The sequence below is a fragment of the Vombatus ursinus genome, unplaced genomic scaffold (genome assembly GCF_900497805.2).
Source record: "Vombatus ursinus unplaced genomic scaffold, bare-nosed wombat genome assembly UNPS02014825.1, whole genome shotgun sequence".
Classification (NCBI taxonomy): domain Eukaryota; kingdom Metazoa; phylum Chordata; class Mammalia; order Diprotodontia; family Vombatidae; genus Vombatus; species Vombatus ursinus.
The window spans coordinates 10,528,893-10,673,071 of NW_020954603.1; the positions used below are offsets into that span (position 1 = coordinate 10,528,893).

Here is a 144,179-nt window from a genome sequence, read left to right on the forward strand (position 1 = left end):
TTTTTTTGAGGCAGGGTTAGATAGGTAGGCAGTGCGAATAAATATTGTGTAGATTCTGATATTGAATAAATATGTATAGATACATATATCTATACATATGTATCACTTTGCAGATTTTAAAGAATAACATAGGTTTAGCCATTAAGAAGGCAAAATGACTTTCTTAGGTGGTTGGTTACTCTGCATTTATTTCTCCCCTCTCTCAGCATTCTAATCGTTATTCCACTATTATTATTGTCTTTATTATCCTCTAACCAGTCCCCTCCCCCCTCCATATTTGGAAGCATATGGAACTGTGGGATCATCTGGAAATTGACTTATGTTTTGCATATACATAATGATTTGTAATTTTATTTTTCTTGAGCCTTAATCATATTAAAAGGCACAAATGCATCTTGATCATGAGCTTACTTTACTTTGTGGCAAGATTGAAATTGGTTAGGAACACATTTAAATCCTCTGGAAATATAATGGAGCCTAGTCAGCATATGTATCATTCTTTAAGAAGACTAAAATAATAGCTTTTTTGAAACAAATTTTTAAAAAATTCAAATGCCTCAATGTCTACTTCAGTTTGGCCATTTTTAAAAGGTTAAAATTCTAATCTTGTCCTCCATGGTGACTTTTCTCTCTAATATATATTTCTCCCATTTCATCATCATTCAAAATTTTTGATTTAGGTTTTTGAAGAAAATGTAGGGATGACACATCCTTGTTCTATACAGGTGCTGTGTGTATTTTGTATATATACATAATTTGTGTAATCTAATCCATACTTTCTCAGCTCTTAATGTTTATTTTGTGAAATTGGTTGAAATAAACATCACTGATTCTCACTGATTTACTGTATTCTATTGAGGTCATAAAGGGATCCTGAATATATACTTCCAGATGTTCATCTCATTGATGTGTTGGTATCCCTTCCAGTGGTGGAGATCTAATGCCATTAATACATTCATACCTCGGTTGTTGTTTGTATTCTTCTGTAAATTACAAATAAAACTTCTACCCAGCAGGTAGTCTGAGCCAGATAGATGATTTTCCTCAAATGACACTTCTTGATTTGGACACATGTTTTTTTCTCTGTGTGTGTACTTGACATACAGACTATGCATTATCGTTATGTATCCCTTTTTATAAAGGGAAAAAAAAACACACGGAACTCACAAAAAACAATCTGTCAAACTTGTAGACACAATTGTAAAAAGCTGCCAATGAGAATTTAATTAAGTCTGAAGATTAATTTTTAAAATTGATAGTTCATAGGTATTTGCTGTTCCAGTTATCAATACTTTTGTTTAAGATGTCATATTTTTCTTTTTTTTAATGCGCATTGTTTATTCATAGGGTTATAGAAGAACCTTTGTCTTGATTGTTGAATTGGTGCAAGGCCACTGGCTGAAATGAAGGTTGTTTCGCTTTACTGTTACAGAAAGGGAAGAAAAAAACTAAATCATCTGATATTCTCTGACTTGAGGCTTTCCAGTGTCATCTATTCAAAGGGTAAAATATAACTAAAATTGAATAGCACTGAAATTTTGAAAATTTGCTCATTTGAAAAAAAAACACTTTGGGTATTTTTATACTTTGATATATCATGAGCTTTGTTTAATCTCTTATCTGTCTAGTTCACAGAATCTCAGTTGGAAGAGACCTTAGAGGCCATCTAGTTTAACTTGTTCCCGAGCAAGAATTCCCTCTGCTACATACTAAACAGATGGCCTTTGATGCAAGACCTCTAGTGAAGGGTTGCCCACTGCCTCCTGAAATAGCCCTTTCTACTTTAGGATAGTTCTAAAGGTTCTTTAGAACTCTCCTTACACTAAGACTATCTCTCCTGAAATTGAAGAGTTGCTTTGAATTCTGCTTTTTGGGGCTGAGAAGAATGTCTAATCCTTTTTCCTCCTATCTTGCAAATACTTGAATATACTCATCATCTCTTATGTTCTTTTCCACTCTCTCAAATCTTCTCTTTTGCAGACAAAAAAAATACCTACACTTTCTCCAGGTGTCATCTATGCCTTTACCATTTTGGTAATGGTCCTCTGCACATTCTTCTGCTTATCAGATGTAGTTCCTAAAATATGTGATGCCTAGAGCTACACACAATATTTGAGATGTTGTCTGATGAGGGTAGATTACAGTGGGATTGTCACTTTTCTAGTCCTCAGAACTGTGCTTCTCAGTGCAGTCTAAGATTAAATTAACTTCTTTGGTTATCTACCAACTTACACTTTTTTTTTTTGGTAACATAAAAACCATGAATCTATTATGTACATGCAACTTGCATAAAAAACCCTATAATTTCCTATTATGACTTAATAATTATAACACTGTTTTAAGGCTGTCCTTTTTTTGTCTCCCTCTAAAGATTTTTTTTCTTCGTATATTAAATGCTTCTTTGGCATTCCTCTCTACCCCACCACTCCAACAAAAACCAAGACACTTACCTTGGAACAAAGCATAGCCAAACAAAAAAATTCTTACATATTGACCATGTCTGAAGATGCATGTATGGCTTATTCTGTACTTCTGGTGCTTCACCTCTCCGCTAAGAGACGTACAGTGTGCTTCTTTAATTTCCTGGTAATAGTTATTTTGAAATTTTTTCTTTACAGTGTTGAAATCATTGGTTGTGTAGTTCTCCTGGTTCAACTTACTTCAGTTTACATCAGTTCACACAAATCTTCCTATATTTTTCTGAAACTGTATGTTTTGTCATACCATAATTTGTTTAGCCTTTTCACATGTGATGGGGGCATCTTCTTGGTTTACATTTCTTTGATATGACAAAAAGTGCTGCTATGCATATATTTTGTTTTTGTGGCTCCTTTCCTTCTTTGATCTTTTTGGAGTTTGGGCATAATTTAATCACTTTTGCTGTGTAGTTCCAAATTTCTTTTCATAATGGGCAGAAGCAATTTATTACTCCATCAACAGTGCCTTCCTCCCACATACCCTTAAAGGATTTAATTTCCATTTTTGTCATCTTTGTTAATCAGATGAATGTGAGGAAGAACCTCAGTTGTTTTGATTTGAATTTTCCCTTTTAATGGTGTGGAACACCTTTTCATATGGTTGTTCTTAGCTTGTTATTTTTTTCCTTTTACAGTCTGTTCATATCTTTTGATCACTTATCTTTTGGAGAACTGATTCACTTCATATCTTGAATATCAGGCTTTTAAGGAGGAAATTTGGTGCAATGAAACACCCCCCTCCCCCCCAGTTAACTGTTTATCTTCTAATTTTAAGAACATTGATTTTGTGTAAAAGCTTTTCAGTTCTATGTAACTGAAGTTGTCCTGTTTTACTTCCTCTTTTTCTCTTGCTTGGTCAATAATTTTGCCCCATCCGTAGTTGTTAAAGATATCGGCTTTCCTGCTCCTATTTTGTTTATGGTGTGACCTTTTATGTCTGAGTTTTGTATCCATTTGGAGCTTATTGTGGTGTGTGGTTGGTCTAAAACCTAATTCTAGTTTTCTTGCAGTTTTTGTTGAAGAGTGAATCCTTATGCCAATGATTGGGCTCTTTGCTACTATGTTCCTTTGCTTATGTATATTGTGTGCCTAATCTGTTCCACTGATCTTTTTTTATTTAAAAAAGAATCAGTACCAGTTTTGATGATTACCATCCTGAGATCTTGTCTTGCTAGGCCCTCTTACTTCCCACACTTTTTCATTATTTTCCTTGAGATGCTTGACCCTTTGAGCTGAATTGTGTTTTTTTTTTTTCTAGCTGTATAAAGTAACCCTTTGGTATTTGATATGGCTCTGAATAATTAAACCAATGTATCACATTGTTGACTTATAGTTATTATAAATGTGGTAATAGTGGCTATCAAATAATAGAAATTTAGTGAAATTCTTAGATTTTAGAAGAAGAAAATCAGACTATTAGTAAAAACCTATTTTATCCTGAATTATGTCATTCAGCAAATATTTATTGAGAATCATCTATGTGGTGCTCTCTAGAGCTCAGAATCTTGAGAGATAAGACATGCACCTGAGAAAACTAACTAGGCAGTACTTTTAGAAGTACCAGATGAATGGTACAGACAATACTATAGTCCTACAAACAAGAGAGGGGAATAGGAAAGGCTCATGAAGGAAATGGAATTTTAACTGACTCTAGGAGGATGGATAGGATTTGAATAGGGAGAGAGGAGATGGCTGTATCCAGGAAAAGCTTAAATGGAGAGTGACATATCCAGAGATGAAGGTGGGAGGATAGGTAAGAGTGGAAAGTTAAAAGGAAGACTGTGGAGGAATTTGAATGCTAGGCTAAGGAAATTGGTCTTACATGCTAGGCAGTAAGAAGTTCCAGAGGATTTTTGAACAAGGAAATGAAACAATCCAAGTGGTATTGTAGGAAGATTGATCTAGTAGCAGTTTGTAGGATGGATTACATTGGAGAAGAGGCTGGGGCATAAAAACTATTTAGAACAGAGGTATCAAGACACAAAGCCCTCACTTCTCCAGCCCCTCAGCATTCCTCAGTACAGCCAGAACTAGATTAAAATATAATTGGGAAATACTTAACAAAATAAATACAGTAAAGCATAGATAATGTTAATATGTGGTTTTCCCAATCAATACGCACCCATTGGGATCCTTGTGTAGTTTAGTGACCCCATTTCTATTTGAGTTTGATGTCTCAGATATAGAAGGTTATTATTACATTAGCTCAGGTCTGGGTGAAAAAGTGGAGATAAAAAGAATGGAGAGAAAGAGATGGATGCAACTTTTCGAAAAAATAGGCAGGATTTGGTGACTAACTGGAGAGCAAGCAGGAGGAAGGATTGGAGCTTGTGTCGGATGTTCTTTGAGATATGGAGGTCACGAGGGCAAGCTAAAGGCCAGAAAGATAAATTCATTTAATGAATATTTATTAAATGTTTCTTGCATACAACATATGGTATTAAAATTTTAACTTAGGTTTACATAGCACTTTTATGATCTACAAAATGGCATCCTTAGAACAACCCTGTGAGGTGTAGGTAGTGTAAATATTGCCTCTATTTAACAGATGGGGAAACTGAAACTGATTTACCTATGGTCATACCACTAGTAAATTTCAGTCAGGGTTTGAACTCAAGTCTGCTGACTCCATGTGTACTACTTTTTTCTTTCCTATTTTATTACCCACACGGATTCTTAGATATATTTAAGATAATGACAAGATGGACAAGATCCATCAGGGAGTTAAAAATGTGTGAATTGAGCTTGGCAGAGAAGTCAGACTGGTAGATAGAGTTGGAAGGCATGCATCTGAATAGAAGTGATAATGAAACTGTTGAAGTAGATGGAGTTTTTTGGTGGAATTTGCTAAATCTCGGCACACCAAAATTTGAGTACTTACCATGTGCCAGTCACTAGTAGGTTCTGGGGATACAAATAGAAGCAAGCAAGATGCTCCCTCCCCTCAAACAACTTAAATTCTAATGGAGGAAGACAAAACATAAAAACATAGAAAGTGAGGGAGATCCTTCTGGGCAAGGTGGACTGGGAAATTGAGGCTTGGGTTAGGGTTACATATGGTAGCCTTCTGGAACCCATGGTCCCAGAGAGAAAGTCCACGTTCAAGAGGGAAAGGATATGAGAAGGAGACAGAGAAAGGTCAGAAAGGTGGGCAGACAGATAAAATGGTATTGGATTCATAAAAACCTTGGGAAGAAGATAGATTGAATGTTGGTACCATTGAACTTCTGTGATTGTCCCTAGACGTGAATGATTAGCTATTAGCTTTGCTTGCTATTTTTAACTCAACACTAAAATATTAAAATGAAATTTCTTGAGAACAAGGAGACTGGATATCAAGGAGAAGCAGGATCTAAAAGGGAGAATTGAATCTCTTAGGAAGCTTAGTTGTCTCAACCATAAAATGAAGAGTTTAGACAAGGTGATGTCTATAGGCACTTTCATCTGTGATTCTGTGGAAGGAGAAATTGTTGTAGAGGGAATTCTGGGCATGGATAGGAGGACACATTTGATAGGCTGTCCAGTTGAAGAAAGAATCTGTACAGCTGTACTGAGACAGGTGACAGGCATTCTGGGTTTTTTCTAGACTTTGCTTCTAACTAGCTTCTGACCTTAGGCAAATCATTTAACTCTCTGTGTCTCAGTTTACTCATTTGTGAAATGAACTTAGGCTAGCTGATCTGTGAAGTAATTTTCAGTCCTAAATTCCATGATTGTCTCCCAGTCACTTTTTCTTGACTCTAATGCCTTTTTTTTTAATGCCTCTTATTTTTTAAAGATATCTTTTGTTTTTAACATCACTTAGATTTTACTGTGGCCCTTCCTCTTTACCCTCTCCATTAGGCATCTCTTATATAAGAATTAATTTTTAAAAAGAAAGAGGAAGACATGAAAAAAGCAGTAAAATCAGTACATCAAAAAATCTTAGTCAAAACGTGGAAATGTTTTAACCTGTATCAGATTGCTTGTTGTCTTGGGGAGGGAGAAAAATTTGGAACTCAGAATCTTACAAAAATGAATGTAGAAAACTGTCTTTACATGTGATTGGCAAAAATACAATACTATTAAGCGGAGGGGAAAAGAAAAAAATCTTAGTCAACAAGCATTTATTAGGTACTTTTTATTTGCCATTACGAAATACTGGAAATTCAAAGAGAGGCAAAAATAGTCCCTTGCTGTCAAGGAGCTCAGAATCTAATGGGAGAGACAGTATGCAAACAGCTATGTACAAACAAGTTTTAGACAGGATAAATAGAAGATAATCAACAGAGAAAGCACTGACATTAAGGGCGATCAGGAGAGGGTTCTTGTAGAATGTAGGGTTTAGCTGAAACTTGAAGGAAGCCAGGAGGTGGAGATGAGAGGGGAGAGTATTCCAGGCATGGGGGCAGCCAGTGACAATTGGAGTGGGAAATGGAATTTTTGAGCAGTCATCCTATGCTTTAGAAATCTCTCTTTGGCACATGTGTGGAGAATACATTAGAGAAGGGAATGACTTGAGTCCTGGAGCCCAGTTAGGGTGCTTTTGATATTGTCCAGGCTAGAAGTGATGACAGCCTAAGTGAGGCTGGTAGTTGGATGAATGGAAAGAAGAGGATGGATGCAAGAAATGACCTAGAAATAGAATATTTGGTAGCAGATTGGATACGTGGAGTAAAGGAGAGTGAGGAATCAAGGTTTTGAGAACCTATTAGAAGAGACAAGTGGATTGAAAAACATACACCTCCAAATTTGTCTCTTTGATTCTAGTTTCTTTGACCACATTGAGAGGTTGTCTGTCAGAGCCAGGACACCTAGGTTTGCCACTTGGTACCTCCTACACTTAAGACTAAGCTATAGAGCAGGTTCCCCTCTGCATTGGTAAATTCCTTGATTGGGAGTTTTCCCTATTTCAGTGAAATCATTCTCAATGTCTTAAAGAACAGAATAAACATCTATTGTCACTTCGTTAATCAGTTTCTTAACTCTTTGAGAGTTTCTTTTTAAATATGTTAATGTTATAAAAAATTGTGCTCCTGGTTCTGCTTATTTCATTATGCATTAGTTAATACATAGGTCTTCTCAAGTTTCTTTGAAACCATCTGTCTCATTTCTTATGGTTCAAAAAATAAAAAAAATTACTTTGGCAGTTTTGGGGCTGAGGAATTGGAGAAAGGTGAGACTTGAGACAAAAAATCAGAAAAAAATCCGTTCCTTTTATTTGATATCTCCACTTCAGGACCCCACTTGTGCCTACCCTCTTGAGGTTAAACATCCTTAGTTCCATTTGTCATATCTTACATGTGTGTATGTATGTTCCTTCTATTTTGTTCAGAAAATGAATTTCAGCAGAAGCATTGAACAGCAAGTGGAGATGAAAATTGGGAGAGACATTGGAGGAACTTTAACAACTACTGACTGTCTCCACTTAGGGATTTCAGTGTGTTCTGTACACTGGAAAAGAGGCAGCATAGTGAGGTGGGGGAAAATGCTTGTTTGGAATGAGATGACTTGGATTTGAATCTCAGCTCTGTGCCCTTTATGACCCTGGACAAGTTACTTAGCTCCTCTGTTGTTCAGTTTCCTCATCTGTAAAATGAGGGGGTTGAACTATGTTAATTTAAGATTTCTCCCAACTCTATATCTTTGATCTTAGGAATGGCTAAATTCTATACAATAAAAAACTGATTTGGTGAATTATTTCTTTTTTTCTAAAAATATTATTAATTGATGATCATAATGATCCTAAGGTATTTCAAAATCCTTCTGAATCATCAAACAAAATACATTACATTGCTTATGGATTGTATTATCTGATTGGTAATGTGTATGGCATATATTTTGAAGATCTGAGATTTAATTGATGAGATACGTCTTCAGCCAGTCAGATTGCAATCCCTCCTTGTAATCTTTGTTACCTGGGCCAGATAAATTCAACACATGGTTACCCTTTTGAAAATTAGCTCTTCTGACTCAGGGTGGTTGTCCTCCACTGGATCTATATTCAGAGTCTTTCCTGGTTGGTGTAGAAATTTCTTAGAGCTTGTGCTTTACTGGCCTAACATTCAGAAACTTAGGATCTCTGCCAAAACCATACTCTGCCACACCAGAGTATGACTTTGATGATGAGTTTATAGAATAACTAGTAATATTTTATTTAACCATAATACCTTGTTGGATAAGGGACTTAATAAATACTAGCTGACATCGTGGTGGTTATATTATGTAGGAATTTTGTTAATTGACTTAAAATTGACTTAAAATTGACTTAAAATATCTTTTTATTTTAAAAAAAGATAGTGGGTAGGTACCCACTATCTCTGTACCTAAAGGGAGCATGTGAGAGGAAACTGCCTCTCAATTGTGAGAATAAGTAAGCTCACTTTCCTTTTGATTCTTCTGTTGATTGTGTGGTGAGGTGGTGAAATCAGAAATATTTGTTGGTTGATGGGACGAGAGCCTTGTGCTATCTGCTCGTTAAATCTAGAGCTTTCTTTTGAAAAAGCTTATTTCTGAGGAATCTTTATCAATATATCCTTTTGGGGGGATACCTGTTATATGTTCAATTAATTGTTATTAAAATATATTTGTATTTTCTTTCTAATTTGAGAGCCTCCATGGCATATTTATTCTCAGTTTAGTAGAGAGAGGAGGTGCTTGGGTCTCTTAGTGTTTTGTCCTTGTTTGGCATTGCTGTATGAATGTGGTACGAATCAGATGAAGTTATATGGTAGCTCAGCTTTTCTGTTTTTCTGGATTGCTGCTTAGGCCAACCCCACAGGAATTGTACTTACTAGTTTTCAGTGAGAGTAACCTGTGAGAAGTTAACTTGATGAAGATTACTAGGTTACTTTCATTTAGAATTCAGAGTGAATTGCTTGCAGAGATGATAAGAATTGTCGACTCTTGTACAGTATTCTCTGGGCAGACAGCCAGGAAGTAGCTAGAGAAGGTCTTGAATTGCCTCCTTATATAGCTGCCTTTGGGAGCTTTTGTAGTAGTAGCTTCTAGGCACTGTTCATGTCATCCATACTCTTTTTAAGTATTTCAGTGCTATACAGTGTGGCATTTGATTCTGAATGTGGTTGTATGAATAGAAATAGTTTTGGGGTGCTTCACTTCAGAGGTAAGTAACCTTGTTTTAGTCAATGAGATTTTGGCATTTGTTTAGTGAAAGATAAAAATGTTACGTTAGGAGATGTTTTACAAAGTTTAAAATTAATAAGATGTATTATACAAACTCTCTAGAATTCAGAATTTGAAAAGCCTGTGCTAATATATCAAAGTCTGTCCTTAATATATCAAAAGTTTGAATGTTGAAATAGAATTGTTTAGTGATTAGACATGGATTTTTTTCAAATGCTATTGGTGGTAGTTAAAATATTTACTAATGAAGACTGTGAAATAATTTAATAATTTTGAATCTGAAAGAATAGGCTTTGAACTCTCCTCTAAAAAGTATGTATATTTTGTAAGCTTTTCTGAAGCTAGGAAATCAGAACTGTTGCACCATCCAACTAACATCACTCTAAATTCAGTCTAACATTTATTTGTCCTCTTACCCATCCCCCACATCTCTGAAGAGAAGAGATATCTCTATCCTTTTAAGGCTTTTACCTTAGCATAAAAAACTAAGGGAATGAAAGGCTTCATCACATTATGGAATATGAGAGTTTTAGTCACAAAAGACTTTTGCCGAATTAATATTCTATGTAAATAATGTCTTTGAAATTTATAGCGTATTTTAAGAAATTATTGAAACTAAAATATGTCCAACATGTTAGTATTCAATTGTAATATTCCTGTTGATTAAATAATGAAACCTTATGTTTGACAACCTGATGACAACCTTTTCTTGCTGTAGGTTCTATAAATATGAAGTGTGAGAAGGCTAAAGAAAAATAACAAGGTTGGCTAGATTGAAAACTCTGCAGTTCACCCTATTATCTACCACATTAGGACTGTTGTTTCACAATGTTGGTATTTTAATGTTAAATTTATAGGCAGCTACACATCTTTGTTATCCTGTCCTTTTTTATTTTATTGATTGTAGTTTAACCAGTTGATATATGCAGGAAAGGTATTAATATTTTTGCCTTTCTTTTTCCATTGTAGTTTTGACAAAATAGATGTTAGATTGAATTTGTGTGTTCTCAGTTGGGTTGCACAAAGATTCTTTTGCTTTCTGTTATGTATTTATAGTTTGGATTGGTTGTATTACTCTATAGAAACACCTCTAATTTGTAGTCAAACTAAGCCAACAAGTATTTATTAATTACATACCATGTGCTAAACACAGTGCTAGACACAGAAAGGCAAAAAATTCCCTATCCTTAAGAAGTTTCCATTCTAAGGGAATAAACAAAATGCAAAAAACTATCCATGTACAAGGGGTGGTGTGTGTGTATGTGTGTGTGTGTGAGAGAGAGAGAGAGAGAGAGAGAGAGAAGGGAGTAGGATAGAAAGAAGGAGTTGGAGGGTTGTGTAATAGGAACAGCTAGGAGGATAGTTTACCTGGATGGTGTAGCAGGGGTAGGGAACCTGAGGCTTTGAGGCCACATGTGGCCTTCCAGGTCCTTGGATGCAGCCTTGTGAGTGAGCCTAAGTTTTCCAGAACAAATCCTTTTATTAAGAGGATTTGTTTTGTGAAGTTTGGATTCAGTCATTTGAGGACCTAAAGGGCTACACGTGGCCTTGAGGTTCCTTACCCCTGGAGATAAAAGGAGTCTGGAAAGGTAGGAAGGGGTCAGGTTATGAAGGGCATAAACCAAGAGGATTTTATGCACGGTGCCCTAAAATTTTAGCTTAATACTGCACTGAGACTTTGGGTCACTCTGTATTTTATCTTCTTTTCTTTTTTCTTTCTTTCTTTTATTTTTTTTGTGAGGCAGTTGGGATTGAGTGACTTGCCTAGGGTCACACAGCTAGTGTCAAGTGTCTGAGGTCGGATTTGAACTCAGGTCCTCCTGACTCCTGGGCCTGTGTGCTATCCACTGCACCACCTAGCTGCCCCACCCTGCATTTTATCTTGAAGGTGATAGGGATTACTGGAGTTTATTGGGAGGGTGATGTGGTTTGACCTTTAGGAACATCACTTTGCAGAACAGAAGTTGGACTGGAGCTGGGAGAGACTTGATGAAGAGAGGCCAGCCATCAGGTTGTTGCAGCAGTCCATGGGTGACTCCACCAAAATGGGGAGTTGGGGGCGGGGTTGTGTGTGGCAGTGTCAGAGGAGAGAAGGGGGCAAAATGAGATGTTTTCCCAGGCAGAATGGAAGCTTCTTGAGAGCAGGTATTGTTTGATCTTTTCCTTTGTATTCCCTGCTCTTAACACATAAGTGATCTAGCAAATAAATGTTGATTAATTCAGTTAAATCATGATAATCTAGTAACTGCAGTTGACAGAGGACTGTGTAGCACAGTCTCTACCCATAGCCTACCCATAGTGTACCACCTCTGTACCAAGAGTAAGGAAATGTGTTCTAACATGTCTTCTTGTAGTGAATTATTGATTTTAGCATTTGAGCTGCAGGCCTGTGCACATTAAAAGGGAAGGGAGCAAGCCCTGGGAAGCAGCTGTGATTACATGCCATGTGGGTATTAGGGTATACAGCTGACCAGTAGCCCCTACCATGTAGGCTGCTAAAGCACAAAGACTTTTTAGTTTCTTGTATAAGGGAACACTTTGCACTGGTGACATAGTCAGTCAGACCCACAGAAAGATAAAAATACTGAATGTAGGGATTTGGGGCCTCAGGGCTTCTTTGGCCCTGCAAGCACTGCTTTGGGGTTGTGTTTGCCTAAGAATGTTGTGACATTGTACCCTTAGAAAGAAGGGAGATCAGTTGGCTGACCAGATATCTTACCGAACTATTCATGTGTATCTTTCTCTTATATTTGACAACTGTATGTTTACAAACTAAACATTTTGTTACCTTGTACTTGTGTCTGGTCAGTTCTTTATGCCTTTTCAATACCTGAAGTTGACAGCTGCATTGCATTCTCCTTAGACAACTGTCTTTTAGTTTTGCTCTCATTTGCATTATTGTAGTAATTTTGTGTATTCTCTGGTTCTGCTTTCTTTGTTTGATATCAGTTTATACAGTTTCTCTCAATTCTTGCCAAACTACTATCCCATTATATTAATAATTTCTTATAAGGTAGTAATATTCCATTATGTGCATGTACCACAATTTGATCATGAATATCTTAATTCCAGTAGTATGCTACTATATAAGGTGCTGCTATACATATATGGAGGTGTGTACAAGACCTCTCTTGATAATTATGAACTAGTTCAGGTATGAGGTGCTGAGGGCACAAGTGATATCCTGCTGCTTACTAGCTGTGTGACTAAACTTGAGCAACTCACTTCATCTCTCTAGGCCTCAGTTTCCTCATCTCAAAATGAATATAATAACAACACTTACTTCATAGAGTTGCTGTGAGAATCAGCTGAAGTAACATATGTAGAGTGTTACGCAAACCTTAATGTGCTATATAAAATGCTTGTTGTAGCCGGTTCATTCGTGTCTGACTCTTTGTGACCCCATTTGGGGTTTTCTTGGCAAAGATACTGGAGTGGTTTGCCATTTCCTTCTCCAGCTCATTTATAGGTAAGGAAACTGAGCCTAATAGGGTTAAGTGACTTGCCCAGCATCACACAGCTGGTAAATATCTGAGGCTGGATTTGAACTTAGGAAGATGAGTCTTCCTGACTCCCAGCCTAGCACTATCTCCACTGTAACACCTAGCTGCCGTTATATAAATGCTAGCTGTCATTATTAGCTTTTTTGCATGTCAGATCCCAGTGCTAAACACTGAGCTTTCAGTCAGTCCACCAAAATCTCATCTTTTTCACACAGGCTGCTGTTTAATAATGTCTCTTCTATCTTGTATTTGTGAAAATTGATTTTTTTTAACCTCCTGTGGTCATATTTTTCATTTATCTATATCAAAACCTCTATTCTACCCAGTTTTCTAATGTTTCATGTTCTTTTTGAATCCTGACTTGCCATATGGAGTGTTGGCTTTCCTTTCCATCTTTGTGTCATCTTAAACTTTGTTAAGTTTATCAGCTGTACTTGTATCCAAGTCATTGTTAGAAAATGTTATTCAGCACATGGCCAAGCTCAGATTCTTGAAGCATTCTGCTGGAGTTCTCTGCCTAGTTGATATCGAACCATTTCTGAATCTGCTTGATTTGTATTTAGCATACATCTTTCCATTTCCCTCACAGGAATGGTACTAGACTACTGCGTTATTTACCAGAGTCTGGGTAATAAATCATATCTTTAGAATTCCTCTGATCTTAATAGTTAAGGAACAGTGTCCAGAGAAAAAGGAAATTAAATTAGTAAGGATGACCTGTCCTTAATAAAGCCATATTTGACTCCTTGTGATTGTTTCTGTCTTTCTCAGATGTTTACTAACAGTCTCTTAACTGATGTAGTCTAGAATTTCCCCTGGAATTGAAGTCAAGCTCACTTGCTTATAGTTTGCAGACTTTTTCTTTTTTTTGAAAATCAGGATGCTTGCTCTTTTCTAGTCCTTTGTTGCTAGTCTCAGTCTACACAGTCTTTCATATGTCATGAACAGTGGCTTAATAACCACATCCACCAATTCATTCAGTGCTTGACGATGTAGTTGATCTGGGCCCAGGTGACTTGGATTGAATGAAGGCAGCTAGAGGCTTTCTTACTATTTCTTTAATTATTTTTGGTATCAACTCCATGTTATCTATTTTTCTTTAATTTTTACTGCAAACATTTTCTTTGCAAGAGAACACAAATTGAGCAGCTCTCCTGTCATTCTTTTGTTAGTTATCATGGTTGTCTTCATAGAGATCATCTTTGAACTCATGGAAACTAATGAGATCACTGAGAATTTAAGATAATATTAGTTTTTCAAGTGTAGTGCAATTAAATACCCTTGACTAAACTGATGCAGAATATATTGGAATCTTTGGTATCTTAGGTAACTCATTTTTTAAGGTAGATACATAAAAGGTATAGTAGATTGGCTTAACTCACCTCTGACTTGAGAAATTTCTTTTTAGAATAAATCCTTGACAGCAGTTTCTTTTTTTTAAATTAAAATTATATTCATGAAATTATTTTGATTATTCATAAATGAAAATTTGTCACATGTGAAATATTAAAAATATATTTTGATTCCATTTACCCAGTTTTTCTTATCTCATCACCTATACCTTTACAGTAACTTCCTGGCAGGTCTTCTCAAAGCATGGACTCCTGGACCCTTCCCTGCTTCCTTTCCTCCCCATCCATTATATCCATACAAGAATAAATTTTTTTGTTCATAGATCTGATAACTTTAGTACTTATGCCTTTTTAAAAAAGTTTTTAGTGGCTTCGTGTTAACTTCTCATCCTACTGCTGGGCATTCAAGGATTCCAGAACCTGGAACCACCCTCTACTTCCAGCTTTTTATTATGTCTGTGTGTCTGTCTGTCTGTATGTATTAAGATTGTATCCTATATGGACTCTATACTTCAGTCAAACTAGACTACTTTCTACTAGACTACTGTCCATGAAATGTACTGTTTTTTCATTGTATTGCTTAGAATGCCCTCATCCCATCTTTGCTTGCTGATCTACCCATCGTTTAATGACTAGCTCAAATGGTACCAACTCAGGGAGGCCTTTTTCTTGATTACCTGGTTTGTAATAACTTCCCTTCAGATCTTACTTAATGTTTTGTTGGGGTATTATTATGTGATATTGTATATTGTAGAACTTTCACTGCAGGTATTCAATAAGTACTTACTGATTTGTATTATAGTTTTGGTGGTGGTCTTCAGTGTCACCTCTCATAGAATCTAAACTTCTTGAGGGCAGGAGCTGTATCTTATCTAGAACTTTGTCTTCTTCCAATGCTTAGCACAGTCTTCTGAACAGTATAATAAAAGGTGCTTAATTTGTTTGTTGATTTCTTATGCTTTCCAAATTTTGTTATGTGTTTTGTAGTTTAATCTTTCTGTCTCAAATGGCAATTTCATAGCCTCAATAATGTCCATATAGAATACTGATATTTTGGTTAAGAAATCCAGATCTCTTGGGGGTGAAATAATTGTTTAAAGAAGACACCCTCCTCCACTACATAATACAAAAACAGTTTTTATTCTCCACCCAGCTGACCTAATTTTGAAGACCAACAGGTGTGTAATAGGCAATATCATAGTCTTCAGAATTTATGTTATAAATCCTCTTGGTGTACTCCTTGTCTTCTAGGTTTGAAGTTTCTGACAGTATGTCCCTGTAATGTTTTCTCTTCCATACTTATCAGTATTACTGAGTCTATCTCAAGTTCTAGGAAATTAGTTTTTTAGTATTTTCCTTAAGTTCAATGTTTTTATTGCTCTGTGAATCCCTTCTTCACTTTACAGAATTGGTACACTTTTTGCCTTTGTCATTCTACTGCTATTTTGTTTCTGTCGCTACTGCCATCATCATCCTGTTCGTTGTTCTACTCTTTTTTTTTTCTTTTTCCTGTCACTGCCAACAACTCCCCTGCTGTTTTGCAGTTTATACTGGCTGTCTACTCCTTTGGATTTGGGCCAACTTTTTTTTTTTTTTTTTTTGGCTAGGCAATGGGGTTAAGTGACTTGCCCAGAGTCACACAGCTAGTAAGTGTCAAGTGTCTGAGGCTGGATTTGAACTCAGGTCCTCCTGACTTCAGGGCTGGTGGTCTATCCACCTCGGAACCTAGCTGCCCGATTTGCACCAACTCCTAAACCTCATTGCAACCTTCCAACATCTACAAAGAAAAGACTTGTGTGTTCAGGACTGACCTCTTGGTCTCTTGCCCCACTTTAGGGTAGTCTGGAAGGCTTGTGGTGGGGATCATGTCTTTGAATAAGAACATTATTTCCTAAGGCATTGGTGGCGACAGCAGAGGTAGACAAACAATGGCAGCATGTGGTGACACAGAGTTATTACCGTTGCAGTCCTCGAACTTGGTCAGTACATTGCCCAGTTGGGTTTATTTTAGCCATCGCAAAATTTGGTCAGTACTTTGGAATTAGATCTAGAGTAAAGCACTTTACTGTGTTTTATAATACTCTGGGAATTTCAAAGGTCAGAAATGGTAGTTTTGTTTGCAAAGCAGTTTATGGTTCATTGGAGGGGTTTTATAATCCGGTAGATTGGCTGTGGTGTTGCACATTGTGTCTTTAGTTTCGTCAGCCATATTGCTTTTGCAGACATTATTCATGATGCATATACCTCCTCTCCATCCCCTGACTGCCTGCCAATCCTAGGGTATGCTTAAACTTGTTAGAACATTGAATGGATCTTTAGAATGCCTTTTGGCTTTTTGTATTCTCAGGTGGCCCACTAACTTTGACCATAGACTGAGAAAGATACAGGTTGGGGACTAGAATAGAGAAAGAAAATGAAACTTTTTCTGATAATTCAGTTTCTTGAGGCCTAGATACAGGTGTAGATTGTGAATTTGAATAAATTCATTATTTCCTTCACTTCATCTGATTTTTAAAAATAATTTTTTCATCTCTTGTTTTTTACTTCCTACATTTTCTAGTGTATCCCTCTTCCTCCTGCACAGGACCATCCCTTAGAATAAGCAACACAAAGGAGAAAAAAGTTCAGCAAAACTAACCAGCATGATGGTGGTGGTGGTGGTGGTGGTGGTGGTGGTTCTTCTTTTCTCTCCCTCCTCCCCCTTCTCCTACTCTTCCTTCCCCCATTTACATTGTTCTAGTTATGTTGTTCATAAACCTCTCCTTTTTGTTCCTTTTATTCTCTCTGCTTCAGTTTCATTCAAAGATCTTCTAGAATTTTGTGGGGGGAATAGAGGACAGAGAATGTGACCCTGTATAATCAGCCTTGCTACTTAATACTCTACTGTTCCGTTCCCTTTACGTGTATTGTTTCTGCCTTGCCACGGGTTCTGCTTCCTATTTTCCATTTTTACTGGAGTAAGAAGTAAATTGAAATATTCCAAGTGTCCCTAAATCATTTCCACTGCAAGCTATTTATTAATGCTGTTTTGGTCTTATTCTTATTTTAAGTATGGGATAGTCAGGAGGTTCAGTGACTAACTTGGTAGAGGGATGAAGAGTAAAGGTGTTATTTTAGAGAAATGCGGAATTTGAGTTGGACCCCCATGGCCAAATAGTTCAATACATACCAATAAAAGATTTTCTTTTCCAGCATACTGGAGAAATGATCATCTGGCCTTTGTATTAAGACCTCCACTGAGGAAGAACAAACTCCCTCTTGAGGTTTTGCATTACACTTTGAAATAGCTCATCATAATTGTTGGCAGGTTTTTTCTTACATTATTATTATACTTTATAACTTATACCCACTGTTCTAGTTTGGCCTTCAGGGCTAAGGAGAACAAGTTGGCTACTTCTTCCATTTATCATCTATTACAAATATTTGAAAGATAGCTAGTGTCTCATCTAAGTGTTCTTTTCTACAGGTTAAATTTGCCCATTGATACTGAAATGATAATGATATGAACTTCAGATCTTTCACCATCCTGGTTGCCCTCTTGCACATTCAGTGGCTTATCAATTCATTACCTGAAGTGTGGTGTCAGAATTAAATATTCTACAAATGTAGTCTAATCAGGGGACCATTTGGCATTTAATCCAAGGTACTTTGTTTCTCTTAATGTAGCCTAAGGTGGTATGTTAGCATTTTCTACTCTCAGCTTATTGAGTTTACATTCCACTAAAAACCTTAGTGCTTTTTTTTTTAACTAGATGAAGATGTCTTTTCCATCATGTGAAGTTGATTTTTTTTTTTAAATCCAAGTTTAAGAGTTTACCTTTATAAAGCCCCAGTACATTTCATCTTATTTGATTTGGTCCAATGCTTGTCTGTCATGATGTTTTAAAATTCTGGTGGCTATCCTTCTGAGCTTTGTGTCAACTACAAGTTTTTAAATGTAAAGAGAAAAAAAGAAAACTATATTCTGCATTTTCACTAAAGTCTGAGAGAGATAATTAATTATCTAGGTATTGCTGCTCAGAGGAGAGAGGGATTCAAATGGGCAAAGTTTTCTTGCTTACTGAAGTTGTTGCCATGCCATGAATTGAACCATGCCATGCAAGACAAATTCCACAGACGGTAAGATAGTGGTTCAAAGTTCAATTTTTTGAGTTTTTGATTTGCTTACAAAGAGAAATAGTGATGTCAGTATCAAGGTACTGTAAAAGAAATAATTCTATCTTTAGCCACTCCATCCAAAGACCTTCCCTGCTTTCAATTTAGTGAAACTGAGATATTGCTTTTAAATTAGGTTAATCCAAATCCTTCTCTTAATTTTGGGCACTTAGCAACAAAACAAAGCCTCTTAGATTCAGAGAATCAAGATTCTTTCCTGAATTTGATTGTCTTTAAGGAAATCTAAGTCTTTCATTCAAGTGAGGGTAGGACTTTAGACCAGGGCACTGACATATTATTTCTTAGTATTTCAAAGAAAGAAAAGGAGGTCTTAATACATCACAAGCATACCATCTATACCTTTTTCCAAGTCCTCAATTGTAATAGCATAGGTTAAATAGCGTAAGACCAAGCATAGATCCCTGGGGGCACTCCACGAGAGGCTTTCCAAATTAACGTAGAAATGTTAGTGACTATTCATGTTCTGCTAATTCCAAATATATATTATCATCTAGCCCCCATGACTCCATCTTTTCCATAAGAATAGACTGAGGTATGGGCAGCTAGGTGGCACAGTAGATACAGTACTGGGCCTGGAGTTAAAAAGAACTGAGTTTAGATTCAACCTCAGACATTTCCTAGCTGTGTGACCCTGTACAAGTCATTTAGCCTTGTTTGTCCCTGTTTCCTTATCTGTAAAATGATCTGGAGGAGGAAATGGCAAACCACTCCAGTATCTTTGCCAAGAAAACCTCACATGGGACCGTGAAGAGTTGGAAATGACTGAACAGCAACAAAGATTGAGATAACTATCAAATGCTTTGGTAAAATCTAGGTATGTTGTTCAGTAGTGCCTGACTATGTGACCCCATGAATTTTCCCATGGATTTATTTGGGCAAAGATACCAGAGTGGTTTGCATTTCTTTCTCTCGTGTATCTCCATTTTACAGATGAGGAACTGAGGCAAATAGGGGCTAAGTGATTTGGCCAAAATCACACAGCTAGGGAAGTGTCTAGGTTGGATTTGAACTCAGATCTCTGTAACTCCAGCCCCAGTGCTGTATCTACTGCACCACCTAGCTGGCGAGCCCCCCCCCCCCCCCGTTTAGGTATATTATATAGCATTTTCTTTATCTGCTTTGATGGATAGTTTGATAACTTTGTCAAAAATGGAAATAAAGTTAGTTTGATTTGAAGGCATGCTGGGTCTTTGTGATGCCCACTTCCTTTTTTAGATATTCACTAATTGTTTCCTTAACAATATATACCAGAATTTTGTCAGGAATTTTAAGACAGGCTTACTGGCTTATGTTTCTCCCTCTCCCCAACTTGGTGACTTGAACTAATCAAGAATTTGTAGGTATTCTCTAGTTCTAGGAATAGTACCCCCTTAGTTATTTTGAATATCAAGTCTGTGTTAGTGTGTGTAGAAGGCTGGGTCTGGAGTCAGAAAGAACTGAATTCAGATATGTCCATAGACATTTACTGTGTGACCCTAGGCAAGTCACTTAATCTCTGTCAATGTTAGTTTCTTCTGTTGTAAAATGGGGGTGATATATAGCTTCTACCTCAGGGTTGTCTTGAGGGATCAGATGAGATATTTGTCAAATCCTTAGCACGGTTCTTTGGGAAATTGTTCTTGGATGTGGACCCTGAGGGAAAAATACCTCCCCAAAACTTACTACCTCTCCATGTAATTGACACATTGCTGTCTCAGGGTCATTCCTTCTCTCCCTGCCCCCCTGAAATCAGAGAGTTAACAATCATCCTTCCTCCTTAGGTGCTTAGTTCTTGTTGAGAATCACCCTAGGGCCCACATCGTCTTCATTCCTTGGGGTATGAGTAACTGCTGCCTGTTGACAGCATCCAGCTCAGTCTGTGAGAAGAGCTTCCTGTCTGTTGATTAGCTCTAAATGTTTGGTGGGCCTTCAGCATCTCTGCATTCTTTGTTTTTACATTAAAGCTTTTCTGTTTTCTAAGGGAGCATTTCACATCCTTTGATAATCTGGAGGGGAGTAGAAGGCTTTCTTCAAGGCCCTTTAGACTGAACTCGGAGCATAGGCACTAGTTGTCTTGGCAGTGGTTGAAGTACAAGCTGACCACTGTGAAATTCTTCTTACTTTCCATACTTTGCTGGAATTGAGATTCTCATTCTTTGTCTTGGCCTTCACTTCCCTTAGCAAATTGTTTTGACAGACTCCTCTTCAAGGTCTGTGGTTGTTCCTCTTGCCTTTCGATTGAATTTTGACAGCTGCTCCCAACTTCCTTTCCTCTTTGTTGCTCACCTAGCTCACCGTACCATGGTCTACTGCTTTTCAAATCTTTTTTTTTCCCTCTAGCTAGAGTTCTGTCCTTCAGCTCCAGATCTTCATTTTGATTATCTCCTCATGTTCTTTCCAAAATTAAATTTCTAGTCTGTTGTACGTTTCTAGACCTCTCCAAATCATGTTCACAATTTTTTCTCAGTTCAGTCTCTTTTTTCCTACAACCTCTCATAAAAGTTGGAAATGAAAACTTAGCTGTTTGTTTTATTCCCGTTTATCCCTCTTGTAGCTTTTCAGAAGCATTCAATCTCTTTTGATAATGATCATATTGAGTAGTTTTGATAGTGAAAACCGACCACATGGCAATCAGTTATCACAAGTGAGCAAAGGGTGGGGAGAGTGAATGTAAAGGGAGCAGACATTTTTTTCTCCACTTCATTTCTGGATTATGGCAATAGACTTGCCAGACCCTTGAGCCAGCATGGTCACCTAGAGTATTTTTTCAGTGTTATGCTAATCTGCCTCAAGATGTTTTATCTGGTTTGGGCAGTTCTTTCCTAGTTGTCTCTACCCCTCCATTCCATCAGTGTAAATCGTAAAATGAAAATGGTTAGAGTCAAAAATTTTAGAGTTGAAATTGCAGTTGCTTGTTCAATGTGAAATGGTAATGATTATTATGTAACAATTAGGATCCACTTCTCTACCCAGATGTGATCTGGTCTACCTGTGTAAAGCCTGGCCAGTATACTTGGTGAAGGAGCAGAAAAAAAATCTTATTTTCAGGCTCAAATCAACTTTAGGACCGACACATGCTTCTCTGAACGAAGGTCTGACTGGCTCTGCTGACTGACCCTGTCTACTGTTCTCCATCCTCCTTGCACAACTTGAAAGAGAGCCAGTGGAACTCATTAATGGAGGTGGATTGACTGGATTGTGAATAGGCAATCCATGTTGTGTTTCGAAGCAGGATCAATTTTGGACTGTAAGAAATAAAAAATTCTTAAAAGGTGAGTTCTTTAAAGTTTGGGGTAGGGGTGGGTAGGGAGGTGGGAAGAAATACTTAAATTGTTTTAAAAATGGAAAAGCATTTAAGTGTCTCCCAGTTACTGGAAGGGCTCTTGATATTCTTTGTAAGCAGTATATTTAGTTTTTAGTTTCAAAATAATTTTTGAATTTTTTGGTCGGAGATAGGAATATATAATTTCTGACTTCGGCTGCTTTATATAAATGAAAAAAATTTTAAAGATTGTTTCTGAATAGATGATTAAAAAACTTTTTGAAGTTCACAGTCAGAAACCTGTGACACATTATAAGTTATAACAATAATTAGCATTTATGTAGTACTTTAAGGTTTGTAAAGTGCATTTTAAAATTTTCTTATTGTAACCTGTAATCTTCTACGTATTTTAATGCAGCCTTCATTAGTCCACATAGTTGACTTAGATTTAGTACCTTCAATATTAGTTAATAGTAAAGAACTAGGAGTTAGGAGTTAGAGTGAATATATAATACCTTGTAGAAGATCTTAGAGAGATGGCCGCCTCCAGGCTTATTAACACAAGGCTGCAGCAGGAAATATTGGGACCGGCACAATTTTAGAGCTGAAAATCAAATGGTTTCCAGAGAATAGTGCTGTGACAGCAACAAGATGGCTTGGCTTTGAATGTGCTGTGCTCTTAGATGAACTGAAATGTTGCAGGGAATACTGTCCTTGGGGATGTATAAAGCCCAGTAGTTTCCCCTGTACTTTTCTGTATCAAAAGAGCCTTTCTTTGCACATTAAGCTGTTGAGATAGATTGTCCCTTCTGTTTTGTCTTTAAGTTACAAATACTTACATTTTTAAAAGCATTTGTGGTTCATAAAAACACTCAGGGAGCCTCCCTAAGTGTGGTAGTGTGTGTATTTTTCCAGGTTGCTTAATTTTTGAAAAGTAAAACTGTAAGCCATTTAAATTTAATAAGTAATCCTATGACTTTTCAGTTAAACACAAGAATTTGGAGATTAGGGGTTTTTTTGAGGTTGATTTTAGATCTAAGAAAGTCTTAGATCAAATTTTGTGAAGGTTTCTAATAGAATAATAACATTCTTTATAAAAATGAGAAGTTTATCTTGTTCTGTGAAGCTCTCAAGTTCCTGGGGAGAAATCAAGATAATGCCAGAGTTTGTTTTTCTCCCTGATAGATTTTGAAGTACCTGAAGCAGTCGTCACTTCATGTAGTTTTTGAATTTCAAAAAGTCCTCTTATATGTATTGTTTACTTAGACATATTGTTTGGCTATGTGACCTAGTTTGAGACCTCGGATCCTTCCAGTTGTTTAGGCTTTTCTGAATTGTGAACAGCTGTTTGTTTACCCTCCTACCAGGTATTTTTTTCCCTGAACTACTCCTTCAGCGTAATTTGAATTGATATTATGTGTGTTTTTTTTTTTTAAGTTTTATTTATGCCTTTTGTTTTCGAACCACAGTCATTTTCCAATATATCTTTTCCCCCTTGAACCCTTCTTGTAATAAAAAGAAATAAAACCAGTCTCCTACCCTTCAATCTTGGGGATGGGTGGTATGTTTGTGTCTCATCACATCTCTGTGGACTGAGACTGGTTGACTGCCTTTGTCATTTTTGTTTACATTATTGTAGTTTATTTGTTGTATATTGTGTTTTGACTTAAGTATGTATCAGTTCATGAAAAGTCCTATGTTTCTCTGAATCTCATTCATTGTTTCTTATACATCTTGATTGACGTGCATTCATAATCCATTACAGTGATGAGCACCCACTTTGTTTCTCGTTTTTTGCTACCACACAGTGCTTATATGAATATTTTGGTATGTATGGGGCCTTTCTTTTCTTTCTGTCTTCTTAGAGTAAGAAATGAGATGTCAAACCTTCTCAGAACTCTTCTGAGGAAAGGCCAGTTGTGCCAACAACCCTAAGTGGCCTTCATCCTCCCCTCCCGAGTCTACCTCCTCCCTCCCCCCCAAAAAAGGAAGACAGTTTTGAAGTTTCCAGGTAAGACCTCAAAAAGTAAATTCTGCCAAAATTTCTGTGAAATCTCTTTTCTGTGTTGACTTTACATAGCGCTTATTTTAACTATTTTAGTGTAGAGTTAGATAAAACAAATTTCAGTTTCTAGATCTGTCTATAAGGTCAAAGAATGGTCGGAAGGCTCAGGAAACCAATGTCTACAAAGGACTTTTGCCTATCTCTGATACCTTGTCGAGCATAGCAATTTACAGTATGTTGAATATAAATGTTCTTATATTGATATATGGTTTAGTCTGTAATATATCCATATTTTTGGTGCACAGATAGAAAAAGTTACAGGAATTCTGCACCTATTCCAGTTGCCATTTAATTTCTGAATACCCTGTGTTCCAGTGTTATTGATATTGGTGGTTGAGATCCCAGACTAGTTGATCAAAATCTATTTTATAATTTAGCTGAAAATTAGAAATAATGTAATAGGTAGCATAGCTGGAATTTGAACCTAGATCTTCTGGTTTCAAGTCAAGTGTGTGTTCTATGCTGTGTTTTTTCTAGGCATAAGGAACTGACTGAGTAAAGTCATAGGGATATTAACAGTCAGGACCAGAATGGAGTTTGGAGAATAACTGAGTAAAATCATAGGGATATTAAAAGTCAGGACTAGAATGGAGTTTGGAGAATAATCCAGTTTTCCTGGAATTCAGAGTATGTCGAGTGGGGTAGCGTGAAAAAAGTAAGGAAGAGAAGGGCTGAATTGAGATTGTTGGTGTTGTTTGATTAGCCTTGATCAGAAGTCGAACTCCATGAAGGGTTTTTAGGTAGAGGAACATTATGATCAGTGATACGGTAGGAAATTTGTTGGACAGCAGTAAAAAGGATGGATTAAAGAGGAAATAGATTTTTAAGAAGCTTTTTTTTTTTTAACAGTTTCAGCTAGGGGCAGTGAACTAGAATGGTCATAGTGGAAAGTAGGAGGTAGATTATAGTAGTATTGTAGAGGAAAGATTTATAGGGGGTGAAGATTCAAAGATTAAAGAATTTCAAACCTACATGACTAACAGGGTGGTGGCTTTATTAGCTGAAATAGAAAAGTTAGAGCATGAGTTCTTAACCTCATGATCTGTGAACTTGTTCTTTAAAAAATATTTTGATAACTATCTTTCAAAGTAAATGGTTTGTTTTGTAATAGTGTAGTATTTTAGTTTAGTCATTTAAAGATTTCATTGAAAGGAGTTTCACAGGCTATCCTAGACCGAGTGTCTAAAAAGCTTAAGAACCCCTGAGTTAAGAGAGATAGGCAGTCATTTTGAGGGAGGTGAAAATTTTAGTTTCACACATAAGTGTTTAAGTGTTGATGTTAACATCTAGTTGAAGAGATGTAGCATTCAGTTAGGAATATGGGACTCAGTCTAGAGAGATGTTGGGGATAGAGATAAAGGTTTTGGAGTCATTTGTATAGAGGATGTAATAGAAACTATGGAAGAATTGATGAAATCTTTTAATTGGAAAGAAGAGGGAAGACACAAGGGTAGAATGTGGTTTGGGGCAGGGAGGAAAACCCATGTTAAAGAAACAAGATGAACCAGTGATTTGTGTGGTAGTAAAAGAATGAGGTCTCTGCTACAGAAGGAGTTTAGGAGGATGAGACAGTGAAAAGATAACTTTCCCCAATCCTCCCTTTTGATCTTGCAATGTACAGATCTAGATACATTGACTTGTATGAGTTCAAATGCCTTATGTCGTATAACTATTATAAGCCTAAGACAGTAATTGAGTGTTTTAGATGATTCTGGTCCTTCATGTACTTCTTTTTCACTTGTTCTTTGTTCTTACATCTCAAATGCACAATCTTTCTGGTACTTTGGAGGAATTCATGACACCTCTTAGAATATACTTCAGTTTGTTGAAAGTATCTTAATCTTGAAAATGGTTGGAATTATTTTAAAATGAGACTGAAGGTGTGTGGTCTGTGTTCTAGGGAATATAGTGGAAACCAACCACCATCTTGAGTTACTTAATACATTACAGAAAGGAATTAATGAAATAATAGCCCATGAGAAGCACATCAGTCCATTATCTTCTAGCTGAGGAATTTGTCTATGTACTGTCATCTCTGAATTATGGAAAGTTTTCTAGATCAGATGTTTGCTTTTGTTTATTTTTGCCCTGCTTCGAGATTGGTTTAAAAATAAAATCTTGAAAGGTTAATTCTGCAGCTGTACCCTGATAGCTTCAATATTTTTAATTGTCCGCAGCATTTAGCATTGCTGCTTAGCTCAGTGTGAATAGGTAGTACAACGAATAGGGTACCTAATTTGAATTTGAGAAGATGTGAAACTAGCTTTGTGATTATGGGCAAGTCATTTAATCTCTTTGAGCCTCAGTTTCCTCATCTGTAAAATTAATTATGCCAGACGGTGAACTGCCCTCAAGGACTTTCTACTGGGGGAATGACAATAATAATACCTATAGTACTGAAAGGGTTATTGTGGAATTTGAATGAAATTTTACAATTCATATTTGCATATATGTATATACATATATGTATGTGTGTGTATATATATTTCTGTGTGTGTGTGTGTGTGTGTGTGTGTTGCTTTCCAAACCTAAGTATCTGACATTTTTTGGGAAAGTAATTAAGGAAGAAAAAATTGTTCTTTTGAAACTCAAATAGCAAAGAATTCATATTGTATTCCTTGATGTTTTACCATGTTAGAGAAATGCCATGGAGACACAGACCACCAGGTATTGGGAATAAGGTTTGGGAGAATAAGATATAATGGGAAATTCCTGGATAATTCTATTAAAATATATCCCAACTAAAAAAACAAAAAAACAAAACTTAACTTAATCAGGGAATTTAAAAGTAAAAAAGTGGTTTCCCTGAACACTGTGAAAACAGTTTACAGTAAATAGCACGTAATTAAGCCATGTTTAAGATTAATTCTTTTTACTTGATAACTTTGTGCGTTCTCTCATTTGATCCTGTGATGTCAGTAAGACAGGTATTTTATAGAGGAGGAAAAGAGATTTTAAGCAGTTACGTGATTTTTCAGGGTTACAAAGCTAGAGAAAATTAGTGGTAAAATGCAGCTCTATACTTCTCTAATGACCTTTCCATTGTAGGAAGGTTGCTTCCTATGGTAAGGCCTTATAAGAATTCTAATTATTAAGTAGCATAGATAGATAGATAGATAGATAGATCTATATCTTTTTATATTGAGGCCAAATTTTAATTGCTTTTTTTGGGGAGGGTGGAGTGTACATGTTGTCCAAGCAGATGTCAACTTTTTGTTTATGTATTTGTTTGTCAGTAAAACTTATAAACTGATTTGAATTGTATGCATAATAGTAATTATAGAGGTTTACATTTTTGCAGCGCTCTTAATGTACATTATCTTATTTGACTATCACAGTAGCCCTGAAAATAAGTATTATTGTGAGTATTGTCCCCATTTTACAGATGAGGAAATTGGGGTTCAGAGAAGTTAAGTGGCTTCTCAGTAGTCACAGAACTAGTAGGTATTATAGGTGGAATTCCAGACCAGGTCTTCATTACTCCTAAGTCCAGTATTGTATCCACTATAATTGAACTGTTTACAGATATTGAGAAAACCATGTTTGGATCCTAGTTCAGAGTTTAGCATTTTGAGTTATACTCAAAATTTAATTTATAATGTAAGCATTCCATCTCAGGGCACTGTAAAAGAAACTGCAGTAAAGAGTGCCAGAGATATCCTAGAGGAAGTTAGTAGATGGTGTTTTTTGACAGAAGAAGGTAGGGATTTTTTAAGTGTATCCTAAGGCTTGGTTTCTTAGCACATTTCTACCTTCTTCAGCTCTTTATTCATTCTTCATTTATTTATTACCATTTCATCTTACTGCTTAGCTTATTTAGATTATTTTGAGAAGATGTGGGAGAAAAAAATTTAGTGGATCTAGCACCTGACGACTGTAAACAGAAAAATAATATAAGAAAATTGAATATGTTAATTTTTTTTCCCCAAATGAGGTATATTTTTATAATTAGTTCTCTAGAAATATAATTGAGGAATTGATGTGGAAACAGAATTAAGGATGCATCTTTGTAGTGTGGATTTGTCTAAATATAGTAGAACATTATACCTAGAATCTCAAAAATCATGTGAATGTTAAGGATAAAAGGTAATATCAGAGATATTAAATGATTTGTGTGATCTCATGCAATGGTTTAGTGTACTCAGGCTTATGTCCTTCCTATATAATTGCCTTCTTTTTTAGTTATAAGGATTTAGGAACCAGAGATTACAACAGCAATTGTTCATTGATGGCTTTTTGGTAGTATAGTTGCTATCGAGTATGATTGAAAAGGATGAATGAATATATATATATATATATATATATATATATATATATGATCAGTTCTTTCCACGGCATGCCCATATATTGTCTGTAACTAGTTTTTTGCTTACCCTTGCTAATGATGGAGCCTCTTGGGATCTCCTCCAGCACAGGTTGGTCCTGTGTGAAAAAAACTCACCCACTTTCTGAATGCTGTGCACCCAACTGGTCTATCTCTTGGTATGCTGCAATGATTAATATACTTTTCAGAGAATCGGCAGTCTGTGGTCTTTGGAAAATTGTGGTGTATAAGAAAGGGGTATCCAAGCAGGTGAGACAATGGCTAAAGTTGCATTTTTCAAAGAGAAAAGAGAATGGGGTCTATAAAAATAAAGCCAGTGAATTTAACTTGGATTTTTTGGTAAAATTTTAGAATGTGTTATTAAAAGGATAGCTTGAGAATCTTTAGTATAGATTCATCAAGAACAGATTATACCAGATAAACTTTTTTTTAAAATTTGACATGGTTACTAGCTTGGGACCATGTTTAAAAGAAAAATATTTCAGCAAAGATTTAAAGTTTATCATGACAAATTGGACAAATGTCATTTGAGCAGTTAAGTGTCATAATGTTTAGAGTGCTGAACTTGGAGTCAAGAAGATCCAAATTCAGATTCTGCCTCAGATAATTATTAGCTCTGTGACTTTGGGCAAGTCTGCCTGAGTTTCCTCATCTGTATAATAGAGATAATAGCAGTCATTTTACAAGGTTCATTAAGTGCCAAATGGCAAAAACCTGGCAGATAACACTTTTTACGGAAAGGACTTAGAGATTTGAGTGTACCAGTACCGAAGATGAAAGTAATGCCAGGTAACAAAGGATGAATGTGAAGGCGTGGTCTGTAGGAATTGTATCAGGAGCAATAAATGTCAGGATGATCGGAGGTTATTGGAGAAAAACAAAGGATGGAAAAATATATGGTTTTTGTTTTTTTTTTTTGGCGGGGGAAGGGTAGTTGTTACATTGAGGTTAAAAGAGGAGGATCATAGAAACACCAGAACTTGGCATGAATGGGGTAGGAAACAAGTAATAATGATAATAGAAAGAAAACAGTTCATCCTTTCCAAATACTATCCTTACAAGGTAAAACAGGAAAGGACAGAAGGAAGATGGCTAATGAAGAGTTGAAAGGTATAAGATAAATGAATAGTTAGCAAGAGTACCAAGTTGCTTTTGACTTTGTCACCAGGCTTAGATGAGCAACATTTCATGGTACTATTGTAAAATAGGAAGATTTGAGTCTAGCCCTACTGTGAGTGATCTTTTAAAGAGACTAGAAAAGAACAAATGTCCCAATTTTCCAAAATGAGGACAAAAAGGAATGTGCAGTTTGTAGGTCAGTGAGCTTGACTTTTGACATTTGGCAAAATCCAAAAAAACATTTATCAAAAGTCTGTTAGTGACCATTTAGGATAGGAAACGATATTCACAAAGATTCAGCATGGCTTCATAAAGAATAGTTTATTCTTTGTTTTGTTAGGCTACTAGACTGTTAAATCAGGTGAATGTTGTAGGTATAGTTTCCCTAAATTTTTAGTAAAGCATAGTAAAGACTCCCTGGTTTGCTGTAAGAATCAAATGATATAATATTTTAAAATAACATTTAGCACATACTAGGTGCTATATAAATGCTTATTCCCTGCCCTCCCCCTATGAACTATCTCCCACTTATCAGTATTCTTCTAAAAATGCTGTACTTTGGACTAAACACAGTATTTTAGTTGTAGTCGAATTAGACGAAAGTATAGTAAAATTTGGTTGGTCAGTATTCTCTGCCTCTCTTAATGCAGCCTAAGATAGCAGTCACTTTTTTGATGACTATGCTTTGTGGTAGAGAATAGGTTAGGAGATATGTGTTTTAGATGAATTCAGAACTTGTTGAATGGCTGAATTCAGAGTAGTCATTGTTTGATGTCCCCTTGGCAAGGAGTTCTTTAGTGAACTGTACTAGATCTGTGTGCTTGGCCACGTGTTTGTCTAACATTTTTATCAGTAATTTGGATAGAGGAATGCTTATTGTTATCTGCAGGTGGCCCAGATCTGGGAGGAATAAATAACACCCTGGATAAAAGAGCAAAAAGGATAGATTTGACCCAGGCTTATAGAATGAAACATAATAAGTACTACCTATAAGATGATCCTACAAATGCTTCTGTTTGCAGATGACGTCAAGGCCCTGGAACATTGCTGAGTTCTGTAAATGAGACCAACAATTACTCAAGATGTCAAAGCATCTGAACTTGAAAAGGGGCAGCTATAGTACTGGGCCTGGAGTCAAATGACCCGAGTTCAGATTTGGCCTGAGATTACTAGCTCTGTGACCCTGGGCAAATCACTTAACCCTTTTTGCCTCAGTTTCCTCATCTAAAACCATTCCAGTATCTTTGCCAAGAAAACCCCAAATGGGGTCATGAGTCGGACATGACTGAAGAATGTCTTATTGTTTATTTAGACTGATAAAAGTTAGATATGCAACCTGTAGAGTTGGTCCATCATAACCTGGCCCCATCCTATCTTTCTAGTCTTCTTATACTTCATTCCCTTCCCCTACCCCCATGCAATCTGCAGTCTTGTGACAATGACCTCCTTGTTGGAGTGTATCACATTCCATCTCCTAACTCGGGAATTTTTTTCTGATTGTCTTCATGACCTAGAACTCTCCCTCCTCATCTCTAGTTTTGACTTCTTTCAAGTCTCAGATAAAGTCCCACCTTCTGCAAGAAACCTTTCCCCACTCTTCATTAATCTATGTGCCAATTCTGTAAATATCTTCTTTATACATAGCATGTTTGCATGTTGTCTCCCTGATTATATTGTGAGCTCCTTAAGATTGTTTTGCTTTTGTATAACATAGCTTAATAAATGCCAGTTGATTGGTTGATTGATTAGATCTTGAAGGAGTAGAATGTTGTCTGGGTTGCCTTTGAGAAATTATGCAGTATTTTTTTTTTTTTTTTTTTTTTGAGGCAGTTGGGGTTAAGTGACTTGCCCAGGGTCACACAGCTAGTGTCAAGTGTTTGGTCTGAGGCCGGATTTGAACTCAGGTCCTCTTGACTTCAGGGTCTGTGCTCTGTCCACTTCGCCACCTAGCTGTCCCTGAATATTTTTTTAAGTATTTTTTAATAGTTACACATTTCTCCCTCAGATAAAAGCTCATCTTTCTTTTCAGTAGTTTAGCATTTTAAAAAATTAATTTTCATAGACCTTTTTGTTTCTGCATCACCTAATATCATCCAGTACCTTCATCTCCCCCCTTTTAAGAGCTAGCCTTTATAACGAAGACTTTTTTCAAAAAATACAGAGGAAAAAGAAAAAAAAAACCTAGGAAAATCAATTTAATACGTTAAAAAAAATCTGACAATGTTTGTAAATTTCTATGCCACTGTAAAGGAGTTGGGAAGTAGGTGTCTCATCACTCTTTGAGGGGAGGGGCAAGCTTATTCTTTGTAATTTTGCAATATTCATTTACCATTGTATTGTAGTTGTAGTTCTTTCCATTTGCGTTGTTGCAGTTATTGTGTAGGGTGGCTAGGTGATGTAATGGATACAGTGCTAGGACTGTAGCCAGGAGTACTCATCTTTGTGAGTTCAAATCTGGCTTCAGATACTACTTATCCCTGTTTGCCTCAGTTTCCTAAATCTGTCAATTGAGCTAGAGAAGGAAATGACAAACCATGCTTCTGTCTTTGTCAAGAAAATCCTAAATGGGGTCATGAAGAGTCGAACCTGACCGAACAACGCTTACGGGTATATTGTTTTCTTGGCTCTGCCTGCTTAATCACTTTGCATCACTTCATGTCAATCTTTTCACACTTTGCATACGTCCATCATCTTCATCTTTTCTTAGAGCGCAGTTATTTTCCATTATACTTATGTACTATTATTAGTCTAGTTATTCTCCAGCCTGTGGACATCTACTTTATTTCTAGTTCTTGGCCACCACAAAAAGTGCTTCTGCAAGTGTTTTGGTGACCTCCTTGGTATATATAAATGGCTTGTCTTTTAAAAATTAAAAAAAAATTTTTTGAACATGACAGACACCAATACATATGCACATTTCTATGTACAAAGAAATACAGAGAAAGAATATTGGGGTATAAAAGTGCAAGATTCCATTGCATGTTCTTTAAAGTATATATTTAGCATGTTTGAAATCTGTCTCACTCATCTGTGTTTTCCTCTCGGCCTTCTCTTCCCTTATGGGCATTTTACAGTGCTTTATTGATGCTTAGCATAGATCTGCTAAACAAATCCACACATTGGCTATGCTGGAAAATGTACATTTCTCCAACATTTCTAGGGCATCACCTCTCTGCCAGAAGAGTCAGCCAATTGGTCAGCAAGCATTTATTAAACACTTGTTACAGAGACCCTGTCAAAATGTGACTTTGAAAACTGCCTGAATTAGGTTAAAATTCTTGTGTTTATCAAGATTCTTTACATTAAAAAGTGATGAGACATATCATGGGGATCATGAATTGCAGCATTTCTAGAATTGGGAGTGCCTTCAGGTCACCTTCTACTGCTACCCTTAATTAAACACAAGAGTCACTATATATTTGACGGGTGGTCATTTTAAAAATGGCCCTTTACTCTCAGCCTACTATACTTTGAGATAACTTTTTATGGAAGCTAGCCTAAATTTGTTCCTTTGTAGCTTTTATCTATTGCTTTTCCTTCCATACTGCAAAGCCAACTGGAATGAGATCCTTACTGTGCATGATAGCTTTTCATATATTTGTCATTTTTGTATTTTCTAAGCAAAATATTTTCGGTTTGTCCAACTGGTTCTCGCCTGATAATGTCATGATCTTGAGAACCATCACCATCGTAGTTGTACTCCAACTGCCTCATAGTTGTACTCCTCTGAGTACAGTGGTTAGAGTGCTGAGTCTAGAGTCAGGAAAACTTGAGTTCAAATCCTCCCTCAGATACTTATTAGTTATGTGATCCTGGACAATTCACTTAACCTCTGTTTGCCTCAAGTACCTTAACTTTAAAATGAGGATAATAACAGCATCTGCCTCCCTGGTTTGCTGTGAGAATCGAATGATATAATATTTTAAAATAACACTTAGCACATAGTAGGTGCTATATAAATGCTTATTCCCTGCCCCCCCATGAACTATCAGTATTCTTCTTAATAGTTATATGTTATATAAGTTATATGTGGCCCACAAGTATGCTTATGTATGGTTTAGGGTCTCCCATTTCTATTTGAGTTTGATATCACTGCTCTAGATTACTTCATAGATATGGATTGTTTTGCTGTGTGTTTGAACAAAGTTTTACATTTTCTAGCCCAAACTTAAATAATATTCCCCTACCTAGCTTAGACAACCTTTAACATTGTGACTATTGAAAAAACAAGGACCTATATTTAACCAAAAATTCTCAATGAGTCATCTAGTCTCTGGTTGAAGACAGTGAGCAGTGGGGAACTCAGGTAGTGAAAATGAGAAAGAACAAATGGGCATCTCTACTGTTGTACTTCTATCCTTGAAGTATTCCAAATACTTGGAGTAATAAGTGGTTAGGCCAGGGACAGGGGAAGTCTGTAAATCCATGTGTGCACCAAACGTTGCCATTTTGGTCTTTATTTTGGTCTTTATTTTGCTGGAACAACTTGAATTACATCAACCAAGAGTTCTCATTCTTTGAAAGTTGCAAAATTGCACCAGCCAGTTTAATACAAAGGGTCAGTATGATAAACCAATATATTTGTTGTAGATCAGATAAATAATAAAATCTTGTTGTTGACCTGTTTTTAAATGTATCTATTTTGTTGTGATTAATAAAACACATGCACTATTTTATATAATTTTATAAAAGACCATCATATATGTTGATTATGTATGTTTTATAGGTGTTGGAAGAATACTAATGATGTACATATTAGGAATTGTTTATTAAGTTTTTGTATTTATATTTCAGATTTTCTTCAAAATAAAGGAAGGCATTGGCAACAATTAATCACTTGTAAGGAGTGAATATTTCCAAATACTAAATGCGATAGAGCTGTTATGGTTAGTTGGTTAGAACTAAAGATATAATTTACTAAGTTTTTATTTATTTCCTTTTTGTTTAATTTCATAGCAAAATTATCCTGAATATACAAGTTTTGAAAGAACATTATAGTATATCAGGACATTGAGCTATGCAGGAGCTTGTTTAGTAAGAGATCTACTGCAAAGTTGTGATGCAGTTCTTGTAAAACCTGTTTGGATGGACTGTTTCTCAGAATAATGTTTTTAAATGAATAAAGTAAAATATACAAGATTACAAAGGAAACTAATTATATTGATACACAGTTGTATCAGGAGCACATAGGTGGCGCAGTGGATAGAGCACTGGCCCTGGAGTCAGGAGGACCTTCAAATCTGGCCTCAGACACTTGACACTAGCTGTAAGATCCTGGGCAACCCCGATTGCCTCTCAAATAAAGAAAAGAAATATAGTTATGTCAAAATATTTTTAAAAACAGATTTCTAGACACCAGGTTAAGAAGTCTATCCACCTTTTAAAAATACAAATGAGGAAATTGAGACTTTGAAGAGCTAAAGTGACTTCCTCCAGGTCATAAGGGACCCTTTAAGTAGTTATGTAAAGATTGTACGATTCTCCCATAATCCTTATGGAAATTCTTTCTTAAAATTTATTATCCTTATACATTCAATATAACTGTTGATTTCTGAGTCTAAACTCCCCCCCCCCCCCAAAAAAAACAAAACAAAAGGCAAAACAAAAGCAAGTTATACTATTATCTGAACTTTTGGTCTCTTGCAATTTTGAAAATGTCCAGACTCTAAGAGACTTAAATAGAAAGCTATTCCAACTTTAATCATTTTGAAGTATGTTCAAATAGTATATAGGCTAACTGACAATCATTTGATTTGTAGTTTTGTAGGAAGAAGCCAGGTTTGAAATAACTGGCAGTTAGTAAAACAGTGCTATCTGAATTTTAATAACCTAATTGGAGTCTCTCTCTCTCTCTCTCTCTCTCTCTCTCTTTTTTAGGGTATATTCTGTACCTTCATTTGTTTAAGCTTATTATTAAGCCTCAATAAAATAAGGCGTGTGTGTGTGTGTATATGTGTGTGTGTGTGTGAAAGAGAAAGAGACAGAGAGAATCAGGAGGGAAGTGAATTTGAGTTTTCTGTGTTCTAGCCAGTTGAACAGTCGAAGGACATTTCCTTATTTTCCCAAGCTAAGAGAACTTCCCTAGATGACCTTCTGATGAGTGTTACCCAACACAGATCTGTAGGGTGAGGGAATCTGGACTTTCTGGGCTATAAGTAGACTACTAACACTGAAGAATTGGGTAGCTTTGTATTTTAATTACACTTAAAATATTTTTAATTCATGCTATAGAAATTGGGAGGTTTTTCTGCTAAAAGTAATTTCTCTTTTAACATGGATGTGTTTGTGATATAGCATTGCAAAAGTGGCATTCTAGTAGAAACAGCCCAAATGAGCTCTTATTCTGCCTTTGAATTCAGCCTGCAGAATGGGAGGATGTCACTGTTAGCCAGAGAGAGATTGTAATACCTGAGTTGTCCATCAGCTAATATTCTCCTTCAGACATAGAAAAGTAAGTAGCCACTTAAGATCCTTGCTGGTCCATGCATGGCATAGATTCCCTAAAGGCTATAAAATCCACCTCAGTCAAATGCCTTGACTTATCTTGTGCTGATGGTATAGCACTGACCAGTTTAAACTCATGATGACTGGGTTTGGAATTTAGCTAGGACTGGAATAATGCTCAAAATATTTTTCAAAAATGAAATCTGCAGTTCTGTAGCCTCCACCCCATATTTCAAATGTATTTCCTGTGATCATGACCTTCCACGTTGACAGGACTTAGATTCTCAAAGTGTTGTGGCTACATAGTTATTGAACATAGCAGGTAGTTGACTAGAATGCCAGACTTAGAGATAAGAATTTCTGAGTTTTAGTCCTGCCTTAAACACAACCTGTGTGAATCTGGCCAAGTCACTTAAGCTTTCTGTGCCTCAGTTTCCTCATCTGTAAAATAGATATTATAGCACCTACTTCTTGTAGAGGATTAATTTCTCTCTCTCTCTCTCTCTCACACACACACACACACACACACACGTACTATGTAAATGCTGGCTGTTATTTAATATTATTAGCAATTTAATTATTATTAGCAAAATTAGAAAGAAGAATGTTAAACACTCCTATATGGAACCATTTTCTTCTAGACATCTCTTGAAATTTTTTTTATTAATAAAAATCTATTTTTTTTCCTCCACCCCATTTGAAGGGGGGAAAAAAACCTCATGTGACATATACATAGTTATATGGATCAGATTTCTGAATTGGTCATGTCCAAAAAACCCTGTGTCTTAGTCTGCATTGAATCTGCTAGTTCTCTGTTTTTGAGGTGGGTTGCATTTTTCATCATGGTTCCTCAGAAACTGTGGTGGGCATTTCCTTAGAGATAATTCAAAGTTGTTTCTCTTTACAATGTTGTTATTGTACACAGGACATTGTTCTCCTGCTTCTGCTCATTTGATTCCCTGTCCATCAGTTCTTTCAAGTCTCCTCAGGTTTCTCTGAAACCATCCCTGTCATCATTTCTTGTAGTATGATGGTAATACCTTCCTTTACCATAATTTCTAATCATCTATTCCCAGTCGAGAGATACCTCCTTGGTTTCCAGTTTTGCCACTGCAAAATGAGTTGCTATATATACTTTTGTATACATGGGTACTTTTCCTCTTCGTTTGATATCTTTGATGTATAGGCTTAGCAGTAGTATTGTTGGGTCGGGGGGTCAAAACGCATGGTATGCACAGTCTAATAACTTTCTGGGTACAGTTAATTGCTGTACAGCATGGTTGGTTGGATCAGTTCCCAGTTTTACCAGATACACATAAATGTGCCTATTGTCCTGTAGCCCCTCCAACATTTGTCATTTTCCTTTTTTTGCCAACTTTCCTGATTTAATAGTTGTGAAATGGAAACTCAGTATTGTTTTAAATCTTCATTTTTCTAATCATTAGTGATTTTGAGCACTTTTTTCACATGTCTTTTGATAGAATGGGTTTTTTTCCTTAGAAAATTATCTTTTCATATTCTTTGATCATTTATCATTTGTGGAATGGCTCTTAATCTTATGTGTTTGAATTATTTCCTTATATATCATGGAAACAAGACTTATCAGAAAACTTTGCTATGAAGATGTCTTCCCAGTTGTTGGTTTTCTTTGTTCAAAAACTTCATTTTTTTTTGTAATCAAAAGTGCACATTTTATCTTCTGTGATATTCTTTATCCCTAATTTGGTCACATACTGTACCTATAGATTAGGATAATTTCTTCTGATTTGTTTATGATGTAATTTTTAATATTTCAATCATTTATCTATTAGAATCTTTTCTTTTTATGCTGTGTGATGTTGGATTATATACAACTTGTCCTAGATAGAATTCCAGTTCTCTCAGCAAATCTTGTCAGATAGTCGAACCATCTTCTATGTAAAATTCCTCTCTTTTGCTCTCCCTGTCCTTCAGGGGTGGTAAAAGAAAATTTCTGGGCCAATTATAACCACAAATCATTGAGAAGGAATAGCATGATGTGTGTCTGTGTGTATTGAACCTTAGCTCTAGAGAATTCTGTGGTAGAAAGTGAAGAGAAAACAATTAATTCCTATCTTATTCACCAGCTTGCCAGTTTGAGGACTCGGGCCTCTTTCTTCCTCCTTTTCCAGTTTCCTTCAGGATTTGGGCAGTCTCCATAAGCTCATTCAGTGGAATTTCAGGTGACAGCAGTGGTGGTGGCCTCCACAGCCCACAGTGGAGGTTGTTCTGATCTCCCTTTGAAGCTCAGTTTTCCCAGTTCAGCACCTACTACTTGCTCATAGAGACCCACATAGTGATCATCCAGTGCAACTTCCATGAAAACCACCATTCTTCCCAGTTTCCTCATGTGGAAAGCAAGAAATTTGAATCTTAAAGACAGCAGATAGAAAAAGACCCCAGATCTCTATTGTTGTGTAGTATTCTTGGCCCCATCTTGTGGCTCTCTACCTATTGTAAAAGCATGCTCTGATTATAATTTTAGATGGTGTTTGAGAATTACAGTGGCCTAAAAATGAATCACCAAGCAGTTAGCTTCATGATGAAGCTCTCCAAACTTAGCTGGATTGGTCCCCAGACAATTATCATGCAAGCTGTCACCAGGCCCATATGAAGCTTTTCCAAGTTGAGTAAGATCTACCAAAGTTTGTACTCTACTGACCCAGGAGTCACCTTCATACCTTGAAGAGGCAATAGTGGAACTTTGGGTAGAGGATGTGGTTAATACTGATAGACCGCTTTTGTGTTAAAGATACAGAAAGACCTAAGTATAAACCAAGATAGGTTACATTTGTGTAAAGAGTATAAGAATACTTTGTTCTCTTCATTTTCCTCGAGAGGTAGCACTGCATGTCATCCTCACTTCTTCACTCTCTCTAACCCTGGTATCTATCTAATCAGTTGTCATATGTTGTGTTTTCTACTTAAGGGACATGTCTTATACGTGATCTCCTCTCTGCTTACACAACTGCGACCCTAGTTCAGATTCTATCACCTTTCCATTTCAGTGGATATAATTGATACACTTCTCAAGTCTTTTCTTTCCGTTTCATCTTCCACATAGTTCACAAAGTGATACTCTTTTTAAAAAATAATTTATTTTTTCCTCAATTCCATGTAAAGGCAATTTTTAACATTCATTTAAAAAAAAATTTGAGTTCCAAATTCCTTCCCTTCTTTTCTTACTTCCCCCCTCCCTGAGATGGCCAGCAATTTGATATAGGTTATATATGTGCTATCATGCAAAACATATTTCAACATTAGTCATGTTGTAAAAGAAGACATAGACTTAAAAATAGTATGCTTCACTCTGTGTTCAGACTCCATCAGTTCTTTCTCTGGAGGTGGATTGCATTCCTTAGGAGTTGCCTTGGAGCATTGTATGGATGAGAATAGCCAAGTCATTCACAGTTGATCATTGTAGAATATTGCTGTTGCTGTGTACAGTATTCGCCTGATTCTGCTCACTCCAGTTTGCATCAATTCATGTAAGTCTTTCCAGGTTTTTCCAAAATTAGCCTGTTCATAATTTCTTACAGTACAATAGTATTCCATTATAATCCTATATACCACAACTTGGGCATCCCCTCAATTTCCAGTTCACAAAGTGATAATTCTTAAAGAATCATTCATTGTCTTGCTCAGAAGGCCCAGATTACTCCCAAGGATAAAATGTGTAACCCTTTGTTCAGTCCCTATCTAGCAATAGCCTACTTTTTCCGATCTAATGCATATTGTTCAGTATGTTTTAATGGACATATCTAACATTCCATCTCCCAATTCCTGTTTTTATTCAGACTGTTTCATGAAATGTAATCAGTCAGTCAAGAAACATTTATTAAGCTACTACTCTGTACTAGGCACTGTGTTAAAGCACTGGGGATACTAAGGCAAATGACAGCCCCTTTTCTCAAGGAGCTCATAATCTAATGGAGGAGTCCTTCTTCAATTGTCTCTTACTATCTGTCTCTGGCTTCTTTCAAACTCTGCTCAAGTGCGGCCTCCTAAAGGAGACCTATTTTAAGTGCTTTCCCCTCCCCTAAATGTTAGTGGCTAATATTACTCTTGTGTGTATGTCTCAGAGATATGTTTCTCACAGTAAAACATAACCTCCTTGAAGGGGGGGCACTTAGTGTTTGTTTTGATTACATGTCCTGACACTGTAGTAGACTTTAGACATATTTCCGTTTCTCCCAGGCATTCACCAATGAAATACAAATGGAACTAAAAAGCAGTTACTATAGGTATACCAAATGCCAGTAAGAAATTAGATTTAAGTGGAGATTAAAAATGGAGAAATAAGTTAAATATTGTTTTGAGTATAAATAGATAGAATGTAGTGTTATAATAGAGGCCTGTTATTTATTATCAGTAATTGTTCTTGAACAAGAGTTCTTAAGTCGTGTTGTGGACTCCTTTGACAGTAGTGTGAAGCCTGCAGGACACCTCTGAGAATAATTTTTAAATGCCTAAAATACAATTCTTAGAATTACCAATTATATTGAAATAGATTCATAAAAGTATTTCTTAAAAAAGAATTCAAAAGTCCCAGGTTAAAGAACTTCTGCTTTAGACTATGACATATATCATGTCTTCTTGGTAAGGACAGTATTTTGAAGCAAAAAATTCTGTTATTAGATCACTGAAATATGAAGTGTTTAAACAAGTTTATTCCATTGCACACAAACTTCTATTTGAGTTACAGGATATAAAAAAAGACCGGAAAGGTGTTTGAGGTAGGGTTGGGGGTGGGGAGAGGGACAGGTTATGTAATTCTTTGAACACAGAAAGAGGATTTTACATTTAAATCTTGGAGGTGATTGGGAGCTACTTATTGAATAGGAGAATGACAAGGTCAGACTTTTTAGGAAGATAAGTAGTAATAATATTTTTCATTTATTATAACAGTTTATGTGAAAAGAGTATCCATATTCACTTCCTAGATGCTTTTCTTTTCAAATGCAATTAGAATTGATCTAGAGGATCCTAGTGGATCAAAGATAATTTATTTGTATCAGGGTACACTGGCAAGTTAATTTTGGGAGAATATTAGGGAACATTGAATTCCTACTTAGAAAAACGCTAATGTTTTAGATTGTGAATGATTTGGCATATTTTAGAGGATAGAGAGTATCAGGTCATCATAAGTTTGGATTGCAAGAAATCATAGGTTCATAGGTATGGAGATGGAAAGGGCCTCCTCTACTCTCCTTTTTGATATGGTTAATGGCAAAGTGTAGATAGTCTTTAACTGTTTTCAAAATGTCCCACCTTTGGCAGTTAAATTACTATATATTTTTTTTGTCATGTGCTAGGAATCTTTTTGATGTTGTCTCATTTAACAAATTAATTTTAATTTTAATTTAATATAATTTTTAAAAATATTTTTTAAAAAAATAGACTTTTATTGATGACTCTTAATTTTACATTGCTTCAGTTTCTTAGGAATAGCCTTCCCTTTTCCCCCTTCTCAGAGAACAATGCCAAATAACAGAAAATTTTAAAAAAGAAAAATGGGAAAAAAAGTCAGCAAAACTAATCGATATATTGAAAAGAAAACTAGCATGACAATATAAGTAGTGTTACAGGCCTGTGGTCTCCCTACCTTTTGCAACTCAATAGGGAAGCTGTCTTCATATCTTTTTGGGGGGCCAAGTGTGTTCTTTATAACTTCACAACATTAATCTTTACTTTGTTATCTTTTGCATTTATGGCATCGTAGTTACTGTGTTTATTGTTTTCTTGGCTCTTACTTAATTCACTTTGCATAAATTCATGTAAGGACTTTTCCATCTCTCTATTCATTATATCTAATACTTCGTCACAATTTTGTGTAGCAAAGTTTGTTTAGCTATTTATTCCCTACTCAATGGGCATTTATTTTGTTTTCAGCTTTTTGCTGCTACATAAAGTGCTTCTTTAAAAATATTTTGGTTTGATAAGCCATAATATTCAAATCACATGTCCATTTTCAAATTATTTTATAAAATATTGCTGTAAACCTAACTTTTGCCAGACTACTTTTGAGTTTTCTCAGTAGGTCTTATTTAAATCAAATAGGGGAGTTATTACTTAAGTAATTTATGTTTTTAGGTTTATCCAATAAATGGATTATTGAGTTTCATCATTTCTGATTGCTTATTGCCTAATCTCCATTGATCTATTCATTTTTTTAACCAGTAAGAAACAATTAAACTGCCATTTATTCATTAACTTATTTGTTTGTTCATTTATTTATTTATGCTAGGCAGTGGGGTTAAATGACTCGCCCAGGGTCACACAGCTAGTAAGTGTTATGTGTCTGAGGCTGGATTTGAACTCAGGTCCTTCTGAATCCAGAGCTGGTGCTCTATCCACTGTGCCACCTAGCTGCCCCATTTAACTGCTTTATAATACAGTTGGATGCTTGGAAGCATGAGTCCCTCCTTTACTCTTCCCTTTTTCATTATTTCCCTTGACATTTTAGATTTTTTTTTTGTTCCTCCAAATGATTTGTAAAATTATTTTATCTAGTTCTGTAAAATACTCCTTTAATAGTTTGGTATAGCAGCAAAACTATAAATTAACTTAGGTATTGCTATTTTTATTATATTTTCAATCCATGAATTTAATAATTCTCCAGTTATTTAACTTTATTTTTTTAATTAACATTTTGTAATTGAATCTATATGAACATTGAGCATGCTTTGGTAGATTGGCTCTCAAATATTTTTTATCTTTTCCAGTTATTTTGAATGAGATTTCCCTATTATTACCCCTTGGTTTTTGTTGTTGCTATATAGAAATGCCGTTGATTTTTGTGGATCTGTTTTGTAACCTTTAACTTTACTCAAGCTACTTTTTTTTTTTTTGTAGGCAATTGGGGTTAAGTGACTTGCCCAGGTCACACAGCTAGTGTCAAGTGTTTGGTCTGAGGTTGCATTTGAACTCAGATCCTCCTGACTTGAGGGCTGGTTTTCTATCCACTGCGCCACCTAGCTGCCCCTCAAGCTACTTTTTTTGTGTGGTTCTTTGCCGATTCCCTAGCATTTTCTAAGTAGAACATCATCATCAGTGAGTAGTTATGGCTTTGTTACCTCTTTGTCTATTTTTATGCCTTTAATTTCTTTTTCTTTTCTTATTGCTTTTGCTAGTATTTCTAGAACTATATCAAATAATGGTGAGGAGAGTGGACATTCTTGCTTTATTCCTGCATTTATTGGGAATGCTTCTAGTTCATTCCCATTACATATCATGATAGGTACTTTCTATTATCTTAAAAACATATCCTTCTTTTCTCATATAATTTAGAGTTTTTAGCTTGAATATTCCTGTCTAGCATTTAGCAATCAATGCGTCTTGCTAATAAAAGGAACTTTTATATTGAAAGCATTCATTTTCATATTTCTTTATATATAAATGGTACATTACACCAATTCTACTTATGTACTGTACTTTTTTTTGGAAACATCTGTTATGTAATGCAGGCACATTTGATATAAATGGTACATTACACCAATTCTACTTATGTACTGTACTTTTTTTTGGAAACATCTGTTATGTAATGCAGACACATTTGTTAAAAATGAATGGCTTCCCCAAATAATCTAGTACGTTGAGCTATTAATTCACCTTTACAGCAGACATTAGTAATGGGTTAGCATTTATTTTTAGAAATTGAGAAAGATTTCTTGGATGCCCTTCATACTGTTTATAGTAGTGGTTTATACTTGCATACAGTATGCTGGGGAGATTGTAAAATGTGCATGTAGTGAACAACAAGGACATATACTGAATCGTGACTTTGGATCATTCACACCAGCCTCTCTCTAACTCAGTTTTCTTCAGTGTTTTCCACCCTTTGTGACTTTAATATGACTGACAGTTCTGTAGACCTATTATGTATGTTGTGCCTAAAAAGACATGGTCAAAAGACCAAAATTACACATACCAAAGCATATTATCTTTTGTATGCTGACAGATAAGAAATACGCATACTACAAATAAATAAAAATCCCCAAATATCCTTGTATTAAACAAATGAGTGGTACAGGGACTGCAGCATTATTACATGTTAGATCACCCAGAGATATTATTGATCCAAAAACATTTCATAGCAGTGTCTTAAATTGACATTACTATTAAGCCTTCAAATATTCTGAACTTAATACTGCATATATATATCCGTATCTATCTATGTGAGTATATCTGTTTGTGTTTGTATATGCACACATATAATTAGAAAGAATTGTACATGAAACTACAGGTTACTTTTATTTTAGAGTAAATAAAATCAATCTGTAATTTTAAAGCTATCTTGCTTGTCTGGGATTTCTGGCATTCCTTCTATTCTTCTCCATTTTTTGAATAGATTCCTCAGTGACTCTCCCCATTTCCCCTTACCCTATTTTCCTTTGTGTCCTGCCCCTGGGTGAGGAGGGAGATAAAAACACTTGTAACTAATACACATAACCAAGCAAAACAAATTCATGTATTAGCTTTAATCTGAACACATATGTCTCATTTTAAATCTTTAGACCATCACCTCTCTGTTAAGGAGTGGATAACATTTTTCATCTTGGTTGTTTCTGAATTATATTTGGGCATTGAGTTGATCAGAGTTAAGTCTTACAAAGTTGCTCCTAGTTCTTCCTTTTGATCTCAAGTCGAACAAATCTTTTCCCTTTTCCAGATGCTTGAAGATAGCTATCATGTTCCTCTATGCCTTGTTGTCTATGTTTTTACACCATTTTGGAGGTTCTTCTGTATTCTGGGGTTTTGTGTAGTGATTATAATATCATTTCTGAATAGGAACAGCTGGAGGACCTTACTTGCCATTAGAATCTCTATTCCAATTATATCACGCTCTGTATATACTCGTCGTGACAGGGAATGGAAAAGTGCATGGGGGGAACCTGTCTATCTTTCAGCACATCACAAAGTCTTGTGAAGCAGAAGCAGTTTTAAGGCTGCCATCATAGAGATAAATTAGTTGGAGCAAATTCATACTAGTCATAGTGATAGTAAATATAACCAATGAACAGCCTGTGTGCTCTATAAGTTTATGCCCAGTAACAGCTGGTCTAAGGGAAGGTGTCTAACCTGACTGGTTCTTGGTGGAAATTTCAGGAGAAGAGTTGAGCAGAATGGATCTGCATTAATAGGCTGTGATCTGAATCCCTGGAAGGAGTGCCAGCATCAACAATCTACGTCCGTTCAGTTATATATTTTATATTACAGAAGCTGCATGGTGTAGTGGACCAAATGGCTAGACCTGGAGTTAGGAAGACTTAGGATCTCTGGGTTATGGAATATCACTCTGAAGAACTGTGGGGTTTTTGTTTGTTTGTTTTTTAGTGAGGCATTTGGGGTTAAGTGACTTACCCAGAGTCACACAGCTAGTGAGTTTTTATGTATCCGAGGCTGGATTTGAACTCAGGTCCTCCTGACTCCGGAGCTGGTGCTCTATCCGCTCTGCCACCTAGCTGCCCCTGAAGAACTGTTTTTGACTCCTCAGCTGACTGTGTAGCCATGGGCTGTATACTTAATCTTTCTGATCCTCCTTAGGCAACTCTTAACTCTCTTAAACTACAAATTGTAGTTAGTTTCATTCAGTTTAGGTGGGTAGAGTTCCCACAAAGAGGTTCTTGATATATTGAAATAAGTTTCATTTTACTCCCTTTGGCTCAATGTTGTGACAACTGTCAAGATCTTTTTGAATTCTTCCTGTCATCCAGTGTTGTAGCTATTTCTTTTGCAGATTTAGTTAATAGGAATTTGGAAGTGATTAAATGTAGAGATTGTGATTGATATTACTGGCCTAGTCAATTCCTTACACCAGAGCACATTTTATATATATATATATATGTATGTATATATTTACTTTTTTTTTTTTTTTTGGTTAGTCAATTGGGGTTAAGTGACTTGCCCAGGACCACACAGCTAGTGTCAAGTGTCTGAGGCCGGATTTGAACTCAGGTCCTCCTGACTCTGAGGCTGGAGCTCTATCTACTGCCCCACCTAGCTGCCCCACACACTTCATATTTTGTCTCCTGTCCCTTAGCACTTTCTGGCTGTCCCCTCATTCCTGGAAGACTCTTCCTGCTTTTCTCGGCCTTACAGTATTGAGAGCCAGCCTCTCTTGCTTTTCTATTTGTTGTGCCCCAGGGTTTTCACATCTTTGTTGTCTCAAAAGTGCTTGTTGATTGATCATTACAATCATATACTCGATTGTGCAATTTCTCCCAGGATAGAATTTGAATGAGAACTTTGGATAATTGTAGAATTAAAGAACCAGCTGATAGAAATTAAAGTATTCATAGCTTTCAGTTCAGGAATAAAACTTTATTTGAAATTTGTAAGATCCACGGTTTAGATGGTAAACATGAAACATTTAGAACATTTTATTTCAGTTTTCATATTAGTTTATTTCAGTCATCTTACTTATTTTAAGTGGCACTATTTCAGTTGCACTATTTCAAGGACTAATTTTTGCCATTGCTTTAATGTTTGTATTTTGGCCAAAGAATTTACCACCACTTGGTGGCAGCACTTGGCTTCAAAATGAATTTGTTTATTTGTTAAGTGTCTTTGATTATGCCAGTTGTTCAGAAGCTTACATTTAGAGCTAGAAAGGAACCGCAGAAGTCATCTAATCAACCAGAAATGATAAATATTTAGAATGTGTCAAATTTTGTAATTAGGAATTTAGAAGATGCTTGTAGGTGTTAGATTTTCTTCTTTATGAGACATAGTAAATTTGATTATTTTCATTAAAAATAACTTTGAAATTATTACCTGGATCATATCAGACATAACTTAAAGGCCTAATTTTGTGATATTTATAGTAAGATTTTTTTTTCTATCTACAATAATTGAAATTTTTTTCTACTTTTTTTTTTTTACTGTAACTTATAGTTCTCGTTGTGTTTTCCCTAAAGCTCATCGCTTATCATAAAGAATTTTAAAATAACTGGTTCAGTAAAACTAACTGTGGGCCCAGTAACTCTGGGGATGGAATATTGTATAAAATGTCAGACTTTTTCTATGCATTGGTTAGCTTTAGTTGCTTAATAGAGCCTATTTAGCTTTTCCCCCACATAGTCAATATTTTATCTTCAAAAAAGGACATTCTAAGTCTGACTAATGCTGAACACACATTTTTATAACTTTTCTATCCTCATTTTGTCTATCATGAAAAGTGCCCCCACATGATTAGGCAGGTGAAAAGTATATTCCAGAAAATGGGCGTTACATTGAAGGGGTTTACCTGGAGTATGAAGATCTTTGTATTTGATTGTAGTCAAAGCCTTTTTAAACTTTTTCTCATAATTGTTATTCCAACATAATTGACTTTAATTCTAGTTCTATCATAGCCAGATCAATATAAGGTAAATGTTTTCATTAATATTTATTTTCGAAGCATATTAATATTTACTTGTTTAACATGTACAAATAACCAGGACATTCAACTATGATTGTAGCAGGTCTGCTATTTTTCCCCCCTTTTAAAAATTTTTTGTTTCCTAGATGATGGAGATTTTGGTATAAAAGAATTCCATTTTCACAAAGCTTGCTGCTAGATCTAATAGGGACAGTTTCAAATCTTTTAAACCAGATTAGAATTAGGGACAAAAATAATTTCCATACTTATTCCTCATTTATTCAAAATTCTTCATTTTATCTGTCATTAGGTGCGTAATATAGAAAATACTCTTGCTAGATACTCGAGATAACAGTACAAAAAAGATGATTTCCATGTTCTCAAAGAGTGTGTTCTTAAGTCATGTACCCTTTTAGAGATTATCTCGGTATATAGTGGAAGATCTTGCTCAAAATCCAATTTCTTCCCGACTGCTTACCAGTTTTCCTAGAAGTTTTTGTTTCAATGATCTGTGTCCCCCAGCAGTTTGGGCTCTCCAGGTTTCCCAAACACTCAATTAATGTGTTCCTTTGGTTCTGAATATGAGTTCTGGTAATTACTAATTTTGAACATTACTGCTTTGTGGTGCAATTTGAGATACAGTGCTGCTCAACAGGTTAACAAAGAAATCAGATGATCTTTTCTCAATCCTCATTCTTTCTTTACTGTTGCTGCATGCCACTTCCCTGCTGTAAACAGAACACAAAATCCTCAGCCTTCCTTTTACCAGACCTCTTCACAATTTGGCACTAAGCAACTTTCCAAACTAATCCCCTCTTTACTTACTTTATTTTTTAGTCAAACTGGATATTCCTTTAATTTCATTTTCCATTGACCTTCGAACATAGTGTTCCCCCATTCCTAGAATCCCCTCCTCAATGAACCAATCAAAAACCATTAGCTAAGCACCTGTGTGTATGTCAAGCAGTGTTGAGTGTAATGGATACAAACAAACAAACAAACAAACAAAAAAACCACCTTAGCAGCTCCTTTCTTCCTGAAGGATTTAAAACATGTTCATGTAGGTAGGTAAGTACAAGATGTGTGCAACATAAATACAAAATTACTTCCCAAATGGGGGCCTAAATCACTTGGGATAATTAGTGAGAAGGTGAACGCTTTGGCCAAACTTTGAAAGGAGCCATCAGTTGGGAGACAGAGCTGAGCACTGAGCAAAGAGATCACTCAGACACACCATGAGGAGGTTAGACAGGGTGATGTTATGTACAGGGAGGAAGGTGAAGAAGAATGATGTATAGGGAGCTGGGAACAGACTATGAAGGGCTTTAAATGGCAGAACACTCCTGTCACTTTTTTTGGAGGCAACATGGAGAGCAGAAGTGACGTTGTTAAATTCGTGCTTAAGGAATGTCAGTTTGATCACTTAGTCCTTAGGTTCATTTTAAGGATCAGTTGAAGTATGACATCTAAAAGGAAGCATTTCCTGTTTTTCCTAGTTGTTAGTACTCCTTCTACCATCAGATTATATTTCATTATGCTTACTTGTGTACGGGCTCACATAATTTGATGTTTAAATTCAGTATTTTTAAGAGTTCCTTGGTAATTTGGAAAGTAATAATAATAAGCTATTATTTATATAGTGTTTTAAGATTTGCAAAGTGTTTGATTTTAATTTGCTTTAGGTTTGATAAAATCTGCAAAGTGATTTATTTGATATTTCATTTGATTAATTTCTAGAGATCGGAGGCTTTAGAAATAGAATTACAAGGGGCAGAGAAATTGGAGGAAGTAGCCTTAGGAGATGATTATGAGCTGTGGAAAAACAGGAAAGTTGTAGATCATTATAAGCTGGCAAGGATGCAGGTTCAAGTGAAGTTTTTTTTATTTAAAGGATTTGATAGACCTGAGTATATTTGTAGATAGCATCAAAGGAACCAATATGATTTCAGAACAAATTTGCTGTTTTAACTTGTGAAACACTTATTATTCTTGAATTTCTGATCTTCATATAAAAATATGACATACCAGGAAGGCCTGGATTTGTGATTTCCTTGATATAGGTAATTCCCAATGAGGAAACTGCCTGTAACTATGCAAATGGACACTTTCTTTGCAACATGAGTCTTAAGAGAGTTGCCTTAGGCTCTGGAAGAGTCCAGGTGTCTTGCCCAGGGCCTCCAAGCCGGTAACTTTGACTTATTCTCTTCAGGTCTCAGGAGCTCTCCTCTGTTTGATCCACACTGTCCCCTTGAAGTCAGAGTTGTACTTAAAGTTACATTCCACAAAATGTCTTGTAACTGGAGGCTTTAGAATAAATGACTGGCCTTATCTAGCATTTGAAGGTTTGCAAAGTTTTTTACCGACATGATTTCATTTGATCCTCACTGTGCTGCTGGGAATAAGGTTGTATAGTCATTGTCACATCACTTTGGTCATTGAAGAAACTGAGGGCAGGGAGTTTAAATGATTGGCTTTTGTCTCACAGCTACCAGCTATCAGAAGCCATTATTGAACCCTGGCCCCTCCTGATCAAGCATTCTCTCAACTGTACCATGCTTCCTTTTAAATAATAATAGGCATTAAGTATATTATCTCAATATCATTTCAGCAAAAAAAAAATTTTTTAATTATATATTTGAGTTAAAGGCTGTATGCTAGGTTCTGGGGATTCAAAGACAAAAAGAAACTTATCCTAGCCTTTCAGAAAATTACATTCTGTTAGCTCAGTCTAAATATCTTTTGCCTTTTTTTGTAATCTCAGTCTTTAGCACAGTGCCTGGTTTAATAGCAGTACTTCTAAGAACATTTGTTTGTTTTGGATTGATTATAAGAAATTTAAGCCCTTTGGAAATTTACTCAAAATCCTTCAGTTTATAATGTACAGCAAACAGAAATCTCTTAAATTTAAATTCATCACTTTTAATTTAAATTTTAATCATTGGGTTATGTTTAATTTAAGGTCTTAGACTTAAGGTTTAGATGCCATGTTACATGGTCAGTTACACAAGGCCAGAGCTGAGGAAATAATGAAATAGCTTTTCATTTTAACCATTAATGTGTAAAAGGCATCGTTTTATAATGTTAAGGGTGCTGTACTGAGTTTCAGGAAGATCTGGATTTTAATAGCATCTCTGACAATTTTGGGGGGCAGCTAGGTTGCACAGTGGATAAAGCACAATGGAGTCATGAAGACTTAACTTTGTGAGCTCAAATTTGGCCTTAGGCACTTACTAGCTGTGTGACCCTGGATAAGTCAGTTGTCCCTTAACCCTTTTTGCCTTGGTTTTCTCATCTGTAAAATGGGAGAAGGAAATGGCAAACCACTGTAATATCTTTGCCAAGAAAACCCCAAATGAGGTCACCAAGAGTCAGACACGACTGAAACTTTTGAATAGCAACTAACCGTTTTTAGCTGTGGGTTGCTTTATTAGAATTCTTGTGGTTCTTTCCAGTTCAGAGGGTTCCTTTGTTGTTTTTTGTCTTTGGAATTATTTCCTTTTATATTTTTATATCCATTTTACAGACTGTTTATATGTTAGAGTTTATTAACACTCTTAATCTGGAGAGCAAGAATATGAAGAGCCTCAACATCAGATCGCATGAGCCTTGGTGGAAGGAAGTGGGATCTCCCAGCCTGAAGAGGTTTGAATTGGGAGAACAACATCATTTCAGTGTTTGAGAATCTGCCATTTGGAAGGGCTAGACTTTCGCTTGGCTCTGAAGGAGAGAGGAGGGGCAGTGGGTGGAAGTTCCCGGTTCTCTGTTAGGATTAACTTTCCTCACCGAGTGTACTGGAAAGGACCGAAGGTCCTGTAGTTCAGGACACAGACTCTCCTGTGAGGGGAACCCGTTCTGTTTAGGGGCTAGATCTAAGTTTGAGGAAGATTGTCCTTAATGTAAGTGTACATTTGTACCTATACAACTTTCACCCTTACTTCTTACTTTGAGGGAAGAACAAATAGAGAAACAAGTAGAACAAGTTCACTATTCTTTTTCTATGTGACATCACAGGTACTTGAAAATGGCTATCTTGTGCCTGTGGTAAACTCCCCCCCGCCCCCAGTCCCTCACTTCTAGGTCAATCTTCCTAGTTTAACTGATTGTATGTCAGGAATTCATTCTTGAATAAACTTCACCATCTTGGTTACTTTCCTTTGGATGCTTTCCATAACATCATAGATTTTAAGCTGGGAAAGATCTCCAAGGTCATCTGGTTTCTCTCCCTCCTTAGATTTATTTAAATGACTTACCCAAGGTCACACAGGTGCTAAATATGAGAGGAAGGGTTTCAACCCATGTTCTCTGACTCTGAATGCATCAGTGTTTCCACTGTATCATGCTGCTTCTCATGGTCTTAAAGTATAGCTCTTGGATGTGAATGCCTTACTCTAAATGTGGTACAGTGAAGGAAATAGTACAATGAGATTATTACCTCTCTGTTTATGGATATAATGCTTATCTAAATTCAGTCTTTTGCTTAATAGCGACCGTTTGATTTTTGTACCACATTTATTGCTGGATATCCCTCTCCCACAAGCTTTGTTACTGAGATAGACAGCAGCAGTCTTGTCACAACCAAGTAACAAATCAGCAGGATCTGACAGCAAATGCAGTGGTCCCCATCCAGTTACCCACCTCAGCAGTGAAGACAGAGAGGAACACAAGCCCACAATTGAGCTAAGTTTTTTTGCTGCCTTTTTACATCATTTATTCAGTGAGCTTTTATATTAGAATAAATATCCCAGATCCTTTTCAGACACACTGATGTTTAGCTGTGCCTCTCACATCTTTTATTTGTGAGATTGGATTTTTGAATCCAGTTCTAAGACTTTACAATTGTAACTATCTAATTTCATCTTATTAGATTCACCCCAAGGGTTCATATTTGTTAAGATCCTTCTGAATCCTCATTTTGTTATGTAGCATGGTAGTTATTCCTCCTAGCTTTTGTCTTATATGTTTGATAAGCATGCCATCTATGCCTGTTTCCAAATAATTGACAAAAAAATTAAGTGTCACCAAGCCAAGCACATATTCTTCCAAGACGATCCAATACCATTGATGATAACGCTGGTTCTGGCCATACAGCTGATTCTGAATAATTTTTTTTTTTTTTTGGACTAAGCTCTAGCTAATACCTCTCCCATCTTTTCTGTAGGCATAGCTTGAGAGACTTGTAGATTACTTTGCTAAAATCTGGTTAAGCCAAACCTAATGTGTGGTCAGTTATTCTTTGTTACAAGAGTTTTATGGGTAGAGGGTAAGGGTTGATATATATTTATTTGGCTATCTGTGACTATGCTTTGAAAAACAAGGTGTCAATAAAACTTTAAAAGCACATATAATATAGGTAAACTAAAACATTCCCGTTAAAAAAATAAAATTATTTAATTTTACAGGACCAGTTCTTCAGGAAGTTGCACTTTACTTTTCCAGATATTCACAAATGAATCTTCCCTTTAACTACATGATCTAGAATTAAAATTGAGCTTATTTGTCTATACTTTTGTTGTTTAAATTTTTGTAGCTTTATAATAAGGCATTGAGACATCTGAAGAAATCTATTTCTGGGATATACAGGCAATTGTTGCTTTCTCCTTTCTTTAAAGGTTTCTTAAATTTTTTCTACTAGCAACCCCTTCAGCACTTCTTACTAGAGAAACTTGTTAGTACATTTTATAAAAAGGACTTTTTGCATTAGTCTTACTAAGGCATTTTACTAGTACAGTGCACACTTCTTCTGTCATATGCAGTTAGTCTGACTTCCAAACATTATGCATAACACACTTCAAATAACAATACTGCTACCAGAGTATCTGCCCCCCAAAGCCTGGGATGCCTGTATATAATATTTGAAGTATTCTGTGCGCATCAAAGAGTGGGAGTACGGATGTCAGGAAGTGGAAGAAAGAGCAGTAAACAGTGTGGGTACCTTGGGAAGAGGTGACTTAGTATTTTCCAGTGATAGCTTAAAACAGGAGTGGGGAACCTGTGGCCTTGAGGCCACATGTGGCCTTCTAGGTCCTTGGATGCGGCCTTTTGACTGAGTCCAAGTTTTACAGAACAAATCCTTTTATTAAGGGGATTTGTCCTGTGAAGTTTGGATTCATTCAGAGGGCTGCACTTTAGGCCTTAAACCGACCCCCCAGGTATCATTTATATTCTTATTAAAAATATCTAATGGAATCCCATGATGGATAAGGTCTTCATTAGCCTTTAGCTGTCCCAGGACCATACTAATACAGCCCAGTGAGGCCCTCTGCTGTGATACTATGCTACCTTTTCTGAAATGGAAGACTAAACAATTTTTCCATGATGTTTGCTTCGCTCTGCATTTGCTTCCCTTCCCATGTATGGCAAGTCATACCAGTATAGTTGCTAATTGGGTTTTGTAGTTACCAAATTACTGCAAGTAATGTTGCACAAAGGTGGATCCAGTATGCTTCCAAATCAGCTTGTCAGCCGTTGTGGATCTTTCCCAGTATATAAAAAACTATAAAATGAAGGGGTTGGATTAAATTATCTAAATGCTGTGATTATGAGATCCTGTATTATAGTGAGCTCTAAGGGCCTTATGGGCTAACATAATGTCAATAATGACTGGTTGTAACCAAACCTTCCCAATTCTTTTTTAAGCCCAATTTCTCTTCCTTTTTTTACTCTGCTCCCCCCCCTCCACCTCCCATTGGGAAAATGGGCCAGAAATGAGGAAATCTGTATTTCTCTAGGACCTCTTCTGTTATCTGTTGTGTTCTCTCCCCCCCCCCCCCTTCCCCAATAGTATTCATATCTGCCAGGTTTTTGTAATACTCAGATATCATCTGAGCCTGGAAAATTAGACTGATCAAGGACAGCTAGGTATACTATTGGTATGTGGCAATGGTGAGTATTAACTCACCATTAGCCTTTTTTCCCCCTTAAATCTAGAGACTTTGTAAGTCTTTTGTCAACTGTTGTCATTGTCCCTTATATCTTTAACATTTCTGTGGGGAAAAAATTAATATCTCTTGGTTTTATATTAGTTTGATTTTCAAACATATTGTTCCCTACAGTCATCCCTTTTAACAAAGAGTAAAAAAGAGAAGGAAAAAACGGTTTAGCAAAACCAAATAGTCTATCCACCTTCTCACAGCATGCAGTGCTCCAAAGCTTTAGTGCTCTAGGTAGGGGGGAAGAGGGAGGTTTTGTATTGGGAAAAGAGACCAGCATTTGGAGGAAAAAGGAAAAGCCTCATTCTGAAGATGATGTGACTTAAAGGAAAAGAGGGACTGAGGCAGAAGTGAGGACAGAGTGTATGTAGGGCAGTTGGAATGTCATGGTTGAGGAACAGAAGGCCACTTTGGCTGGATCACAGAGGAGAGAAAGATGTCAAATGAAATGATAGTTTGGGACTAGTTTGTGAATCACTGTCTTTAAAATAGAAACAGAAGAATTTATATTTTATCAGAGAGGCAGTAGGAAGACACTGTAGTTTATTAAGTGGGGGAGTCATATGGTCAGATGTAGGCCCAAGAAAAATTACTTGGGCAGCAGGAGGTATGATAGATACCCTGGAGTAGAGTGAGGCTTGAAGCAAGGAGACCAGATGATCTTCTAACAACCTAGTGGTTGTTCCTCCAGTCTTCAAGTTACCATGCAGCTCCCATGATTTCATCAGGAATGTTTAGATTCATTTGCACACATAGCTGGATTATACTCAGTTTTGCTGGGTAAGTTATTTTTGTTTGTAAACCTTCTGGAATATCTTACTCCTTTGCCTTCTGGAATTTTTTTAATTGTAAGCTTCTGGCTGCTATGTAGTGATTCTGACTATGACTTCTCAGTACTTGAGTTCTTTCTGACTCCTTGCAGTATTTTTTTAGCCATGAAGCTTTAGATTTTGACTGTTAATGTTCTTTGGAGTTTTTATGTAGGGATTTATTTGAAGAAGTGACTGATAGATTCTTTTTGTTTCTACAGTGCCCTTTGGTTCTAAGATGTGGGTAATTTTCTTTAATGATTTCTTGAAATATGACGTCTAGGCTATTTTTTTTTGTCACGACTTTCAGATAGTTCCAATGACTATTAAATTTGCTCTTTTGTGTTTTCCAGTTCAGTTGCTTTTGTCTTATAAGATATCTTAGATTTTCTTCTATTTTTTCAATATTTTAACTTTGTTTTAATATTTTTTGTTTTCATGGGATCATTGGCTTTTGTTTAGTTATTACAATTTTTAGATTTTGTTTGAGCAAGATTTGTGTACCTCTTGTGACAACCTGTTAATTCCCTTTCCAGTTCTTTCTTTCATAGCTCTCATTTCTTTTCTTGTCTTTTTCCTCTTGTGCTCTCATTTCATTGATAAAAATAATTTTAAAACTCTCATTTCATCTCTCCTAGGAATTCTAGTTTAATTTGTGTCTAAGCTGTGTTTTTCTTTGAGGCTTTGTTTATAGATATTATGGAGTAATTTTCTTCATCTGGGTTTGTGTCTTATACCTACTACCACAATAGCTTTTTATGGTGGGATTTTTTTTTGTTTGCCCATTCTTCCAGTTTACTTCCTGATTTTGGACTTTATGTTAGGGCCAAGTTTTGCATGACCAGAAGTTAGTCTTTGTGCTGCTTTATTGAGTATTTTATTATTCTAGGGTCTTAGGAAAAGGTCAGACTAGGATGCCTTCAAGCTTTCAGTGCTCCTAAAGCAATCTGATCCAGGACAGAGTCTAATTACTGTGCCTGATCTGACATCTGCAAGTTCCTGACTAGGTTTAGGTGTGAGCAACCCACAATTAGGAGATGTGATCATATTGTTTTTTTTTTTTTAAACACAGTGTAGATATATTCCATTCCTTTCACGAACCACAGCATGTTTTGCAAATCAGTGATTGTCTGTTTATAGGTTTTGTTCCAATACTAATTAAAGTTACAAGTATTTTAGTATGTATATAGAGCTTTTTACCATTAACCTCTTCAGGTTACATTCCTAGGAGTAGAATTTCTAAGTAAAAGGGGTATGGTCACTTTGGTCATGTGCTTTGTAGAGGCTATCTCAGGGCTTAATAGTGTAATTTTAAACTATTAAAGCATTACTACTTCTCATAATTGAAATTTCCTGTATTATAATCATTTCTATTCCTTGTTTGTTTGTTTTTTTTAAGAATTGACCCCTAGCCACAGCCTTTTTGTTCCCTTCCAATATTTTTTGCAGTATGATCTTTAATCCAATCATGTATCCATTTCAGTTTTTTGTGGTATAACTTGGTAATCTCTACTAGATTGTTTTTGGTAATTCTTGTCAAATAGGGAGTTCTAGGTTTCATGAAACACTGGGTTCAATTATTTCTTATTTTTCCTCAACCTAGTCTGCTCTCCTTTTCTGTTCTTAAAATAATACCAAATAGTTTGATTATTTCTTTATGATTTATTATGAGGCCTGGAATTTCTATTCTCCATTCCTACTTTGAAATTTTTCTTTTGATATATTAGATCATTTGTTCCTCCAAATGAACTTTGTTGATTTTTCTAGTTCCTCTCTTCCTATTTCCTATCTTCCTTCCCCTCCCTTGCCACACAAACATACACATACACATCCTCACACCCACACACACCCACACCCACAACCATCCACCTGGCCTGGCACATTAGACACTACATAAATACTGGAGGTTTGGTATAACACTAAATTTATAATTGAATTGAGTTACTACTGTAATTTCTATTATATTGGCATGGCCCAGTATGAGTACTATATATCCCTCCAAGTATTTTACATTTTTTATTTTTTAAGTGTGTATATGAAAATATTATGTGCTTTTGTAGAATGACTCCCACATGTTTTATGCATTTTAAAAGTTATTGGGGCTTCTATTTCTATTAATCCCTACTGGATTTTGATGGTATATTGTAATGCTATTTTATGCAGGTGTGTGAGAGCTTATTTTGTAATGGCCTACTTTACTGAAACTGTTAATTGTCACAGTTAAGTGGAAGGTTGGAAGGATTTGGGGTGTGTTTTTGGTTTTCATTTTGCTTTTGCTCTTTTATTTTGGGTTTTTTTTTTTGGGTGATACCTTGAAGATTTTCTAAGTAGACCATCATATCTTTAGCAACTAGGGCTCATTTTATCTGCTTGTTGCCTATTTATATGTTTAATTTTTTTCTCATCTCATTGCTTGTCTCATAACATGCCCCAAATGTATAATTTTCTTTATTGAGAAACATTTGAATATCACTTATTACTTTGTTGATAACTTACATGATGTAAAGGTAGTGATGACCTCAGTCTTATAGCTTTAATCATTTCAGGGAAACTTGAATTAGAAATTTTTGTTACAGGGTTGGGAGAAAATGTTTTTTAAGGGAAATAATGATGTATTATCTATCTTGTATGAAGATTACATCACTAATATCCTGTCAGTAAGACAGGACTTTGAGTTCAGCAATAGTGATAGATTTGCTTTGGTCTGAGTACATTTGCCCTGTCTTCCATGGGGGCAGAGAAATTTTCAAGTGTCCATTTTGGGTAAAAAGTTCAGTCAGTGGCCGTTGAACTTACAAATACTACCTTTGTTTTGTAGCTCATAAGAGCTGAATCGAGAAAGAAATAGAAGCACAAATTTTTGTCATATAAGGGGAGGTGACCAATTTGTCATTTGCTACCTTTGTAGCAGTACAGTAGGAATATAGTAGGAAGCCTTAAAAACAAAGCCAAGAAACATGCCTGCAGAACAGGTGTGTATCAATACAGGTGTATCTAATAAATTCAAGTTTTTTTGAGAGGGTGAGGGAGGAGATCACAGGTGATGGTAAAGATAAGCCAGAAAAGAACAACAAAAAAATTAAACAACTAAAATATGTAGAGCTTGTTAATTTTAGTTCAGTTAAGATATTGACAGATATTATTCTGGTAAAAGGCATAATTTTTGAACTAAGCCAGAATGAAGATTTTGAAGATTGGGAAGTACTTTAAACACTCAGGAAGATATCACAAGATGGCTTTTGATTTAATCTGTTGAACAGTGAGAAGAGAGAAAACAGAATTCTCATTAACAAGATAACGCTGGTATTTCTCAAGTTCTTCTCTTTTCCTTGGGATTCTTTGTTTAGAAAAAAAATACTATTATTACATATTATATTTGTAGCATATAGCAAGGTCATACTCCAGTGATGTTCATTTACTTAGTTTCATTATGAAGGAAAATATTAATTCATGTGATTGGCAAAAAATTATTAGAGGGAAGATTGATTGGCCCCCCCCAAAAAAGGAGGGAAGATTGAACACTGGAACAACACACTATGGGAGAGTTTGAAATTTTGTATGTATAACTTTTGTGGATACTTTAAGAATTCACTTTCAGTGACACAGAAGAGAACAGGTCCTAATGACCTCTTGGTTTTCAGTTGTGAGATTCTCTGGTTTACCAGTTGCATTACTTTTTTCCAACACACAGTCCCTCTGCTGAATGATGGGGAGGTAGGCAGGAAAAAAACCTTTCTGTATTAACAAACTCAGCATGGCAGGAGTTAAAATAACTTGGTTCTGATAAAGAACCATTTAATGTTAAACATGGCCTTAAAGATCATTAGTTTGCCATGGAGATACTATACACTGTTGGATTTCTTTATATAAAATGCCTACTGTATGCCAATCAGATTTATTTTCATCTTTTAGTATATAATGGATTACTTGCTTCTTATGTAGACAAATTCAGTGGAAAAACTTAGTTTCTATATTTCTTTTTCTTTTTCATTTTTTTTTCTTTTTTTTTTAGGCAATTGGGTTTAAGTGACTTGCCCAGGGTCACACAGCTAGTAAGTGTCAAATGTTTGGTCTGAGGTTGGATTTGAACTCAGGTCCTCCTGACTTCAGGGCCAGTGCTTTGTCCACTGCGCCACCTAGCTGACCCCGTTTCTATATTTCTAATAATAATTTAAGGCTAAAGGATTTTCTTATTTATCTAGGTATAGGCCTCAGTCTCAGTCTTATCCAAATAGACTATATTGATCCTTCACAAAATATGTTCTTTAAACAAGCAGTTATTAGCTTACCATGTTTGCAGAGTATTTTCTAGTTTGTAAGATATCACCCCTCTTCTGTAGATGAAGAAAATGTCTCCCAGACAGGTTAAAATAACTTGCCCCCAATGTCACTGAGCCAGTAAAAATGGCAACAGATCTTGGACTAGAAGCTCAAGCTTTTTGACTTGTTCTTATTTTATCATAATGAGGTATTGTGAGGCAGTTTATGCTTTGTAGCCTTTTCCTGTAAGTTCAGGAGAATAATCTCACTTAATACTCGTATCTATTATTTTTATAGACTTTACACTTACACATATAAATATCTTTGTCATGTACATAATATTATAAATGCTCAAGAGTTGGGAGGAACTTTAGAGGGATTTTGTTCATCTTGCCCCTGCCCAGACCAAGAAATCTCCTACACCATGTCTGACATTCAGTCTCTGCTTGAATCGCAGGCTGCTCATTATATTATGAGGACTTCTATTTTGCATTAAGAAGCTCTGTTTATTAGGAAGATATTCTTAAATGATACCAAGATTTGTTTCTTTGTAACTTCTACCCATTTTTTTCTATTTTTTTTTCTGAAGCTATATAGAAAAAGTCAATTTCCTTTTCTGATGTGATTGTTCTTTAACAGTTGCCGTGATTACTCTCGCTCTAGTTTTTTTTCTCTAGACCATATTTACTTGTGGTTTTTCAAATCTTTTTCTGGTCACCTTTCTGTGGTGCTTTTTATTTTGTGTCCCTGTTAAAATGTGTTATTCACATGTTCTTAAACCTACAACATAGTGTGAGGGTCCATTGGGCTCAAAGAGATAGTATGAGGAAACAAAAACAAACATCTTAGACCTCTGTTTTCTTTGTATGTAAATATACATTGGGTACGTGCACACATAATTGCTTGTATGATATATCCCTTGCTAAACATATTTATATAGTATTCATGGACTTTCAAACCTCAGTAATCAAAATACAGTATTTCATCCAATTAATATTTGTTTTGTATGTAGATTGACAGCTGTTAATGGTTTTTGCTTCTTGGCTTAATCACATGTATTGATAACTTAAAAACTTATCTACTCTCAAGGATCTTTTAAAGCAAAAGAAAGGGCCGCAATAGAGCCTGATAGATCTTAACTGTAATGGTGCTAGTGGGCAACTCTACATTTAGTTGTGCGATGTAATTTTTAATGAACTAGTACTGAATAAGGGCAATATTATAATTTTTTGTGAAATTATGTTATATGACAAGGTTGGCATTATGCGATAAGTACCCAAGAAATGTTAACCTGCTTGTAATAAATACAATTAATAATGTACATAAAAGAATGAAATTAAGCTAATTTTCTATCAAAAAGATTTATTAATGAACAGCAAGTGGACAGCATAGATTTGATGACAGGAAGGTTGTATCCAATCTGAATTACTGAGTGACCTAGGAAGCTTGCTCAGAGGGATTACAGAATAATTATGTTAATATGCAATTATCACCTCATTTCTTCTGTAGTAACCTCAAGATGTAGTGTAGTAAGGGTGTTATAGCAAGTGCTGATAGTTTGCAAAAATACTGATGTTTGAGATTTCTGAGACAATAAGTCTAGCTTGAGGCTTATAAGTGATGATCTGTCATCTTGAAGACAGATCTGACCTTTGTACTTCTCTTTTAATGCTTACAGTGTATGACTACAGGCAGTTATAGCTGCAGAACTCATTATGATTTTCTAGAACCTGAAGTATGTTTTTATATGTATATTAAAAATCCCATTTGCAACTTTTTACCCACTATGAATTAAAAAAAAATTCTACTTAGGAAAAAACTTTTAATCAAACGACTCCTTAAGGACGATACTTAACTGGTAATGTACAGATATAATTTGATAATTCACATCCTTATTTATAGTACTCCAATTGATAAAGTAGTTTAATTGAACTTTGAGACATCATATCTAAACTAGTTGTATATTTGTTTTAGATGTATATGTGTATGTGTGTGCGTGTGTGTGTACATATATATAAACTAGTTGGAAATTTATTCAGCTTTTTGAATCAGGTTTTAAGAGTTTATTTCAAATGTTCTTTGTTGGTTGGCAGCCCAGAAAACTACAAATGTTGATAAAGTTACACTTATTATTGTACAGGAGATAATGTATTGGGTTTTGTTTTCTTTTTTTACTCCCACTATTAGAATTAACTTTCATAATGAATGATTTCCTAGGTATTACATATTGCATAAGCATTAGTGATAGACATATAAGGAATAATCCTTTGTAAATGATAAACATTTTTGTTTTGTTTATCATTGCATCAGGTTTTGAATGTGCTATGGCCTTCATTCATTTTCAGTGGGATCACTTATTCTAACAACATAAAAATTAATTCTAAAGTAGTTAAAATTTTTTTGTAAAATAATTTTTTTTTTGTTGCTAAAACTGTTTAATGAATCAATTCAATTTTGTTATTTTTTCCTTCTATTTGTAAAGATTTTGTGCCTGGATCAATCTTACTTTATAAGGAATAGCTTGGATATATGGGAAGATTATTAATTTGGAGTGAATTAGCCATCTTTGCTTATGCATAATAATTACCTAACAGGTGAAAGAACAAACTCTTGAGCTATGTCATTTTACAGTTCAGCAGATATTCTAACTAGAGGTAGGTGTTATAAGCCTCAACTTTTAGAGAAAGAATTCTGTATGTATTCTGCAGATTGAAAGATGGATTATGAACATTTATTTTAATATATATTTGAGCAAAACAATTTGCTATCTTTTGATGTAAACTTGTGGCAGGCTTTCATGAAACCATTCTGATAATGAGGACTGCAGTCTCCAAGTCACCGTGATATTTTCATGGTTTGCCACCCTGCTGTTCGGGGGGTACCACTGAAGTTGCTTTAAATGGGAAGCGTCTGTTCCTTCTCTGAACTCCTAACACCAGAACAGATGGGTAGAACATGGAACATGGAAGGTTTTACCTCAGAGGTGGTAACAGTGAAGCCACTCATTAACACTGAATTTACCACTTCGTTAGCAACGTTGCTTCCTGTTGAGAAAAGCTAATACAGGCTCTCAAATTGACTGAGCATATATTTGTCTATCCCCATTATTAGTAATAAACTAGAATAGATAGTATAAATCTTCTATACCCAAATAGGCATACCATGTGTGCACATATTCATACATATTTATTTAAACAAAATATCCTTAATACTGCCTTTTAAAGATTTAGGATACTATTGCCCTTGTGAGGACTGTTTGACTTAATTTTAGGAGTGATCACTGAATGGGTAATAGTAATATAGCCATTGAATTTGGTTTTTGTTTTACTGACATTTGCAGTACTCCTTCCTAACACATGTTTGTGCTTCCCATTTTTAACTTCTGTGTATGCGATGTAGAAACTCCTGCTGGGTGCTGCATTAGCGCCATTTTGGGGTGATAGCATTGAATATGATCTTATTGAAAGTCTATTTTTCTTTCCATGGAAATTTGCCAATCTCATAACAGCAGAGAACTTTGGGACTTAGATGGGGGTACTTAAAAATGATTGGTCTAACATGTTGAGTTTAAAGAAGTAAATATTTTTATAAAGTTGTGTTAGTATCTTATATTGTCCATTTTTTATATAAATGTACATTTATTGTAGATCATAGGAAGGAATAGAATCACTAAGTGCTTATACTTAATTATAAAATTTGCAGCCAAAAAAACCCTAGAGATTTCCCACTTATTTTCCCAGTTTTGTTTTGATCCATTATGAAATATGCCATAAAATTGTTATTTATGTCATTTGTTTTGCTTTCATGTAAGAATAAGTTTGTAGTCTGTGGTCTTTGCTATTTTTACATAGAAATAACTAACTTATACAAATAAAATTATATATGCTAGAAAACTTAGAGGTAAAGTAGATAATGCACTTTGTACTGTGTTTCTTGAAAAAATCACTTTATACAAATGTAGACTAATTTTTAATTAGAAATCTATTTTCATGGTGGAGAACTAGATTTGGAACCACTAGACATGGGTTCAAAGCCCAGCTCTGCCACTGTGACTGTGGTCAATTTCTACATCTGTAAAATGAGGGGTTGCATCTAGAGTAGTGATTCTTAACCTGGAGTTCACACACCTCAAGTGGCTTGTGGATAGATTTCAGGGGACCTGTGAATTTAGATGGGGAAAAAAGTTTTACACTTTAATTTTCAATAATCTTGAACTGGAATTTAGCATTTTCTCCACTTGGGAACGTCAAGCAACAAATCATGTCACCAGATTGCTGTAAGAGGAGGCATGACAAAAAAGCAGTTTTAAGAACCCCAGTTTTAGATAGCCTGTTTAAAATGGCTTTCAGTTCTAAATCGATGATCTTAGATTTGTAAACATTAGGAGGTTAGATCAAATCTTAACTTTACAGGTAAAACTAGACATGCTTTGTTTTTATCATTAATGCAGATAATTTTGTGTAATGTATACGTTAGTATATTTTTCACTTCTTTGCTTTTAAATCTAAACTCTACTTAGTTTCAAAGTACTTTCTAACAGAATCCACTAAAATGATTGCAAAGGCAAACACTAAATATTGGTATACTATTAAATTCATGCCTGCACACAAATAAGTACACTCAACTCAGCACACTATTAATCTTTTGTAGTAGTACAAAAATATTTTAGGTCAGGTATTATCAACTAATGGCTGGTTTAGAGGTTTCATTTGTGCATTCTGAGATTATTTATTTGTAGGTGTCTGTTGCCAAATCAACAAGAATCAATGTAAAAAAAATTGGACTTTGGTCATTGAAGGGCATACTTTAATCATGTAGGTAAAAAATACTGTCATTAAGTGATTCTTGAGTATCTGTTTTCTGCATTTTGTTTATTTGTTTTGAGTTTGGCAGTGTAGCTCCACTAGTAAATCCAAGAAATATACTGAAAAATAAATTACCTCAATTTATTAGTAAATAAGAAACCAACATTCATTAAGCTGATTAGCCACAAATATTTTATAGTTTTATAGGAAGTGGTTAGGTTTCCTAAATTGAAAAATTGAAAGGGTACACAGGAATTTTAGGATCAAGGTACAGAGATCTATAAAATCCCATTAATTTTGGTTTAAGTAATTCTGAATTTGTGGTAATTTGGATAAAAGTTGAACTGAAATTTACAACAAGCAAATTCATGAGGAGAAAAAATTGCAGTAATTCTAAATGAGATACCTTAAAAATACTATTTACATCTAAACAATTGGCATGCCTGTAAAAATCATCTCTTATGTAATCGTTAAAGAATCCCTAGTGTACCCCAGATGCTTTTGTTTAAAATCTTCATATTGGTTGACTGTCTTAAGCATATCTAAATTAATGGGGGAAGATTGTATTCTTCATGCCACTTGCATTTTGTCTCTCTGTCTTTTTATTTTCTCCCGAGTAGTACAGTAATTTAGGGATTTTCTTAGTCATACCTATGTAAAACACTTAGGATATCCTGTATAACAAAAATTCAGTCTTTTGTGTTTGGATGTTATAGAACATAACATCTTTTAAATGGTTTTTAATATTTTAAAATAACAGACAAAATATTTAAATAGTAAAGATTTTCATAGATAGAAAACTTTTTTTCCTGCCCACTTAAAATCTAGTGCAGTGCATTTTAAAGATATTATTTCTTGCATACATATCTAATAGATTCCTTTCTTTTCTTTTTCTAGAGTAAATGTGTTTAATGGGCTTGCCAACAACAATATGGATGATTTGAAGATAAATACTGAGATTACTGGTGCTAAAGAAGAACTAAATGACACCAATTTCATCTCTGAGAAAGAGAGTGGTATTCTTAAACCACAAGAGTGTCAACTGTCATTTCAGAAAAACAATATATTGACTCTGCCTGAAGAGCTATCCAGGGACAGATCTGAAAAAGCCTTAAGCGGAGGCCAGTCTACTCCATTTATCCATGCTGGTGCTCCTACTGTTTCTAGTGAAAAGTTTATCTTGCCTAAAGGAACTGCTGTTAATGGACCAGTTTCACACTCCTTAACTAAGACTTCCATTATGAGTAAAGGCAGCATTTCATTACCCACTGGACAACCCATGAGTCAGCAAACAACAGATTCCTGTTCAACTTTGAAAGTGGCACATGATCCCCAGCTGTCCACAAAAACTACACCACAAAATTCAAGTCAACACCAAGTTTTATTTTTGTTACCTGATGTAGCACAGACTAAAAATCCCATCCATTCCATTAAGAAACCTACCTCTGCTTCAGTTGGTTGTGATAAACAAAAATCAGTAGGGAGTAGTGTGAAGTCAGATAGCACTTTAATAAATCAAATAGAGGAGTGTGAGGACAGTGAAAGTTTATTAGCAAAAGATGATTCTGTCAAAACATTAACAGGTATTTCCTCAGGTACAGATGATTTCAGATCAGGAAATGATACAAACTGGGATCCACAAAAAGAGTTTATCCAGTTTCTTATGACAAATGAAGAAACCATAGAAAAGTCGCCAGTTCACTGTAAAGTAGGGTTAGAGAAAAAGAGAAAAAGAAAAATGGATGTAAGCAAGATAACTCGTTATACTGAGGATTGTTTTAGTGAATCAAATTATATGACCACTAAATCAAAACTACTAAATGTAGAATTTCTAGAGCAAAGTGAAGAACTACAAATAACAGAACCACAGAAATACCCGTTGTCAAAAGTTAAGCCTGAATCAGCAGATGAAGACTTAGATGATGTGGATGCTATTCAACAACTGATTTATAGCCCAGATAAATGTGGAGAAGAGAGTTCACCTGTTCATACAAGCACTTTTCTTTCAAATACTTTAAAAAAGAAATGTGAAGAGAGTGATTCCGAGTCACCTGCTACTTTCAGCACTGAAGAGCCATCCTTCTACCCCTGTACAAAGTGCAATGTGAATTTTAGGGAGAAAAAGCACCTCCATAGGCATATGATGTACCATTTAGATGGGAATAGTCACTTCCGTCACCTCAATGTTCCACGGCCGTACGCTTGTAGAGAGTGTGGGCGAACATTTCGTGATCGAAATTCACTTCTGAAACACATGATTATTCACCAGGAAAGAAGGCAGAAATTGATGGAGGAAATTCGTGAATTAAAAGAACTTCAGGACGAAGGGAGGAGTGCACGGTTACAGTGTCCGCAGTGTGTGTTTGGCACCAATTGTCCCAAAACTTTTGTGCAACATGCTAAAACTCACGAAAAAGACAAAAGGTACTACTGCTGTGAGGAGTGTAACTTTATGGCAGTGACTGAAAATGAATTGGAGTGCCACCGAGGAATTGCTCATGGAGCAGTGGTGAAATGTTCAGTTATTAATTCTGATCTCGCTCAGAGAAAAACGCAAAAAAAGACTTCTGTGAAAGACCCTTTGACAGAGTCATCCAAAAAACCAGCCACGTACATGTGCAAGTTGTGTGCTTTTACTACATCTGCTCGAAATATTTTAAAAAAACATATGGAATATTTGCATCCATCATCATGCATCGATCCATTTGGGAGGCCACTACGATTAGAAAAAAAGGGGGATATTCTTGAAGAACCTTTAGATTTTGGCAGAACTAAGTCATTAGTTAAGGAACAGACACCCACATTTCCAAAGAACTCTGTTTTAAAACAAGATGTAAAACGAACATTTGCATCAGCATCTCAATCGAGCAGTTTTTCAAAACTCCATAAGAGGACACATAGAATACAAAAAGCTCGGAAAAGTGTCTCCCAGGCAGGTGTAAATGTGTGCAATCAAAATAATTCTCCTCATAAGACTGTTATGATTAAAAACAGCATTGACCAAAAACCTAAATATTTCCATCAGACAGGGAAACAAAAATCTAGTGTCAAAACAAGTAGTAACTATTTATATAGACACAAATATGAAAATTATAGAATGATTAAAAAGTCAGGTGACCCATATCCTTTGCATTTAAAAAAGGAAGAGGCCAGTTCTCTACATGTGTTTTCATCATCAGATAGTTCCCACAACAATTGTTTTATTATGGATTCTCATAATCTTGATCCAAAAAGGCCAGAAGATTTCAAAGACTATAGGCGTGTAGCTGTAAAAAGAGTAGTTAATGAATCTAAGATGGAAAGTTCTGTTGTAGGAGAGGATTTAGACTGCTATCCAGATTTTTTGCATAAAATGACTGTTGTTGTTTTGCAAAAGTTAAATTCTGCTGAAAAAAAAGATAGCTATGAAACAGAGGATGACAGTTCATGGGATAATGTTGAGCTGTGTGACTATACTACACAGTCTATGGAAGATGAATCTTACAGTGATGTTAATCGGGAAAATGTAAACTTATTCCCTCTCTTTAAAAATAAAGTAGAGGGTCAAGAAGCCGGAGAAAACCTTAGTTTTGAACAAAACGATGGCTTTTTTTTTGAATATTATGAAGATGCTGAAACTAGCAACTACTTACATGAGATACACGATCCTCAACATTTAGAAAATGCAGAAACATCATTGCCAAAGCATAACTCCGTTTTCCATTGGACTGATTTGTCTCTAGAGAAAAAATCTTGTCCATACTGTCCAGCAACATTTGAAACTGGTGTTGGGTTGTCCAATCATGTCCGTGGGCATCTACATAGAGCAGGTTTAAGCTATGAAGCCAGGCATGTTGTTTCTCCGGAGCAAATAGCCACAAGTGATAAAATGCAGCACTTCAAAAGGACGGGCACAGGAACTCCTGTGAAACGAGTTAGAAAAGGTGAGCTTTGGGATGGGCGGGCAGGAATTGCTGATATGTATGTAGTACATGGTCTCACACTAAGTGGATGTGAAAAAGGTTTTGCTTTGCTTTTGTTTCTGTTTCTGTTTATGGGAGCATGCAATATCCTGTTTTCCAGAGTAATTGATTTTAGGGTAAATAGACTAGCAATCTAAAAAAGTCTTTGACACGTCACATTTTTTTCCCCTCTAGCTATAGAGAAGTCTGAATCTGCTTCTGAGCACACTTGTCAGCTCTGTGGTGGTTGGTTTGATACTAAAATTGGGTTATCAAATCATGTGAGAGGACACCTGAAAAGACTTGGAAAAACTAAATGGGATGCTCATAAATCTCCAATATGTGTTCTAAATGAGATGATGCAAAATGAAGAAAAATATGCAAAAATTTTAAAAGCATTGAACAGTCGCCGTATTATTCCCAGACCATTTGTAGCTCAGAAACTTGCATCAAGTGATGACTTTTTATCTGAAAATGTTATACCTCTTGAAGCATACCGTAATGGCCTAAAGACTGAAGCTGTATCAGTGTCTGCATCAGGGGAAGAAGGGCTGAGTTTCCTAAGTGAATCTGATGAAACAAAAGCAGAACTGTCCAGTGGAAAAAAAAATCAGTCTCTAACTCTGATAGAACTTCTGAAAAATAAAAGATTGGGAGAAGAAAGGAATCCTGATATTTCTCCTCAAAAGATCCATAATCAAACTGCAAGAAAAAGATTTGTTCAGAAATGTGTTCTTCCATTAGATGAAGATGGTCCATTGATGTATCAGCCACAAAAAATGGATTTGACTGTGCAGTCAGGTAAGAGGAAGCTTATAATTGTATATTTTAAAAATAATATTATAAATGCTTGCTAGAATATACAGAATAAAAAAAAATTTCACTTGGGACCCCCTGTTCCATCTAAGCCTGTCTTCTTTGAAAAGCTCTACTGAATGGATAATTATAAAGTATGTTAATAGGCATATTAAAATAAATTAGTGCCCATCGTCATTGAATTCTATTTGTGCACCAAATCTTTCTGAGAGCAAAAAATTTTATCTTAAATTAAAATACTTTGAATAATTGAATGGATGGTATGGGGGATAGAAGGGCAGGGGGACAGCAATTTTTGGAAGATCTTATTGGTGCAAAACCAATATTTTACCCAAAAGACACACCAGTGTGACATTGTTATTGCTAATGTTATCAAGATTAAGTTATTCAGGTCACCACTGATCCCCTTTTGTTCCTATTATGCAAAGGAAAAATAAAGCCCACATACCTTTTAAAAATTGAATGAATTAATGTCTAGTGTATGCTATACTATTTCACAGAATCAAAATCTCAATCTCATTAATTTTTAGTTCTAGATCTTACATTAGTGTTGTAATGAAAAAGAAGAGATGACATTGCTTAGTATGTGCACCAATTGTTTCTTTCTTCTAACAAAATATATTGTATAACAAAAGACAACTGAAGATAAGTCAGCCTTACTTTTGGGGAGAATTTGTTTTCATAACTTAGGCTGTGAAGATCATTCCAGGTCATAGTTTGGATATATTAGAGTTTATATAGAAGTTAATATTGAAAGTAAGCTTGATAGTTGTTAAAATAAATGGAGTACTAAAATGAATGTCACTGGTAATAGAAATTAGTCTTTGAATTGCTGAAAAACATAATGTTGAATTGTTTGCCTGGAGCAGAAATTGAGTTACTTCAGATAAATGCAGACCTTGTGTTTTAAAAGTTGGCTGCTGTCTAATAGGCTTTTAATCTAATTAGTTTTGATCTCTTAACACTGTGTATTGGGTGTCTGCTTTATTAGTTGACTATTGATCAAGGTAATTTACTTTCTGAAAAGAAAGTGGGATTTTTTTGTTGGTATTACAGTGAAGTTGCTGAAACCAATTAAAATATTTTGGTAGAGAAAGGATTTTCTGATAACTTAGAAGTTTCCTATTGTTTCACCATCTTTTTTTCTTGTGATGACTCAGATGTTAGCTTGTTGTTCATTTATTTAGCACAAAGATTTTAGCAGAAAAAAAAACAAAACAAAACCCAAAACTTTAAATCATTAACTTTCATTATTGATTGCGCATCCAAAGTAATGAACATAAAATACCCTGAATAAAATGTTGTGTCTAACAGCTGTTCAGTGGTGTGTTTTACCACCTTTTCTTCCAGCCTTCATCAGAAGCCTAATTTAGTATTGAGCCTTTTACAGTTTTGTGGGTAAAACACTTTAATTACCACTTTGTCAACTAGACTTTTAAATTCTCTTTATTGGTAATGTTGTAAGCTTTGAAACTTCTCAACAGTACTGTGCTATTCAAATCACAAGATTGTATTTTAGGTTTTGGGAATGATCCGTGTAACACAGAAATATGAAGGAAAGTGATAAGGCTCTTCCCTTTTCAAAAGAACATGGGCTGGCTCTAAATACTCCAGAGATCATTATGGCTAACTTAACACCCCACACCCTTCCCAGTTAAATTAAGCTAATGCAATAAGCATTTTTCATAAGATCATGGATTTAGAGTTATCAGGGATCTCAGAAGTTATCAGGTCCAATCCAGCCTTTTCATTGAGAAAATGAAGGATCAGAGAGTTTAGGTGACTCTCCAAGGTAATACAGGATAGTAGGTGGAAGAGCAGGTATTTCAACACAGTCCTCTGTCTGTCTCTTAGGTCTGGAGATTGATATACCACACCCAACTCACTCAAATCATCTTCATGGGATACCTGCTTTTCTCATTTTCATTTCTTAAGAGAACTATATTTTAATTTTCTTTTGAATAAATATTCCTGTGAAACTTAGAACATTTGTAATATGCTTACAAGTGCACTTAGCTTTTCTAACCACTTGAGTAACTATGCACAGAAAGGGACAACACTTTTGATGGGTACAGGTATGTTTATTATAGATACCAGCAGCAAGTCAGTTTGATAAAATCTTTTTATTTTACTTGCAAATTTTCTTTTACTTGCAAATTCAAATATATATAATATACATATACATATATATGCATATATATATGTAGTTTTCTTTGATAAGCAGTGATTGAATTTGAGTACATATTAAACTTGAACAGCCTGCAAACTGACATGTTATCTTCTCCCTCCTTTCCCCATTTGGTTGTAGTTTACTTGTTTTGAGTATCAAACTAATTGTGGATTGTGTAACTATCAAAGTCAGTTATAATTTTTGTAGAATTCTGCAATGAACTATAATGAAAATAATTTTATGTGCATATTCCAGAGAGGTGAATCTTTTTGTTAAAATATAATGTAGCTTTGTTATTAGATAATTAGGGGAATTATTTTGAAACCACAAAATGGGAACAAATTGGTTCAATGTTTACATGTAGATATATATAGATGTTCATAGATATCAAGTGCTTTGTAAACCTTAAAGTGTTATGTAAGTGTTAACTATCATCAGTCTAGAATCAGGTCTAGAAGTTAAGAGAGCAAAGCATATTAACTTGACTTCTCATTAGAATTTTTTCAGGCTTGATGATTTCCAGAAACATTCTCTAAAGACATCTGTGGATTTAAGAGAGAGAGAGAGAGAGAGAGAGAGTGTGTGTGTGTGTGTGTGTGTGTGTGTGTGTGTAAAATATTTTTCTGTTATTTTGGTTTGGCTTTTAATCCAGTCTTGCAGATATATTTTTAAACTGTCTGTCAAAATACCATTATTGCCTTTTGTAATATGTTAGAAGTATATTAACACTCTTATTTATTAATTAGCTCTTTATTTCCTTAATGAGACTGATCTAAATTAAATTATCCCTTAGTCCAAAGGTCTTATCCATTGTGGAATTTATTGCATGGAACTGAAGTTGTATGATCAAATGATGTCCAGGGTGGGAATTTTGGCTGGATCCCACCTTCCCCTTGGATCATAGAGCTTGTGTTCAGCATATGCCTGCTTAGTCTTTAGCTCTTCCCTTCCTACTCTCCCTCACATGGCCCTTTCTTGTGCTATACAAGTTCTCAGCCTTCCATGCCCATACATGACAGGTAGACTTCATTGGGAAAATCTCTTTTCCTCCAGCATACCCACTTCTATCCCCCTTTACCCCTCATCATCTTTGGTTGCAGGAGGCACCCATGAGAGGGTGGTGTGACCACTGAATAATAACCACCACCACCTTTCATTTTCAGTTTGGATGGGAATATGTGAGTCATTCAGTATAGAAATAGAAATGGATAGGTTGCAACCTGTATTGCAGATATCAGTTTATTGATTTTTTTTTCTCCCATATCCTTTTTTCTAGTCATCCCTATTTCAGATGAGGTTACCACCATATTTCTGGGCACCCAGGTTCAATATTGACTTGTAAAATCTATTAGCCTTCCTTTCCAGCCTTATGTTACTCTCCTTATACCCTGTGGTTCAACCAAACTCATCTTTTTACTACTATTCCTCAAATTCATTAAAAAATACAATTAAAATAATTAATAGGAAGGTATCATATGATAACCACCCATTAAGCATAATCCTATAAAGAAAGCAATGGATTTATGTTAAACTTTCTTCAAAGACAAAAACCAGTGACAGTTCTCTTATGCATGTTGATTTTACATAATTATACATGTATACATAATGAATATGTGTACAGGGAAATATGACTCCTGTGGAAAAGCTGTTTTATTCACTGACTTAAATTTTATATCTTTCAATAAAAAAGTATTGTTAAAAAAATTCACCTGCTTGGCTAGTCATATTGAATATATTAACTGAGTAATTACTGACAAGCTATTTATTTCTGCGCTATTCCTTACGACATAATACAAGGCTTTTTCAAAAATAATGAAGTGTATTAAAATTATTCTCACTAAAATGTTACTAATAATACTTGTGAGATTAAAAAGATTTTTCACATCATTAATATATTTCAAATTGTTCATTTACTTTAATCTTATCCTTTAAAATTTTCTATTTATGTATGTCTTATAATATACATAGTATATTAGTGCAGGATGCATATACATAAAATATATACTCATATACATGTGTTTAATCATTTTATTTTCTTAGAGAGTTGTGTAATCAAAGAATTTTGGAGACCACTATCTAAAAGTTTTCTTTCTTTCTTTTTTTTTTTTTTTTACCCTTTTGAATCATTGCCTACTATTTCTCTTCTCTACTTAACTACTTTGTTCACTTCTCTTATTCCTAAGATTCAGACTTAGCTTGTTCTTGTATTAGGTAGACCAGAGGTAGGGAACCTGTTGTCTCAGGGCAACATGTGGCCTTCTAGGTCCTTGGGTGTGGCCTTTTGGCTGAGTCCAAGTTTTATAGAATAAATCCTTTTGTTAAGGGGCTTTGTTCTGTGAAGTCTGGATTCAGTCAAAGGGCTGCACTTGAGGACTTAGAGGGCCACGGGTGGCCTTGAGGTTGCAGGTTCCCCACCCCTGAGGTAGACAAATAGTTTTCTATTAATAGATTTTTAAAATCTTATGCTTCATTACCTTACTTGGTATTCAGGTGACTAGTATGTATTTTTTAGTATTTTGGGGGGTGCTGTTAGGTTGTATGAAAAAAAGGTGTTATAGCAATAGGAAAGCAAAAATTGGAAACTCCACTCTGAGGTTATATGGGTTCTTTTTACTATGATATAAAAGTAGTAGTGAATTCTAAAGGGACATTGGGATTTAGTTGAGAAATGATGTGGTGAAGTTGAGAACAGTAATAGACTAAGAAGAGCCCAAAGAAACTTAAGAACCTGTGTTGGGCTAGGGTACAGGTGAGGTCAGTGAACTCTTCTGTTTCAGTGGCTGAAGCATTTCACCTAAAATGTGCAGTCCATCACCCAGAATTTCATAAATCTGGACACTCCTTAGGGCTAGTTTGGCCGGAAGGCTTATTGTGATCTTTAAGGCAGCCTTGTGGTGGAAAGGGCACTGGGCTTAATCAAGAGATTTGGTAGGCCTAGTTCCTACCACTAATGAATCATATTCCTCTGGGTAAGGCAGTTAACGTTTCTGGGATTTGGCTTCTTTTTTTGTAAAATTAATAGGTTAGATTAAATCATCTCTCTAAGGTTCTTTTTAGCTCTGAGTCTTTAATTTTACGTCTTTCATTCTACTGCTGTCATGGAAATAATGCTGGATGAGAGTCTGAAAGACCTCAGTTCCAGTTGTACTCTGCCAGTTGGGTAATAGCTGTTTGACCATGGGCAGCTGGTCAGTTAACTTCTCTGGTTAACCCATTTTCTTTCATCTTCAAAAGGAGATTGGACTAGATTATCTCCAATGTACTTTTCAACTCTAAAACTGCGATCCATTTGGAGTTAGACGTTTAGAAATCATTGCATTAAAGTACAATTAGTCCAGTACAAATGATGCCTATTTAGTTGTTTCCATATTTTAGTAAGAGGGAAGGGATGGGGAAAACTAGAAGGGATTGAGTGCTAGGGAGGGGCCATACCACCCAGCCTTGCTGCAGGGAGGAAAGGGGGACAGGAGGAGACTCTGGAGATGATGAATCTTGGTAGACTTCTAGTTTGGCTAAGGTTTTAAGCGATTGACCTGCAACTGAAATGCATTTTCAGCATATGAATGTTAGGCATATGACTCTGTGATAACATGAAATTTTCTTTTAAACTGTGGGATTTGTTATTAAAGAATCATTTTTCTCTAAAGTATTTATTAATCAAAGTTTAATTGTAAATTTATAGTAAGGTAAGAGAATATTGCAGTTGGTTTAAATTACCCTTGCTTTAGACTATGTTTTCTACTATAGTAAATACAATATAATAATAATATAATACTTTGATTAAATTCTAAAATAAGGCCTCTGCCCTCTTATATAGTTGAATAAACTAGACTCATTATTCAAGTTCACATTCTTTTTTTGGTTGTTTTTTTAAGTCAATCAAATCAAGCATTTTTTTAAGCACGTAGGCTAAGTTCTGGGGATACAAAGAAAAACAAAAAAGTCTCTTTCAAGGAGCTTATGGGGGAGACCACATACAAACAATGTACAACCACGATTTTTTAGTATGTGTGTGTATGTGCATATGTATACACAATGCATACATGTACACACACGTGATAAGAGAGTCTTGTTCGACTCTTCGTGACCTCATGTGGGGTTTTCTTGGCAGAGATACTGGAGTGATTTGTCATTTTTTTATCCATCTCATTTTACAGTTGAGGAAACTGGGGCAAACAGATTTAAGTTGCAAAGGGTCACACATCTAGTAAATATCTGAGGTCAAAGTTGAACTCAAGAAGATGAGTTTTCCTGACTCCAGGCCCAGCACTCTCCTACCTATCCCATAGATAATCTTAGAGGGAAAGCGAATGAAAAATTGGTAACATTACGTTCATATTATCCACAACGTTCATATTAAAAATTTAAATATAAATATTTTGTTTGAATTTTTGTAATTGCCGAGTGTTAGAAGATTTCTTGACTAAATGATGTTCTCTTTAGTTGGCACCAGTAATACCAGACAGAACTCTATATAACAGATCAGTCATATAATTTGTTTGGTATTTAAAAATCATATAAGGAAGCTTTGTGAACAGATTAATTCAATTCTGGGGCCTAGAAACTTCTTTCCAAACTCTGTAACAGTTTCATTTAAGACAAAAACCTGTACTACCAGGGATGTAAGTGTATATGTTCATGATATTTTAAAAAACTTACTTGCTCCAAACTGCTATCTTTTAAGCTTGGCATATCTCCTTCAGATCTGATAATTTGCTGGGTTATATTCTTATTCTTAGAACATACAAGCTATTTTTAAAACCTCCTTTACTGTAGGCATTTTCTTGATTAGTTTTATTTTAGTTGTTAGTACTATCCAATAAGCACTGGTGTATTTTGTGATTTCCTGATAACATTTTTAAAAACAGTACTAGTTTGAATCAATTAATATTGAATGTTGAAAATTTCAGTCTTTTCTAACTTCAGATGTAGGGAATTTTACACTTTTGTAGTTTGTCTCTTAATATATTGCCTTCCCTTATTTTTAAGTGACGGGAATATATGGTTGCCCATATTTTTCTGTTAGCAATCTTATTGATGAAATGATTTTAGTTCTTGATCATTGTCTAATTTGTGCGTTATTTCAATTGACATTCGTAAAATTAAAAAAAAAATTGCTCCATGGCCATTTCCAAAACACGTCTATCTACACAAAATTGGTATCAGTCAACCAGGAATAGCACATTATGTCAGTGAGAAACGTGGAGTTCAGTGGCCAGATAATCAATACTTACTCTGTTACTTAATAGTTTCTTGTTTAGAATAAGTAATCTAACAGACATGGCTAAATATCAGGTTCTGTCTTGGAATAATAGGACTCGTAAGTGTCTTAAAAATCAAAAGCTTCTACAGGGACATTTAACTGTCTTACTTGTTTTATTCTCCTTCATTGCCCCAAGTCATCTTCTAGTTCTGGTTTAGATTCTGGTTATTTTGGGCCTAAGATGAATTATTTCTTACTTCCCCTGGGGGCAGAGAGTGGGGGGAAGAGGAAGAAGAACAATCACTAAAATTCTTTAAAGTGGGGAAGGGCAGGCAAAGTAGTGTCACCTTATTAATGCTGTTACTTACATATTGTGCATAATCACAGTGCTTTGATGTGGCCTAGTGAGTGCAGGATTCTGAAAGATCAGAAGACCTGGGATGTAGGGCACATACCTTCTCTCCTCTCTGTAAAATGAAGGATTTCAATGAAAGGATTTCTGATGTTTCTTCTAGCTTTAAATCTGTAACACACTGTTTAGGGTCTCAAAATGTTTTGTACCTCTTACATCAATAGTAAGATTCTGCTAGTAGTTTTTAGGGAAGGAGACGTAGAATTGTTCCCTCTTTAATATTCCATTCAAGAAATTTTACCCTTGAAAAAAGCTATACGGAGAGGTTAGATAGCTTGCCTGATAAAACTTAGACTGTGTGTTACTGTCATTATTTTCCCAAATCAACACTACCAGTTTGGTGTGCAGACACCAATCTAATCTCTCAGCCTCATTGTCATCTGTAACATGGAATCATAGTAAGACCTATTTCAGAGGGTTGTTATGAGGATCCAAGTGATGAACCATATATAGGAAGGAAAAAAGGAAACAAGCATTTGTCCACTCTGCACTAGGTACTCTGCTTTGTAAGTGCTTTTCAGATACCTTGTATAATCCTTACAATAACCTTAGGGAGTAGTTCTGGGCACACCTTAAATAAATATATAAGTGAAAGTTAATCTGACAAGATAAATTTTGTTCTTTTGCTTTTATATTTTAAGAAGATTAATAGGCAGTCAGTGTTACTAAAATGATTTTTCAAGTTGTTAGCTGTGTTTAAATACCTGGTGTATATGCCTAGAAGAAGGGTGGGGGTGTGTGTGTGTGTGCGCGTGTGTATTATGTTTAAATTCTGAGAGTAGGTACATGAACTGCTATAAGAAATGTAATTCTTATGTTGTGTCAGGTGCATATAGACCCAGTTTTACCTTATCCAGAAAGAATAACCCTTGTAATAAACAAATGTGATCAAGCAAAATAAATGTATACGTTGGCCGTTTGTAAAAATGAACACCTTGTTTGGCAAGTACAGTTAGCCACATCTTGTTTAGCTATTTGACTTTGACCTTCAGATATATGGTGAACAACCATGTTTCCATTCCTCCATTTTTTTTTGTTTTTGTTCTTAAAGGGCAAATTTATTACATTTTAAAAATAACATTCACCCAAAAGAGCATTTCTGTGTACAAATTTGAATAGAAAGAGAGACTTGGTTGTATCTTATGCTTCAAATTTATTACATGTTTTATTACATATTTTTTAAAAAAGGATTATAAATTCAACATGATGTTTATAAGCTGTCCCTACTTATCTGTGCTTCTTTCTCTTTTGTATATTTTTAAAAATGCTTTGATGACTCTCATTTCTATGTTTATAACGTGGCCCCTTCCTTTGTTTCCTTAACTACCCCGTATCTACCCCACAATCCAATCACATTGACCTCCTTTCTTTCACAAGACATTCCATCTTCCAACTATACATTTTCACTTGCTGTCTTTTATGTTTGAATTGAGCCTTGAAGGAGGCTAAGGAAGGCAAAAGGCAGAGGAAGGATTGAACTGTCTCTGCCTCTTGGCTTCCTTGGCATCTTTCAGCTCTTGACTAGAATCCAAAGTTTCTTAAGAAGCCTTTCTAGATCACCTTTAATACTAGTGCCTTTCCACTGAGACTACCATTATCTTGTACATATTTGTTTGCATGTTGTCTCGCCCACTTGATTGTGACTTCTTTGAAGACAGGGATGGCTTTTTGCCTTCCTTTGTATTCATAGAGCCTGCTCAGTGCCCAACCCACAGTAAGCACTTAATAAACACTGACTTGCCTTGCATTTCTTTCCCTGAATCTCAGATATTAATAAGTTGGGGTTTTAAGAAAAAATTTAAAAACTGAGCATGTTAATTCAAACACTTTCCAGCTTATCAATTCAAAATTTCGTTTTTTTCATTAGTGATTTGGAGCATTTTCCCATGTGTTCCTAATAGTTTAGGTTTTTAGGTTTTTCATTTTATCTACTGTAAGTCTATGTCCTTTATTTAGTCAAGAGTTCTTCTTCCCCTTTCCATTGTTGTGAAAGATTTCTCTTACCTTCTTCTAATTTTCAAAGAAAAGGAGGCAGGCAAGGATGAGACTTTTGAATGAGATAGTGGGAGAGCTTGCTTTTTTTTGATGGACCAGATAAATATCCAAGAAATGCCTCTTTTGTCCTTTTCTTTCATTTCAGAGCCACTACCTTGGTGCAGTTCCTCACCTCACGCCTGTACTATGGCAGTAACCTTCTGGTTGCTGTCTCTATCCCAGATCTCTTCCCATTCCAATTCATTTTCCACTCACCTGCCAGACATTTTCTTAAAGGACAAATTCTAATGACTTACCTTCATGATCAAATATAAAATGCTCTATTTGGCATTTAAAATCTTTCACGTCCATGGTGTGCCATCCTACCATTCTAGTCTTCCTACACTTTACTTAACTCCACATACTCTATGATAGAACAAGATCAGTCTATTTCTTCTTCCTTCTGCTTGTCACTCGGCTCTTATCTGTGCCATTTCCTTGGCTGCCCTCCATTTCTGTAATTGAATCCCTGCTCTACCCCTTGCCTTTTCTGGCCTCCTTAAAGGCTCAGTTCAAATCCTTCCTTCTGTAAGAAGTCTTTCTTTCTTTTGTCTACAATTACCTTCCATTTATACTTTATGTATTTTGTGTGTGTGTAATTATTTTATATTGCCTTGCAGATTTAAATGTGAGCATTTTGAGGGTAGATTTTTTGTTTTTGCCTTTCTTCATATCTCTATTAGCATAGTGCCTGGCGGAGATATGTTTTTGTTGATGGATTTTTAAAACTCAGAAAACTAGCTGAGCAATATTTTGAAAAATGGGCTAAATTTTATTAAGAATGTTTTTTTGAATCTACATGTGATTTTTTTAACAAAAGGATAAAGAGAGGGATAGCAGCTTTTATTTTCATTACTATCAAAATATTTTAAATCCTGTACCCACTGCCACTTATCTATTTTTATTTACAAATGTGAGCTATAGTCAGTATTTTTAAAAATTGCAGTTAATGTATAAAAAAGGCAACAACATAGTGTATTCCTTTTGTTTATCATGACAGTCAGCTTCCAATATATTCAGGGTTTACCATAGTTATGTTAGTATCATATTTTCTTTACATTTAAAATTAATTTAAACCAAATATTTACTCAGTATTTTCAAAAGAAGTTCATAATTTGCCTTTGAAATTCTTTTATATTGCTATATCCTGGAAGGAAAGGGAGATAAAAGTGAGAAATAGAAATAAAGATAACATATGAAAACATTTCTTAATGTAGTGATCAAAAAAGTACTAAGATTTGAGGCCAGTTTTTATTTTTTGTTCATTTTTGTGTCAGAGTATATAAACATTAGCACCACTATTCTCTTTACCATTATTTGTCTGTGCTGAGACTTTAGATTTTTTTTTATCAATACAAGAAGATTTATATGGATATTTGCTCTATTCAGTATGATAAAATTTGTGTACTTTGCAGTTTTGGGCAGGAAAGCTGATCTTTAGTGTTCCTTTTATATTCTTCAACTCTCCTTAACACTTTTCATTTTAAATACCTAACTAAAATCAACCAGACTTCGCAACAGAATCTTACAAATAAATCATAGGCACACACACAAAAAAGATAAAAGGTGTAGCATTGATATGTATATTCCATTTCTTCTTGGTAGTAAGCATCTGTTTTTACCTGTTAGTTTGCTAAAGGGAGCCTGGACACATCCTTTATAATAGAGAAGAAATATCCAGCAAAATTAACCAGCATATTGTCTGACATGTTAAGGATTCTTCACCCTGGAAAGAAGCAGGAGTTAAGCCTTTTCGTGTCTTTTCTTTAGGGCCAGGCTTGGTCATTATACCTACACTCCATTCAATTTGAATTTTTTTGTTGATCTTTTCATTTACATTGTGTCATTCATTGGGTTTATTGCTTTCCTAATTCTCTGTTCTTCACTTTATGCTGAACTTTCCATACCTCAGTATTCTTCATTTTCATTGTTTCTTAGTAAGCATACCATGTACCACTCTGCTAAGCACTGAAGAAATACTTTTGAGGAACTCTGAAACTAATGGAGAGGCAACATATAAACAAAAAAGCTATATACAGTATAAATTGGAAATAACCAGCAGGAAAAAGGCAGTAGAATTAAGAGAGATTGGGAAAGACTTCCTTGAGAAGGTAAGATTTTTGCTGGAATTTGAGGAAAGCCAGGAGACAGAGGTAAAGAGAGGAATGGAGAGGCCTGATCAAGGAACAGGGTTGGAGACCCAGTGTCACTGGATTGCAGAGTACCTGGGTGTGGGGAGAGGGGGATGGGAGGTTGGGGGTATAAAGTATAAGTACACCAGAAAGTTACGAAAGAGCGGACATGCTCGGTTATGAAGGAATTTGAACTCCAAACACAAGATAGTGTATTTAATCCTGAAGACAATGGGGAGCCACTAGAGTTTGTTGATTGGGGGTCGACATGGTTGGACCTACACCTTAGGAAAATCACTGGCTGAATAGAGAATGCTTTGGGGTGGGGAGAGATTTACCCTCAGAGGGTTGTAAGACACCTATCATTAGTGGGCATTACCAGGATGAAGTGCCAGCAAAGGACACTTGAGAAGGTAGGAAAAGAACCATAGTCATGTCTTGAAAAACCTAGAGAGAACAGTATCAAGGAGAAGCAGGTAATCAACAGTGTCAGAAGCTGTAGAGAGATCAAGAAGGATGAAGGTTGAAAAACGGCCATTTAATTTGACAATTAAAGAAGTTATTGTTGACTTTGAAGACAACAGTTTCAGAGGGATGATGATGTAAATCAGATTTTTGGGAGTTAAGAGAGTGAGAGGACAGGAAGTGGAGAGACCTTTTATTGACTGCCTTTTCAAGATGTTTCGGCAAAAAAAGTCAGAAGAGATATGAAATGATAACTAACGGAGATGAGGATGGAAAAAACATGGGCATGATTGTAAACAGCGGCGAAGGAGTGTGCAGGCAGGGAAAGACTAGTGAAAATAAGTGGTTAAAGTAGGGATGACACAAGGGACAATCTTTTGTAGAATATGAGATGAAATAGGATCATTTGTACGTGTAGAGGGGTTTGCCTTGGGAAGAAGGAATGGTCACCTTGTCACGTGAGATAGGGGTGAAGGAGGAAATTAGCAGCAGAAGGCATTTTTAGTGATGCACGATGGGGAAGAGAGAAGAGGGAGCTTTGTGTAAATGCCCTCAGTAAGTTTTCAGCTGAGATAAGTGGGTACAGGGGAGCCATAGGAGGTTTGAAGAAGATTGAAAAAGTTTGGAAGAGTGGCTGTGGAAAGGAGAGTAAAACGGTGATTCAGTTAGGGAAGTGTAGGAGCAACAATGAAGGAAGGCTTAGTTGAAGTTACGTAGCATAAATTTGTAGTGGATCCAGTCAGAATGTTAGCAAAGGCAGCAAGTGGGCTGAGGCTTAACAGAGCACACTTTGTAATAAAACAGACAGAAAATTCAGTTGAACACTGTAGAGTGGAACTGGTTCACTAAGGGGTCACATGATGGGAGAAAGGGAGAGAGTGGCTAATGCAGTGTGATGATCTGGGAGAGAACTGAGGAGTCGAGGGATTGGAGGTCACAGTGTGGGTGAGGAGTACACAGGGTTTGGTACTGGAACGTGGAAGTGGAAAGTAAATAGATTGTGCTCGCATGAGGGAATTGCAGAGTTCATGAATGTGGAGGGTTTTACATTTGTGGATGATGGCAAGATTAGAGTTATGATTGACTGGTTGTTTATGTGTATGGCTGAGTTTGGGTGGAGGAGTAGGTCATGGGAAATGAGGTTAAGTTTTTAAGGGAGTATCAAAATTATGCTGACGTCCCATAGTAATAGGACAGGAATTAGGGAGGAAAGACTATCAGTCAGTTACTGAGATCATTAAGAAAGGAGGAGGCATGTCCAACTACCAGGATTTTGATTGTGTAGGAGATGTGAATTATATGGACTTAAAGGAGAAGAGGTACCTGAATGACTGTAGTAGGGGGGAGAACTGGAGAGTCTTTCAGCACTGTACTGGAACATTCTTTTTCTTTTTCCTTAACATTCCAATTTCTTATTTATTTTTGCCATTCTTTTCTTTTAAAATGTTGAGTTTTAAATTCTCTCCCTTCCCACCCACTGAGAAAGCAAGCAGTGTGATATCACTTATACATATGAAATTATGGAAAATATTTCCATATTAGCCATATTTCAGAAAAAAGCAAGATAAAATAAAGTAGGGGAAATGATATATCACTTTGCATTCAGGTTTCATTAGTTTTTTCTCTGGAGTTGTGTAACATTTTTCATCATGAATTCTTTGGAATTGTCTTGGATAATCATGTTAATCAGAGTAGCTGAGTCTTGTTGATCTTCATTACACCTTTGTTTGTAATGCATACCATGATCTCCCAATTCTTTTCACTTCACTTTGCATTAGTTCATAATAGGTCTTGCCATGTTTTTCTAAAACCACCCCATTCATCATTTCCTGCAGCACTATAGTATTCCATCACAATCATAAACTACAACTTCAGCCATGGGCATCCCCTCAATTTCCAATTCTTTATCACCATAAAAAGAGCTGCTATAAATATTTTTGTGCGTGTAAGTCCTTTTTCTTTGATCTGTTTGGGACACAGACCTAGTAGTGGTATTGCTGGGTCAAAGGGTATACACAGTTTTATAGCCCTTTGCGCATAATTCCAAATTGTTCTTCAGAATGCTTCAGTCAGGGACAACTAGGTGGCGCGGTGGATAGAGCACCGGCCCTGAAGTCAGGAGGACCTGAGTTCAAATCCAGCCTCAGACCAGACACTTACTAGCTGTGTGACCCTGGGCAAGTCACTTAACCCCAATTGCCTTTAAAAAAGAAAAAAGCAGAATGGTTCAATCAGTTCAGTGCTCCGCCAGCATTTTATTAATTAGTGTACCTATTTTCCCTAATCCCTTCCAGCATTTGTCATTTCTGATAGGTGTGAGGTGCTACCTAAGAGTTGTTTTAATTTGCATTTCTCTAATCAAAATCTTTTGCTGTTTATATTATATCCCATTTGTCATTTTGTTAAAATCACATGTAGACTCCTTTTAACTGTCCTAATAACGATAAGGTTCTTAGGAGTTAGATGTATCATCTTTCCATATAGGAATGTAAACAGTTTTAATTTTATTGGATTTCTTGTGTTTATTCTTTCATGTTAAACTTTTTTATGCTTCTCTTGAGTCTTGTGTTTGAATGTCACATTTTCTATTCAGCTCTGATCTTTTCATCAGAATGCTTGAAAGTCCTCGGTTTCATTAAATGTCAATTTTTTTCTCCCCTCTGAATGATTATGATCAGTTTTGCTGGTGAGATGTTTAAAAAGGCCCGAGACATAGTTTCTGGGTAATTTAATAATTTTATTAATAAGACCAGCAGGTTATTAATAAAAGGATGATCATTTGGCCTTTTCTCTTAGACCAAAGACCCCTAATGACAGTGGGGTCACTGTTTATATGCCCTTTGAAGATGAAATGTTCCCAAGGGGTGCCTACTCAACTCTGCTTGGTTAATCAAATTGTAGGCGGGCTATGTTGGAATAGGAGACTTAGGTCACTCAAATCTTGGTTAAAGAGAGTCAATTTCCACATCACCTGTCTTGCTAATAAGGAGAACCAACATTGCCCCAGACTTGGCTGAGCAAATACAATGAACAGGAATATGCCTATTAGCCTAAACTTAGAATTTCTTTTACTGTCTAATGAATTCTTGGCCTAGGTAAATCTCTGAGAAGGATTTCCTACACTAGTTGGTTTCTGTATGAGGAAGTAGAAAAAGGGAAAACCTTGAACCCAATACAATAATTAGTTATTAAAAATAAGAGAAATATTCATTTCTCACACTGGGTAGATTATTCTTGGTTGTCATACTAGCTCTTTTGCCTTCCAGAATGTATTCCAAGTCCTCTGCTCCTTTAATGTGGAAGCTGCTAAATCTTGTATGATCCTGACTGTGGCTCCAAAATATTTGAATTGTTTCTTTTTGGCAGCTTTGACCTCGGAGCTCTAGAATTTGGCTACAATATTCGTGGGACTTTTCATTTTGGTATCTCTTCAAGAAGTGATCTGTGGATTCTTTCAACTTTCATTTTACCCCCTGGATCTAAGATGTTGGGGCTGTTTTAAAATTTCTTGAAATATGATATTTAGGCTCTTTTTTGATCAAGACTTTCAAGTTGTTCAGTGGTTCTTAAATTATCTCTCTTTGATATATTTTCCAGGTCATTTGTTTTTCTGATGAGATATTCCGCATTTTCTTCTATTTTTCATTCTTCTGAATTTGTTTTGTTTCTTGATATCTCATGGAGTAATGAGCTTCTACTTGCCCAATTCTAGTTTTTAAGGAATTGTTTTCTTCAGTGAGCCTTTGTACTTCTTTTTCCATATGACCAATTTGGCTTTTTAAGGAGTTCTTTTGTTCAGTGAATTTTTGTGCCCCCTTTACTATTTGGCCAATTCTGTTTTTTAAGGTGATATTTTCTTCAGTATTTTTGGTGCTTCTTTTACCAAGATGTTAATTATCTTTTCATAATTTTCTTGCATTTATCATTTCTTTCCCTAATTTTTCTTCTATTACTTAGAGCTCTTTCTTTAACTCTTTCAGGAAATCTTGTAGGACTTGTGTCCAGTTAACATCTTTCTTTGAGACTTTTTGGGTAGCTATTTTCCCTTGTCTTTTGAGTTCGTGACTTGGTCTTCCTTGCCACTGTAGTAGTTTTTTATGGTCAAGTTTTTTTTTTGTTGTTGTTTGCGGATTTTTCCAGTCTATTTTCTTGACTTTGAACTTTACATTGAAGTTGGGCTCTGCTCACCTAAGAGTGGGGAGCCACTGTCCCAAGCTTCAGTCTTTTTCATGTTGCTATATTCAAATCTAGTTCTGAGGAGGTCTTTAAGTTTTCAGGACTTTCAGGGTGGTGTGATCCAGGGAGAGGTATGGTCACTGCTGATCTGGTGTTTACCAAGGAAGGGCCCTTGCTCCCCTGCAGCTGCAAGTGCTAGCATTCCTCTTGGTCTTGGAACTGGGATCAGGGACTAGCCATGCTTCTCTTTATCCTGGAATTGCAATCCAGAACTGTGTGTGGGCAACAGAGTCACCAGTCATTGCCAGCTGTATCTAGTGCCAGAAGAGGGTCCCCATACTCTCTTTTTGACTATTTATCTAATCCCTTTCCCATCTCTGGGCTGAGAACTCCTGAAGCTGCTACAAGGGCTGCCATTGTGACGTGTGTGGGGGCTTCCAGACAGGTTTCTGCCCCAGTGTTACAGACTTTTCCTGCTAGCTTCTTAGATGTTTCTTAGGCTGGAAAAATGTCACATTTCCACCTTCTCTTGGCTCTGTCACTCCAATATTTGATTTGTGGTGTTATCTTAAAGTTGTTCAGAGGTGGGGATATTGGGAGAGTCCATCTAGGTGGCTGTCCCTCATCCACCATCTTGGTTCCTTCTCTACTATAACATTCTGTTAGGTTCAAACTATTTACTCCCATTTAGCCATTACCCAGTTGATTAGCATCTGCTTTCTTTCCAGGTCTCTACTGCCCCAAAACATGTTGCAATAAATATTTTGGTTGTAGTATATAAAGCCTTTTCTTTTGGTCACTGATCACAAACAGTGTCTGTAATGTTCAAAACACAGTGTTGAATACTGGGCACCAATAAAATTCAAACACTGAATCCTTCAGGAAAGATTTCCTGGAGGAGACAAAATTTAAACTAAATCTTAAAGAAAGGGAAGAGATAGGGAAGGAATATATTTCAAATATGGAGGATGGCATGTGTGAATAAGTAGAAGTTGGAGAAGGATTGCTGAATTCAAGGTGACTGAACTTTTGAGTGCACCAAGGGGAAAGAATGTGTCTTAAGTCTGAGGAGGCCTGGGTAGGCCCTTACTAACAACTCTTCTGCCATAAGCCAGTCACTTAACCTCTCTAATCCTTAGATCCTTTATCTGTAAAATAGGGATACGAACCTGCAAGTAAGAACTACCTCCTAGGTTTGTTGAGAAGCTCAAATGATTATGTGTGTAAAGCACTTGGCAAACACACTAGGTTTCTCAGTAATTCCAAGATTAATTAATTGTTATGAATATTAATTATTATAAAGATCTTCCTCTTCAGATGGATGGAACACCAGAAATTTGATGGCTCTTGAGAACACCTTGTACACAAGAGAGTCTCCTCTATAGTTTTATGTAGTAAAGGTCATCTGGCTTCTGCTTGAAGATTTCCATTGAAGGAGAACCTGCCACCTCCGTCCTGCTTTTGAACACTGGTATTTGTCCAGAAATTTCCAAGAGGTAGTGTGGCGGAGGGCAGAGGTGTCACATTCCACAGATAGAGTTAGGAAATATTTAACAAAGTAAATAAAAATACAACATAAAGATGCTAATTTGAGGTTTTCTAAGTCAGTATGCAGCCTGGGATCCTTTTGTTTGAATTTAACAACACTGGTATGGGGAACACAATGCTGGACCTAGAATCAGGAAAACCTGAGTTCAGATCCACCTCAGTCACTTCACCTTTCTGGGCCTCAGTTTCTCCATGTTTAAAATGATGTGATTAGTTGCGATATCTAAGATTTCTTCCATCTGTCGTTCTGTGACCTTAGACTCCTTTCTCCTGGTTCTATTCCGTAGGGCCAAAGAGAATAATTCTGGATGTTTTTTCCACATGACAGCCCTTCAAAAAATTAAACACAACTGTCCTGTAGCACTCCCAACCATCCCAGTTCAGGCTTTTCTTCTTGGTTAAACACTCCTGATTGACTTTCAGTGCCCTTTCCTTTATCAGTGGCCTTCCTAAATTGAGGGGCCCGGAAATGAATATGATATTGCCAGTGTGATGTGACATTAGCATACAGCAAGACTGTCTCTTTTTAATCCTAGAAACTATGGCTTCTTAATGCAGTCCAAAATCTCATTAACTTTTTTTTTCCTGCCATATTACAATCTGGACTCATTGAACTTGAAGTCCACTAAGACCTCTTTTCATATATCTGATTTCATTTAGAAACCAAATATAAGATTTACATTTCTCCCTATCTGTTTTCATCTTACTTGATTAACCTGTCAGGATATTTTGAGATATTGACTTTGTCATACAGATGGTTAGCTTTCCTTCTCAGCTTTGTGGCATCTGTAAATTTGATAAGCATGCCATCTGTGCTAATAGAATATAGGCTCCTTGGGAATGAGGATTCCCCTCTCCCCCATTTTTTGTATTATATCCCCAGTGCCTTAGTAGGTGCTCAATAAATAAATAAATAAATAAATAAATAAATAAATAAATAAATGCCTATGGTCCTCTGCTCCCAACCCCCATTGCCCTGACTCATAGGGAACTACTGTGCTAAGTCTGGCAGTAACAAGTAATGCTAGTTTACTAATAACCTGTTTATTAATCAGCAGTCTAATTTGCTGATCAAAAAATCTATCAGAAGGACATCCCTGAGCTTTTTCCTACATACTTAATGAGTATTTTATCATCTGAGTTTCTTTAACCTAGGTTTTAGTTGTTTAGTTTTGATTTAATTCTCTAATACTGTATTGAATTTTTCTATTTCATTATTTAGAATGCCTTTCAGAGGAGAAATAAGAAATTGAATAGGTGATAGGTTGAAGGCAATGACTAACATGCAGTTTATCAATGGTAGTTTTTCGTTGTACTAAGTTATATTTTCTGTTAGTATGGTAGTTGACAGTTGATAATTTTATCTTTGGTGACTTTACGAAGTATAAATCAATTCCCTGGAAGCTAGGTTGTGATTGATTTTTCACACACACACACACACACACACACACACACACACATGTCTCTCAGCTTCTCTTAACTACAAGTCTGGTAAGGTGGCTGAAGAAAAGCTGTGAGGGTAATGGGAGTAGGGGCTTCTCCTCAGTTATTTACTCTGTATTATGGCTTTTGCTCTGAAGGAATTGGGTTGGAATTTCCAGTCAGATTATATTGAAAGACCAGTAACATGGATTTTATTTCTCTTTCTTCCCATATTGTGCTTTTCATTATTTCTTAATTAGCCTTTTGGTAATCTGTTAGGGAAAAATTCCAAATTATGAACTAACAACTCCTCTTCTTTTTCTTCCTTCTTCCTTCCCCGCCATGTTAAATCTTGATTCCTTAATAAAATTAAGTTGTATTTTGTAACCTTTATTTTTGTCTTAAAAACTACAAAGGAAAGTAAACTGCTGCTCCCTCCTTTCCCTTTCTTCCTGCCCCCATATAGAACTAGTGTACCAAGTTTAAACAACTAAACTATAATTATGGTATGGAATTCAAATTAATTACTCTTTTTTCTTTATAGTTTAAAATTTTCTTTAATTTTTCAGAGAATTGTGAGATATAGTGAATGTAATAGGAATCCAATTCAGTCTTAATGGTATTGTCCAATGGTAATTTTTCTTAGAAAGAAGAAAGCAGAATTGGACATTAGGATCATATATAAACAGTCATAAGAGGATCAGTCTTAACTATGATAATAGGCTAAATAAATGACTCACTGATAGTAGTTATTCAAAAGATTTTTTATTATATAACTTATACAGTAAATTGCTGGCATGAATAATCATGTGGAAATGTCTGAAAAATGCAATACTACAAGTTTTTTTTTTTTTTGAGTAATTTGTCATGCTAATGTAGAACCAGTAATGTGGTTTGGCTTTTGTAGAAGGAGAAAATAAATACAGACTTTTTGTTATTACATATAGAATAAACTTTAATAATATTTGCTTTTTAAATATATGGAGTATTGAGTCTTTTTTCTCTCCTTTTTTTAGCCATAGATAGTAAGCAAAAGAAGTCAAGATCAAGATCTGGAAGTAAGAAAAAAGTACTGCCGTTACCTCATGGTGCTGATGATATTTACATTCTGCGATGCAGGTGTGCTTTTGCTTTGCTCCATCAGTTAAAAAAAATTTTTTAACAAAGATAAATTATTTTTAAGGAAAAAATAATGCACTTGAAAGAAAGTAGTTAGTTAATAAGGACAGTATACAAAGTTTCTGACTTGAAAAGAAAAAGAAAAGCAAGAAAGACAAAATCTTGTTTTTTAAAGTTTGTCAGTAACTTGGATAATTTGATCTCAGAACATACTTGCCCATAGTGTGATATTACAAATGGAAGGTAGATTCCTAGACTGGTTCCTCAATCCTTACTTTTAACCCATAATATTTCTGAAATAGAATTCATTGAAGATCTAAGTTGTATACATTTTGTGTTATGGTCTAGCCCTGGGAAACTATCACTTAGAATATTGTTAGAACTATTTTTTACATTTTAAAAACTGTATTCCATAATCTAATAGAAGATAATGGAAACCTATTTTTATCCCCCAGATTTTCTTGAATACCCTTTCCTATGTCCTGCCTCCTGACAATGATGGAGGGCAAGAACTCTTGAGAGTGGGATGTTGGAATCCTATTTCGTTGGGCATGTGTTGTGGTTCTGTTCCCACATCCTTTCAGGCACAGTTCAGAGTGGTCATTCAATTTTGATATGTATGGGTCATTTGTATTTGAGGAGTTTGGCATGCTGAAATTTAGACTTAGAATAGTTATGAAGTCTTCTCTCATACCCAGTACAAAAGTAATGTCTCACTGGAATTGTCCTCGTGCATTTTAAATCTTCCTTTTGCTCCATCCCATGCTACTTCATATGATATTTGTTTATTTGTCATATCTTGCCTGTTATATTATAATTTCCTGGGGTGGGGGTGGGGGAGAATGACTTGTGTATATTTTTCTTCCTTATATACACAGCACGTCTTTGTAGAGTAATTTCCTTCATGCATTTAAAATTTTTTTAGCTAACTTCTGCCTTCTGAAACTTTAGAAACCATTTGGGTTAAGGTTCTCTTAGTACTGTTCTGTTTCATTATGTTCCTTGGTTTGATTACAACTGACCTTAACTGAAGATGATTGGTATTGGTGATGAGACTATTTTGAATATCTTGTACACACAGGTTTTGTGGCCTGGTCTTTCGAGGACCGTTGTCTGTTCAGGAAGACTGGATCAAGCACTTACAGCGACATATTGTGAATGCTAATCTTCCACGGACTGGAGCAGGCATGGTAGAAGTCACATCACTACTTAAAAAGCCTGCTTCTATTACTGAAACTTCATTTTCTTTATTGATGGCAGAAGCAGCATCATAGAACAAGGAAACCTTTTGAATCACAAATTTGAATTGGATGTAAATTTGAAATACTTTGTCATTTTTTTTTAAAGTTGCTACATTAAATTATCTGTTTATAAATCCTAAAGCAGGAAAACGGGGAAAGTGAATTACAGTGACATCAGAGCAAATTGAGTACTTTAAAGCAGTTACAGTAAGTAGTCTTTATATTTTATATAGGGTGGAAGATGTGTTTTTAAGGTTTACTAAGTTTTTGTCACTTAACTAACTGTGTCCAATATCAATAACAAGATCATTACACGTAAGCAGCCATTTATCAATTTGTTGCACATGGGTACTTAGAGACAGACTTTATTGAAAAATTATGTTCTCTGCAGTGTTACCAGAATCACAGCTCTGTTTTTCCCCAAAAAAAGGACTTGCATAGTAAAATAAGATATTATATTTTGTTTGTATGTATGTAGTGTTTTGTACAATACCAGGAACTGCTAACTAAATTCACTCAATTTAGGGCATTAAATATCATGTACTTCATAGTTTAAGAGACTGTTCACTCAGATAGGGCAATGAGTACTATTCTATCTAGATGTGTAAGTGTTTTTTAAAAAATGACATGAAAAGGTTTTTTTTTTGTACTAAAAGTGGAGGGAGATTTGTTTAAACAAATATTTCTAAAAGAAATATGTACATAGTACTGGAAATTATTTGTGGTAAGGAAATATTCTTTACTCCAGTTGCATTTCTCAGACAATAAAGTGGTGCATCCATGCTACCTCCTACTTTGTCAACAAAGATGCTATTTACCCTTTACATTTTTGTATCATAATAGATTGAAATCTAACTCTTTATTGCAAGACATCCTTTTGTTAACAGACTTGTTTCTTTTTTGATGTTTTACTTAAAATTTGACTTGCTTACAAGACGGTTTTGCCTCTTTACTACTTTATTTAACACTGTAGAAATGTACTACTAATAATAAATGATGCTCACTACACCATTTAGAATAGCTTTTTTCATTTATAATTTGTTCCAAATTTGATCATTTCAGCAAAATTTAATACATCAATTGAAATGTTTCTACATATGAAGAGAATGTTTACAACTTAAATTTTAGAACTTGTTTTGGATGTAATTATATGTACGAAAATTGTGTAACACTATGCTCATGCTAAGGACCGCCGTAATGGAATTACTGAAATAAATGTGCTGTGAGGATAGAAAATATGGTGCAGATGTCTTGGTCATGATAAATTGTGAATGTTTATTTACAGTGTTTCCAAAAGTGATCTAATTTTTATCCAGTAAATCAGATTTCTTTGCAAATACCAGTTTTTGTATTCAAGTACCATTTCATTTTATTCATATAGGATGGCTAATACTGTAGTTAGACCAAGGATATGCATTGATACTTTCTTTATTTGTAAATAAAACAGTTAAAATGAGGTGTATTTTGGTAGAGTATATACATACCTCACTGCCAGTGAAATTGCTTTCTTATGGTATATCTCCTTACCAGAAAAATCTCTAAATAAAAAAACGTTTAAAGAAATATAAATGTCTATAATTTGAAGCATTTCTTATTTTCAGTAGTGTAAATCAGTTCATTTGAAGTTTTCTTGATTTAAACTGGATACTCATTAATTCTAAATGAAATAAATTTTCATAGTTCACCATTCTTCTGGAAGAATCATTGCATTGATGATTAATTACAAAATAATATAAGGAAAGTTTTTATTGAACTTGAAAAAGTGAATACTTTATTTCTCTCCATAATCTAATCCTGGCATAGCATCAGTTTACTTACTTGTAATATGAAAGGTTTGAGCTGCTTTTTTTCATCCTACCATACTGTGGGTCTGTGGTTTTGTTTCTTTCCAAATCAGGCCTGAAAACCAGAAGCTATATCTTCCTTTTCTGGGTTGCTTTTTTAAAAAACGGAATTGATCTTTATTTTATAGAATCATTCGATCTCTAATTATTTCTCTCTTCAGATTCAAAAATAAACACTTAAATAGATTTGAGGAAATTAAGGCCAGTAGAAATAGAACTTAAAAATAAACTGCCATTTATCATGATAGTTATATAGACTTAAAAAAAAAATCTAATTAAGAATATGTTTAGCTGTACCAGGATTTAAGTATCTAACAAAAATAAAGTACATTTTCATCATTTGGCCCTTAATTGAGATATTGGCAAATGCCTTCTAAATTTGCACAAGCACTTCATCCCTAGACCTGTATGGTTTTTATTCAGGTGTGGCCAGTTTTCTTTCAGAGAAACTTTATAGTATAGTGGGAATAGTACTGGACTTGGCATCCAGAGCAACCACAATTCCCTTTTTGCCTCTGGCACCGAGGGTCATAATATAAATTGTAGTTTGGAAAGAATCTCAGAGGTCGTCTCTATCCCCATCTCCTTACCCATGGTCACACAACTGAGGAGATGAAGATATATTCAGCGTGATTCTTGGTAAGAAGACTATTAGCAATTGAGGAAATCTGGTTAGGCCGCATAAGGAAGTGATATTTACACTGAGTTAGGAATTCCTGGAGGTGGTGGAGGTTAAAAGGGAGCACCTTTTAGGAATGAGAGACAAGCAGTTTATGTAGTGGTATGAGGAACAGAGGTGGAAGAAGGCCACAGAGGCAGTGTTTGAAGGAAAGCAATGTGGATAAGTCTGTGAAAGGCAGACAGAACTGATTAAAATTGTGAAAAACCTTAAGTACCTAACACAGAAGTTTGTGCTTTTTTTTCCTATAGACAGCTTGAGTAGGAGAATAATGTGATTAAATCTATGATTTAGGAATTTCCATTTGGTAATTGGGTAGAGGGTGGATGATTAGGGCAGAGACTTGAAACATCCAGGTCAGTTTGCAACCAACGAGGCAAGAGATGAGCCTCATATAGGGTGATGGCCATCAGAGCAAAAGAAAGGGAGATAAATGTGAGAGATACATGGAGGTAGAATCAAAAGGACTTAATAATTGATTGCCGTGAGGCAGAAGAGAGAGGGATAAATTGAGTATGACTCTGAGGTTGGAAACCTGGGTGATTGTTGAGATTTGTGGTACCCTCAACAGAAATGTTGAAGTTCAGAAGATTTGTTGGAAAAATTGAATTCTTTTGCCTTCTCCTCCCTCCCCCCCCCCTTTTAAACTCTGGCACCTGGTAATTTATTTCATTACAAACAGCGTGTAGCAATGGTTTTTTTGTTTGTTTGTTTGTTTGTTTCCTCTCTTCTTCTTTTTTTTTTTTCTGGTGAGACACTTGAGGTTAAGTGACTTGCCCAGAGTCACACAGCTAGTGAGTGTTATGTGTCTGAGGCTGGATTTGAACTCAGGTTCTCCCAACTCCCAGACCAGTGCTCTATCCACTGTGCCACCTAGCTGCCCCTGTTTCCTCTCTTCTGTAGTTTTATCGTTTCTATTATATTTGTTTCCTGTATATTTCTTTAAATACCTGAATCCCTTGGAAAGAATAATGAATGATACTGTACTAAGGTATCTAAAAGTTATTAATCCCTAAAGATTCTGAGGTTATAATTTTATAATTGTCAAAGATTCTATTGAAAAGTTTTAAGACAAGATTGTCAGTAGTAAAACATGTTCTTTAAAGTAAGTTATGTTTTGTTAAAATAAGGGTTTTTTTTTTGTTAAAATGAAAGGTGAGTAGTGAGCTTTTAATGTTAAAATGAGCAACATTTTAGAAATAATGTCAGAAAGTTACAAAGCCAAGGCATGACATCTGTTTGCCCTAGGCAGGATTTGAAAGTTGGTCCCTTTTATATGTTAATATACTTTTGTGGCTTCACTGTAATATTTGTGATTTATCATAAAACATATTTGGATTGAGGAAATTCGGTATTTTTGTCCTTTTAACTATGTGCTTTTAAGAGGAATATTAAAAAACCATCTTTATAATCAACTTTACAATCACTTCCCTCACCTTTGCCCCAGGCATGCTGTATCCCAGCCCCAAAATATTTGCCTAATTGTTTAGTGTATCACTGTTTTTCAGCACTGATTACAAAAAGAGAAACTCTAAAAACATGTCTGTGTCAAATAGTGATTTTACCTTTCCTGATATTGCATTAGAGTTAAACTTACACATCAAGAAATCTAGTGTTTTTTTATATTTGTCTGGCAGAATAAAAGATAATACTGACTGCCCCCAATCAATGGACCCTTATATCTGCCTTTAGTTATGACAATGGGCTTGATTAAAGATTAATTTTTTTTCTGAAGAAAGTATAGTTGACCAAATTGCTGTTTTGTTACCTTTTGCTCTAACTTCTCTGAAAAAATTTTTTCCAATAACCTTAGACAACCAAACCACACAGCAGTGAAGAATCTGTGAACTCGACAAGTCATGTCAATCATTCTGAGCCTTTGCGTCTTCATTTATGAAAGTTGGGCAGTATTTCAATCATCGTTTCTGAATTCTATTCAAGTGGACCAGTTATACTGAACTGAAGATTTGTGACAGTTTCATATCTTCATATTCTTAATCCTTGTTGGATCCGTTCATTTGTTGTTCCTTGTTTAACTGCCTTTTCCCTGTATACACATTGTTGATAATCTTTTGTGCTTTGCATACATGTCTCATTAGCAATGTGATTTAGCTTATTTGTGCATTCCAAACAGCTCCTCGTTGTTATTTTGAGTCTCCTGGAATTTTGGTTGTTCAGAGATTATATTCCATATGACATCCCTGGAAGAATATTGATGTTTTAAAAAGTTAGTTTTTGATCTTAGGGAACAGTTTGGGATTATTGAGAGGCCCCCTTAGCTGCTCAATTACAAGCCTTACCACTTTCTTCCTCTTGTTAAATTTTGGGCCCACTTCATTGTCTATCTGCCTTTTTCTATCAAGATATTTTTCCTGCTGTTTTTTGCATCCAACTTCATACCAGAGCTTGCACAGAGAGCTTTTATCATTCACTTTTTTATTCCTCTCTGAGTTGTTAGGCCAAACATTTTGACTAGTTTAGGATTTCATTCAGACTACTCTGTAGTCTGATTATCATTTAGCCCCAAAATATTGCAGTGTATGTGTCTAGAATATAAAGTAGAATATTACTTATTGTGGTATAATATTGTCAGGCAGTTTTCAATAAATGGGGGAAAGATATGTGGCTTTTTGGTAGTATTGGGGCACGAAACAAGTAAGAGAAGAAAAGGGATTGATTGTATCAGTATGCTTTCTTCCTAGTTTGTTCTTTGACCCCCTTCTTAAATGCTTTGAGGGGGCTATATCATTTTGAATAGAGTGTTAGATACTGAGAATCAAGAGCTGGGTCCCAGTCCTTAGTCTGATAACTAGGTTATTTGACTGTGAACAAGTAACTTCTTTTAAAACCCATAGGTAAATCTTTCAGACTATAAATTACAATTCTACCAATTTGATGGAGGGGTTCACATTCCATTAAGATCCTTCATGTTTCTAAGTCATATAACTTTAGTCACATGTAGCTTCTTACTTCATCCAATCCTATTCCTACATCCTGAATCTGCATTATGATTTGCCAATTGGTTTAATACTCCTAACACTTTAACGGAATGGTGTGACAAGAGTAGAAAATTGGCAAAACAGGTCTGTTCCCTCATTACTAATTGTATATCACCCATTTATGGGAGGATTGCTAAATATATGGAAGCTGTACAACTTGGTAAGAGAATGTTTTTTTGGTTGAATGGGGTCGTTGGTCTCTATTTTTTCTTGTTTGAGGGATAATAAATCTATTACATTTTTGTGCTTAAAGATACACAAATGATGTCTCCTTCTTTTGAAAATGAGGTGAAAACAGTTTCTAAGTACTGAGTGTTATAAAATAAGCTGCATGCCAGTCTACAATTGCTTTTGGACAGCTTTATAAATCAATTTGTTTGTATTGTACATTACTCAGAAGGTAGCAAAACTCCTTTTACATGATTTCTAATCATAAGTACTTGACATAATGCATGAAAACTACAATACTTTAATACATGTTCCATCAAGAAAAGTACAATATTTTGAAAAAATAACCCTGCAGGAGTACTGCTAAAAATTAGCTCCATGTTTATTTGTTTTTGTCTTTGTTATGTGTGCTCATTTAGTTTCCTAATTAATTTTTAAAATATTTGCCAAATGTTCTTAGCAGGTAATATTTATTACTATTCTGCTTTCCTTGTGTCCTGACAACAAGATGACCAAGCTAATAATTGAAAAGGTCTGTTGCTGTACCATTTCAGAATTGGAACATGATCCCCTAGAGGTGAAAGAACATTGTGTCTGAATGTGGTTTTTTAGATTTATACTTTTGTCATTGTTTTAATTTCATTGAGAAATACGTATGCACTGACAATAGCATTACGATTGAAAGCATCATTTATTCATGCTAACTTCCCACCCATAAGATAAATACAGATGAGGCCTTCAGTTTCTTCCGTCTTTTCATTAGGGGCCTCATGTTTCTCATGCACCTTTAAGGATCTCCCTTTCCTCTATTAGACATCTGCTACTCTCATATTTTCTCCTTGTGAGACAGCAGGCAAATGGCCTTCTCCAAGACCAAAGCCAATGTTGCGCTTTGAAAGAGCCATCAGGGGACACAGACAACCTGCCATGGGGTTGAGCACTTAAACGCTTCAACAAGAAGTGACTTCCTACTAAACCTAAGGTTTCCATATGGCCACAAGAGCAGAATTCCACCCCTATTCCTGATATTTTTATGGCATTTTTCTCGAGAGCATTTACATCTAGCTATGAATCTAGAAGGACAGTGTAATATCTTTGTATCCCTAGTTCCTAATTCATTGCATAGCCTGTACATAGTAGGTGCTGAATAAATGCTTGTTTAGTTGTCATTGATAAAGGGTCATACAACACTCAGCTGTGTTTTTTGTAGATGATCTCTTAAGTGTTTACAAAATATCCTCCTACGACACCAATCTTTTGAGTTTACTCAGAACTTCTCTGGAATGTATTTCTCGGGGTGGCCTAGCTTACCGTGGCCTTTGATCAGAAGGAGGCAATTGAGTGGGTAGGTTTCATAGAGTTAATGGGCTTATTTATCCTCTGCCCTCTTTAATTGGATACACAGTATGTTTGGTGCTGATTTATCTTACGCAACCATAGAATCTTAATCCAGTAGATTGGTGGAAATAATGTAATGATCATCCTGCCATTCTGTCTGTTTTCAGGTTTTCTCTGTCATTGAAGAATCAAAGAAAATAATGAAATGGTTCATCATCTTAGGAGACAAGATCAGAAAAGGTGGGGGATGGGGGAGTAGGAATCTTTATAAATGGCACTTCATTCCTAAGCCAAATTGAGACCTGACAGACTGATTAAATAGCTTTCTTTCTGCGTGCCATTTTTACTTTAACTGTTAATATGTTATGAATTTGCTGCTTTTAGATAGTAGCCCATTTTTGCTACTCCTACCTTTTTTTCCTTAAAATCTTAAAGTCACTTTATTCCTCTTTGCTGATTAATCCTAATTTTTCCCCCTCTCCTTTTACGTTTCTGATTTTACTTGACTTGGGCTCTTCTTGCTAGTGTTACAATGTCTCTCTTCAGATAAAGTGATTGAGATTGATAGAGGGAAGGACTGCTCCCTGCCCTAAACTGAAAGCATTATAACCTAGCCATAATTTTTATTGAAGTGTGAATATGCCTTCATTCTTACTGCAGTATGCCTTTTCCCCCTCCTAATGTTAACTAAAGTAAATCTACATTTATTTGGATTTCAAACAACAATAAAATCCTCCAGATTTCTTTGGAGGATATTGAGAGAGGTGGCATAGTTTGTCCTTTGTTGAGAGTCTAATAATAATTTCTACCATTTATATAATAATTTAAAGTACTCAAATTGTGGTATATATGTTATCTTATTTCATCCCCATAGCAACCCTATGAGGTAAGTGTTATATTATTTTCCCCATTTTACAGATAAGGAAACTGAGGCCGAGAGAGGTTAAATGATTTATTCGTTTTCACATAGCTAATAATGTATGAGGCAGGATTTGAACTCCAGGTTCCATGCTACACCCATTGTGCTCCCTAGCTTTCTCAAGTGACAGGTAAATAAATTTATATTAGGAATTATCTTTATGAACAAAATTACCTTTAAAGTTATTTTAATAGGCTTAATCCATATATCTTTCAATGTTCTCTAATTTTTATTCTTCTGGATAGGAGACCTGATACTTACGATAATGACCTTGAAGCTCTATACTACCTTAGAGTCCCTTCTGAATCACTCTCCTCCTAAGAAAGATTAAATTCAGTTTCATTAATAATATCATTAATTTATCTTATCCTTTCAAAACTTGTAATTTATATCTGGTATAAATGGCAACACTTAGCTAAACTGAAATTCATTGTGATTCAGCGGACATCCCTTTTCTAATCCATTGTGGATTAATGGAAGTTTACTTAAATTTAGAATCATGTCGGTATGTACTTTTACTTTTGATCAAATGTATATCTTTACTTTTTGCTTAACTTTATCTAGCATCAATATTTTTTCAGTGCTACTTTACCCTCACTATCCTTTCTACATCTTGTAGAGTTATTATGTACATTATATGTATATTATGTATATTATATTATGTATATTATATCTTTGGCTAAATCACTAGTAGAAACTCATGTACTGTACCAGTAGAAAGCTGGCTTGGGGCTCAGTATCTCTGGATTTTAATGAGAGATAATCGATTCTGGCCACATTTGTGTGTGCTGCACTGGCATTTTAATAACTTATTTCAAAGTAAACTTTATATAAACAGGTATGTGAAATTTTCTCCCTAAGATTATGTATTTTAATGTAAATATTTATATTATATATTTCAATACATTTAAACAATATTACTTTTTACTACTACTACTACTACTACTACTACTAATAATAATAATAATAATGTAACACTAGAAGCAACTTCTTCAAAAAATAAGAGATCATCCCATTTAGTAGATTTTAAATAAATTAGTTTCCAGTGATTCAGTATTCCACTATTCCTGGTTTGTTGCATTAAACACCTACTTTATGGTAGGTTATGCTGTCAAGCATACCAATATACAATGTTCTTCCTCTCTGCTAGCTTTCCTTCTTGATGAATAGAATTTCATTATTTTTTCCTTACTTCCTGTTCTATTCAGTTTTTTGAGTGAGGGAAGAGCCAGATAACAAACCATTTAGTGTGACTATTGTTTAAATAGCTAGTAAAATATTTTATTTTATAAAGTCTGGAAGTAGAGTTTTTAAGAACTGGGTTGATAGAAATTAAACATTTGATCAGTGATGTTTCTGCAATCTTGAATAGTTCATGGCTTATTAATGAATGCACTTGATCCATAACAGTCTTTATGTGAAATTAAAGAATTATTATTCAATTTTTATTTCGAAGGGAGCCAGATTATATAGACATACACCACAGATAACGAAATACAATCTACAGTCTTCCTTGTAGCATGATATTATGTGCTTAACATCTGGTACATTATTTTAAAAAGATATTCATAATTGAAAATGGTTTTTCCTTATATAATGAGTATTTCATTTCATTATATGTTGTCATTATTGGTAAACTATTGATTTGGTGTAATGCAAGCCTGTAGGATTTATAATTCTAAAAGTAACATGTGACCATTTTGGAAATATTGGCCACATGTAGCAAATATAAAAGGAGTTCATAAAAACATGAATCATTTTTCTTTTTCCCTTAGATTTCCCAAGATGTTTAGCTGCTATACTTGGAAAGGACTTGTCTGAGCTTTAGTGAAATTCACTACTTTTGCTAGTTTCTTATTTTTTGAACACTTCTACATAGGCTGAACAAATAGATTATATGAGGGCAAAGAGTTGCCCCAGTTCTTCTTTTGAGGGGCATTTCTAGGATATCCTTCCTCCACTGATGGTGTAGGGAGAAGCTCCCTTCCTGGGAAATGGCTTTGACAACTTCTCAGTGGTTTCTGTTCAAAAATTTTTGTCTCCTATCTGTCACAGGTAAAAAGTCATAAACTAAAAATGGAATCTTTTTCATTTACTATTAAAGTACAATTTTTCTTTGTCAGTGAGAAGTACATACATTCCAAAATATTTCATGTGATTTAGAAAAAGGTGACACTCTGTTCTCTGCAGCAGTTTAATAATATCAAAGATGACTACTATGGAGTGGTAATTATTCAGTGAAAAGTAACAGAAAATAACTAGTCTCAGGTAAAGAATTTGGCTCTGCTCCTAACCTAATTTATAAATATACAGAATAAAGTATTCAGAATTACACATCCATTTGAAAATAGAAAATAAAAAAATCTGGTGCCAATGTAATTTATCTTAATAAAATGCATTTTCTCCATACAACTATTTGTATCTAAAGTGGTTGGGATATACTTTGGCAAGGATAAAAGGCATAGCTAGTGGCATATCATATCACTGCATGGAGGCTAGCAATTAGAATGTAGCCAGACAAAATCACGAGGGGGTCTATAAATAAATAAAAGAAAGCCTTAATGTGATTTAAATACCGTGACTGAGTTGTATTCAGTGACAGCCTGGTCACCAAGTACAGTGCGACATCATGCTCTATAGAGATGGATTCCAGCAAAAGACTTCTCCATCAGCCATCTGGCCCCTGACTCTGTAAGTCCAGCTCACTGAATGACACATAACCCAGTGGGATGCACCAAATTTGCTTAAGCATAAGCACATCATCTTCTCATAACAAAAGCCTGAATATGACCCTAATTTTTAGTTACATGAAATTTCTTGAGGATAATAATAAAAACAAGATAATATCAAGGTACTCCATGTATACCCATAAGGCTCATTGTTCTTATTTTTTAAGAAATCCAATGAAACAATTTGATTTAAATATCAGTGTTAGCCTGAATTAAGAGGGCAGAAAGGTCTACCTTAAAAATTTACTTTTACATTAAAGAAGAGGAGAAAAAAAGACCTTGCCCTACTGTTTCTCTCTTCGGTATCATTAAGAACTCCAGTCTAGGTTTTTCAACAAATTCCTAAGCCTCAGAATTTTCCAGTTCACTAGATCTTAGGGAATCTGTGGGAAGAATATAGCAAATGAACTCTGTTTTGGAGTAACTTCCCTCCTCTCTCCTCTTTTTTTGGTTGTCTTTAAGAGATTTCAGATCCATTCCATAATAAAGGTAAAGAACAAAGAATGTTAATTGTATTCCTTCTTACAACTGCAGCTAATCATCCTAAATCCCTTTGAAAGGTATTGTTCCTTAGTTTTTCCTGTTGTCGTTTGTCTATTTTTCTGTTTCCCCAAGGACTACATTATTAAATATGAGTTTATAAATAAAAAGAAAAACATGCCAGAATATTCCCTCTTTACTGAAACCTTCGACATTATATAGTATACTGTTTCTTAGTTGCTGTTAAGCAGCTCCGTGAAATTACATTTTTATATAGTTATGCCTAGAAGAATGCTAGTGCTAGCTTCTACTTACTCAGAAGAGCCTATTATTAAATTTTTAATATGGCTGTTTACACCTTGGAAATCAGCAGACTAGTTTATCCCGGAGGAATGTACTAGAACCAGCCCTTGTTGGCACAGGAGAGTTTCCTAAAAGGTAGTTCCTCAGCAGTTTTCTAGGAACTCTCAAGCTTACATGGTGCTATTTCTGACATAGATGTTAGAAGAGTGGTACATGGAACTTGGTTTAGAAAACAAAACTTTAAAAATTCTTGCTCACTGATTGAGTAAGCAGGCAGTATCTCTAGAGGTAAGATCAGAAAATTTGCAGGATATCTTTGAAAGAAGAAAAGTGAAAAGCATTCTCTCGATATAGGCACAAAATAACTACAAAGGAAAGGAATATACTTGCCCTTGAAAAAATAGTATTGAAAAATGAGGAGGCTGTGAAACAGACATTTCAAGTATCCTTTTTTTAATTAAAGCTTCATTTTTAGGGTGATTAGCACATGGAATTAGAGAGTCAGAAACCTCAAGGATGATAAATAAATTGCTGGTGAAAAGTATACTTGGTCCAGATTTGTGAAAGTAGAACTCTAGCCTGTCTTACTCAGCCTGGGGCATCAGACTTTCAAGACTGGATTTTGATGACCTGTCTAACATTTTGTTCAAGGAATTAACACAAATTGTTGGGCAACAATCAGGTATCAATTTTGAGAGTTGATGAAATGACTAAAGACTATCAGTAAATTATATTCTGTTTGTACGTTGTAGGAGGCTCGAGATTCAAGTTAATCTGGGAAAAATGTAGGTTAAAAAATCATTTGTAAACATCTAGAAGAAAGAATAATATATACTAATACTCATAGTACTTTGTAAAAGTTAAGGCCTATTATCAGTCTAATATTAGGCTGTATAACACTATCTAGAATATATCACCCACAAATACATGCATAGGTCATTATACAGAAGATGGTGATCAGCTGTTCTCCCTTCCTCCGGAGGACCATACAATGGGACATAGACATTAATTATAGCGTGAGGAATTTGGGCTAAGTATGAAGAATAATACTGTTAATTGAAAATGGTTTACTGTGAGCATCTTATTCTGTGGTGGTCCCTTAAAAAAGCTCAGTGTAATCCTTTGGAACATTTGTGGAAGAACATTTATGCAAAGAAACACAGAAATAGCTGCAGGGATTGACAGGAATTCAGAGAGTGAGGCTACCCTCATAGAACTCAGAAGCTAAAGAGAAGAATAAACACATGCATGTGTACTTACGCAGGTAAATTGGAAACATTACATATGTGTATATATATATATATAAAATCTAAGTGTCAGACAGAAAAAGAAATGCAACAAAAAAACAAGATTTTAACTGGTAAAACTCAAGAAATCACTCCATCATGCCAAAAGCTTTTGGACTATTAGAGGTTTTTCTTTTTAATTCTTGCCAGTTCACACAATTTTGCATCAAATCTGATTCTGCTTGGCATCTTCTAGCTAGATCATCCTTATCCTGGAGAGAGTTTTCAAACATTTGGCATCTGTGCTGTATTTTTGATCAATATGTCTGTCTTTCTTCGAGCAGCCTTCCACTTCCAAATGATGAGACAGGATTTGGAGTCTCTCTGAAAACCCTGGGGCATCAGAGCAATGCCAGTAAGAGCTCTACGCTTAGAAACTAATGGCCTTCCCTGGCAAAGCTCAAACCGATGACTCTGATTTAATAGTAAGGATAGTCACATTATTTACTAAGTCAATGGAATACTTGTTCCAGAACTTCATTCAGATGACCTGAAAAGATCCATCCCCTTTTGTGTCTTTAGTTATGAGAAAAATCTAAAAGATGAGTGCTGTAAGAGAGAGCGTGGTTGCATGTCAGGTTTAGCCACTGTGCTGCAATTAAAGGACTTTACTCTCTGCTCATTGTCATCAATTTCATAAATTGGGGGTGTATAGCCAGTGATTTCAACTATGTAAAGTGCCATTGTGGAGGATTAGGCTTGTTCTGTTTAGCTTTAGGGGCAGAACTTGTAGGACCAATAGGGAAAAGTTAAAAGAAGGCAGAATTTTTTGTGTGGTGTAACAAAGAACTCCCCAACAATTAGAGCTGTCTAAAATGGAAGTGGCTCCCCTTGAGTGCATTCCTCGGGATTGTATTGTTTAAACAGGGCTTGGGCAACGGCTTCTCAGGGATGTTGTTGCGGGAGAATTATGTGTCAAGTAAGGGGTGGACTAGTTTATCTCCCATTTTCCTTTCAACTTTGAGATTGTTTTTGGTTATACTTCTCATTACCAAGTAGTTCTTCTTAGTCTACCTTCCCCATCTATTCATTATAGGTATTAACATATACATGTATGCCAACTTTTTTGTCCCGGGTAGAGAGAGGGAGAGGAAAGGAAGAATTCCTGATTCTGAGTACTTTATATCAGTGTTTTGGGCTCTTTGCCTGATAATTTGTATCAGAATCTTTATCTGGAACCCAGCGGTTCCTGTATTGATAACTAAATGGGAGGTCAGCTAAGTCTCAAAAGAGTAATGCGCAGTAATGAGAAAGTTGTTTTTTTCTAGGGGAGCAGACACAAACTTGAGTTATTTGAAGATGTGGGCTATAAGCTTATTCTAATATTTAGGTATTTCACAATATCCAGAGAAACACTACTTTTCTGTGAGATAAATTAGGCAGTAAGGGTTAAATAGGATGAACATGTAGAATTTAGAGAAACATGGGAAGATTTGTATAAACTGACATACAATGGAATAAGCAAAACCAGAAAAATAATACATTTATGGAAAGAAAACCCATAATACTTGAATTGATAATTAATATACTCTCTTCTTTTGACAGATAATGCAATACTAAAGCAAAATGTTACATACATTATCAAGTGAGGTCACTATGTTGGGTATTTTTGCTTAAATGGTTTTGTTACGGAGGGGGATTCAATTCTGGAAGTGCAGGAATAAAAGGGGGGAAGAATGAGTGTATTTCCAGAAAGACCTGTGATGTAAAAATAAAAACATTAATAATTACAGAGTCAGTAGTGGAGGAACACCTTTCCGAAGAATTACGTATTGCAGCACACTGCCACCAAATGCTTATCATCACTACTGGCCTGCCTTGATTGAACTTCTGTAAACCGTGTTCATCTGGTTCCAATATTTTGTGAGTTGTCCATCCACCTTTTGCTCCCTTGAAAATTGTTCCAATGAATATTGAGTCATGTAAGCAACACAATATAGTGGAAAGACTTCCACACTTGGAATCAGAGATGCCAGGTTTCAAATCTTTCCTCCCGTATTGACTCCTTGTGTGGTCAGGGACAAGTCACTTAACCTTTCTGCCTACAGTTTCCTTATCTGTAAAATAAGGAATGAATATAGAACTTGCTTCACAATGTTTCTGTGATTGTCAAATGAGCTCATGTTTGTAAAGTACGTTATGAGTCTTTGAAAGGTCATATAAAATGATGACTATGTTCTTCAATTCCAAGAAGTTTATATTCTGTGAAGAGGACAAAGTGGTGTAGACTTCACCATTGACAGAACTTTAAGCCGTGGGCAATGGTCCTAGCCATCTGAGAGTTCATAAATAGACAAGCAGTTTTTAGTCTGTATCTCTTCGGATGTCTTTAAAAGTAACAGCACTGTTTCTTCAGTGCTGGAAAAGCCCACTGAAGCTTGGAGGAAAGTAATGGATTCTTTGGACATCCCACGAAGAGGCAAGAGATGCCAGTTGCTGGTTTTAGATCATGGATCAGGGAGGAACATTTATTTGTTTATCCATTCAGAACACTTATGCTCACTTGTAGGCCATTCCCATGAGGGTATACAGAAGCAATTCCTTCCCTCAAGGAACTTAAAATTCAGAGAGAAACATCCCACTTAATCACATGGTGGTACCAGAAGTTGGGCTGCTGTAGCACTGATAAAGTGGTCAGGAACTCTAATGTTATATGGCAGTTGGTAGAAGAAGCTCCCTTCTAAAGTGAGACTTTGGGCCATTTCCTTGTCTTTTCTTGTCTTTCCGCAGGTGGTGTTTGAAAGCTGGAGGAACATCAGAATCAGCTGTCCAGTTCTCAGAAACTGTATGTGTGTGAAATCCAAAGGGGTAAGTGAACGTTAACACATTAGAGTGTATGTGTGCCATAAGACTCTGGGGTTCGTTATAGAAACCTTAATCATCCTGCCTTAATCCCCCACGTTGCTTTCATTGTCAACAAACTTGTTTCCTTGAGCACTGCATCCATATTCTGATCCCCTGAGCTTAGAATAGTAGTGGAATTTTTGTTGGCAGCGGTGCAGAAACATAAAATACAGAGACCACTTACTGTGTATCTACTATTGAGAGAAATGCCAGTGAACCTACTGACCTCATCAGCAGCAGTAGCTTCCTTATTTTCTGGTTGGTAGTACGTGGTAAATGGTAGGCTTTCAGTTACAGATGGTGTTAACTAAAATGTTCTTGATAAGATGATCATCGGATCTTCTGGTTAGGTTCTTTCCATCTTCATTCTAATCCCTGCTGCTGCACAATAAAATACATACGGTTTTTGAACTAATAGGTGACATGAAATCTCTCTCATTCATGTAGTGCTTTTGTTAAGAAGCCTGATGCAAGCTTCCCACTAATGAAACTACACAAGGAGTTGGGGCATCTGTTGAGTACTTGGTGTGTCTATGTTCCTTGCAAACTTAGAGAAGATGTGAGATTTAATTCATAGTTGGATTATGGAGTCAGCTAAATGTGAAAGATGCCAAATTTAGTGTCTGGCAGCAGCATTTCTGGCTAGCTTCTCTCCATGTAAAGCTTCATAAAATGATTAACAGCCCTTACCATGGATTTTATTATAATTACTTCTCCATAATCCTAGATACATTTAGTGTGGCCACTAGATGGCATTATATAGAACATAAAAAGAAAGCACTGTGATACATTTAAATCTTCTCAAAGCTTTCTGCTTTCATCTCAGTCTAAATATTCCTTTTTAATCATCCAAGATCATTGCTACCTCAGGGAGATAGTGCCAGAAGTGTCACCAAAAAAAATATCATTTATTTCTAGTGGCAGATAGAGCATTTTTAGGTTTCTAAATGTTCTGCAGTTAATGTGGGCTCAGCAAGGGGGTAACATGGGCTACTGTGAGAGCAAAAGGAAAATGAATACAAAGTGGGGAAACTAGGGTCAGAAAAAAAAAGCCCAGTGCTGAAATTCCTAAAGTTTCATTTCTGAAAGGAAAGAAATGAAAGCCAAGGCAGATAAAAATAGAAGCAAATGGTTTCTCAAAATATGAAACCATTTAAGAGAGAGAGAAAGCTTGACCTCACATTCAGCATCATTTTCAGTTCACACTAGATACAATGGGAAGCCAAACACAAAGATAAAGATTGTAGTCAGCTCTTAATTATCTACAGTGTCCCCTTGGGCTACATAATCCAAATCATCTGATAATGTAAAAGTCTTTTATGTTGTCAAATCAGTTACAAGTGATTTATCTTGTAGTCTTTCTTTCAACTCTAGGTAGAACCTTTTAAACCCAAACAATTACTATAGCTTCTCAGAGAAGGTGAGAATCAATCTTCAAATTTTAGAGATTTATTCACATCTACTTGTAAGCTGATGTTTTACATAAAGCTGTCTAAAAGCAAAGTGGACACTTTGTTCACACGTTTTCAGTGATGTTTCTGATACTCAAAAAACTATCATGAGGTTGATTGTGGTAGCTCTATTGCTAACAAGACCCTTAGGCACAATCTTCCTAAACTATCTGCTAAAAAACAACGCAGTTGCAGTGCTGGCTCTGAGCAAAAATGTGGTTCATAATTTATGATACGGAAAATAAATCTTTGAATAGCAGAATTTTAGAGCTGAATGGAGACTTCTGGGCTCTAGACCAGTAACCATCCAAAGCATGAATCCCATCTATGTCTTCAGTATCAGCAAGTTCTTACCTAGCACCTACTTCATTGACAAACTCAAACTCCTCCTTCCCTATGCCTACCCCCATTTTAAAATATCTCTATTTGTTAGGAAGGTTTTCTTCCAACAAATCTATGTCCTGTAATTTCTGCACCAGATAAATCTAATTCATCATCTTCATGATATCCTTGCAAGTATCTGAAGAAGACAAACATGCCCTCCCTAAGTCTCCTTCTGTAGATTAGCCATCTTCCCCAATTCATTCAGCTGATCTTCCCGAAAAATGGTTTTTAGCTCCTTTGCCACCCTGTTCTAGACACACTAGCCATTGTTTATTCTAAAATGTGATGCCCAGAACTGGATATGGTTTCCAGATTTAGTCTGAGCAGGGTAGAATGCAGCAAAATTGTTTTCATGGTTCTGGATATATTTTCTGTTAAAGCAGCATAAGATAATATACTAATTTTGCTTTTCACATCACACAAGCAATCCACTTTAGCTCAAAGAGGGGCGTGTGTCTGTGTGTGTGTGTGTGTGTGTGTGTGTGTGTGTACATGAACTATTTTCTCCTCTCCCTACATTCCCACTGAAGGTATACTTTTTAACCAAAATGCAGGATATTACATTAATTAATCCCGGTTATGTTTTATCTTGTTAGTTTCAGCCCAGTGTTTCAGTTCATCAGGATCTCTTTGGACTCCAGTTCTGTCATCCATTTCCTCTGCTTCATGTCATTCACAAATTTGATAAGCATGACATTTCTGCCTTCTTCAGAGTCATTGATATATGTGTCTATCCAGAGTCAAGGACAGAGCCCTATGCCACTCCACTAGACATCTCTCCACATTGACCGTGATCCATTAATCAGTCATTTTATCAGTTCTGAAACCGCCTACTATCATCCAAACCAAATCTCCCTTTTGTCAGTGAAGATAGCATGAGGGAAACAGCTCAAGAATGAAAAAAGATAGACACAAAAGTACAATATATACTGAAGTATTTATGGGAGCAGTTTTGGTGGTAAAAAAACATTACAAACAAGGTAAATGTCTATTGATTCAGAATTGGTTGAAAAAATTTGGAAAAGTTCTGAAATATCAATGTAGTTGAACACTGTTGTGCAGTATGAAATGATGAATAGGAAGAATTCAAAGAAACAAGAAGATTATTTGAACTTCGTGGAGTGTGAAGTAAATAGAATCAAGAGAACAAATGTAAGTAATGACTACAGAAATTTAGTGAGTTTGAAAAGGGGGACATGCATATGAAACGGATCCCTAAAAGGAAGTTGAACTCTTGAGCAGTGAAAAAACCGGTGAAGATTCTGGAGAAGAGATAATGAAACACCTCCTTCATGGAACAGAGATGTGGAGGTCTGTCAGGACAGAATATTGTATATATTTTCAGACACAATCTATGTCAAAATTTATTTAATTGTTTTTCTTTGTCACAAAAAATGGTTCAACCTGGAGGACTGTGTGGGAAATTGTGATATAAAGACAAAAGGCATCAATCAAATGTATTTTTACAAAAAGAACATTAGAGAGTTTGTCATAAGCACCAGTCTGGTAGCCCTGTCTAGAAAGGAAATAAAATTATGCCTGACTTGTTCTTGATGAGAAACATAACAGATTGTAATAAAAAAAAAAAGTTCCAGTTTTTAAGCTTTCCCAAACCATCCCTTTAATAAACTTTCCTAGAATTTTACCACAAATAAATGTTATGCTCAGTGACCTATAATTTGAAGTATCCACATTCTTGTTTTTTAATATTGGAATATTTGCTTGCTTCCAGTCCTTCTCCATTCACCATGATGTCTCAATGATCAAAAAGACAGTAAGTGTTTTGAGTGTTTAGTTCATTCGGGCCAGCTATTTAGGAGATCTGCTTCTCCCTTTACTATGTCACTTGTTCTGATTTTTAGTTGTAACTTTTTCTCTTCATTTCAAAGATCGTTTTCTTCAATAGGTAAAACAAAAGGAAATATAAGTTGAGTTCAACTTGTTTTTGTCATTTATTATCATCTTCCTGTCTACTCCAAGCGGATGTTTTTTCTTTCTCTACCCCCAAATACAGGTTTTTTCCCCAAAAAACCACAGCTTTGAAAAGCTGTTTTCTTATCCTTTGTAGTTATGGCAGTCCTTGGCTCATAATAGACTTCCTAACTGTTCTTACAGGTCTCTGCGAAAGTTTTTTTTATTCATACTCAGTCACCTGCCTCAGATCTCTAATCTTATTCCATAGTGGTAAGAATCAGGTCCATAACATCAGATCATCATTTCTCCCCTTTCTTCCTCAAATATTAAATGATCGATTAGACAAGTCAAGAATTTTTAGCTCCCTTACTTTTAGCAGTGAGACTTTCTTCCCAGGTGGCACTATTAACAGCTGTTTTGTGAGCCTTGCCATTCAGCCGTTTCCAGATCCGTCTTAACTGTACTATTGTCTAATCTACATCTCTTAATCTTTTCTGAAAACAAAAAACAATGTTGGAGATGTTGTCAAATGCTTTATTGGAATCTAGGCAACTTATTTCTCTATCCTCCAGAGTTTAGTGGTCTTATAACCTGTCAGAAAGGGGGGGGAGGGCAGCAAAAAACCAAGATTAATCTGACCTGACCAGTTCTTAATAAAGCCATTCATTAGCTCTTTGTGATCTCTGCCTCCTTTTTTATGTTTGTTATATCTCTTTAAATATAATCCGTTCTAGAATGTTCCTAGAAGACCAAGGCAAACTCACTGGCCTCTAGTTTGCAAACTATATGCTTTCTTTTATTGAAAATCAGGGCATTACCCTTGTGAAAATCCTAGATCTCTTAGGTCTGCCTCAAATCCTGAGTATTGCTAATATGAAGAAACATAGAGATATTTTTTCCCATGTAAAAGAATTCTGTTCCTCGGCTGGAGTTTGGAAAGCATCTGATCACCTTGTAAATGTGTCTTCCCCAGATGTTCCAGTTACAAATAGGTCACTGTGTACTGGTAACCATTCTTTTCTTTGTTAATATTCTAACTTTGCATTTCCCATTCCTAGGAGGCACTGCTTCCCATTCATTTTTCTAGTCTGTGTCTCACCTAATTTATTCTTTGTCTTCACAACCCAGTTGTAAGACTAGCTGGCCATACTGCACTTTAGGGGAGAACATGGCCCTGAGACTTGTTTGCATACCGTGGCTCAATTATTCCCTTGTATACATAAGTAATAATAATAAAAGCCTTGAATAATCCATAAAAATACAGAGCACTAAATTTGTGATCGCTCCTTTTTCTAGATATTCAGTAACCAACTGTATAATAACCTATTGTAGAGTCTTGCCCATCTAACGCCTCTTTTCCAGTGACTGTCAGGAACTGGCAATGCAGAATGGACAAGGCATTGGACTCTTTTCTGCTTCTGGATCCCTGCAATTTTTGTTTTTAGGAGAGACAGACTGAGTGCCCAGGAAAATGAAAGATGACCCTGAGAGCGAAGGGCTGGATGGTTTGAAAGACAATCATGAGAAACTGGTCAGAGAGGTCACAGATGACTGTATGAAGAGAACACATGGCATGCTGCTCCCTCAATCTTGGGTTGGAGAACAATGGGGATTGGGAGCCCGTAAGGGTGATTGCAGCATGATACCCCAGGACCAGAATGCTAAAACAGGATAATAGGTTGGGAGTAGGGAAGGGACATGTTGATTTTAGCCTAATGCACAAAGATTTCCAGCCTCTACTTTTCTACAGCTCCTGGTAAGAGAGAACAGTCTTGATGTCTCTCCATATATAGAAATTTTAGCATCCATAATTTGCCATAGTTATTTTTTTTTGTTAAAGCTGTGGCTAATTGTTGAAGTCTGTGTATCCTATCATTAAGATTACAGTAATTGGGAAAACTCCGAAGAGAAGGAAATTCAAACTTTTGTTCTTCCAGTTTCTACTGACAGGCAGGCTCATTCGAAGAGAAAGAGAATTTATTGAATTATTTTAACAGTTTTTTAGAATAGAGTGAATACCTTCACCAGAGGTTCCTTTAGGATTCCAATGAGTCAGTAATCACCGAGGTAGCTTTCTGAGTGGGTTTTAGGCTGCCATCATCCTTTTGAAAGAAGAAATTTATGCCCACGAAGAGAGGGAGAGGAAGTGGCTAGAAAGAAAGGCATACTCCAAGGGAAGAGTTAATTGGAAATAACTCTACCCCACTGAAAGTAGGGAGAAACGGGATTAATAAAATGACTCACCTGCCTACCTGGCAGTTTTTGAATAATAGGTGAATTGAAATTAAAGTCACTGGCCTGTAGTTGGCAGATTGCATTCTCTTCCCGATTTTGAAAATTGGAACATTTGCCTTCCATTTCTAAATACTCCTTTTGTTCCCCATTATTACTTAAATACCACTGTTTTCCTAGTTTTAAAAACCCTTTAAGTTACATATTAGATTTTTGTTTCTATACTTTTTGTTTCTATACTTTTAAAAACCTTTTAAGTTAGATATTAGATTTTTGTTTCTATACTTCAACTTTTTCACAAACTCCAAGATGGAGTGGTTACCATTATTTTCACCCAAGCAATCACTTTTTCCTAATTGATGAGTATCAGATCTACAAACTCCTCCTTTTCAGGTCCTCCCCTTTTTGAAGGACGAAATTATCACTGAGGCATATCAAGGTTTTGAGCTGTTCTGTCACTGATCTGAATAGAGAGAACAGCAGATAGAGCCTGTAGACTGTACTCTATTGATAATATTTCTGATTGGCTTACAATTAAAACATTTCCAGTAGACTGTAAGCTGCATGAGAGTAGGGACTTTTAATTTTTTGTCTTTTTATTCCTGGTGCCTAGCAGTATGCTTGGCAAAAGATAAGCGCTTAATTTAAAAGATGTTTTGTGAAATTGAATTGAACAGTCCTATGAAGTACATGCACATATTATCATCCGCATTTTATAAATAGGGATTCAGGCTCAAATGTCAAGGAATCCTAGAATTAGAAAGGATTTTGTCTCATAAAGAATATACTTTTTAAACTTGTAAAAACTATGAGCTGTTTTTGTATATGTTTTATTCTGTATAAATTTGTTTTATTCATTTTTATTAATGATGGGCAATTGACTATTTCCAAAAGAACAAGATCAACATGTAATTTGGAAAGTGAAAGTATTCAGGTAAGCCAAATACAAAAAAAGGAGTAAAATATATTTAGGTGCTACCCCCTGTCAAAGTACTGGTAATAAGCACTGGGAAGACTAATAGAAAAAGGCAGGCAGGCCTTGTTCTCAAGGAGCTCACATTCTAATGAAGGAAGCAACACATATTGAAGGTTTTAGTTCCAAGTCAAATGGAAATGTCTGTAGTCCTCAAGGTCTTCGACATCGCTTCTACTGAGAAAATCGTGGATGTTTCTGATATTGAACCATTTGATAGTGTCCGAGGTTTTGGTTATAAGAACTTTATTTTCTGGGTCTGCAGGAGCTCTAGCACCTGTAGGAGCAGTTACTGCATCTCCACAGGAATTGCTTCCCAGGGTAATGTCTGGGGATGCTGGGTTGGAAGTATTGCTAGTCCTAAGGCTCTCATTTTTTTCTCTTTTGCATAGCCATCTTTTTTCATTCTGTTTACTTTACCTTGTATCAGTTTGTAGAAGTCTCCCAGTATTCGAGTGTCATATTCATGATATCTTAAAACTCTGTTGCAATTATATGCCATAATTTGTTTAGCCAGTACCAGTTGATGAGCTTTGTGCTCGTTTCCTATTTTAGTGAAGCAGTGATGATGCGTTAACTTGATGTAATTTAAGAGCAGTTTGACTTCTTTGGAGATGGGAATTCCATAAATACAAGGTCATGGCAAAAGAAACCCACCCCCACCTCCACCTCCATCTCCATCGTGAAACTGGTTGTATTTGAGAGAAAACTTGAATTCTTTACTAATGAATGTGGTTGGCCTTTGGCCGTGTCCTGCTGTACGTGACTCGAATGTGCACTGTGCTGTTCTTGCCAGCTGTAATCCACTTTTTCTGAGTTATTTGAAACCAGCTTTCATTGTTTGCTAACAGATCTTTAAAGGACATAGAAGGTAAAAAGAATATTTTTCTGTGGTAAGCACATGAGAAAAGCAGACTTGCCAAACTGAATAAAAATGTGTTTTTCCACCTCTATTAAATTTAAACTTAATATGATGGGTTGTAGAGGGTCAAAATTAAATCATTGTTGCATTTAATAGGAACAAAATCTTACAAGAGGTACTTATAAACTTTATTTCAGCTGCTGAGAATACCATGAAAATAAATCATGCCCTTTACATGAATTTGAAAAGTCTTGCACATGTCATTAAGAACCAAACATTGATCCTCCACTGATAAAGTAAACAGTGAAGCAAATACATACCATTCTACCTGCTAAGAGCCATCTGTCTGAAGTAGCTCCCTCTACTCAAGCATGTAGCAAAGTAGAGCCAGCCTGTGTCGCCGCCCCGAGTTGTGAACTGGTGAATGTGGCCTTCCCACTTTCTACCTTGACCTGTGCTCAGTTCAGTGAGGGTACATTTGGTACGTTCCCCCCAATAATTACCAGGAGCTTTCACTTACATGATCAGTAAGAGTAATAGAGACTGGGCTTGTAGAGGGAAATCCTGGATAGGTACAATCCCTCTGGCAGTGCAAGTCAGTTGACTTCTGATCTTAGAAGGGGTCTTGAGCCCTGAAAGGGTAAATAGCTTCCAGGATCATGCAGCTAGTTAAGTGTCAGAGATAGGACTTTAACCTCTTCCTGGCTCCAAAGCAAATTCCCCTATTACTAGCTTTATTTAGAAAAATGTTAGTTATAATTTGATTTTCCTTAGAGCTCTAAGGTTAGTGCCTATATATATGACTTAGGTCAAATCACAACCTCCCTGTGCTTCAGTTTATAATCTTACTGGACCCTTAAGACATCCCTGTGTGGTTATCTCCATGCCACAGAAAAGGAAACTGAAGTTCAGTGGTCTAGTGAGTGAATTGTTTTAATTTTTTAGGGTCAGAGGCAGAATTCAAACCCAGGTCATCCCTAAGTCTAACCACTTCCACCACCTCCACTTGTGAAGAGGAGCAGTGACATTAATAATCCCAAACAGCGAATTGTTAAAAAAGACTCCCATTAAAATTTGGAATACACTGTTTTGTTTTTTTCAGTAGACTTATTAATCTCATTGCACTCTTTTTCTTTTATTCAGCAAAGGCTTGGTGCAGATCATCATGCATCTGCTACCTTAGCAGTGTTGGTGTTACTCAGGAATTACATCTTGGCTCTCTTCTTTTTTCTTCCTCTTTTCATCAAGTCTTGTGGGTTCAAACCAGGGGTCTGCTGGTAAATGTTCAACAACCAGCTCTCTGGAGGAAAAAAAAAAGATGTACTCATAACACTTTTAAATTTAATCTGTGTTAACATTTTTTCTTATGCTTAAGCCTAGAAATCAACAAATCAGTGATTTGTCGTGTTTGCCAGTTTCTTAGATGTAGGTGCTCACACTAAAAAAATGAAAAATGAACCCTTCTATACTGGTTCTTGATTTATTATAAATGATTAGGAATTGACTGCAAGGGTTGCCGTTTGGTTCAAGTGTTAACTATATACTCAGCTCTGATAATCTCGCTCCTGCATTCTGGTTATGTATTGATCACTGCCTGCTATGTAACGACTTCCTTAGTTACCTTATTATCTCTTAGTGCCCAAAACTTTGTGTGTTTAAAAAGGGTATCTCCCACATCACACATCCTTTGACCTACCTTTCTTCAAACATAGTGAACAGAGAACTGGATTTTAAGTAAGAGGACCCACCCAAGTTTGTATATGGACCATCACGTAGCACCCCTTGGCTTCAGTTACCAATCTGTAAAATGAGGGGCCAGCACAGGTGATGGAGAGCTAGGGTTCCTTGCACCTGTATGTTTGATTTTATGAGCTCTACTTCCTTATTGCTTTTGAGGGCTCCAGCATCCTCCCAGTCATTCAGTTTACAGCCTTGGTGAAGTCATCCTTTTCTCTTTGCTCATCTCCCCTAAAATAAGGTATGTTGTCAAATATTGTCATTTCTGCTTCCACACCTCTGGCATTATTCCTCTTCCTTAACCTGGACTGAGCTTACATTACCTTTCACCTGGGCTATTGCAGCAACCTTTTACTTGGTCTACTGCCTCTACTATCCCTACCCTTGGTCTTATTTTTTTCCTGTCAGGTAGCTTCCAAAATGAAATTCCCAGGGCCAAATATAGATGTGTAACTCCCCTGCTCAAAAAATTTAATTCATAAATTTATGAAAATTAATAAAAATATTTAATCCTCATGCTTGTCGGATAAAATAAAAGCCCTTAGCCTGTTAATTAAAGCCTTCCACAAATGTGAGCCCTACGTTCTCAACCTTATTTTATACTATTCTCCTTCATAAATTAAGTATTTTAGCCGATCAATTGTTAGCTGCGGCTTAGATTTAAACCTTCATCTCACTCACCTTCATTACAGGAAGGACCGAACTTTTTTAATCTTGCCTGATTCCTTTTTCAGGGTTGATTGCCCTTGTCTTCAGATTCTCTTTTCTTTAGGTTTTTGTGATACTACTGTCTCTTGATTCACTTGTCTACCTGACCACTCAATCTTATTTGCTTGATTTTCATCTAGGTCATTCCTGTTTAACCATGTATGTCCTGTAGGGCTTTCTCCTGAGCTGCCTTCTCCCTATATACTATTCTACTTGGTAATGTCATAAACTCTCATAGATTTAATTATCTCTATACTCATAATTTCCAGATCTGCTGATCCGGCCCTAACCTCTCCCTTATATCTCCAACTACCTATCACACATCTCAGGATGTCCTGTAGATATATTAAACGAGACAAATATGTTGAAAATTGAATTCACTATTTTTACCACTGAAACCCTTATCCTAACTTCCTTATTACAAAGGGTACCACCAGCAAGATTGTGTCATTTAGGACTAGAACCTAGGTCCAATTTTTTTTCCAGTAGGTAATATCACCTCTGTTGTCAGATCCCCAGTACAATATGTACAACTCTCTACCCTCTAGTAAAGCATGTAGTTTTCAGAGCAAGAAGCATGATCATTCATAGTCAGCAGTTAGAATATTTTATTGACGTGAGAATGAAGCCAAGCAAGAGAGAGTTAACCTGGTTTATCTCTAGCTGACTTGGTGAAGACAACACAAATGGAAAACAACATGTCAGCAAGTCTTAAGTCATTTGCTGTTTGCCACATTGAGCCTTGCAGAGACATTTTTGGAACAGGGGCAAAAATATTCCATATAAGCATGCTTCTCTGAGCATGTGCAAGTCCAGTGCATGGTACAAAGGTATACACTCATGTTAAAAGAAAAAGCAAGTTGTCAAGAGAAGATTCTTTTGCTGAGATGATTAAAACTCCACACCTATGATTCTATTTATTTCAGTTTAACAAACAAGTATTAACTATCTCTTCAGCCAGCCCTGGGGACAAAAACAGTAACCTTTGCCCTCTTTCATTTTACTGGAATGCATAGTTGAGGAAACTGAGGACAGGTCCAGAGAGGGAAAGCAATTTGTCCAACATATGCAACAAGGCAGTGGCAGACCTAGGGCCCAAGCCCAGAAATTTTGAATTTTAAGGCTGGCTTCATAGGAATAGACTTGTCAGACTCCCAGGAAAAGAAAAATGCCTTTGACTGTTGTCTCAAGGAAAAAAAGTTTGATGCCTTTTACTTTTCCACGATAGCCCTTTCCTAATATGCTCAACCTTCTACATATATGTATACTCTTGAACCAGCCCAACAATGAAAAACAGTTGAAAGTCAACCTTAGAATCGTATTTGATTGCATATGCCATATTGCCCACCCATAGCCTTGCATCTTTCTATCCACTGGAAAGGATAACTGATTTAGAAAGGAAGAAAAACAGTTAACAGAAATTAAAATCTTATCCTTTTGCTGTCCTTGCACAATTGAAATAAGAGTGAAAGGCTAGATTGCAGTGCCCCACAGAACAGGTGAGATTTTAACGATGAAAGTAACCACTGAAAAATTGAGTATTTTGGAACATCCTTAAAATCAGTATTTCAAGTAGAATTATGTATTTGGGTTCCCTTGTGGTAGGGGTATTACTAAGTAGATAGGCTAGGATTGTTCTGCTCAACTGATTTTAGACTCCAAATTCTTTCATCCTCAAATGGCTGAGACTCAGATAAAGATGTTAATTAAGGACTTGAGATCCTCTGATACAACCTGCCTAATAAGGTAGGGAATGCCAGCATTGTCACCTTCCATGCTTCTGTGGTTGACGAGTTGCAGAGCCAGGATTCAAAGCCAGGTATTCTGACCTCAGTCCAGGAGCTGCTGCAGTGCAGGAGTAGGAAGTAAACAGATGGTCATCCTAGAACAGGAAAGCAAATTCAGAGAACTCTCATGCTACCTATTTTTCAGACAACTGAGGTAGCAGAAAGGAGTGTTAGGGCTGTGCCATTTGACCTCAGAGCAGAGCTGGTAGCAATCCAAGTGGGATTAAGGTGTTTCTTGGCACCCCCAGCACTTGTGTTCTCCAGGATCTTCGGTAGATGCTCCTTTATTAGTGCATCGGCATTTTTTTAAAACTATCTCAAACCCATACCAACCATTACTTTCCATCTAACAAGCTCAACAAAGCTGGTTTTGTTCATAGTCCCTCTCTCCCTCTCTTATAAGACCAAATGTCTAACTATGCACTGGATTAGGTAGCTCTGGGATCGGTGGATGGAAGTTGGTGAAAGCTGGATTAGTTTTAATGTTAGGGGAGGAAAGCATCCTAATGATTACAAGCATCCCAAAGTAGAAGGGACTGCATTAAGTAATTGGTGCATTCCCTCTAAGTGTGAGTTTTCAGACAAAGGTTTGTTGGGGATCCAATTCACTTCAACAAACCCTTGTCAATAACTTACATCATAAGTAATGGAGCAAGTCAATGGTCTGAGGGCTGTGCACACAGGCATTTATTTCTTAAATGTTTATTTGATTGAAAGAGATTTAGTTGAGATAGCATATCATAGAATCATAATGTAGGATGATCTCCTGAACCATTTAAAAATATTTCTCAAGGTGTTACTCCCAGCTGGGTGTGATTTTTAAACCCAGCACATATGTATATTTATATTTTTAGGCCCCCCGTCCTCTGGGTGTTTGCTACTGAACAGCCAAACAGTGAAGTTAATTTCGACAGTGCTAGAATATCGGAGAGGTGTGTGGTAGGGATGTTGCTAATCGAAGGTCATAAGAGGAAGATTACAGCAGAGTGTGAAGATTGCACGCTCCTGTGAACAAGAGCCCTGCCACAGCTCAGGCTCATTTTCAATGCTTTGGTGTCATCAGGATTTCTTTCTAACTCATCTCTAAGACTAATGTCTTCAGACCCTTTTCACAGAATAAATGTGAAAGCCCCTCATGTTTCTGCCTTCTCTGCTACTCTAGTCCATTTTGTCTAGAGGTCAGGCTCGACTGTAAGGCTTCTTGTACTGTGGATCAGGGCAACTATGCACTAAATATATGAGGTCAGCAACCAAGATCAATACCCTTGTTGACTCCTTCCCTTCTTCTTAAAAGAAAGTTTCATTCAACCAAGGCCATTAGAAAATACCTCGTGCCATCAGAAGCTCAATGCTGAGTCTGTGGTAGCATTATACAACATTCCTGGCATTGCCAAGCTGACTGAGCCATTTTTATGGTTTTGAAATACTCAACTGAAGAGAGAAAAAAATATTTTGGGGGCGGGGGTCCTTTTTCAACAATTCCATGCTTGTGAAAGATGCCATATTACAGAGTTCTCAAAACCCAAGTCATTCATCCTTTAATCAAGTCGGCTCAGGCAAGCTGTCAGTTTTCTCGTGGTCTTATGTATTAGGTGGCTATCATAAATCATTAGATTTTAGATTTTATTTTGATTTCTTTGTTTCTCTATAAATGTTTTTGTGATAGACACCATTTTGAATATTATCTTTCTAAAGCATCCTTTCCATTAGTTGTTTGTTCTTGAAGAATGCATTCAATCTCCGCAGGTTGGCAAACTAATTTCATCCCCCCCACCTCACTCACCCTTACCTTGTAAACACAGGTTCTTCGAATAATGAGGCCTTTAAGAAATAGTTGAATAGTTTTGTGGATGTAAGAAGAAAAACTTACAAAGTGATTGTGTGTGATTATTTTTAAGCCAACATTGTCAGGAGATGTAGAAGAAGAACTCAGAAACTTTTTTCCCCTGGGTTATCAGAGTCCAAGACAATTGATGACATTACATTGGTCCTTCGTTTCAGATTTGTTGAGCCCACAAAAATCAATAGTTTTCCATTATCAGGTCCAGCTGGGTCACTGGTCTGTCAATGAGCTGTTACAATTGCTGTACAGGGTGAGCCTGACCAGTCAATTGCTGCTGACAAGAGGAAAACATGCTGACAGCCTCTCGAACAAGTCAGAACACAGATTTGCACTTTAGTTTGCCATCCAAAGAGACTCAGAGCAAGGCCATTTTCAAGATGTAGGCACACACAGTGGGAGAGCAGAATGGGCGGGCTTACCCTCCCCCAGTCTATGCAACGTAAATGCCTCAGGGCCTGTCCACACTCAAGCCAAACGGTGCTAGCAAGGACCATCTGTAGCCACTGCCTTTGCTAGCAGGGGGCTTCTGGCAGCTGGGATCAAGAGAGCTTTTTTACTGAGGACCAAATCACACTCTTTTATCCAAACGTGGGAAAGGAGAGAGGACCTCTACTTTCATCATCACTGAATGAAGATAATATTTTTAGCGCGTAGTTGGAAAATATGAAAATTTGGACATGAAGAATTACTCCCTTTACCCCCAGCACCTAATATACACAATCAGAAACAAATATTTTTACTTTATCAATGAGTATAGTTAAAGCTATATTACATAGGGCCAAGACTTATTTGTGATGTAACACTGGGCAAGTCCTTTAACCTAAACTTTTGGTCTCTTTTATTATCTGTAAAAATAGAGATGATAATACTTGTAGCACCTACCTTGAAAGGCCATGGGGCATCTCCAGTGAGGTCACATAAAACAATTTGCAAACCTTAAACAACTGTGTAAATATCAGTACTATTATTATTACACCTCTCAAATTGTGGTCCAGTGACTTCTCAGGGCATCCTAATGATAATAATAACAGTAATAGTTAGCATTTTGAAGTTCAAAAAATGCTTTAAATATTTCATTTAGTCCTCACAGCAGCAAGTGGTCTTTTCACTGATCGATGAGTTGGTCTTTTTTAGTATCATTGTTTACAGCAGTCTCTGGCACGAATTGATAATTTACATGTTATTTGTAGTAGATTGAGGGCTGGCCTCAGAAATACCTGGGCTAAAGTCTTACCTCAAAAAGATTCCGGTTGTGTGACCTTGGACAAATCCTTTAACTTCTCAGTGGCCCGGGGATGACTCTTCAGACCATAAGGTTCAGAATAGGAATCTGCAGTGGTAGAAGGCATTTCTGCATCAGGAGGTTTCTGCACTAGCAAAGTCACAAAGCCTGTTGCTCCAAAAGGAGAAAAAAGAGATGCGACAGGGTTCTCCAACTTTTGGGTCTCAGGACTTCTTTACACTCTTAAAAATATTGAGGACCTCAAGGAACTTTTGTTTTTTTGGTGTTGTATCTATATCTATATGTATCTAGAAATTAAAACTGGTAACTTTTAAAAATATTTATTAAAAAAAAAGCATATATGGAAAAAGTTCAAGAAACATGTGAAACCCATTACATGTTATCATAAATAACATTTTTATTGAAAATGCAACTTTTCCAAAAGAAAAAATTAATGAGGTTACATTATTTTACTTATTTTTGCAAATATCTTTAATATCTGGCTTGATAAAATCTGGATTCTTATATCTGCTCCTGCATTCAAACCATTGCAGTATGTGGTTTTGGGTTAAGATACTTTCAGGGGGTCCATGAAGTGAAAACTATTTTTATAATCATACGAAGACATTATTTGCCTATTAAAATACCCCTCCCCTTTCCAGTGACATATCTGTGTAAGGCTGGATTTTCTTCAACCAAAACAATAGACTGAATGCAGAAGCAGATAGGAGAATCCAGGTTAATAGGTGTGGGTCACCACACTGATGAAATCTGAGTTCTAGGCCATTCAGTCAAAACCATAATTTTATAGAGCTGTCTTTTAAAACAGTACCATTCTGCTACACGTTGAGGTGTGTGTGTGTATGTGTGTGTGTGTGTGTGTGTGTGTGTGTGTGTGTTTTGATGTGAGGCCATGAGGTCATTTGTTCTGTTAAAAATGATCTGTGTACCGAAGAAGCCTAAAGACCCAAATAAAGTCATTGTTTCCTTCTTTAGTCCTATCTGCTCAGAAATAATTCTGTCCAAGACCAAGCTAAATGAATACAAGCCACCTGAATGCTGAGCTGAATCCATGAAAATCTGGATAAAACACTGTGTCCAAACTTGGCTTTGGAAGAAAGGAAGGGAGATTCTAAGTGGGCTTATTGTATTGCTGATTCTTCCCAGGGAAAGGGTGCTCAGACCAAGTTAGTTAGCACACATTGACTGCAACCCTCCAAATCAATGAGCTTCCCAAGCAACGCAGGCTTGCTTTAGCTCCCTCCTATCTTTGGGTTATTCTCCCACCTTCCTCATACTGGCTTCATTTCAGACTTCAAACTTGTGAGCTGAATAAGATAAATATTTTGAATTTATCTCAATATTATGATTTTTAATGTTCAACTTTTATTAACATCTTTCAAGTATTAAATTCTAGCCTTTTTATTTATGCCTCCAGTCTTGGATTTGATTCTTTTGGAAGTCAACATTCACTTGTGTCCCATCATCAAACGAAACTGGTTATCAAGTGTATTTCTGGAAGCTAACTAGCTGAGCTGTGCTTTAAAAAAAAAAAAACTATCACTGGAAAAAAAGGATCATTTTCTTTAAATAAGTAAAAAAAAATTTTTTTTAACAGAAAGGAGTACATTTGCTGATAATTAGATGAACTAGTCTTGTGTCTCCCAGCACTTAGAAGCTTGAAATTCGTCAGATCTCTTATAGCATTAATTAAAAAGAATTTATGTTTTTTTAATAAAATGCTTCATGTTTTAGCCCCTTTATTCCTCCACCCAATGTGATTATGTGGGGGCTGAAGGGAATTCAGGTTAATATGTTGACACACTTAACAATGCAGGGTCGTGTTGTGCAATCTGCCTGACTGGTTCGGTTCAGTACCCCCCCTGACAGGTCCTAATCATCCCCTGCCCTAAAGGCAGAGGCAAAGAGAGGATTTTAATTACTGCTCGGATGCGAGGTTGCCAGCATTAAATTGAGACATAATTAGGCCTCCGAATTTTAATAATTGTCCTAGCTAATTGGGCAGACAAGTGCGTTATGCAGCATGGCGGGCGTGATTAGATAATTAGTATTTCCAAATGACAAAATTGGGCTCTTGGTTACAAATTCTAGATGAAGGGGAGAAAGGTAGCAAGCAGATCTTTACGAGTCTATTAAGGGAGAGTTTAGCGATGTTGGTAATTTGAAGTCCATTAAGAAGCCACATTCTGTTTTCAGGGCTAGGCGCCTTGGACAGGTGGCTCTGCCCACCTCCTTGGCACCTTCCCCAGTCCCCTCCAAGCCAAAGCTGCTTGGCTTTCTTTTGGCAGGGCCTCTGCAGCTCTATAGCCTTCAGTGACTTGGTTGGAAGGGCTCTTTTCTTCCCTCCCTGCCCCCCCCACCCCAGGTCTCACCCCTTTGTGGATTGAAAATGAAGGGCGTGTCTGTGGGTTGGGAGAGACAGGGAGCATATTCTCAGGTCAGTGACAAAGGTTTTCCAATTGAGACAAGGCACAAAACTTTGATCACTTTTGGAGTGGAGGATGGGTGTAACTTTTCCTTGTAGATAAAGAAATATACTTCCTGTCCAAACCCATCTTTGGAAAATGATACATTAGCCTCACCCAGAATTTTCTTAAATTTGTGTCTAACTTACCTAGAGGTTAAATGAGGAAAAGACTCCAGGCTGGACTTTCGTGATCTGGCAGGCTCTATCATATGCTGAGGAAGGAGCATGAACCACCACCACATGCCCATGACTCGAGTAGTTTACCAGTCAACAACTTCCTTCTGCCCCTAAGATCCAACCTGATCTTTCTCCCCAAAGCCTTGTCTTTATGGCATAAACTCAAAACTGTAACAAAGGTTTGATATGAAGTCACAGGGAATAGGATGAAGCAGGTTAAATCATAAACCATGGTCTCTATGCATGCTCTGGGTGTTCCTTCTAACTCAACCACAGACAAAAATAAAAGGTGGCCACATCCGCAGGGCACATGGTGTCAGTTTACTTATTCTAAGTGGCTTCATGCCAGCTCTGACTGATCATTGAACTTGGTTCTAGATCTGTGTTCTAGCAGAAGAGTGCAGAAGGGTACCTTGTGGGGGAAGGGGGAGAGAATGGGCAGCATGACGGTATTATTCTAGTGATGTCATACGGCTTAAAACCATGGAATAATACCATCTCTGAAGAATTGAAGGTTGGCCCCATCTAGAGGGTCGTAATGTGTATGAGTAGGGCTGCAGCCTATTACTCGTGGAGAATTGTGCTAGAGAAGTGATATAAAGGGTATCATCAAATAAATGTATGACCTACAAAGGAGGTGGGCTAGTCATAGGGAGAAAATGAAGGACAACAGACAGCCCTTGTGCTTCATCACTATCAAAGCAGTGTCAAGATGAAGAGTAAGGCCTTGGCAGTTTGGGCAGGTCCCCTGCAGAGGACTTATTAGGACTTGGACAAGAGTAGCACAGGATGAGCAGTAGATGGGTTTTGATCTGCATCTTGGAAGGGAGCACCACATGCCTGACATCACAGATGCTTTGAATATAGAAGTACATGGAAGAGGGTCCCATAGTGTATTGTAAGAGAATCTTGGGGAATACACCCTTGCTCTTTGAGGCTGACATAAAAGTGATAGCATGTAACAGCCTGCCTAACAGAGGCAGTATAGTGTAGTGGAAGGATCTGGGGGTCCAAAGCCTTAGGTTCAAATCTTGGCTCTGCCCCATACTACCTCAGTGACTTTGTAGAAGTCACATATCACTCGAGGTCTCACTTTCCCCATCTGTACAATGAAAGAATTATACTAGATGACCTGTAAGGGTCCTTCCAATTTAAATTATAATATTCTTCGAGGCTGAATGGGTGATGAATCTGGCCTAGGGTCCTGATTTTTAAATAAATTATCTTTCCATTTGGGAAAGGAGGGGCATTAAAAATGTTATCATCTGACCTCAACAGCTCTAATGGAAAGGACTAGAAGATGACACCCGACGCAAGCAAGGACTAAAAGTCCATCTTTTTGTCACTGTAGAACTAATTTAAAGCAAAAGATATTGGAGGGTCTAGGGAAGTGCAGAAATAGGACCAGTAAGATGATTTATCAAGAGCTTTCTGGAGGGGAGAGAGAGAGAGAGAGAAAGTACTGTCAGGCTCAGCTTATGATCTGTATTTTACATAATCAGAAAAGCCCTCCACTTGAAGAGCTCTGTGCGGCTCAAAGGCCAGGCAGGAGGCCGAAGCAACCGTAGTGGTCAAAGTGTCTGGCTCCGCTGGGTTACGTGTGTGGGCAGTCTTCAATTCCTAGTGCACCTCCCACTTGCCTAGATGAAATACCACACGGGGGCCGGGGATGGGGGAGGCAGTTGCCATCAAGTGTCATACATTTTTTTTTTTCTTTTTCCTGCACACAATGTCAAGAGCTCTTCTCCCTCCCTGGCCCCCTCCTCTTTTTGAAGAACTGCATTTATGACTGATCACTCAACACCTTGTTGGTTCTGATTGCAGAAAACACACCTTATAAATATACGATAACCATCCTGTAATAGAGAGTGTGACAATTTACTTCACAGTGCGTTTCAGGCTGCTAATTGATCGTTTCAGTCCAGGGACTGTTATGGAATAAATTATGCCCATCAAAAGGATATCACAGTTCATTTGGGTAGAAAGATTTCCACGTCGCTTCTCGTTCATCTGCTGTGGGAGAGGGATCTTAATCCCTCGTGCGGGGAGGGAGAGGAGGGAGATGGGGGAGGGGGCGTTGGCAGGGAAAGGGGAGCTGTTGTCTGAAAGCGTGGCCTCCCACCGGGCGGCTGTGGAGTCCGCAGTGGACGGTAGAGGCCGCTCTCTTTGTACACATCGCGGGGAGCCGGAGCTGTCCGACTGGGCGTCAGGCGCGGGGTGACCAGGGCGGGCTCGGCTCAGCTGCCGGGGACCAGGACGGGGCCAGGCTGCGAGGTTGGACAGTGAGTATCCTCAGCCTCCAGGGTCGGGGCCCCACAGGAGTCTTGCAGGTGTGTGTGTGTGTGTGTTTTGGGGGGCAAGGAGGTGCCGCTAAAAAGATCTCCCACCCGCTGACGGCACCTGGGGTGCATGTGTGTGCACCCACTAAGGCTGCTCAATACGTGCCATCTCAGCCACCTCCCTGGAACTTGCAGCTGCCGCCCACGGCCGCAGCCTCTTTTATTTTAAAGGCAGGGGTGGGGGGCTCCTCTTTCCAGCTTAAGGACCTCGCGAGAAATAGCAAGCGCTGGGGCGGGGATGAGTGGGGGGTTTGCGGGATTGGAGTCATTGAAGGGCTGGCCTGTGTCCTGAACTCAGGGCTGCCGATCATTACTGTCTGGGAGATGGTATTGACATGTATCTACATGTTGCGTCCTTCCCCTCCTTGCCCTTCCCCAGAACGGAAGCTCCTTGAGGTCAGGGACTGCCTCATTTTTGACTTAGTATCCTCAGCGTCTAGCACAGTGCCTGATGTATAGTAGGCGCTTAATAAATGCTCGTTGAGTGAATGAATGAACAAACGACCATTTCAGCGTCTTTAAATTTGGCTTATTGAATTGGATTGGATTAGATTGGAAGAAGTAGGGAGATTGGGGCAAGAATGTGCAAGGGCTTGCACAGGCTCCACACTTAATCCAGTTTCAGCCCAGGTCCCAAGATCGAGTGTCTCTGACTCACCTCTTCCCTTAGTAGAAAGGCCCTCTCGTGTTTACTAAGCCCCTTGTTTTTACCTGGCTCTTTTTGCCTTTATTCAACCCTAAGAGAGGAGACTAGGAGGTTAGCTGGTGGGGTGGGAGGGTGACGGGAGGAGAAATATCTGAAAAATCCATGGTTTAAGAAAACAAAAAGTCAACAAAATTAAAAAACAGAAAACAAAAAACCTATCAGAGGCTTAGAGATAAATGGTTATTCTTCAATGTTCTTGACTCTGGTATATCCAGCACAAACACACATCCTTTAGTTGTGCCCTCCAGAAATCCTCATATGATAAAATAACATACAAAGCGTTTTGGTTCTTAAAGATTTGTTCCTATTGTCATGACTTCCTAAGGTGAGATCCAATGCCCCGGTACCCATTATGCTAACCAACAGGGCAACACCCAGTCCCCTCCAGATACTTAAAGGGAAAAAAAAAGATAAGAGAAGGGATAGAAAAAAATTATGCTGACCAGAAACAAGCCTGATTTCAGTACCCTAAGGAATGTTATACAGATCGATACCAGTGAGAAGAACAGACATGGCGGTCTACCTTATTGGTTCCTTTCTAAAGTTTATGGCTTACTAAAAATTAACTATCTTCTCATTTCTCCCTGCTACTCTCCTGCTCCCCGACCAAAAATGTTGCCTCTAGGCATCTGTAGGAGGGTATTTGTTTACCCAACAGTAAAATATTTTTATTTAGATGAAATATTTCTTTTAAAATTCTGGAATATGTAGTGTTTATTATTGAACATTTTTCAATTTGCTCACAACTTTATGAGAAGTGAGATTTGTCTTTCTTGCTTTACAGATAGGGAAACTGAGGCTTAGAGCAGTTATGTGGTTTACCATAGATCACAAAGAAAATCAGAAGGAAAGTCCTTAAATACCTCTTGTTCTTTTTTCTTGGTGAGAATTTCTTGGTTCTGTTCCATTTTTCTGTTCATTCACTCAATAAGTGCTTATTAAATATCCACTGTGTATTCTGCTTAACTTTATCTGTAGAGACATATATATATGTATGTAATTATAGACTCTAGCCATTTTTAATAATATATACTGAATATTATATAGAAAGGTAATAACAGTTTGTTGAATTGTGTTGTGACTTCTTTTTTAAAAAAAGTTCTCCCCAAGAAAATAAAACGGTTTCATAAAATATCTAATTTAAAATATCTTTGTAAAATAGGAAAGAGGTGAGAAAATTTTGATATGTTGCTTTTGGGGAAAGTGAAGCACAGAAAGGTAAATTAACTTCAATAAAGCATCATTTCAAGAATAAAAATAGGATCATAGAGTATGTGAAATGGAAGTAAGCTCAGAGGCCAACCTCTTCCCTGAAGCAGGAATTCTCCCTTTCTATGACTTTCTGGAAAATCGTTAGTAAACCTCCACTTGAAGACTTTCAGTGACAGGGAACTCATTACATAGTCCAGTAATCCATTCCACTTCTGGACAGTTCTGTTTGGAAGAATTTTTCTCCTTTCTGTTGAACCTAATATCTGCCCCTTTGTAACATCCACCTTTTTGGTCCTGGTTTTGCCTTTGGGGGCCAAGAACACTGGGTTTAATTCAGAAGACTAGGACTAGAATATAGGATTTCTGTTTCTTAAGCCTGTGCCCTATTCATAATGCCATACTTTATTTTTCTAATATAAATACTTGTAAGATTGAAAGGGATCAAATAAAGGGTTTATGTAATGATGACCAATGAAAACCACATTATTGTTACTTTAATTCTTCTTAGTACATAGAATTTGCTTAGGTACTTCATTGAAAAATAATAGCCACAGGGGAAAAATCATTTGAAATGCTTGTCACATGGCATGGTATGCTGGGTTGCCTGATATTATCTGTTTAAAAAATTTTTTTTTGTTGTTAAAAACACACCCTTAAAACAAATTCATGTGCTTTTTTCTACTTCCCAAACAAGCAAAGAATAAAGCAAAGAGACATTTCTGTTTAAAATGTCCTTTTTTTTTTTTTTAAAGAAAAAAGAGGAGTAAAACATACAGAATTTGGCCCTAGGAAGGAATTTACATACAGAGGATTGGTTCTGGTTGAGTGATTGTAGCCATATTTGAACAACTTAGGAAATCATGGTAATAGGACCAAATCCTTAAAAACTAAAAACATTTTGCTGCTGTGCTATAAGCATTTCTGGAGGGCACAACTAAGGGCTGTATGTTTGTACTGGACAAACCAGAGGCAAGGACATTGAAGAATAACCATTTCTCTCTAATCAGCTGATAGATTTTAAAAAAAGTTTTATTGATACCTTTCATTTTCTTAAACCACAGTTATTTCTGATATTCCATCTTCCCCAGTCATCAGGATAGAAATCTCTTTTATCACAAAGAAAAAGTGGCTAAACCAACCAATCAACACAGAGACTATTTCTGCCAACAGATGCAACATTCCACACTGAGGGTCTCCCGCCTTGATCCTAAGAGGAGGTAGATTTGTTTCATCATTTGTTGTGTAGAAGGATTGTAATAATGTAGATGAAATCTAACTACAATCATCTTTATTTCAAATATGACTTTATAGTATAAAGGGATTTTTTTTAACACACTCATGCTCAAATTTCCACATCCAAATGAGTTTTGCTTCTTCAAAGTGGACACCTTAGGAGACAACATATTTATTCCCAACATTCTTTCATTGCCCAAGTGAATTCTGGGAACTGCTTTTTTGTCATTGTTTCTGGAATCTGAGACATGGTCTTTTGAATGTCATCCTTAATGTCGACAATTTTTCATCTTCTGAGGGTAGATTTGATTTTTGCAAAGAATCAAAAGTGTGAGAAATATGGTGGGTGATCAAGAGAGGTGATGGTTGTTCAGTAATGAGATGCCCTTCCTTGTCTTGCTTTAGAAGCTACAAAATGTTTTGGCCAATGATATTAGCAATGGAATAAACATCCACTTTGAGGGACCTGAAGTAATTCAAGGACCTGAATGGACATTTTGAAGGCTAACCAAAGTTATGACTTCAAAGTCACATTTAGCAGATTATAATAACCATAAGTTTAGAGCTGAAAGGAACTTTCAAGGTCATTCAGTATGACTTCCTCATTTTACAGTTGAGGAAACCAAGGCCCAGAAGGTTATATGACTTGTATAAGGTCACCCATCTGCTAAGTGACAGCTCTGGGACTAGAACACAAGCCTTCTGACTCAATATCCATCAGGGGTTGGGGTGACTGACTATTTGAAAGTCCAGTTATTCTATGACTTTGAGGACTCGTAAATTCAAGGGCATGGAGTTGGAGGAAAGGGCAAAGGAGGTGTCATTAACTAGAACCAGGCCTGTCCCCCCACACCCCTGCAAATCCCAGAGCTGATGTTACAAAGTTTTCCAAAGAGGTGATGATAAATCTTTATTAAGAAATTAAATGTCACTTATGTCCTATATGGTAGTGAGCAGGGGTATAGATATTATATTAAACTCCCCTAACGTAACTGAAGGGCGTTTGTTGTTCAGTCATGTCTCGCTCATTGTGACCCCATTTGGGGTTTTCTTGGCAAAGGTATTGGAGTGGTTTGCCATTTCCTTCTCCAGCTCATTTTACAGATGAGGAAACTGAGGCAAAGAGGGTGAAGTGACTTGCCCAGGGTCACACAGCGAGTAAGTATCTGAGACCACATTTGAACTCACGAAGCTTAGTCTTCCTATTCCCAGCCAGTGCTCCATCCACTGTGTCACCTGGCCGCCCCACATGAATGGGCAAGGGAGGTCAAAATATATTTGTTATTTCTCGTAGTTAGAGATCATCATTATAGAGCTGAAAGAGGCCTTAGAGACCATGTGGTCCTCATTTTTCAGAAGAAGAAACTAAGGCCCAGAAAGGGGAGGTGAGTCACCCAATAGCACACAAGTACTAGCCAGTGGAGCTGGGGTTTGGAGCTAGGTCTGCTCACTTTCCAAATTCAGTTTTCTCTCCACTGTATAACATCCTGCCCATGACCTTGAGCAACAGTAAAGGTTAGCTAATTATTAAACAAGATTTAAAAAAAAAACATTAATAATTTACAATTCCATACAATCACAGGCCACAATCAATTAGAATGATTAAATCTCAGAGAAGGTTATTTTTCCCTTAGGGTGTGGGGGGCCACTCTCTCTGTGTTATCTCCTGGGTGGGTTTCGTAGGATCCCACAGGAACAAAAGTGCCAGATGAAATGTGGATGAACCCTGTCTTTGTATACCCCAGCCCCTAGCCTGCTGGACCTAGAATCTGATAAACAGCAGTTCATCAAATTGCATTGCAAGTTTTATTAATGGTCTTAAAAATTAGAAAGGACTCTTGTTCTTGTCATTCAGTCACGTCTGACTCTCCTTGACCCTATTTGGGGTTTTCTTGGCAAAGATACTGGAGTGGTTTGCCATTTCCTTCTCCAGCTCATTTTACAGATGAGGAAACTGAGGCACACAGGGTTAAGTGACTTGCCCAGAGTCATGTAGCTAGCCAGCGTCTGAAGCCAGATTCTAACTCAACAGATTCTAAGCCCAGTGCTTTATCCAGTTCACCACCTGGATGCCCCCTTTTTTTAAAGAATAGTTCATTTGTTATTTTCCATTTCTACTCAGAAGAGAAGAAGAAGAAATATGCATGAGAGTTGAAAGTTGGTACTAAAGGAAAACAATGTTGTTCTTACTGGATATTTGAGTGTTGGAAGGGGTTGTTTGAGGAGACTATGAAATCTCCTCTTTTAAATGCTTTTGAAAAGAGAAAATAGATTCCTGCCCATTTGGAATAAGGCAGATGTAAACTCATGTCATGAAAGCAGAAGAGTGGGCTAGATGAATTGAGACAAATTCTAATCTAAATAGAATATCCAAGGTTCAGACGTGGGCAAGGGATGGGAATACATTCAGGTGAAGTCAGATGGCATAGCAGCCTAATGTCAGAATTAATTAAATTTGTTTTGGTTAAATGAGCTTCCTTCAAAGAATAACCTAGGGTCTATCATGTGAGGCCTTTTCATATCCTCCACTCAGGGGCAGCTAGGTGGTACAATGGATAGCGTCAGGAAGACTCCTCTTTGTGAGTCCAAATCTGGCCTCAGGTAATTACTAGCTGTGTGACTCTGGACAGGTTCCTTAACCTCTGCCTGCCTCAGTTCCTCATCTGTAAAATAGAGATAATAATAGCAGCTACCTCCCAGGGTTTTGAGAGAATAAAACGAGATAATATTTGAAAAGCACCTTGCAAACTTTAAAGTGCTATATAAATGTTGGCTACATTATTATTATGTACTAGCTGTGTGACCCTGGGCAAATCACTTAACCCTGTTGTCCTCAGTTTCCTCATCTGTAAAATGAATTGGAGAAGGAAATGCCAAACCACTCCAGTATCTTTGCCACGAACATCCTAAAAAAAGGGGTCATAAAGAGTCAGACATGACTGAAAATGACTGAATATTATTATTATTATTTAGGCTTGATGTCAGGAACAGTTAGATCTGTACCAAAATGGAATGGCCTCCCTTGAGAGGTAGTGGATCTCCCTTAGCAGAGGCCTTCAATCAGGTATGTTCTAGTAGGAATTCCTTTCTGGCTATGGGCTGAGCTAGGTGACTCACTTAGGTACTTTACAACTCCAAAATGCTGCATTTCTATGATTCTGTGAATCTATAATGTTTTGTAAACCTTAAAGCAATATAGAGATGTGAGTCATTATCATTGCTTCTCCTTCTCTTATTGCCGAGGGAAGGCTTCAGGCCTTGAATACCTTTTTTGAGAGGCCAAGACAGGATCAAGACAAAGTTATCTTTGAAAAACTAGAGACACAAAGGAGGAGGGACTCAGTGGACCTGAGGTGGCCTTTGGTATAGTCCTTGCTCCTCCATCTTTAGTTTCCTGCTTTCTTTGTTGAATATTTCATGTTGACTTTTCCCAGCAGAAGACTTAATGAACCAAACTATTTTCTGATCCTTTTTTTCTCAACAGTTTCCTTGTAGAACAAAAAGGCTTATCAGAACTCCCGGTAATGGCTTGGACCAGGAACAGATGAACATTTCTTTTTGTAATTTTTACTTTCTTCTGTTCCTATGTACCTATTATCTTATTTTACTTTTTTTTTTCAGTTAGCAAGCATTAAGTTTCTTTTTTTAAAAAAGAAATGTTAAAATGTATTTTAAACCTTTTAAAGCAAGTGGTATCAAATGGAGATTCACAGTTTCATATAGAACCCTCTTTTTGTGTTTTGGCTTATGTATGGAAATGGCACTTTTTTGGTATTTCAGTTATAAGCTATTTTTTTTTCAAAAGGCATCCAAGGCAGTCTGCTTGTTTAGGGAGTGAGATTATCTAGTGAGAAAGGCCCCCAATGGACAACAGAAGCTGGAGAATGAGTCAGAAGTGGGAGGCATTTAGTCTCTAAGTCAATGTTCTCCAGTTACCACCTATGGAATTAGATTTTAAATCAAATTCAACAAATATGTATTAAAAATGCCCCTCAATGCAACCAAAATTAGAAGGAAAGCAGAAAACTGGGGAAATTTTTAAAAAAGTGTTTCTGATAAAGGCTTTATCTCTCATATATATAGAGAACTGAATCGAGTACAAATCATTCCCCAATTGATGGTCAAAAGATATGAACAGTTTATAGATTAAGAAATCAAAGTTGTTTATAGTCATATAAAAATACTCTAAATCACTAGCAATGTACATTAAAACACCTCTGAAGTATCACCTTATACCTATCAGATTGGCTAATATGACAGAAAAGATAAATGATAAATGTTGGAGGGGATGTGGGAAAATTGGGACGCTAATGCACTGTTGGTGGAGTTGTGAACTGGTCCAACCATTCTGGAGAGCAGTTTGGAACTATGCCCGAAGGACAATCAAACTACATGCCCTTTGACCCAGCAATACCACTACTAGGTCTGTATCCCAAAGAGATTTTTTTTTTAAAGGGGAAAGGATCTATTTGTATAAGGTATAAGCTCTTTTTGTGGTGGCAAAGAATCGAAAATTGAGCAGATGCCCATCAATTGGTAAGTGGCTGAACAACTTTTGGTATATGATTATAATGGAATACTATTGTTCCATAATAAATGACTAGCAGGGTGATTTCAGAAAAACCTGGAAAGACTTACATGAACTGATGTAGAATGAAGTGATCAGAACCAGGAGATGGTTATACACAGTAACATTGATATTGTATGACTTAGCTATTCTCAGCAATACAGTGATCCAAGATAATTCCAAAAGACTCATGATGAAAAATCCTATCTGCCTACAAAGAACTGACAGAGTCTGAGCACAGAGTAAAATATACTATTTCTCTCTCTATCTCTTCCTTCCTTCCTTCCTTCCTTCCTTTTTTCTTTCTTTCTTTCTTTTTTCTTTTTCTTTCTTTCTTTCTTTCTTTCCAAGTTTTCTTCCACACAATGACTAACATGGAAATATGTTTTTACATGATTATACATGTATAGCCTATATCAGATTGCTTACAGTCTCAGGGTGTGGGGAGGGGAGGGTGGTGGAAAGATTTTGCAATGTAAAATTTTTATAAAGAATGATAAAATGGTTTTTACATGTAATTTGAAAAAATATTATTTTTAAAAAGAAGAAAACATAAGCATGTGGAAAAAAGATAACAAATACCAAAAAAAAGTGCCTACTCCTACGTCAGACATTACACTAGGCATGGGGCTACAGAGGCAAAAATCTAATCCCTGACCTCAAGGCAGACACTCTACTGGGTCCCAAAAGTATTAAGTTTCCATTGTTTCCACTCAAAAATACAAATAAAAACAAAGCCCTCGTGATATACATGCATAGTCAAGTAAAATAAATTCCCACATTGGCCATGTCCAAAAATGTCTGTCTCACTCTGCATATTGAGTCCCTCACCTCTCTGTCAGGAGGGGGTGGCATGTTTTATCATGGGTGCTCTGGAATTTTAGTTGGTCATTACATTGGATCAGTGTTCTTAAGTCTTTCAAAGTTGCTTTTTTTTTACAATGTTGTCATTGTACAAATTGTATCACTGGTTCTGCTCATCTTATTCTGTATCAGTTCACACAAATATTTCCAGGCTTCTTTGAAATTTTTCTTTTCCTCATTTCTTATGGTACAATAGTAATCTATCACAGTCACATACCATAGCACATTCAACCATTCCTCAGTTTCATTGTTACTTTTTTCATAGTATCCAATGATTTAAAGGAAAGAAAAAGTGACATCACTGGGCTTTTTAGATCCCCACATACATTCCTTATTTTCCAACTCCATATTAAAAAAAAAACAACTTGTCTGGAACTATGATTTCATCTTTGTTGGAAAGAACCTTAGATTTCATCTAGTCCAGCCACTTCACTTTATAGACGGAGGAACTGAGGTGCAGAGAGGTCAAGACACACAAGTGGGAGTAGGTGGCAGAGCTGAGATTCAAATTCATGTCCTCCGGCTCTAAACCTGGAGTTCCTTCTAACATACCACAGTTTGTCTGTAATTTAGAGGGCATCAGGCATTACAGAGAACTAAACTTACAAAGTTGCACATAGATACAAAGCTAAAATGTGTTAGAGGTGTGAATTGAACCCATCTCCTTGAATACAAGGAAGCTCCTTCTGTCTACATGTACTTGCTCCGTCTAATTCTACTTTTCCCTAAGCAAATAATAGCTTCTTGAGACTTGGCCTTCCTGCATAGTGACTTCAAAATGAAGGCCTCCTTGACTCTGTTTCCCAAAGACTCCAGGGTGGACATCTAGACCTGCAGACCAGATCAACATCAGGCTGGACTCCTCCGGAGAAAGAGAGCATGAAGGATAAGTCTGGGTTTTCGCAAAGTGAGTGCCATACATATATAATTTCTAATTTGGTGTCTGGTAAGGAAATGGACAAATCTTGTAGGACCAAAAGTAGTAGCCTTGGTCTCAAGTCCTGATTTCTGGTCATTCTTTTGGAGGCCCATTTCATGCCATCCACACCTTTGATCAATAAACATTTATTGAGCATGAATAGTCAACATTCTTCTTGCTTGAAATACTTTTGATTGTCATTGGATTCAACATGTCCTTCTGAGGGAGCTCAACATCACGGTAAATTTGGAGACATATGCTGTGTCTTTGATGAATTTCCTTCCCATGCTACTGCTGAGTAAACTTTCTTTTGTCAAAGATTTGGTTTTTTAAGAATTATCCATTATGTACAAAGCATTATGCTAGGTACTGTCCGGGATACAAAGAAATGCAAGGTACAGGCTTTGCTCTCAAGAGGCTTGTGATCCAAATGGGAGTATCTATAAAGGAAGACTTATAATATAAACAAGACTATACAGGGTGTCCCAAAAACATTGTTGTTATTATGTTGTGTCCAACTCTTTCTGACCCCATTTAGTGTTTTCTTGGCCAAGATACTGGAGTGGTTTGCCATTTCTTTCTCATTTTACAGGTGAGGAAACTGAGGCAAACAGGGTTAAATGACTTGCCCAGGGTCACACTGCTAGTAAGTGTCTGAGACCACATTTGAACTCAGGAAGATGAGTCTTCCTGACTTCAGGCCCTGTGTTTTGTGCACTATGGCACCACCAAGCTACCCACCTCCCCCAAATCTTAGCGTCTTTTAAAGTTTTGAGAGCTCAAAACTGCACTAATACTTTTGGAATACCCTGTATATGCTAGGTGCTAAATGTTTGTTATAATCATTAAGGACTGTAGAAATTTAGAAAAGAGAGATCATTTCCAGGTGGAATGGTCATGGAAAACTTCATAGAAAAGATGGGACTTTGGCTGGGCTTCGACTTGGGCTGAACCTTGAAGGGTGGGTAGAAAGTTATAGGGAGACAGATCTGGGCTCAATATAAGAAAGAACTAGGTGGTAGAATGCGTAGAGCTCTAGTCTTGGCATCAGATTTGGCTCCAGACATTTCCTCGGCATCTGACCCTGGACAAGTCACAACCTCTTTCTGCCACAGTTTCCTCAACTGTAAAATGGGAATAATGGTTGTACTTGCTTTCCAGGGTTGTCGTGGGGATAAAATGAGATAATGTATAGATGTGTGTGATAGAGAAACGATTGGAGTAGCCTAGTTAAGCAAGGTAATTATAGCATTTCACGTGAGGCCAACAACCTTGAGAGGCACCCACTGACAGCAATTCTGATGAGCTATTTTTTTTCTATGAAATATAAATTTGAATCAATGTAGATTCGGAGCCAGAGGCTCTGTTCAGATCCCACCTTTGTTGCTTACTACCTATGTGACCTTGGCCAGAGTCATTTACCTCTGTGAACCTCAGTTTCCTCATGTGTAAAAAATGTGAGGATTAGACTATATAACCTCCAAGGTCCCTTCTAACTCTAAATCTATGATGCTAGGAAGGGAGGGAGGAACGAGCATTTGTTAAATGCCAGGCACGATACAAATCTTATCTCATCTGATCCTCGAGACAACCCTGGGAAGCAGATGCTATTATTGTCCCCATTTTACAGTTGGGGAAACTGAGGCAGACAGACTGAAGTGAGTTGCTCAAGGTCACTCAGCTAGTGTTTGAGCAGGAATTTAACTCAGGTCTTCTTGACTCAAGGCCCAGAGGTCTAGTCACTAGGAGTGCCCACCTAGCTGTCTCCATAAATAATTAATCCTACCCTTCCAATGAAACGTGGCAGCTTCGAAGGGACAAGAACCAAAGAAGTGTTGGTGTAACAAACTCAGCAGGTACTTTTAGTAAGGAGAAAGGTATGAACTGATGGCTGTTTCTTGATTTCCATGCAAAGGCTCACATACCAGTGCTAAGAGCTCCAGGGCCTGAATATTTAATTGTGGCTTAATTTCCTGTTGGAAGAGGATTTGAGGGGTGGGCCAAAGTTTGGATGGAAGTCCTGGCGAAGCAGACAAGTGGATCCCTATTGCTATTTTGGAAAAGAGGAAGAGGATTCGTTTTAGTTCTGATCTTCAAGGTTTTTATCTTCTGTCCAAATAGAGGAGGTGATTAGGGACAGGAAGTCAGGTTTGGACCGCAAGCATGTAGAATAGAGAGAAGAAGACGAGGAGGAGAAGAGAGAGGGGAGAGAGACAGACAGACAGACACAGACACACAGAGACAGAGACAGAGACAGAGAGAGAGAGACAGAGACTGAGAGAGAGAGAAACAGAGAAACAGAGAGAGAGGCAGAGACAGAGAGAAAATAAAGTCACTTCTGTTGCCTTTTTAAAACAAAATTAAATGATCTTCCCTAACCCCAAGGGTACATTTCTGACTACCAAGCTCCTAGGTACTCCTAAAATAAACCCCTGGCTCCCTGGAGAACCGAGGGCAGGTCCCACCTGGGAGCTGTGGATGCTGATTGGCCCTCCTGAAAGGGAGGAGGCAGAACGCGGTGACCGACTGGCCTCGGAGACTGTAGGCAGGAAGGCTGGCGGGCCTTACTGCGGGGCCAAGGAGGCCGATCTCAAGTGGCCAGTCCCTAGCTCAGCCTGGGGCCCCTCCCGCCCGCCCTCCACGACCATTTCCTTCTGCCCCGTCACTTTTCTATGGCTTGTAGCGAGACCTCTCTCTCCCTCTCTCTCCCTTTTTCAATTAAATGAGTTAATTACTAGGCGTTTAACTTTTTGCCAGACTCTTTCATTAGGGCCCGGAGTTGGTGCGGAGCAGGCAAAGGGAAGTAATAACATTCGCAGTGAGGGGCAAATCCTGTTAATGAACAAATTAAAGTTCAAACAACGACTCAAGTTCACAGCCTCGGCGCGCTCCCGTCTCTAATCAGAGTCGGACGCGTTCCTTGGCCGCTCCGTTCTCGCCTTTATTACTTTTTAAGCTTTTCATCAACACTGCTGGGCTGTATTGGCCGCCCCCACCTTTCTGCCCCGACCAGGGCTCGAGCAGTTATAATCCCGTCTTAATTTGGCAACTTTTGTAAATCGCATAAAAGGCCCGGTCGCCACCTTTGTCCAGCGGACGATCGCCGCCGCTGCCCGCTGGCCCCCGTGCCTCGAGCTCGCTCGGGGCTCCCAGCCTGGCCTCCTGCAGGAGGCGTCTGGGCTCCCCTTGGGGCTGCGGAGGCAGAAGATGCTGAGGAGGCCCGTGACTGCCCTGCGCCTGCCCAGCTCCATCACTCCTGCCTTCTTGTTTCTCTCCTCCGCCCCACTTGCTCTCTTCTAGTTTCCTTTTCTCCCCATCTTCTCCCCTGCCTTCTTGTTCTTCTTACACTTCCTTTTTCTCTTCTTCCCCCAACTTTTGCTCCTCCATCTTCCCTTCTCTATCCTTTCTCTCCCCCTTTCTTCCTTTCTCCTCTCCACCTTTCCTATCTTTCCCCTTCTCTCCCTCCTTTCTTTCCATCTCCTTCCATTCTTTCTCCTCTCTTCTTCCATCTTCCTTCTCTCCTCCATCCTTTCTACACCTCCCCGCTTGCCCTTTACCTCTATTCTGCTTCTCCCATCCACATTTCGCGTCCTTTCTCTTTCTTCTCCCTCCTTTTCTATCTTCGCTTCTTTCTCTCTCCTTACTCTTTTCCTCCTTTTCATTTCTTCAGTCTCTCTCCCTCCCCGACTCTCCTGCACTCTCCTTCCGCGCTCTCTTCCTTTCTCGCCTCCATCTTCTTCACTTCTCCTCCCCCCTCTCTTCTTTTCACCTAATTTTTCTCTCCTTTTTTCCTCTCCTCGTCTTCTCCATTTTCTTCGCTTCTCTCTTCTCTTTCCTCCTCCTCCTCCTCCTCCTCCTCCGGGTCTCCCTGTCCTTCCTCGCCCTCTCTGGTCCCTAGCAACGACCCCTGTCCCCAGCCTAGGCCCCAGGCACCCCGGGGTCCCCGGGGCCCTCGTTGGGCCTGTTGAATATCCGCTGCTCTTCTTCCCCTTCCCAGCGCATCTTTCCCCACGCCGTTTACAGAGCCTGGGCCGCGACTCGGGCCTTTTGCCATCCTCCTGTAGCGCTGGCAGTGCAGGGGAGCCTTGCGCCTTTCCTCCGACCCAGCCTGTCTCTCGGGAGGGTGGGCCGGGAGGGAGAGGGAAGGCGCTGCGGGGCTCCAGCCTGCAACTTCCGGGGCTGGAGAGACCTCTAGCAAAGGGCACGTCGTGGGGGCCCCTCGTGGGAAGGTGTGAGCTCGGGCGTGGGGAGCTCGCTTCCAGGGCGAGTGAGGGGGCAGCTCTCTGGGGTTTGGCCAAGCCGTCTGATCGTCCCCGTCGTGGCTGACATGCGGTTTCAGCGTCCACAGCCCCGAGGAGGTGGAGGCACGCCGCAGACAGGGTGTCAGAGAAGGGGCTCATTTACCGAGATTTTTCTCTCCCTCCCCCTTTTTTTGGACTGTGGGTTGCGTGGATTTTTTTCTTTTTCTACCACATTCGCTGCTGTTTCCTCGCCGCCATCCACAGAGTGTGGCTTGCTATAATCACCATGACAACTGCGGTCTATGAGCATACAAATAATAGAGATGAAATAGACAAAAGATTAGCATGCCGTGAAAAGTACAATAAGTTTCTTATTTAGCATTTAGATAACTGTCTTTCCTTCGGAGCAGGCTTCAAAGTTGAAGCCAGTTTAGACCAAGAGGATTAATTCTCTCTCCCGCATGCTTCATTGAATCTCTCATTACCAAACTTTGTCTGTATTGATGTAAGATTTGATTGAAGATTAGAGCATTTAGCAAATCTTGCTTTTCTGCATGTATCGGGTCTTTTCAAGCGCAGATCGCGGTGCCCAGTGGTCAATACCCTTACTTTTATCCAGTGTCTGCTTCATTTAAACTTCATCAACTCCATCAATGAACTGGAACAGGGAAACGTCTCTGCGGTCAGAATGTTGTGCTTTTGCGAGATCACGCTTTGCTCTTTCCCAATCCGTCGGCGTTAAACCCCAAATTGCACTATGATGAAGTTTTTTTTTTTTTTTTTTAATCAATATGATAATGACAATTGGCTCTGAATGCTTTGGCCCGACTTAAAGTGGAAAGCTATCTGGCTGCCATTATCAAAACAACTTCTCCTTGTCTCTGTGAGGGGGACCGCCTTCTTTTGTGTGCGCCTTTAATACCTCGAATATTGCTCACGCTGGAGAATGATGCATCTTTGGAGGGGAAGGCTCGTATGTCACCGCGAGAAAGGGAAGCGGACCGATTGGCGGGATGAATTATCTGGCTTGTTGCAGTGAATTATTTGCACTGTTTCCCTACCCAGTCAACAAGTTCCTGAGCTATAGTGCAGATCAATCAAAACTGACGGAGCGCATGTGAAGCCTTTACTGTGTAAATCTGGGTTTCCTGTCCTTGCCTGGTTGGCCCTGGCATCTGTATATCATTTTTATACTGCTACCAGTAGAGCAATTTCAAAAGTATTTGCAAGGAAAATTCATGTCCCCATCTGTTCCTGGAAGCATAAATGTGCCACCTTTGGAGGGTTTTCACTGGTAATCATATCTTTAATGATCAACAGACTTGTGATATATACCTTTCCATAAAATGGGGTTTTCTTCACTTTATTGTGATTGGCCAGAATAAATAGCTTTTCCATATGTTACGGAGATAAAATATAAGATTAGCAGAGGTCGTTTGGTGGATAGTAAACAAAAGAAACAATCCATTCCAAATAATCTTTAAAAAGAAGAAGCTACGAAATTAAGTTGCATTAATACAGCATCTGGGGCCCAGCCCTGGGAGACAGACCTTTCCCACTCTGGAAATGGCGCATTTAAAAATAGCAACATGGAGTTTTCTAAGTTATTCTGGGGGCTCTCCTCTAGACGCTGCGATTTTATTGGGGGGGCAGGAGGAGGAGGGTTGGGCGCTGTATGGAGTAGGGGAAAAGAGAAAAAGGGCACATTTTAATGCTTGCTTTCTCTTGATTGAATTTTAATGCTATCTGGTTGTATTCAAGATGTTTTGGTGCAAGCCAAGGAAAGGGGAAAAAAATCTGGCTTCTGGAAAAGCTCTGAATGGCGTTTCTTTTCATCTGCTTGAAAGTGTGTATGTGTGTGTGTAAGTGGAGGGGGGGCGTTGGAGAAGGGGATATTGCTAATGATTTTGAAATAAATGCTACCCTCCACTGTTTTTATACTTCAAACCTCAAAGCAAAACAAGCTCGGTCTGGAGAGGGCAGGGAGAAACGCTCACAGTAATCTAAATTGTTCCCCATTTCCCCTGAAATTACAGGTGGATTTTGAAAACTGGACTCGGGACTTGCGGCTTTCTGAGGCCCCCTCCCGAGCCTCAGCAGGGCAGACTGGCTTGAAGAGCCACTTCTATCCTGGGGCCCTCATGGCCACCCTGGTATGTTGGCACATGGTGGGGGAGGGGTCTGGTGGCGGAGGGGAGGGTTATGTTAGCGCCTGAAGTGGGACTGTCCCTCCGGTGTTCTTCCCTGGACCCTTCTAGTGAACTCCAAAATAGGGGGTGAGAAGACCTTCCCTGAAATCGCATTTCTGTTGTTATCTGCAGTAGGGATATTTGTTTCCGTTTGGTAATAAAATCTAAAGACCTACACGGCACTTACCTATAAAAAGAAAACTAGGTCCCATTTGTGAGAGCTACACCACAGTGCTTTGGCAAACCTGGGATTCCTTTGAATCGATTTTTCGAATTCTGAAGGTGTGTGGTGTGTGTGTGGGGTTGCTGAAGTTGTACAGGCTGCCTAGGGTAGATACCCAATATTTTTCCCCTCAATATTTTTCTCAGCGTTGAGCAATAACTAATTCCAAAAGGGCCATTATATGTTTGAACACTTCCAAACAAAACATAACAAAACCAAAAACAGGAATCCACCCCTTCCTTTAAATACAGGTATAATAAAATTCCCTCCCTTCTCCCCGCCCCCAAGACAAATCAGAGTATTTACTCTGCTCTCCATAAGTAGTTCAGTGAACTACAGGGATCTGTTTCTTGTATTGTGGGATCTGTTCTCATTACTATTAATATTAATGAGAATTAAGCTTTTCAATTCTTCTGAAATTGAGACCTTGCTTTAAAAGGGAGTGGGATGGGTGGGTTATGCCACTCGAGTTTCAGAATTGTATGTATGTAAAAGTATTCATCTACTCAAGATGAATTGTTACTAATTCTTTGTTTCTTTGAAAGCTGAGATGGGAGACAGGACGCCCCCACCCCCTTTATATACCTAATGGAGTTTCCCACAGTAGGGAACACCTGTGCCTGAAACCCTAGTTCCAGATCCAGGAGATTAGATCCCACTCCTCACAAGCCAACATCTTCAATGCCTGAAAAGCCAACCCCCCCAAAAAAACACCCTACACCCTTCAATTTCTAGCAAAAGGTTCCTGTGGACATTGAAGTGTCTTATTCTCATTCTTGGAGTTCAGAAATTACACCTGACCCTGACCTGTCTGGTCTGGCGCTGGGCTGCAGGCATTCTTGCTGAAGGAGTAAGTGCCTGTTGGTATCCTCTGTATGAATTTCCTAGACGCTGACAAGAGAAATGAACTTCTATGATCCCAAACCACCAATCATAAACATCTCCAATACGCTGTCACAATGCAGTGAAGACTACGAGCCAGAGAAGATTGCAACCAAAAATATCTTTGAGATCACTCAGTTTGAGAAGCTGTTACCTCCAGCGAGGAAAAGAAGATATGCTTTGGTCAAACACAAACCAAATGATCACAACACTGGAGGTGAGGAACTCAGAGTCATGGCTGTGTTAGCAACAGGAATGCCTGGTAGATTTACTCTCCTTCCTTCCCCACTCCCATATGGGAACTTCCTGTATGGAAACTCCTTCCACCAATGCAGATCAGTCATTGTCTATAATTTGCCTTCTTAGGGAGTGGCCTTAGGGAGTTGCACTGTGGCTTGCCTATGGTCACTTAGTATGTTTCTGAGGCAGATCTTCCTAACTCAAGTCTTCCTAACTCAAGGGCCAGCCCTCTCTCCAGTACCCTATGCTGCCCCTTGTTCATGATCCATCCTAATGTTAAGTATGCCTGTGTAGAGATCAACCTCAGGACATGGAATAAAAGCACCCCAGAAATGATGCGTGAAAGAGATGATTTGCAGTTACTGAAGGAACCAGAGAGCTGATCCCCTGCCTTATGTGCGCTAACTCAAAAACCCCAATTTTTTTATTCCATGTAACTATGAGCAGAAGAGAAGCTACTCAGCCTGCAGACAATGGGAGGGAACAAAATCCAGTCGCTGTCCACTCAA

At 36.9% G+C, this 144,179-nt stretch overlaps 1 protein-coding gene and 1 long non-coding RNA gene across 3 annotated transcripts; both read left to right on the forward strand.

The window, feature by feature from the left end:
- The first annotated feature begins 1,376 nt into the window (after nucleotides 1-1,376).
- Nucleotides 1,377-92,251, forward strand: ZNF644 (zinc finger protein 644). 2 transcript variants are annotated; one of them, XM_027838130.1, is made up of 5 exons: nucleotides 61,796-61,858; nucleotides 64,907-67,932; nucleotides 68,146-68,751; nucleotides 89,345-89,447; nucleotides 90,529-92,251. In XM_027838130.1, the coding sequence occupies exons 2-5, from the start codon at nucleotides 64,941-64,943 to the stop codon at nucleotides 90,719-90,721; spliced, it is 3,894 nt and encodes a 1,297-aa protein (XP_027693931.1). In that variant the 5' UTR covers nucleotides 61,796-61,858; nucleotides 64,907-64,940; the 3' UTR covers nucleotides 90,722-92,251. The 2 variants fall into 2 exon arrangements, with proteins under 2 accessions (XP_027693932.1, XP_027693931.1); XM_027838131.1 differs by lacking the exons at nucleotides 61,796-61,858; nucleotides 64,907-67,932; nucleotides 68,146-68,751 and adding an exon at nucleotides 1,377-1,503.
- A 13,910-nt stretch (nucleotides 92,252-106,161) lies between these two features.
- Nucleotides 106,162-110,701, forward strand: LOC114024884. The gene is made up of 2 exons (XR_003566961.1): nucleotides 106,162-106,241; nucleotides 108,709-110,701. It is a non-coding gene; the product is annotated as an uncharacterized LOC114024884 (long non-coding RNA).
- Nucleotides 110,702-144,179: the final 33,478 nt, after the last annotated feature.

Coding starts and splice junctions, on each gene's coding strand:
- ZNF644 (XM_027838130.1), top strand. CDS start 64,941: ATGGATGATTTGAAGATAAATACTGAGATTACTGGTGCTAAAGAAGAA. Junction 67,933..68,145: donor TGTGAAACGAGTTAGAAAAG/GTGAGCTTTGGG, acceptor TTTCCCCTCTAG/CTATAGAGAAGTCTGAATCT. Junction 89,448..90,528: donor ATTTACATTCTGCGATGCAG/GTGTGCTTTTGC, acceptor TTGTACACACAG/GTTTTGTGGCCTGGTCTTTC.